This window comes from Oncorhynchus gorbuscha, linkage group LG20 (assembly GCF_021184085.1).
Source record: "Oncorhynchus gorbuscha isolate QuinsamMale2020 ecotype Even-year linkage group LG20, OgorEven_v1.0, whole genome shotgun sequence".
Lineage (NCBI taxonomy): Eukaryota > Metazoa > Chordata > Actinopteri > Salmoniformes > Salmonidae > Oncorhynchus > Oncorhynchus gorbuscha.
The window spans coordinates 11380427-11524605 of NC_060192.1; the positions used below are offsets into that span (position 1 = coordinate 11380427).

A 144179-nucleotide genomic window follows, 5' to 3' on the forward strand; every position below is an offset into this window, starting at 1 on the left:
GCATCCCGTGTTCTCCCCAGTGCACACCCATTCAGGGGGGTTCTGGCAGAAGGTGTAGCCCCTGTAGCTGGTGGACTGGAGGCTGGCTACCAGTCTGGGACCTGGTTAGCTACATGCAACAACGCCACTGGGTTGTAAACACTTCATCAACCTCAAGCAGCCCGTTCATCATAGTGACACCTGCAGGTAATGCACACTGCCCAGTTACAGCACAGCTCCTTTCAACCCCAGTCCCTAGTTCTACTATCCAGTACCCAAACACTGTCCAATATTAACAGAGGACTGCCAGAGATTTGACCAAACCCATTTAAACATAAAGCTAAGAAAACATATGCATCCATTTAAATACACTTATGTCAAAGATCAAATATAATTTAATTTCATGATATGGTATCAGGTTCATGTACTATATGATGCATTAAATATATATTTACTGGATCAACATATATTAATGGGAAAAGATATAGGCTCACATAATTATGTTGTTTGGGAATATTGTGTGTGTGACTGTTTGTTTGTGTGTGCGTAGACTCAGTGGGGAAAGTTCATGTTTGAAGTTTCTACCTGCTGTCTCTGTTCTATGTGATCTTTTCCCTCTCTCTCCATGGCGACGCCCCTGTCACTCAAAAAGCAACAACAACAAAAAACATCAACATTGGAAGCCACCCATGAAGACACTCTCTCCTCTCTATTAATATTTCCCCCTAACTAGCTTTGCTAGCACTTTATTTATAATTGTTTAGTAACTAGTTTATTCATCATTTATTAATCATTACTCAATTCATAAGATGTTTAATATAGGTCTTTATAAATCATTCACTAATAATTAGTCAAGTCTTTTTGCATGGCCTCATCTAAAGTGTGGGCTAATTATATTTTATAAATACTTTAGAAATGTTGTGATTGACCAGTGTAATTTCTCACAGTAAGATGGACATGCCATTGGTAGACATTCCAGCAGAACATGATGCTCTTGTGGTCTCAAAGCAACCTAGAACATATCATTGGTAAAAGAATAAGCACACAACGCAGGATGTTAAAGGAAATATATTGGATATTTCAGAAACTGGAACTCCCAATTTCTAACACGTATGAACCCAGAACTTAATAACGCAGCTGACCAAATAACGCAAGATTTTAGTTCCGGGATAACCGAGGTTAAACTGATCTAAAGAGTGACTGCAATCCACACTTTAAAAGTTTATGTTAGCATTTCCGGACTAAAACGTTATTTTACTCAGCATAAAGTGTTTGAAGTTACACATCTCACTATTACAATAGTGTGACTGTTTTTGAATAAAATGTTAAATATACTGTACTTTCCTAAACATACTCTGTATTGTGTGCTTATTGTTTAACCATTGATATGGTCTGGTATTGCTGGAATGTCTAACAATGGCATGTCTATCATTTTTTAGAATTTTCAATTGTCACTCAAAACATAGTTATAAAGTATAAAAAGCCCAAACTTTAGATTAGGACACACAAAAATACTTAACTAATGATTAGTAAATTGTTTATAAGGACCTATATTAAACAACATATTATATTATCTTATGACTCGTTATTAAATACTTTTAAAGTTGTTTATAAATGTGTGAATAACTGGGTTAAAACAAATGCGGGAGAAATTATGAATAAATGATGAATAAACTATTTACTAATCCATTATAAATGCTTTATTATGTGGAGTTATCATAAAGTGCTAGCTTTCACTCCCTCTGTCTCACTCTGTCCCTGACTCTCTCTTTTCCCTCCCTAATTTCTCACTATCTCTCTTTCTCCCTCGTTCCCTGTCTCTCTCTCTCTCTCTCTCTCTCTCTCTCTCTCTCTCTCTCTCTCTCTCTCTCTCTCTCTCTCTCTCTCTCTCTCTCTCTCTCTCTCGCTGTCTCTCTTTCCCTCGCTCTCAGCCTCTTTGAGCCACAAAGTGTCTGCTGCAGATGCCCAGAGCCTCTAAAAGGACTAGCGAGATACCAGAGCTAAGCGTTTAAGTGGGTAGATTCTGCTGCATACACCCCCGCCTCTATGCCTGTATGTTCCCAGTCTCCTGGAGGCATGCCCAAAACTCTCCCGACCCGGGGATCAGTATTTGAGAGACGTGGTGTTCTCATAGCGGTAGATTGACACCACAATTAGATCCAGAGGCTTTGTGATACACACAAGACCCCTGTCCCAGGGCCCACCCCTCTGCCAAAAAGTGAGCCACATCAGAGGCAGCACCACGACCTTCTGTAACACATTAGAAGGGCTTGGGGCTTTGATATTCTGCAAGATACTGATCTTAGACCATAGGTTATGTATGGGGTTTTCGAGGTGAGAATCCCTCAGAACTATGTGTGCATCAATGTTACGCCGGTTGATGATGTATGACGGGCTAAGAGCTGCTATGTGAACTGGGTGACATTCTTTAAAGCCCTGTAAAAGAACTTCTTGATCTACAATAAAGATTACCCCAAAATCTGACAGTTCTTTGCACTGTGAAAGAATAGGCATTCTAAGTGATAATCGGATTTCAGAGAGGCTATTTATTACATTGATCCATTTTCTTAAATTATTGTAACACCAGTTATTTAAGCTGTGTGTGTGTGTTTGTGTGTGTGTGTGTGTGTGTGTGTGTGTGTGTGCGCGCATGCTTTTGATGTCTCTTAGATTGACAGATCCAATAAGCCCTGAAATAGAGCAAGCAAACATTGACAAGTTAGTGTAGTTTTGCTGTATTTCATTCCACAAATCATGGACTTAAAAATAGTGTGGCACTTTTGTTTAGTCCTTTCATTTTTTAATTAGTTAATTCATTAACTATTAATTAATTAACTAATTCAATCATGTGCTTACCATATGTTGGGTAAGCTGCTGTAACTTCTGTAAAAGCTCAAATTCAGTCGCCAGCACTTCTGTGGTAATATGAAGATTGACTCAAATCAAGGAAGTTCTCTTTCCTTCTCCCCATCTGCCTCTCCCTCCCTCTGTCTACCCGTTCTTCCATCCCTCTCTCTTCCCCTGCTGAGGTTGGATACAATAATACCCAAAAATCATATACCTAGTGTGCAACATCAACATTGACTCTCTCAAAGGTCAGAAAGAATACCTTAAAACAACATAGTGTTTCCTATAGAAGGAGGCAGGCTGAAAGCACCCTTTTCTTTGGGAGCAGAACACAGAGAGACACACACACAAACACACACAGCTCATCTCTCGTTCCGTCACAAAGCCCATGCAGAAAGCGTTTAACCAGAGAAGTCTCAACAAAGTGGAAAAAGATGCTGTTTGATTTGATACTTCCTCGGTGGTAGGAACTTCCTGTGCCCCGTCACAACTGTGTAGGGGGGGAGTGTAAGGAGGGTCTCTGTGCTTTGGGGAGGTCAGGGCAGCATATATTGAGTGGATCCCTGTTGGAGATGTGAGGTTGTTTCATGGTCCCATGGTGGTGGTAACTGGATATATCAGGCACATGTAACACATGCAGGGCACACTGGGCTGTAGCTAGTGAGCTGCTGGGGTTCCAGTGTGTGTGTGTCACAGGAGGTTGGTGGCACCTTAATTGGGAAGAACGGGCTCGTGGTAACGGCTGGAGTGGAATAGGTGGAATGGTATCAAATACATAAACACATGGTTTCCATGTGTTTGTCGCCATTCCATTTACTCCGTTCCAGACGTTACTATGAGCTGCCCTCCCCTCAGCAGCTTCCTGTGGGGTGTGTGTGTGTTTTTGTGTGTGTGTGTGTTCTGCTCTGTGTTACGGAGTCAACAAGCTGCACTGAGCATTCACACTCGACTGGTGCAGATAGCGAGTGGTGAAGGGGTAACGGTCTCATCTCAGGTGTGTACCAATGCCATCATGATCAGAACCCTATTCCACTCATTCCCATTGAATCATTGATGAATCTGGTTGATTTTCACAATTGTGTTTCTGCTCCTAGCTTTTAGTGATTCACTTAAAGGTTTCATTCGGTCCCTCTTCTGCACAGCCAGACTAACTTGTAATTCAGCCACTATCCATACTATTGCAAGCGGATTACAGATCTTCATCCTCAAAGTGCTAGTCTTATGAGTAATTGTTTCTACTCTATGTTGCTGATACTCTGAATTGTAAGCCCCCCCCCCTTTTTTAAAACATTAGTAGAATGTCCTTTAACTCAAATCTCTTCCTATTAGGAATAAAATGGTTGGATGTGCACATGAAATTGAATGTATGAATTTAATTGAACCTTTTCTGATCCATTTGATTAGTTTCTTTGAAATATGTTGTTTGAAGAGAGAGAAGCCTGGTCCAGACCTGGTCTGTATTAGAGATGAAAGAGAAACTTCTTTAAAGAGGGTGTAGGGTCAGAGGTCATCTCCCATCATCCTCCCTGTCTAATGTTTGGTCAGGTGTTTACCCATAGTCCTTAGGGGAACATACTGTACTGTATGTCTGTTGTGTCACTTTCTGTTTGTTTTCTATTAATGATTTAATAGTAAACTTCTGAGAGTTGAGCACACACAACACACATTTTTTATTCTTCTAAATTGTACCAGAAAGAGGATCTTTGGCTTGTAACCATAGCAGGACACTTTTTGATGCTATATATAACTTTTTATTTAATTTTTTACATTCAACGAAGAACCATGCTCATAAGGTTCTAAATGGAATCTGTATGGTACTATAAAGAACCCTTTCCTAATGTCCTATAAATAACGATTAAAAAAGGTTCCGCTACGGTTACAACCCTATTTGGGGGTACAATGCTTTCAGAATGTGTTCAGACCCCTTGACCTTTTCCACATTTTGTTACGTTACAGCCTTTTTCTAAAATGTATTAAATTGTCCCCCCCCCTAATCAGTCTACACACAATACCCCACAATGACAAAGCAAAACCTTTTTTTTTTAATAGTTGCAAATTTATTAAAAGTAAGAAATGGAAATATCACATTTACTTACATATTCAGAACAATTATTTAGTGCTTTGTTGAAGCACCCTTTAGGAGCGATTACAGCCTTGAGTCTTCTTGGGTATGACGCTACAAGCTTGGCACACCTGTATATGGGGAGTTTCTCCTATTCTTCTCTGCAGATCCCCTCTGTCAGTTTGGATTGAGAGTGTCGCTGCACAGCTATTTTCAGGTCTCTCCAGAGATGTTCGTTTGGGTTCAAGTCTGGACTCTGGCTGGGCGACTCAAGGACATTCAGAGACTTGTCCCGAAGCCACTCTTGCGTTGTTTTGGCTGTGTGCTTAGGGTCATTATTGTGTTGGAAGGTGAACCTTCGCCCCAGTCTAAGGTCCTGAGAACTTTGGAGCACTTGTTTTAATCAAGGATTTCTCTCCACTTTGCTCCTTTCATCTTTCCCCTCGATTCTAACTAGTCTCCCAGTCCCTGTTGCGGAAAAACATCCCCACGGTATGATGCTGCCACCACAATGCTTCACCGTAGAGATGGTGAATGGTTCCTCCAGACGTGACACTTGACATTCAGGCCAAAGAGTTCAATATTGGTTTCATCAGACCAGAGAATCTTGTTTCTCACGGTCTGAGAGTCCTTTAGGTGCCTTTTAGCAAACTCCAAGTGGGCTGTCATGTGCCCTTTACTGAGGAGTGGCTTCCATCTGGCAAATCTACCATAAAGGCCTTATTGGTGGAGTGCTGCAGATATGGTTGTTCTTCTGGAAGCAGCTCCCATCTGTACAGAGAAACTTCTGGAGCTCTGTCTAAGTGACCATGGGGTTTTTGGTCATCTCCGTGACCAAGGTCCTTCTCCCCCGATTGCTTAGTTTGGCCAGGTGGCCAGCTCTAGGAAAAGTATTGGTGGTTCTAAACTTCTTCCATTTAAGAACAATGAAGGCCACTGTGTTCTTTGGGACCTTCAAAGCTGCAGAAATGTTTTGGTACCCTTCCCCATTTCTGTGCCTCGACACAATCCTGTCTCTGATCTCTACGCACAACTCCTTCGACCTTATGGCTTGGTTTTTTTCTCTGACATGCACTGCTAACTGTAGGACCTTGTATACACAGGTGTGTGCCTTTCCAAATCATGCCCAATCAATTGAATGTACCACTGGAGGACTCCAATCAAGTTGTAGAAACATCTCAAGGATGATCAATGGAAACAGGATGCATCTGAGCTCAATGTCGAGTCTCATAACAAAGGGTTCCGAATACTAATGTGAAAAAGGTATTTCTGTTTTGTATTTTAAATAAATGTTGCGCAATGTCAAAAAAAATCTGTTTTCACTTTGTCATTATTGGCTATTGTGTGTAGACTGATGAGGAAAAATAATAATGTAATCCATTTCAGAACAAGGCAGTAACGTAACAAAATGTGCGAAGAGGGATGGCGTCCGAATACGATCAGAATGTACTTGATATTTAACCTTTTTCGATGGTTCTTTATACAACCTTCATAGAACCTTTCTCAATCTGAAAGGTTATTTGTAGATAGATCATTTTGAAGAACCATACAGGGTTTCTAATTCTGGTCAGCCATATTATACTGTTAAAAGTTGTTATTATTGTGTTAACTGATACGTTGAATCAAGTAAGCTACCTCTAGAGCAGCTGGCGGTCCCAGAGGAAACAATTGAGAACCACTGACTTAGTCAACAGTTCTCAATTGACACAAGGCCATGCGTTAGTTGCTGGACATAGTAATATATAGTGTATAATGGCATGACAAAACACAATAGCTAAACTGGAATGGCACTTTCACGGTGGCACAAAAAGAGATTGCATGGCCGTGCGCTCAATTTTATACACCTGTTAGCAACGGGTGTAGCTGAAATAGCTGAATCCACTAATTTGAAGGGGTGTCCATATACTTTTGTAAATCTAGTGTATTTTAACTAGCCGCCTCCCCTACATTTTAATTATCACTCAAATAGTAAACAACCCTTTTGTGAACTGTAAAGAACCATTGAAGAGCTCAAAGGGTTATTTGCGTCACGATGGTTCCTCATAGAACAACCACCCTTCCCTAAGAACCCTTGAGGAACCCTCATTTTCAAATTCATCTAGAAACTAGGATAATATTTGGTTTCTGTATTTGACAGGTTTTGCTAAACATACACTGTGCTTCTCCTAATTGTGGTCCACAGTATCCGAAGCCTAAGACAACATTCCCTGCATTTGTTTTAACTTTGTGTTTGTTGGTTTAGCCAGGGAATCAGTTAGCCTCTCCATACTCAACAAAGTCTCGGGGTGGACGATTATAACTGACTTTCCTACAGATTCATGTACTCTTATTCATGCTGCCAAGTTAAACAAGGAAGAATAATACATTTGGAAACTTTCAACAAATCTCTACAGGAATTAAATTATGACTTTATTTTTCAATAAAATGGATTTGATTAACTGAGCTGAGGTATATATTTTTAACAGATATACTTTAGATGACTACAGTGCATTCGGAAAGTATTCAGACCCCTTCCCCTTTTCCACATTTTGTTACGTTACAGCCTTATTTTAAAATGGATGAAAATAAAATATTCTCATCAATCTACACACAATACCCCACAATGACAAAGTAAAATTGAGCTCGGGTGCATCCTGTTTCCATTGATCACCCTTGAGACATTTCTACAACTTAGTTGGAGTCCACCTGTGGTAAATTCAATTGATTGAACATGATTTGGAAAGGCACACACCTGTGTATATAAGGTCCCACGGTTGACAGTGCATGTCAGAGCAAAAACTGAGCAATAAGGTCGAAGGAATTGTCCGTAGAGCGCCAAGGCAGGATTGTGTCAATGCACAGATCTGGGGAAGGGTACCAAAAAATGTCTGCCAGCATTAAAGGTCCCCAAGAACACAGTTACCTCCATCATTCTCAACCCTTGTTTGGGTCTGTGGGACCCATTTTCAATGTTTACTCAAATAAAAATGATACAATTCATTATCTTTTCCAACCTGAGACTCATTGGCCTTAGCCCCCCCCTCCTTGAAAACAAGTAAAACATTTAACAAAAAGGTTTGCTGTGTGCCTTCACTCTGTCTTCCTCCTCCCTAGGCCTGCTGTTTCAACATAGCACCAACCTGCCTCCCGCTTTTCTCGCACTCTTTGTAGTGTGTGAAACTACACATTGTCTTGCGGGAACCTGCACAATGTTATTACAATACATTATTTTAAGAAGGTCCGGTCAGGAGCCACCCCCAGGACACGTCAGCAGCCAGCTCATCAGCAGCCTGCAGGAGGAGAAATATGGATGTCAAAAAATTGTGAAATGTAATGGTCTTCTTCCCCAAGGAATGAGTCCCCCCACATGGCTGCCAATGTGATAAGGATGCAACCAGGGTCGACGCGGATGGTGGTTATTCATCTGCAGGACATAAAGTCTTCTTTTGAACTGTTCATCCCAGACACCATCCAGAAAATAATTCTGGACTGCACTACACATTGGGGTTCTAATCCTTGCTGGTGTTTTCAGATCCAATGGGGAATCCACAGAATCCCTGTGGAATGCAGAAACGGTCAGATAACTTTTCCGTGCAACAATGTCTCTGGAAAACTTCCACATTATTTCCAGGTAAATCCGCTTTGATAACCGAGACACCAGACCAGCTCGGCTGTAGAGAGGCAAGCTAGCTGCAATCAGGTCAGTGTGGGACAAGTGGTTGGACCTCCTTCCCCTGTTTTACAACCCTGGGCCCAACATTACTGTTGATGAGCAACTTATGCCATTTAGGGGCCGTTGCCCCTTCAGTACAGTGCATTCCGTCTTAACCCACAAAATATGGAATCAAGATCTGGGCTGCCTGTGATACTGCTTCATCATATGCGTGGAACTTGCAAATGTATACGGGGAAGCCACATGGAGGAGCCCCTGAGATGAACCAAGAGATGTGGGTTGTCCTGAATATGACACAGGGACTCCATGGCCACAACATCACATGCAATAACTTTTTTACTTTGCACAAGCTGGGACAGGAGGTCCCCAAGAGGAAGCTGACGATGGTAGGAACAGTACAAAAAAAACAAGCCAGAGCTCTCACCTCAGCTGTTAAATATACGGAACCGGCCTATCAATCCCTCTAAGTTTGTGTTCACGGCCGACACATCCCTATAGTGTTCTACGTGACAAAGAAAGGTAAAAATGAGTACGTGTCATAGGGATGGGAGAATCTGTGGCCAGGAACATCTAAAACCAGAAATCATAATGGATTACAATGACACAAAAGAAGGAGTGGACAATATAGACAAACTGGTGACTGGCTACAGTTGCAAAAGAAGAACCCTACACTGGCCGCTTGTGATATTCTTCAACATTTTGGACATCTTGGCATACAACGCGTTTGTCATCTGGATGGCGTTGAACCCAGATTGGAACAGAGGGAAGCGCCAGAGGAGGCAGATTTTTCTCGAGGAGCTGGGCAAGGCATTGGTAAGACCTCAAATCCAGAGGAGGCAACATATCCCAAAGACCTCAGCTTCTGCAGCCATCGTGAAGATGATTCAGGAGGAGGATGCTGGTGCCCCATCCGCCCAACCCACAGAACCAACAACTCCTATTCCCGGAAGTAAGTGTGAGTGATGTTGTTGCATATGTGTGTGTCTGACTTTCCTACCTTGGCCTGCTGTAACTATATATGTGAGTAAGTGAGTGAGTGAGATGTTCGTAAAATTCCTGAACTAAGTGTTTTCATCATTCTAGATTGCAGCCGGTAGCAACAAGAAGAAACCCAGCAATGTTTGTGGACTCAAAAAGGACAGGAAGACACAGTACACATGCATCAAGTGCAAGAAATACATTTGCAACACACACACACTAAAAATCTGTCCCTCATGTGGTGTGTAGACCGACCTTAATTTGTGTTCAATGGGGCTCATTTATCATTTCCATAAAATACTGTATGTAAAATTTGTTGTTCCACTTTTTCAGTTCAAAGCAATAAACATCAATAGTGATGAAAACCTTGTTTCATTTCTATTTGTTCAATATTAACATGATTTATTCCGCCCATGTCTTGATTATAATTGATTTTTGGTTTGCAAAAATCACATTTTATCAAAAAAACAAATAGTGCTTTTACTGATAAATGTGATTGCACTCTTTCCCTCTCATCTCTCTCCCCCTCCCTCTCTCCCCCACTTCATCTCTCTTCCTCTCCCTCTCCTCCTCATTCATCTCTCTCTATCTTTCCCTCTCTTCCCCTTCATCTAGCTGTCACGACTTCTACCACGGTGCTCGGCCCTACCGATAACTTTTTTTTCTGGTTGTTTTGTCTGTGTTCCTTTTCACACCTGGTTTTCAATGGCTTTGATTTCTGTGGGTATATAGGGCACCTGTTACCTGCCGTAATTCGTGCAGGATTAGCCTTGTGTGTATTGCGCTCGATTGTATTTGATGTTTGTTGTTTTTTCGCTATTACGCACGTGTATGTAAAGTGTCGGAACTGTGTTTGTTCCTCCGTGTGTTTGCACGAGTTTCTGAGTATTCGAGAGCTAATTTTGGGATTTTTGTCTGTGCCGTTTCATATTGGTGGACTATATTATTAAACACGTTTCTCAGACATCCCTGCTCTCCTGCGCCTGACTCCTACACCTCTCACCAAGACGCATGTTATCACAGAATCCTGCACCAATATAATTATGGAGTCAGCAGGAGCAGACGCACTCCCAGGGTCCGTGGAGGAGCGAGTTCAACACCACAAGGCAGTGTTACACCGACTGGGGACCGCCATGGATCAGGTGATGTCGACGATGGAGAGATGGGAGAGAGGTGGCCTTCCCACACCGTTATCAGCCACACCCCAACCAGTACCACTACCCTCTCCTTCATTGCCTGAGCACAGTGGGATTCGACTCGCCCTCCCGAGGGAATATGATGGGACGGCGGCCTGGTGCCAGGGCTTCTTACTCCAGATGGACCTATACCTGGCGACCATTCGTCCGGCTCCTTCGGGGGGTGAGAGCGTGAACGCCCTCGTCTCCTGCCTCGCAGGTAAAGCCCTGGAGTGAGCCAACGCGGTATGGAACGATCCTGACTCGGCGAGGGACCACTATCCAGAGTTCACCCGCCACTTTCGGCCGTGTTCGATCACCCACCTGAGGGTCGAGCGGCGGGTGAACGGCTGTTCCATCTGAGGCAGGAGAGGAGGAGTGCTCAGGACTTTGCTCTAGAGTTCCGGACCTTGGCCGCTGGCGCGGGATGGAACGACAGGGCCTTGATCGATCACTATAGGTGTAGTTTGCGTGAGGACGTCCGTAGGGAGCTGGCCTGTAGAGACACCGCCCTGTCCTTGGACCAATTGATCGACATGTCCATTCGGTTGGACAACTTGCTGGCGACCCGCGGACGTCCAGATCGGGCCCTGTCAGTTCCATCTCCCAGCACCACCACTCCAACACCCATGGAGCTAGGAGGTACTTCAGTGAGGGCGACCGGAGGAGGGGGCCTTTCCTGTGCCAGCTGTGGTCGCAGAGGGCACACTGCTGACCGGTGCTGGGTGGGTCCCCCCGGGAGTCGAGACGCCAGGCCGAGCACTGCCCGGACACCTCAGGTGAGTCAGCACCAGGCTCACCCAGAGCCCCCTGTTGGTCACATGTATGTATGGATTGTTTTTCCTGAATTTTCCCCTCTTTCCCGGCATAAGGTAGATTCTGGCGAAGCGGGGAATTTTATTGACCGCGGTTTATAGAGAACAGATTAGGGATTCCCCTTGTTCAGCTGGACAAACCCTTCCCAGTGCACGCCTTATATAGCCGACCATTAGGGTCAGGGCTAGTCAGGGAGGCCACGGCTCCACTGGGTATGGTTACGCAGGAGGGTCATGAGGAGAGAATTAGTCTCTTCCTCATTGATCATAATCTTGATGTGATTGGCCTGACTGAAACATGGCTTAAGCCTGATGAATTTACTGTGTTAAATGAGGCCTCACCTCCTGGCTACACTAGTGACCATATCCCCCGTGCATCCCGCAAAGGCGGAGGTGTTGCTAACATTTACGATAGCAAATTTCAATTTACAAAAAAAAATGACGTTTTCGTCTTTTGAGCTTCTAGTCATGAAATCTATGCAGCCTACTCAATCACTTTTTATAGCTACTGTTTACAGGCCTCCTGGGCCATATACAGCGTTTCTCACTGAGTTCCCTGAATTCCTATCAGACCTTGTAGTCATTGCAGATAATATTCTAATCTTTGGTGACTTTAATATTCACATGGAAAAGTCCACAGACCCACTCCAAAAGGCTTTTGGAGCCATCATCGACTCAGTGGGTTTTGTCCAACATGTCTCTGGACCCACTCACTCTCACAGTCATACGCTGGACCTAGTTTTGTCCCATGGAATAAATGTTGTGGATCTTAATGTTTTTCCTCATAATCCTGGACTATCAGACCACCATTTTATTACGTTTGCAATTGCAACAAATAATCTGCTCAGACCCCAACCAAGGAACATCAAAAGTCGTGCTATAAATTCACAGACAACACAAAGATTCCTTGATGCCCTTCCAGACTCCCTCTGCCTACCCAAGGACGCCAGAGGACAAAAATCCGTTAACCACCTAATTGAGGATCTCAATTTAACCTTGCGCAATACCCTAGATGCAGTTGCACCCCTAAAAACTAAAAAAATGTCTCATAAGAAACTAGCTACCTGGTACACAGAAAATACCCGAGCTCTGAAGCAAGCTTCCAGAAAATTGGAACGGAAATGGCGCCACACCAAACTGGAAGTCTTCCGACTAGCTTGGAAGGATGGTACCGTGCAGTACCGAAGAGCCCTTACTGCTGCTCGATCGTCCTATTTTTCTAACTTAATTGAGGAAAATAAGAACAATCCGAAATTCCTTTTTGATACTGTGGCAAAGCTAACTAAAAAGCAGCATTCCCCAAGAGAGGATGACTTGCACTTTAGCAGTGATAAATTCATGAACTTCTTTGAGGAAAAGATTATGATTATTAGAAAGCAAATTACGGACTCCTCTTTAAACCTGCGTATTCCTCCAAACCTCAGTTGTCCTGAGTCTGCACAACTCTGCCAGGACCTAGGATCAAGAGAGACGCTCAAGTGTTTTAGTACTATATCTCTTGACACAATGATGAAAATAATCATGGCCTCTAAACCTTCAAGCTGTATACTGGACCCTATTCCAACTAAACTACTGAAAGAGCTGCTTCCTGTGCTTGGCCCTCCTATGTTGAACATAATAAACGGCTCTCTATCCACTGGATGTGTACCAAACTCACTAAAAGTGGCAGTAATAAAGCCTCTCTTGAAAAAGCCAAACCTTGACCCAGAAAATATAAAAAACTATCGGCCTATATCGAATCTTCCATTCCTCTCAAAGATTTTAGAGAAGGCTGTTGCGCAGCAACTCACTGCCTTCCTGAAGACAAACAATGTATACGAAATGCTTCAGTCTGGTTTTAGACCCCATCATAGCACTGAGACGGCACTTGTGAAGGTGGTAAATGACATTTTGATGGCATCGGACCGAGGCTCTGCATCTGTCCTCGTGCTCCTAGACCTTAGTGCTGCTTTTGATACCATCGATCACCACATTCTTTTGGAGAGATTGGAAACCCAAATTGGTCTACACGGACATGTTCTGGCCTGGTTTAGGTCTTATCTGTCAGAAAGATATCAGTTTGTCTCTGTGAATGGTTTGTCCTCTGACAAATCAACTGTACATTTCGGTGTTCCTCAAGGTTCTGTTTTAGGACCACTATTGTTTTCACTATATATTTTACCTCTTGGGGATGTTATTCGAAAACATAATGTAAACTTTCACTGCTATGCGGATGACACACAGCTGTACATTTCAATGAAACATGGTGAAGCACCAAAATTGCCCTCGCTAGAAGCATGTGTTTCAGACATAAGGAAGTGGATGGCTGCAAACTTTCTACTATTAAACTCGGACAAAACAGAGATGCTTGTTCTAGGTCCCAAGAAACAAAGAGATCTTCTGTTGAATCTGACAATTAATCTTAATGGTTGTACAGTCGTCTCAAATAAAACTGTGAAGGACCTCGGCGTTACTCTGGACCCTGATCTCTCTTTTGAAGAACATATCAAGACCATTTCGAGGACAGCTTTTTTCCATCTACGTAACATTGCAAAAATCAGAAACTTTCTGTCCAAAAATGATGCAGAAAAATTAATCCATGCTTTTGTCACTTCTAGGTTAGACTACTGCAATGCTCTATTTTCCGGCTACCCGGATAAAGCACTAAATAAACTTCAGTTAGTGCTAAATACGGCTGCTAGAATCCTGACTAGAACCAAAAAATTTGATCATATTACTCCAGTGCTAGCCTCTCTACACTGGCTTCCTGTCAAAGCAAGGGCTGATTTCAAGGTTTTACTGCTAACCTACAAAGCATTACATGGGCTTGCTCCTACCTACCTCTCTGATTTGGTCCTGCCGTACATACCTACACGTACGCTACGGTCACAAGACGCAGGCCTCCTAATTGTCCCTAGAATTTCTAAGCAAACAGCTGGAGGCAGGGCTTTCTCCTATAGAGCTCCATTTTTATGGAACGGTCTGCCTACCCATGTCAGAGACGCAAACTCGGTCTCAACCTTTAAGTCTTTACTGAAGACTCATCTCTTCAGTGGGTCATATGATTGAGTGTAGTCTGGCCCAGGAGTGGGAAGGTGAACGGAAAGGCTCTGGAGCAACGAACCGCCCTTGCTGTCTCTGCCTGGCCGGTTCCCCTTTTTCCACTGGGATTCTCTGCCTCTAACCCTGTTACGGGGCTGAGTCACTGGCTTTCTGGGGCTCTCTCGTGCCGTCCCTGGGGGGTGCGTCACCTGGGTGGGTTGATTCACTGTTGTGGTCGGCCTGTCTGGGTTTCCTCCCCCCCCCCCCCTTGGGTTGTACCGTGTCGGAGATCTTTGTGGGCTATACTCAGCCTTGTCTCAGGATGGTAAGTTGGTGGTTGAAGATTTCCCTCTAGTGGTGTGGGGGCTGTGCTTTGGCAAAGTGGGTGGGGTTATATCCTTCCTGTTTGGCCCTGTCCGGGGGTGTCCTCGGATGGGGCCACAGTGTCTCCTGACCCCTCCTGTCTCAGCCTCCAGTATTTATGCTGCAGTAGTTTATGTGTCGGGGGGCTAGGGTCAGTTTGTTTATCTGGAGTACTTCTCCTGTCCTATTCGGTGTCCTGTGTAAATCTAAGTGTGCGTTCTCTAATTCTCTCCTTCTCTCTTTCTTTCTCTCTCTCGGAGGACCTGAGCCCTAGGACCATGCCCCAGGACTACCTGACATGATGACTCTTTGCTGTCCCCAGTCCACCTGGCCATGCTGCTGCTCCAGTTTCAACTGGCCTGGGCCCTAGGACCATGTCCCAGGACTACCTGACATGAGGACTCCTTGCTGTCCCCAGTCCACCTGGCCATGCTCCTGCTCCAGTTTCAACTGTTCTGCCTTACTATTATTCAACCATGCTGGTCATTTATGAACATTTGAACATCTTGGCCACGTTCTGTTATAATCTCCACCCGGCACAGCCAGAAGAGGACTGGCCACCCCACATATGCTCTCTCTAATTCTCTCTTTCTTTCTCTCTCTCGGAGGACCTGAGCCCTAGGACCGTGCCCCAGGACTACCTGACATGATGGCTCCTTGCTGTCCCCAGTCCACCTGACTGTGCTGCTGCTCCAGTTTCAGCTGTTCTGCCTTATTATTATTTGACCATGCTGGTCATTTATGAACATTTGAACATCTTGGTCATGTTCTGTTATAATCTCTACCCGGCACAGCCAGAAGAGGACTGGCCACCCCACATAGCCTGGTTCCTCTCTAGGTTTCTTCCTAGGTTTTGGCCTTTCTAGGGAGTTTTTCCTAGCCACCGTGCTTTTACACCTGCATTGTTTGCTGTTTGGGGTTTTAGGCTGGGTTTCTGTACAGCACTTTGAGATATCAGCTGATGTACGAAGGGCTATATAAATAAATTATTTGATTTGATTTGATTTGATTCTCCTGCGTTTCCGGTGGTGTTGGGGATTCCCTGGTTGGCCCGTCACACCCCAGGATTTCGTGGCAACAGAGGGCTCTACAGGGGTGGTCGGAGGAGTGCTCAGGCAGGTGTGTAGGAGTTTCCATCGGTGCTACAACTGTGGAGAGTTCAGACCAAGTCTCCACCGTGCACATTCCCTCAAAATATGCCGATTTGGCTATCGCCTTCTGTAAAAAGAAGGCGACCCAATTACCACCTCATCGACGAGGGGATTGTGCGATAAATCTCCTGGTAGGCGCTGCACTTCCCAGGAGTCACGTGTATCCCCTGTCACAGGAGGAGACGGTGGCTATGGAGACATACATATCGGAATCTCTGGGGCAGGGGTTCATTCAACCCTCCATCTCACCTGCCTCCTCGAGTTTCTTTTTTGTGAAGAAGAAGGAGGGTGGTCTGCGTCCGTGCATTGACTATAGAGGTCTAAATTCCATCACGGTGGGGTATAGTTACCCGCTACCTCTCATTGCCACGGCGATTGAGTCATTTCACGGAGCACGGTTTTTCACAAAACTGGATCTCAGAAGTGCATATAACTTGGTGTGTATCCGGAAGGGAGATGAGTGGAAGACGGCGTTGAGTACCACATCCGGCCATTATGAGTACCTCGTCATGCCGTACGGGTTGAAGAATGCTCCAGCAGTCTTCCAATCTTTTGTGGATGAGATTCTCAGGGACCTGCACGGTCAGGGTGTGGTGGTTTACATCAATGATATTCTGGTCTATTCCGCTACACAGGCCGTGCATGTGTCTCTGGTACGCAGGGTACTTGGGCGACTGTTGGAGCATGACCTGTACGTCAAGGCTGAGAAATGCTCGTACTTCCAACAGGCCGTCTCCTTCCTTGGATATCGCATTTCCACATCGGGGTTGGTGATGGAGGGTGACCGCATTGCAGCCGTGCGTAATTGGCCGACTCCAACCACGGTAAAGGAGGTGGTTTGGGTTCTTAGGGTTTGCCAACTACTACCGGAGGTTTATCCGGGGTTTTGGGCAGGTGGCTGCGCCCATTACGTCACTGCTGAAGGGGGGGCCGATGCGTCTGGGATGGTCGGCTGAGGCGGACAGGGCTTTTGGTCGCCTGAAGGCTCTTTTTACCTCGGCTCCCGTGCTGGCGCATCCGGACCCCTCTTTGGCATTTATAGTGGAGGTGGACGCATCCGAGGCTGGGGTTGGAGCCGTGCTCTCCCAGCGCTCGGGTGCGCCACAGAAGCTCCGCCCCTGTGCTTTCTTTTCTCGGAAGCTCAGCCCCGCGGAGCGAAACTATGACATGGGGGATCGGGAGCTGCTAGCTGTTGTCAGAGCCCTGAAGGTGTGGAGACATTGGCTTGAGGGGGCCCAAAACCCTTTCCTCATCTGGACTGACCACCGTAATCTAGAGTACATTCGGGCAGCGAGGAGACTGAACCCTCGTCAGGCAAGGTGGGCCATGTTTTTCACCCGATTTAGGTCATACCATCTCCTATACACCAGGCTCCCAGAACACTAAGGCAGACACACTGTCCCGACTATATGATACGGAGGAGCGGGCCATTGAACCTGCGCCCATCCTCCCGGCTTCTTGTCTAGTGGCACTTGTAAGGTGGGAGGTGGACGCAGACATTGAGTGAGCATCGCGTGTTGAGCCCACTCCACCACAGTGTCCAGCGGGACGGGTGTATGTTCCGCTGGAGGTTAGAGACAGGTTAATTTGGTGGGCTCACACATCCCCCTCCTCTGGTCACCCGGGGATCGGGAGGACGGTGCGATGTCTTAGTGGGAAGTACTGATGGCCCACTTTAGCCAAGGACGTGAGGGTTTATGTGTCCTCCTGCTCAGTGTGCGCTCAGTGCAAGGCTCCGAGGCACCTGCCCAGAGGGAAGTTACAACCCCTTCCCGTTCCACAGCGGCCTTGTTCACACCTGTCGGTTGACTTCTTGACCGATCTGCCAACGTCACAGGGCAACACCACGATCCTGGTCGTTGTGGATCGGTTTTCTAAGTCCTGTCGTCTCCTCCCTTTGCCCGGTCTCCCTACGGCCCTACAGACAGCGGAGGCCCTGTTTACTCACGTCTTCCGGCACTACGGGGTGCCTGAGGATATTGTTTCTGATCGGGGTCCACGTCCAGGGTGTGGAAGGCGTTCATGGAACGTTTGGGCGTCTTGGTCAGCCTGACCTCTGGGTTTCACCCCGAGAGGAATGGGCAGGTGGAAAGAGTGAACCAGGATGTGGGTAGGTTTCTGCGGTCGTATTGACAGGACCAGCCAGGGGAGTGGGCGAAATACATCCCCTGGGCGGAGATGGCCCAGAACTCACTCCCCAACTTCTCTACGAACCTGTCGCCCTTCCAATGTGTGTTGGGCTATCAGCCGGTCCTGGTACCATAGCATCAAAGCCAGACCGAGGCTCCTGCGGTGGACGATTGGGTGAAACGCTCAAGGGAAACCTGGGAGGCCGCCCACGGGTACCTTAAACGGGCCGAAGGGCGGCAGAAGGCCAGTGCCGTCCGCCACCGCAGCGAGGCCCCGGTGTACACACCGGGGGCCGGGTCTGGCTCTCGACCCGAAACCTGCCCGTCCACCTGCCCTGCCGGAAGCTGGGTCCGCGGTTTGTGGGGCCATTCAAAGTCCTGAGGAGAATAAACGAGGTGTGTTATAGGTTACAGCTCCCCCCGCATTACCGTATTAACCCCTCGTTTCATGTGTCTCTCCTCAGGCCGGTGGTGGCTGGTCCGCTTCAAGAAGATGAGGTGCGGGAGGTCCCTCTGGACATCGGGGGGGCGCCGGTGTATGCAGTTCGGTCCATACTGGACTCGAGGCGTCGGGTGGGGGGTCTTCAGTACCTCGTGGACTGGGAGGGGTATGGTCCGGAGGAGAGATGCTGGGTGCCGGTGGAGGACGTACTGGATCCCCCTATGCTAAGGGAGTTTCACCGCCTCCATCCGGATCGCCCTGCGCCTCGTCCTCCGGGTCGTCCTCGAGGCCAGCGTCGTCGCGCTGCGGGAGCCGCGCGTCAGGGGGGGGCGGGGGGTACTGTCATGACTTCTACCGAAGGTAACTCCTCTCCCTGTTCGGGGCGTCGCCGGTCTACTAGTCGCTACCTATCCCTTTTTCTTTTTCTGGTTGTTTTTTCTGTGTTCCTTTTCACACCTGGTTTTCAATTGCTTTGATTTCTGTGGGTATATAGGGCACCTGTTACCTGCCGTAATTCATGCAGGATTAGACTTGTGTGTATTGCACTCGATTGTATTTGATGTTTGTTGTTTTTTCGCTATTACGCATGTGTATGTAAAGTGTTGGAACTGTGTTTGTTCCTCCGTGTGTTTGCACGAGTTTCTGAGTATTCGAGAGCATAATTTGGAGATTTTTGTCTGTGCCGTTTCGTATTGGTGGACTATATTATTAAACACGCTTCTCAGACATCCCTGCTCTCCCGCGCCTGACTCCTACACCTCTCACCAAGACGCATGTTATCACACTAGCAGAGGTAAATGGCAAATATTAACCATGTATGATGTCTATATAGCTTGTAATTGATATGAGTCAACATCTAAGTATTAAGTATTTTTATGTAAATTATTTTGGCTGTATTGATTTAAAAAACCCAAAATGTTGTAGTTCCAACAGACCCGCGAACATTGGGTGAATAATAAAAACATGAATACCACACAAGGGTTAAATGGAAGAAGTTTGGAACCACCAACACTCTTCCTAAAGACAGCCGCCCAGCCAAACTAAGCAATCAGGGGAGAAGGGCCTTGTTCAGGGAGTATACAAAAAACCAGATGGTCACTCAGAGAGCTCCAGAGTTCCTCTGTTGAGATGGGAGAAACTTCCAGAAGGACAAGCATCTCTGCAGCGCTCCACCAATCAGGCTTTTGTGGTAGAGTAGCCAGACGGAAGCCACTTCTCAGTTAAAGGCACATGACAGCCCACTTGGAGTTTGCCAAAAAGGTACCTAAAGGAATCTCAGACTATGAGAAACAAGATTCTCTGGTCTGATGAAACCAAGATTGAACACTTTGGCCTGAATGCCAAGCATCACGTCTCGAAGAAACCTGGCACCACTCGCTGTGGGGAAGTTTTTTAGCAGCAGGGACTGGGAGACTAGTCAGGATCGAGGCAAAGATGAATGGAGCAAAGTACAGAGAGAATCTTGATGAAAACCTGCTCCAGAGCACTCAGGACTGGGGCGAAGGTTTACCTTCCAACAGGACAATGACACTAAGCAAACAGCCACAACGGAGGAGTAGCTTCGGGACAAGTCTCTGAATGTCCTTAACTATCCCAGTCTGAGCCCGGAAATGAACCTGATCGAACATCTCTGGAGAGACCTGAAAATAGCTGTGCAGCGTCTCTCCCCATCCAACCTGACAGAGCTTGAGAGGATATGCATTTTTTATTTTTTATACATTTGCAAAAAATGTATAAAAACCTGTTTCTGCTTTGTAATTATGGGTATTGCTTGTAGATTGATGAGAATCAAAAATGATTGAATCCATTTAAAAAAAGGCTGTAACGTAGCGAAATGTGGAAAAAGTCAAGGTGTCTGAATACTTTCCGAATGCGCTGTACATCAAAACATACAGTTGCAACGTAGACAAACAAACAAACAGACCGGATTTGACACAAACAAAGGCAAAAGCTCCAGTACTCATGCCGGGTGCACACTCATATACACGCAGATGCACACACGCATACATATTAAAATATATATGGCAATAAATACAGTACACGTTCAATTAGAAGAGGCAGGCCAGATGTAGGAAGCACGACCTGACCACAGAGGAAAAGGCTTATAGAATAATTGTCCTGGAAAGAAGTCAAATGTGTGTGCCAGCACTTAGCTAGTGGACTCAGAAGAGCAAGGAAGAAAGACAAAAATAATCCAGGTACTTGTGGTTAGACCTTATGTGAGTAAAACGTGCCTTGTAAGGGTTGGATGCTATATGTACTATTATGTATGGTACAACGACAAGCCAGTTAGATTTTTTTTAAATCTCCCAGTCTTATCCTTTTGTTTTCCAGTGGAAGTCACAGATACATACAATATATCTGAAGTATTCATTGGCAATTTTGGGTGGCTTATGTAGTAATAATACCGGTATGGTAGTTTTTAGCATTTGTGCTGGCACGTGTTTGTTTTGTGTTGTAAAATGTAACAAAGTATGAACTTTCAAATAGATAAACTCCCATCTCCATTACTTCTGCCTCCCTCTGTATTATTGAAAACATCCACCTGCCAAATTTGATTTCAGTCATAAAAATTTGAGGAAAGTTGTGTGGAGATTTATCACTTTTACAAGTGTTACGAGTTCTAATTTCCTGTTAGTGTAGCAGTAAACAAAATGCATTGTTTGAATGTGAGACATCTGTGATTTGGTGGGAGGCAAAATTTATATAATTTTGACATAGGACAGTGTAAAATTGAGTATTAAAAAAATATATATATAAAAATAAGGGTGCTTTTAATTTTTATTTATTTAAACTTAGTACTGAAACAGAGCAAGTATTCCCCAACTATTGTGGCAGAGTTGAGTTGGTGTAAGTGGAGTAGCAGTGGACATTCTAGGGACACTGATCCTGCTGTAACTTCTCGACCTGTCTGCCTGTGCAGGCTCCATTGTTTTTACACTGTGTAATTGATTCCTACGGCGTTCTTCCTCTCCTCTTGATCGCTCCATCCTCTCCTGTCATGTCTCACTCAGGTGGAACTGACTAGCAGGGGGTCCAGCACCACTCTGCGTCCTGCCGTCCTCTCCTCTCCACATATGTTACACAGATCAGCGTGTTTCCTTCCTAACCCCCCTCTCCTCCCTCCCTCCCTGGCGGGTGCGTACGGATAGAGTTTCTGTGAGTCGACAAGGGAAGAGAAGTGAAATGTAGTGCTGGTCGGATGGCGCTAGGATGTCACAGAGCAAACACATAAACCTGAACACCAACCCTTTGTTAGCTTTAGAGTTTTTCCCTCCCCTAGCTATATGAGCCCAGAGAGACCTGGAGCACCCCCCTCTCTTTCCCCGTATTTGGAGACCATTGGTTGGTGTGCTGAGTTTTATATTTGGAGTAGGTTTCACGGGTTGAGGAGGAGACTGCTCATTGACAAAACACAACTTAATGATGATTATAGAGAAATAAACTTGGTAATTTACAGACATAAAGAAACAACACCACTGGCCAATTTTTTTGAAATTGGTCTTTCATGTTTCCTCAGGGTCGATAGAAAAACCTTTTATGCACTTAAATAATTTTGCCTTATTAGCCTGAGTAGCATGAGCCAAATCGCCAACACATTTTGAAAGGGTTCTATAGATCAGGGATTCCCCAAACTCGGTCCTGCCCCCCTCGCCCCCCGGGTGCACGTTTTGGCTTTGGCCCGAGCAATAAACAGCTGATTCAAATAAGGTTGATGATGAGTTGGTTACTTTAATCATCTGTGTAATGCTTGGGCAAAAAAACAAATGTGCACTGGGGGGGTGCTCTAGATGAGTATCAAAGCGTTTTCACACCCAGAGAGTTGTCATTGCAGAAGAGGAGTAGTCGGACTGAATCCCAAATGGCACCCTATTCCCTCCAAAATGCATTACTTTTGACCAGAGCCCCCCACATGAAAAAATATGACAGTTTACAATAGAATAATACACTACTTACTATAGAATTATATAGTAAACTATAGTATACTGTAGAATACTATACTAGACTCTGCATTATCTCTTGATCATGTATAGATCATATGGGGTCCCATGTGGCTCAGTTGGTGGAGCATGGCACTGGCAATGCCTTGTGCTTGATTCCCACTGGGGAGAAAGGATGAAAATGTATCCACTTGCTACTGTAAGTCGGTCTGGATAAGAGCATCTGCTAAATGGCTAAAATGTAGTACTTACTTTAGAATGTTGTAAAATACTACAGTATTATCTGAAAAAATACATGTAATAAATAATGAAGTAATGTCCACAAAAAAATGAAACTTTTTTAACGATGGTATTTCATGTGTCCTTGTCCATTCCCCCTCCCCATTTCGCAATTTGTGCTACCCATAAGTGCAAAATCTACATGTCAAGTATAGACCATATTGTGTTCCCTACAAGTTATAGAAAAGAGCAGACGCGCTGAACTCTCTGTTCAAAACCCATTCCTACTTACAGGTTATGGAAAATTTGGACTTTTAGAGTTTTCCAGTAGGTTTCCTGAAGAAGAAAGCCTTCACTTTTATATCAAAGATAATGAAACAAAATAACTATATTAAATACTACAGTAATGTCTGCAAAACCACTACAGTAAATAGTACATTATACGACAGTCCGCAAAAACACTACAGTAAATACTACAGCATGGTATATTGAATTACATGAATTACTATAGTATATACTACAGTTTTCTTTTACTAGAGTTTTTATAATATAGTTAACTGTCAATACTACAGTATACTACATAAATACTTTAGTCCACAAAAACATTACAGTGAATACTACAGTAACGCCCGAAAAAAAACCAACAGTGAATACTATAGTTTTTATACCATAGTATACTATAATACTTTATCATGCAGGCCTATGGCAATATGGAATAGTGTGCTATTTAGGACACAGGCCAGAGGTTGGTTGGGCCGGGCTGGGCCTGACAGTGTAACAGCCTGTCAGATTGATGCTCCATCGTTAATGCTTAATGACTTTACCAGTCTAAACAAATAATCAGTCTCACAGAAGCTGAAGACAGGGATTCATAGGACTATAAATTCACAGTCTATAGGGGTGGAGGACAGGGAGGGAGGGTTTAGGGAGAGACGGATGGACTGAAGAGGTGGAGGAGGGAGGGAGGAGAGTGGAGGGCAGGAGAAAGGATAGAGAGTGAGGGCGTGAGTGAGTGAGTGAGTGAGGAGTGGAGGAGACGAGAGAAAGAGGGTTACCAGGGAATTTATGCTTCTTGTCTTGGACTTTCTCCAGCGTGCTCCTGAGAGGCCACCAGGCTGGTCAGTGGGGTGACCTTTCCCCATGTAGGAGGGGTCTGGTGCTGACCCTATATTCCCCCCTGTACACCCCTCCTCAGCCCCTGCACCCTTCAACCCCGGGCTCAATGCAGGCCATTCATAGCTGTGTGTTTTTCCTGGGGATGTTCCGTAGGGACGCATGGCTATCCACTGGCATTTTATGGAGCTGGAGCGAGAGCGAGCGAGAGCGAGCGAGAGCGAGCCAGAGAAAAGCTGTTGGCAGAGAGGGGCCTCCCAGCAGCCTCGGGACCTGGAGGAGGAAGTCAGAGAGGTTTAACTACCCTGGATACAAGCGTGCACACCTCTCCCACGCTCGCTCACACACACACACACACACACACACACACACACACACACACACACACACACACACACACACACGCACGCACGCACACACGCACGCACGCACGCACGCACGCGCGCACGCACACACACACACACACACACACACACACACACACACACACACACACACACACACACACACACACACACACACACACACACACACACACACACACACACACACAAACAAACACCATTCCAACAATTCTGTGCTCCCCTTAACAGACTACTTCATGTCATTTGCTTTTCTAGTTCTTGCTCTACCAAATAATGTTATACGGCACATATGAATCCTGACATTGTGTTGCCGATAGGCTTTTTTCTAACTAGTGGGGTGGATGATGAAAAATGAAAGGAAGGATTGATATGCATTAAAGAATAACACACACTTTCTCTCCGTCACACTGTCTTAAATAAACACACACACACACACACAGAACTGTTGAAGTGTGTCCTAACACATAAAACCATCTAAACCCTGGAGGTATTTGGCTTGCTTCAACCCAAACTCCCACATCCCCAGCCACAAACATCCAGGAGAGGTGTTCCTTGCTCCCCCACCACCCCACCCCAGGGACCCACGCCTGGATGTGTGGGTGAGGAGAGGGGTGGGTGCACCAACTGTTTTTACAGCTGAGGTCATACTTAGAGAGTGCATGCAGCATAATACACACAGAGATACTGAGGTTAAATCTCCAAACAAGGTTTGAGAAAAGTGTAATCTCTTGTGGACAACGCACGAAACATAAATGGTATTGTAGTGTATGTCAACAGGCTGTGGGATGTGATGACTGAAGGGGAGGGGACGTTGATCCATTACCTGAAACATGTAAGACAGTTTCCGTTTAGGGTGGCGGATACTTCACAAGTCATGTTAATATCTTTCTCTTACCATCTCCCCCAATAACTTAATCCAGCATCTGTCATAATAATGGTTCCTGAAAGTTTTCCTGGCAGGTTTTTACTAATGCTCTGAGAATGTAAATTATAGGTTATTTGAAGATAATTAAATAACATTCTGAGAACATTCTCTAAACACAGCATCGGTGAGATTCAAAACTATGATCTTCTGTTCTCTATCCTTGAAATTAGTCTACTGCGCCAACAGGATGGAGCTAGCATGCCACGTTGTTTTTTCCCATTCAAAGCTGTTCATTTTAGTCTATTGAACTAGACCTAATTTCAAAGGAAACAAGCACTCATTGAGATCAGGTGTGGCCAATTAGTGGGGGCACAGCCAACACACCTGAACACACTTAACAAGATAGAGGATAGAGAGAGAGATGTGTTGATGCTGAGAACAGAATGTATATGTTTGGAAATAACATTCTTAGAACGTTTACTGAATGTTACTACATTTTTGTTGTGGTTTTTATGGAAAGTTTTCTATTTAGAGGAAATTTAAATTAAACTTGTCGATTTTTAAAATGTTTGCATTTCCAGAATATTGGCAAGAACTGACATAAAAGAGAACCATACATTATCTGAACGTTCTGAGAACATCACTTAAGTCACACCATTTTTCAGAACATTCCCATAATGTCGTAAGAATATGACATTAAATAGAACCACATGGGAATTTGTGTGTAATATTATGGGGAAGTACTGAAATTACCTTAGAAGAATGTTGCTTCTTAACATTCTCGTAACAATTTGAGAACATGACTTTAATAGAACCGTCAGGAAACCTTTAGGAAACGTTATGCTGAAGTACTAAAATTCCCACAGAAGAACGTTGTTTCTTACATTCTCTGAACTATTTGTGAACATTCCCTGTGTCAAACCAGTTGAGGAACTTTCCTAGACCATTACCAAAAAGTATGTAAATATCTTTGCATTTTTAGGAAATGTTCTGTTAATAAACTAATGAAATACCAAGAAAATATTTTTTTTGGTCAAGTTCCTTAAATGTGCTGAGAATGTTCCAAAGCCAAGCAAATATAGAGCAACACAATATGAGTCATAATACCCATAAAACCTAGCGGTCAAACAAGGAAATGGCTCCAATCGTTTTTCCACCATTCATTTATCCAATAGGGGATTTTAGAAACACTGTGTTTCGTGTAGGCTTACTCTGGCGTGACATTTTTATAACCGTTTAAATGTCTCTAGAACAAGGTGACTTTTATCAATATATTCACCTGTACTCACCCCCCAGAAAATGAATGCAAATTAGCTGCTAATGTGGCTATCATAATGAACTACAAGTGCCATGATGATCTGGACAAGACTGCAGAATCGAAGCAAATATAAGAATCTCTGGATTAACTATCTAATGTTAGCTAAATTTAGTAATGAATAAATTGGCAACATTTATACCTGTTAGCAAAGGTGTCAGCTAGAGATGACGTGCAGGAGTTTGCAGGGATTTGTAGTCTTGCATGATGTCTACTTTGATGCTAATTATCATTTTCAAATATTAAGAGTAAATAGAGCCGAATATATTGACAAAAGTCACCTTGTTCAAGAGAGATTTACATGGTCATCAAAACATCACGCCAGGGTAAGCCTACATGAAACACAGACCTTATTTTAAGTGCTTCTAAAAGTCCCTATAGGAAAAACGATTGGAACCAGTTCCCTGTTTGACCACATTTTTGGGGTATTATGACACCACCACTGTGGGGCTCTATCCTGCACCATTCCCAGAAAGTTGTGTGAAGGTTGTATGCAAAATAACCATAGAACAACTGCACTTTCACCAAGCTCTAAAAATCATACACACAGAAAAAATGCTTGGTTAAAAACAACCACATTTGGAATTGTGTGAATAACCCAACAAGTCTATTGTAAAGTGGCTGTTCCACTTGATGTCATAAGGTGAATGCACCAATTTGTAAGTCGCTCTGGATAAGAGCGTCTGCTAAATGACTTAAATGTTAAATGTAAATGTAAAGTTTGGTTGTTGGGATTAGCCAATCTTTGTGTTAATTTAACCATCAGTTGGGTATTTTTGCTCTCATGCTAGGTTGACATAACAGCTGGGTGTTTTGTAAAACTTAATCCTCAGGTTATTTTCAGGAGGCACGGTTTATTAGGGGTGTGTCTTTCAGCTAGATCTTATTGGCCACCTGTGAGAGTAAATGTCATTCTGGTTCGTTATGTTAAGTTTACATACTGAAAAGTATCCCTTTTTTTTGCATTTTGCACAGCCTTCTATAATATTACAATGATTTATTACATATAATAATATGGTATACCACTTAATTGCATATTAAAGTATACCACTTTACTGTATACCAACAATGGATTAACATAAGCTTTTAAGAAACTCATTCATACCTGTAACCCTAGCTGAAGCTACAACAATGCCGATGTTTGCTCTTAACATGCGATAACTATACAACAGAACAAATGAACAGGAATTACATTTACTCCCTACTAATCTAAGCCTACAGTCATATCCCAATAACCCAGCACCAATAACCCAGCACCCAGCCTCAATAACCCAGCATTTTTAAGAAAAGAACCCAACTAAGTGTCCCATCGCCTTCAACCCAGCAGTTGGGTCAACCAAACAACCCAGCATTTTTTTGAGTGTATGGTTCTCAGAACGTTATGTGCTAGCTAGGTTGGGAATTATTACACTCTGCAACGTAATAATCATTAACTTGAATAATGGCTGTAATGCAATTAATGGAGTTTCCAATCTCATGTGCTCAAGTCAGTGTGCTGATAAAATCACAGACAACCCCTTTCCAACATTTGACTCAATGAGTGACTATGACCAAATTTACACAATCACAGAGCAAACCAAGGGAGACTGGGTTGTATAACATGTTAACACCTCTACACTGTATACAGTTATTTCAATTCTGTGTTCATTCCTCTCTGACATGTTGTAAGTATAAATCCAGCCAGCTGAAGGCTACCATTTTTCTTCAAGTAGCTTGCTCACACGCGCACACGCACGCACACACACAGACACACACACCTGTGAGGCTGATCTGAGGTTTAGATAATCCTAGAGCTCTATCAACACCTTCGTGGGGCTGTTTGTGTCCCAAAAGATACCCTATTCCCTTTATAGTGCACTACTCCATAGGGCCATGGTTTACTCACACACTGTTCAGTTTGTAGGGAAGTCTCTCAATCCCCATTTCTACCTGATTCTAATATGCATTTTTTGTCCTAATCTTGTCCACATTCGGATTATGCCCTTCATCCAAGATGGCGTAGCAGTCAGACGTCCTTTGTCCTCGTCTTGTCGTGTCCTGTGTATATATATTTTGATATCCTTTTCTTCGCATATCTTTTTTTTCTTTTTTTTTCTAAAACTCAACTTCCAAACACTCTCCTGAAACCTGCCTCACCCAATGTGGTGCGGATCTGTTTTTTCTCTGAAGTATTATTCACCTCGAATCTGGAATCCCCCAACAGAAGCTAGCCAGCTCACTAGCTGCTAGTTAGCAGTCAGCTAATTACTGCTAGTGGTCATCAGCTAAAGTTTAGCTCAGAAAGCTCTCGCCAGTTTGTACAACGCGTCTCAAACCAGAGCATACCGGACCTATTTTCTTTCCATATCCCCGTATTCTTACCGCAAGCTCTGGACATTTTCACCTGGATCTTTGCAGCTAGCGAGCTGCAATCCGAGTACTGGCTAACGTTGGTCCTGGAGCAGGCACAAATTATCCTGGAGCTAGCCCATGCTAGGCCCTTTCTCCCTGCTTGCTAAAGAGGCCCATCAGCCACTCCTGGGCTACAATACCCGGAATCCTTCTACTGCCGGTACGGGGCACGGAACCCCGCCGATCCTTCACGACTGGACTACGACTTAATCTGCTCAAGGGGCTACTCAACTGACCTCTACATCGCGACCACCCCTGCTGCTAGCTGTCTAGAGCATATTGGACTGTTAGCTGTATAGATCCATCTGCAAATTTCTTGGGCCACTATACTTATTTTTCCAATTGGACTTGGACCCCTCTGCTACTCGGAACCTAACTAATCCATCACAACTGGTCTATTGACGTCACCAATGCAGAGGCCAAAACAGACTTTACTCTGTCGAGCGTCCCTCTAAGGCCCTTCTGCTAGCTCTCTAGCCCCGGTCTGCTAGCTTGCTAGCCATGGTCTGCTAGCTTGTAGCCCCGGTCTGCTAGCTCTCTGAATCAACGTGTCTCCAGATAGCCCAACCACTCACTTGACCCCTATTGATCACCCGGCTACGCATGCCTCTCCCTAATATCAATATGCCTTGTCCATTACTGTCCTGGTTAGTTATTATTGTCTTATTTCACTGTAGAGCCTCGAGCCCTGCTCAATATGCCTTAACCTACCATTTAGTTCCACCTCCCACATATGCGGTGACATCACCTGGTTTAAACGTCTCTAGAGACAATTTCTCTCTCATCATTACTCAATGCCTAGGTTTACCGCCAATATACTCACATCCTACCATACCTCTGTCTGTACATTATGCCTTGAATCTATTCTCTCGCCCAGAAATCTGCTTCTTTTACTCTCTGCTCTGAACGCACTAAACGACCAGACCTGTTAGCCTTTGCCATACCCTCATCCTACTCCTCCTCTGTTCCTCTGGTGATGTAGAGGTTAATCCTGCAGTGCCTAGCTCCACCCCTACTCTCCAGGTGCTCTCATTTGTTGACTTCTGTAACCGTAAAAGCCTTGGTTTCATGCATGTTAACATTAGAAGCCTCCTCCCTAAGTTTGTTTTATTCATAGCTTTAGCACACTCTGCTAACCCGGATGTCCTAGCCGTGTCTGAATCCTGGCTTAGGAAGTGCACCAAAAACCCTGAAATTTCCATCCCTAACTATAATATTTTTCGACAAGATAGAATTGCCAAAGCGGGTGGTGTTGCAATCTACTGCAGAGATAGCCCACAGAGTTCTGTTTTACTATCCAGATCTGTACCTAAACAATTCAAAATTATACTTTTTTAAATACATCTTTCCAGAAACAAGTCTCTCACCGTTGCTGCTTGCTATGTGTCACCCTCTGCCCCCAGCTGTGCCCTCGACACCATATGTGAATTGATTGCCCCCATCTATCTTCAGAGCTCGTGCTGCTAGGTGACCTAAACTGTGACATAATTAACACCCCTGTCATCCTACAATCTAAGCTTGATGCCCTCAATCTCACACAAATTATCAATGAACCCACCAGGTACAACCCAAAATCCGTAAACAAGGGCACCCTCATAGATATCATCCTAACCAACTTGCCCTCCAAATACACCTCTGCTGTTTTCAACCAAGATCTCAGCAATCACTGCCTCATTGCCTGCATTCGTAATGGGTCTGCGGTAAAACAACCACCCCTCATCACTCTCAAACGCTCCCTAAAACACTTCAGCGAGCAGGCCTTTCTAATCAACCTGGCCCGGGTATCCTGGAAGGATATTGACCTCATCCCGTCAGTAGAGGATGCCTGGTTATTCTTTCAAAGTGCCTTCCTCACCATCTTAAATAAGCAAAAAATGTAGCCCTTGGTTCTCTCCAGACCTGACTGCCCTTGACCAGCACAAAAACATCCTGTGGCGTTCTGTATTAGCATCAAACAGCCCCTGTGATATGCAACTTTTCAGGGAAGCTAGGAACCAATATACACAGGCATTTAGGAAAGCTAAGGCTAGCTTTTTCAATCAGAAATGTGTATCCTGTTGCACAAACTCAAAAAAGTTCTGGGACTCTGTAAAGTCCATGGAGAATAAGAACACCTCCTCCCAGCTGCCCAGAGCACTGAGGCTAGGAAACACTGTTACCACTGATAAATCCACAATAATTGAGAATTTTGATAAGCATTTTCCTATGGTTGGCCATGCTTTCCACCTGGCTACCCCTAGACAGACAGACAGACAGACAGACAGACAGACAGACAGACAGACAGACAGACAGACAGACAGACAGACAGACAGACAGACAGACAGACAGACAGACAGACAGACAGACAGACAGACAGACAGACAGACAGACAGACAGACAGACAGACAGACAGACAGACAGACAGACAGACAGACAGACAGACAGACAGACAGACAGACAGACAGACAGACAGACAGACAGACAAAGCGAGTGTGTGGTGTGCATACATTCTCTTGCGTGCATGTGTGCATCATACATACAGTATGTTTGTGCATGCCTGTGGTTGTGTATGTAATTGATTAAAAAAAACAAAAAACTATGTTTAAGTGAGAACAGGCATTGGTCTGAAAAAGAAAAGATGAGCACAACAATGCCTATTCCACCAATGCTCTACCAAGGTTTTCCAGCACACAGCTTTGATCCATTACAGTAGCAATATTGGTATTGTACTTCAGGTTGCTTAGGATTCAAACCTTCTTAAACAGCCTAATTCATATTCTTAGAGGAGGTGCTTCCACAATAATGTGATTTTTACTGCATACAAGGTAAGGTATTGGATTCTTCACATACCACAGTAAGAAATTATATATTTTATGAAATTAATGCAAGCTTTGCTTTTATACCATCAGGATTGATTGAGCTGTTTTGTCTTGTAGTATTGTGGTGCATGTCTGCATTTATTTTAGAAAAACATGTAATTGAAAGTATCCTTTTTTGGTAAGTAGTTGCCCAACATAACAACAGGTGGTGGTGTGTTGGAGACAGCAGATTGGATAGATAGTGCCCGTCTGCATTCCTGATTTCTGTAACTGTTACCTTACCTGTGTGATATTGAATTAAGTTCAGAACCACTTATGTTTTAAAAATGCTCCTGTTTAATCAATTGCTGTGCTGATCAATGGACAGTTCATTACCTCTGTCAAAATAATATGTCATTTAAAGTTATGTCTGTACATGTATTTATTTCTGCAATAAAGATGGTGACGCAACAATCCCACACATGTACAATAGGTCAATGTCTACAAATTCATACATCGAAATTATATACATGTTTTTTATTATCAAAGTAAAGTCCATTATCCCTCTGAGGAGTTAGACTGTTTCTTTGAGAAGGTTTGAATCCTAAGTAATCTGCCCACATATACAGGTAGCTACTGTAATGGGTCAAAGCTTTGCGCTGGACAACCTTGGTAGAGCATGGGTGGAATAGGCATTGTGGTGCTCGTGAATTTCCTTTATTTTTCGGCTTCAACCAATGTCTATTCTCACTTTAAACATGGTTTTTGTTTTTAATTTCCATGCTTTTCACACCGGAGGTGATTATGCAACATTATTATACAACATTACAATACAGTTTAACACACGCTTTCCTTGTTAAACCCTCACAATGTTGTGCACTTTCTTTATTGATAAGATCCTAGATCATAATCCTACTTATCATTGCTCAAAGCAAATTTGTGAGGGCATGGAAATAAAGACTAAGGCAAATATTTACTATGAGATTACACTGGCTACAGGAGCGTGTAATATGGATGAGATGTTCTCAATGGAAGGGTTCTAAATTATTCTATCTCGCCAAGGCTAGGTGTGACAGTGAATATATCATACTCATCCACCTCGGTTGAAACGACTTATGACACACAAAGGAGACAGCCCTGGTGGTCTACTTTGTGGTCTACTCAGACATCACACAGTGGAGGAGTTGGATGTTCCAGTGGGAGGAGGACATCAACAAGCGCGTAGAGATGGTCTGGTGCTCTGTGAACCAGCTGGCGTTTGCATTTCTCCATGACAGACGCATGTCCACTATTCACCACTCTGCCATTAAGCACTGCATCCCTGGGCAGTACCTTAGGGATGGCATGCATCTCACGAGCAGCTTATATGGGTAAAAATAAAGCTATGCATAAAGCTATGAGAGTCACACCTAGTCGATAGATATTTAGGACACCTCATGAGCTGTCCTAACCAGTTAAGACTTACCAGCAGGTGTCTTGATTATAGAAAAAGTCAGCGAGTCAGTGGTTCCTGCATCTTAGACAGCAATTGCTTTAGAGTTTAAATAATGTTTTGATATTTCTATATGATCAAACCATAAATCACCTAGATCTATATGCAACAGTACCTATTGCGCATATCACAATGATTTCACAAGGCCTAATTTACATGATTATATGCCTAAATATCTATAACAACTAGGGTAACAATTAATCAGCATTTTTCTTTTGAGAGGCCTCCCGGGTGGCGCAGTGGTCTAAGGCACTGTATCGCAGTGCTAGCTGTGTCACCAGAGATTCTGGGATTGAGCCCAGGCTCTGTCGAAGCCGGCCAGGACCGGGAGGTCCGCACAATTGGCTCAGCATCGTCCGGGTTAGGTAGTGTTTGGCCGGCAGGGATATCCTTGTCTCATCGCGCACTAGCAACTCCTGTGGCGGGCTGGGCGCAGTGCACACCGACCAGGTCGCCAGGTGTACGGTGTTTCCTCCCACACATTGGTGCGGCTGGCTTCCGGGTTGGATGTGTGTTGTGTCATGAAGCAGTGCAGCTAGGTTTCAGCGAGTTTCAGCGACGAGACAAGACTGTAACTACTACCAATTGGATACAACGAAAATTGGGGAGAAAAAAAGGGGTGAAAAAAACACAACATTATTTTGATTCTTTCATTAACATATATCATGCTATTTCAAGCAGAATATCATGTTGTTAAAAAAGATGCTTAACATGGTCACGCAATTGAAAGCATTTAATTGTGTTCGGTAAAAATACATTTACATTTACATTTAAGTCATTTAGCAGACGCTCTTATCCAGAGCGACTTACAAATTGGTGCATTCACCTTATGACATCCAGTGGAACAGCCACTTTACAATAGTGCATCTAAATCTTTTAAGGGGGAGGGGGGTGAGAAGGAGTACTTTATCCTATCCTAGGTATTCCTTAAAGAGGTGGGGTTTCAGGTGTCTCCGGAAGGTGGTGATTGACTCCGCTGTCCTGGCGTCGTGAGGGAGTTTGTTCCACCATTGGGGAGCCAGAGCAGCGAACAGTTTTGACTGGGCTGAGCGGGAACTGTACTTCCTCAGTGGTAGGGAGGCGAGCAGGCCAGAGGTGGATGAACGCAGTGCCCTTATTTGGGTGTAGGGCCTGATCAGAGCCTGGAGGTACTGAGGTGCCGTTCCCCTCACAGCTCCGTAGGCAAGCACCATGGTCTTGTAGCGGATGCGAGCTTCAACTGGAAGCCAGTGGAGAGAGCGGAGGAGCGGGGTGACGTGAGAGAACTTGGGAAGGTTGAACACTAGACGGGCTGCGGCGTTCTGGATGAGTTGTAGGGGTTTAATGGCACAGGCAGGGAGCCCAGCCAACAGCGAGTTGCAGTAATCCAGACGGGAGATGACAAGTGCCTGGATTAGGACCTGCGCCGCTTCCTGTGTGAGGCAGGGTCGTACTCTGCGGATGTTGTAGAGCATGAACCTACAGGAACGGGCCACCGCACTGTTAGTTGAGAACGACAGGGTGTTGTCCTTGATGTTAGTTGAGAACGACAGGGTGTTGTCCAGGATCACGCCAAGGTTCTTAGCGCTCTGGGAGGAGGACACAATGGAGTTGTCAACCGTGATGGCGAGATCATGGAACGGGCAGTCCTTCCCCGGGAGGAAGAGCAGCTCCATCTTGCCGAAGTTCAGCTTGAGGTGGTGATCCGTCATCCACACTGATATGTCTGCCAGACATGCAGAGATGCGATTCGCCACCTGGTCATCAGAAGGGGGAAAGGAGAAGATTAATTGTGTGTCGTCTGCATAGCAATGATAGGAGAGACCATGTGAGGTTATGACAGAGCCAAGTGACTTGGTGTATAGCGAGAATAGGAGAGGGCCTAGAACAGAGCCCTGGGGGACACCAGTGGTGAGAGCGCGTGGTGAGGAGACAGATTCTCGCCACGCCACCTGGTAGGAGCGACCTGTCAGGTAGGACGCAATCCAAGCGTGGGCCGCGCCGGAGATGCCCAACTCGGAGAGGGTGGAGAGGAGGATCTGATGGTTCACAGTATCGAAGGCAGCCGATAGGTCTAGAAGGATGAGAGCAGAGGAGAGAGAGTTAGCTTTAGCGGTGCGGAGCGCCTCCGTGATACAGAGAAGAGCAGTCTCAGTTGAATGACTAGTCTTGAAACCTGACTGATTTGGATCAAGAAGGTCATTCTGAGAGAGATAGCGGGAGAGCTGACCAAGGACGGCACGTAGCCAGCGGTCAGGGATAAGTTGATGAGCGAGGTGAGGTAAGGGAGAAGGTCTCCGGAAATGGTCTGGAGAAGAGAGGAGGGGATAGGGTCGAGCGGGCAGGTTGTTGGGCGGCCGGCCGTCACAAGACGCGAGATTTCATCTGGAGAGAGAGGGGAGAAAGAGGTCAGAGCACAGGGTAGGGCAGTGTGAGCAGAACCAGCGGTGTCGTTTGACTTAGCAAACGAGCATCGGATGTCGTCGACCGTCTTTTCAGAATGGTTGACGAAGTCATCTGCAGAGGGTTGTTTCAATCCTTCTATTAATTGAGGGAGGAGGGGGGATTCAGGAGGGAGGAGAAGGTGGCAAAGAGCTTCCTAGGGTTAGAGGCAGATGCTTGGAATTTAGAGTGGTAGAAAGTGGCTTTAGCAGCAGAGACAGAGGAGGAAAATGTAGAGAGGAGGGAGTGAAAGGATGCCAGGTCCACAGGGAGGCGAGTTTTCCTCCATTTCCGCTCGGCTGCCCGGAGCCCTGTTCTGTAAGCTCGCAATGAGTCGTCAAGCCACGGAGGCGGGAGGGGAGGACCGAGCCGGCCTGGAAGATAGGGGACATAGAGAGTCAAAGGATGCAGAAAGGGAGGAGAGGAGGGTTGAGGAGGCAGAATCAGGAGATAGGTTGGAGAAGGTTTGAGCAGAGGGAAGAGATGATAGGATGGAAGAGGAGAGAGAACACCAAGCCTGATGCGGGGGAGAGAGACAGTCGAAGGTTGGGACGGCGCGATACCATCCGAGTAGGGGCAGTGTGGGAAGTGTTGGATGAGAGCGAGAGGGAAAAGGATACAAGGTCCAAGGAGCCATGCTCGGTTCCCTTTTGGCCGTTTTTCGTCCTACGTTACCCTGTCCTGAGGAGATTGTTTTTTTACTTCTAGAGAGTTAGGGGCTTCTTTCTCGGGAGCGTGCTGTGGTCGGAGACTTGGAGGGTTCCTGCTCCCAGCTGTTCCTATTCCCTAATCATCATTTAGTCTTCCCACACCTGTTCCCGATCCTTTCCCCCACTGAGTTGCAATGAGGTTAGTGGAAGAACAGCATCTAGTAAAGATGAGGTCGAGTGTATTGCCTGCCTTATGAGTAGGGGGGGGGGAAGGTGAGAGGGTGAGGTCAAAAGAGGAGAGGAGTGGAAAGAAGGAGGCAGAGAGGAATGAGTCAAAGGTAGACGTGGGGAGGTTAAAGTCGCCCAGAACTGTGAGAGGTGAGCCGTCCTCAGGAAAGGAGCTTATCAAGGCATCAAGCTCATTGATGAACTCTCAAAATGAAATGATGGACCTTTCAAACGTTTTATGCAACATTATTGGTAACTTGATGCCTACTCTGCCAAAGCGATTTAGAGTTGTTTAATAGGAGTGATGAGTGTGTGGATATAACAGTAATATTATAAAAATCCCCAAAAGTAAATATTTATCCATTTATTTAAACAATAACTAGTAATGCAAACTCAAAGAAAAGTTCAAATCTCACCTATCTGGTAACAATAGTTATGAACTGCTGAGGTGTAGTCACTTTTGAGGACACAAGCGCAAGTACACAGTACAAATATGATACAAACATGAAAATATGAAATATTTGTTTCTTATTCAAAAAAACGATATAAATAAGGCTTGAAATTACTTACAGTTGAAGTTGGAAGTTTACATACACTTAGGTTGGAGTCATTAAAACTTGTTTTTCAACCACTCCACAAATTTCTTGTTAACAAACTATAGTTTTGGCAAGTCGGTTAGGACATCTACTTTGTGCATGACACAAGTCATTTTTCCAACAGTTGTTTTATTTCACGTATAATTCACTGTATCACAATTCCAGTGGGTCATAAGTTTGCATACACTAAATTGACTGTGCCTGTAAACAGCTTGGAAAACTCCCGAGAATTATGTCATGGCTTTAGAATCTTCTGATAGGCTAATTTACACAATTTGAATCAATTGGAGGTGTACCTGTGGATGTATTTCAAGGCCTACCTTCAAACTCAGTGGCTCTTTGCTTGACATTATGGGAAAATCAAAAGATATCAGCCAAGACCTCAGTAAAAAAATTGTAGACCTCCAAAAGTCTGGTTCATCATTGGGAGAAATGTCCAAATGCCTGAAGGTACCACGTTCATCTGTACAAACAAAAGTAAGCAAGTATAAACACCATGGGATCATGCAGCCATCATACTGCTCAGGAAAGAGACGCGTTCTGTCTCCTAGAGATGAACGTACTTTGGTGTGAAAAGTGCAAATCAATCCCAGAACAACAGCAAAGGACTTTGTGAAGATGCTGGAGGAAATAACCTGCCCAGGGACTTCGGTTGAAAATTAGCCGGCTGGCTTAAACTGGCACCTTTACTGAAACGTTGATTAATGTGCACTGTCCCTGTAAAAATAAACTCAACTCAAACAGGTCCAAAAGTGTCTATATCCACAGTAAAACGAGTCCTATATCGACATAACCTGAAAGGCCACTGAGCAAGGAAGAGGCCACTTCTCCAAAACCGCCAGAAAAAAAGCCAGAAAAAAATTACAAATAAAAAGCTTATGGTTTGCAGCTGCACATGGGGACAAAGATTGTACTTTTTGGAGAAATGTCCTCTGGTCTGATGAAACAAAAATAGAACTGTTTGTCCAGATTCACCATCGTTATGTTTGGAGGAAAAAGGGGGAGGCTTGCAAGCCGATGAACACCATCCCAACCATGTTATCTAACGTTGCAATCTTGCGTTGGCTACGGTTACTTAGCTAAGCTAAAGTTAATTTGGCTATCATAGCAGCGAAGGATGTTTGCTAGTTTATTTGTGCATATTTGTGTTCTGATTACACGTACATGTCTAGATCAGAAGTTTACACGTGACAAATTCAGCCTTATGTGAAAAACCTTAATTGGAAAAATATAGCTAGATGGCTAGCATTTCTCACTTGCTGGTTAGCTACCTAGCCAACATTAGCTCTTATCTGACTGGTATAACGTTACGTAAGCTAGCTAGCTAATGAAAAAAAACACATTCGTTGGCTTGCTAACTTCATTTGCCTGCTTTTTGGCTAACTAGCTTCAGCTGACTGTTAGCTAGCTACAGAGGCTAGCTACTGGACTTTGTACAAGCAAGCTAATGTTAGATAGTTAGCAACCTAGCTATTAGAAATCTCTGTTTGCATTTATTGATTAACCTCAGCTTGAATACCACCATATAGCTATATACAGTAGCTTAGGTTTGTTCCATACACTTCTTATGACCTGCAGCATGGTGCATGCAGCTGTGTTGTTGCCAAGCAAACGACCGGGTTATAGAATTCTGAGCTTCAGCTAAAAAAAGATGTTAGCATTGTCAGAAATGCTACAAAAGAGGTAGCACATTGATGTTTCAATGGATGGAAATGTGCACATGGAAGCGATAAATGATCCATTTTATAAAAACTGTTGCACCTATAAATTTAGTCTATGGAATTTGTCCAATGGTCACTTTATGGACGCTATGGTCTCGTTTTAATCTAACGTCTAGAATTTGACCTAGGTAGGCACAAGAAATTCTGGTATGTGGTTCTCGATAACGGCTGGACGGCTCATGATGAGAGGCAGGGAGTGTGTTGTGTACCTCCAATCAAGTTGATTTGCAAATTTTCATAGAGATTAGCTTAGATATGGTGGTAGGGAGATTTTAATTTAACACTGAGCTTCAATCAATGCCGAAAAAATCTATGTGTCTAGAATGTAAATGTGCATGCATGTAGCAGGTGTGTGTTTTAGGTCTGCGACATCTTCCCTGCCACATAGTTGGTTGAGCAGACATGAGAGAGCAACCCACACACACACACGAGATAGCAGCAGCGATGGAGGGGAGGGATGTCATGATCACAGATACATTAACATGATATATGGATATATCCTCACGATCTCATTGAAACCAAATGGAACCATTCTTTACCCCTGATAAATACCAAATCATTACAATGACATAAATACATTAGCATAAATACATTGTTACTATAGAGCTAAGTGGTTTCATGTCCAAATGTGATATAATTTGATCACTCTTCAAGTTAAGTTGGCTGTAGAAAAACACCTCTTGTGTCTGCTTCAACCCAGGATAGAAATTTCATAAATCACAATAGATGCTGATAACTTTTGAAACTTCCTGTTCAGTTCACTCTTGCCTGCCAGTTCACTCCAACTCTTCTCTGCTTTCAGAGAGCATCCTCTCCAATCTCCAAGAGCTGTCCTTTGAGTCACACACACACACACACACACACACACACACACACACACACACACACACACACACACACACACACACACACACACACACACACACACACACACACACACACACACACACACACACACACACACACACACACACACACACACACACACACACACACACACACACACACACACACACACACACACACACACACACACACACACACACACACACACACACTTTAATAGGCCTATCAGTGTAACCTGTTGGAAAAACACAACATGTGTTAGAGAAGCAGAGGTGAGCAGTTTTACTATGCTATAAAATGGACATCTTGGATGATAACTAATGGGTAAACAAACACTTTTTCCCAAGAGCACAAGTGGCTATACCCAGCTTAACCTACTCATCCCAAAACACATTCATTCATGCAGTTTATTCCACTTGCTACCCCATATAAAGAATTACTAAATTAATTATAAGAACGTTCTATACACAATAATGAATTTAAGACACCCAAGTATTTACATATCAACTTATATTTATATCAAAATATATCACAAATAGTATGACGTTCTTAATTTAGTTGTTTTTCTTATGAGGTGTACCCCACCTCCTTGCCCTCAGAACAGCCTCTGTTGGTCGGGGCATGGACTCTACAAGGTGTCAAAAGCTTTCCACAGGGATTCTGGCCCATGTTGACTCCAATGCTTCCTACAGTTGTGCCAAGTAGGCTGGATGTCCTTTGGGTAGTGGACTATTTGACACACACGGGGAACTGTTGAGCGTGAAAAACCCAGCAGCATTGCAGTTCTTGAGATAAACCTGTGCCTGGCACCTACTACTCAAAGGGACTTTAAATGTTTTGTCTTGCCCATTCACCCTCTGAATGGCACACATACACGTTCCATGTCTCAATTGTCGCAAGGCTTAAAAATAATTATTTAACCTGTCTCCTCACCTTTTATCTACACTGATTGAAGTGGATTTAACAAGTGACATCAATAAGGGATCATAGCTTTCACCTGGATTCACCCGGTCAGTCCATATTATGGCCTAAAAGTTCAATGACATTCAGTATTTCTACTAAATGTAATTTAATTTATTTTTTATGTTTACTTACTTATACCAAAATGTTTTTTTCTTATTCAAACGTTTTAAATACAACACTGTAGGGATTTTATTTTATTTTATTGTCTTTAAATTCTCTGCCAGGGACAGCATGACCTCATCTTGTAATTTCAGTCTAATTCCATTTGGTAGGAAAGCCATACCACTAGGTCGGGTCTTGAATCAGGAGCAGAAAGGTTACGACACCATCACTGCCTAATGGCAGAGGTGATGCTTAAGAAAATAAAGATCACTTTTTCACCTCTCTTGCTTTTTCAATTGTGGCCCTCAATCATCTTTTCCTCCAATAGGCCCTCTATGGCTCTGCATGTGTTTTCATTTAGAGCATTAATGTTTTTTTCTGTTCCACCCTGGTTGTTGTAATGCCATGTTTCTGGAAGTTTTACTATTTTTATTCTATCACAGGTAAAAGGTGATAGACATCAGTAAGCTAACACAAACAGGAGACTTAGCTTAGAGAAATACTGCATGTCATAGATTCCATCTGGAATACATTTTCGGGGCAGAAACCATGCAAATACCTGAATTCAAATAATTCGAAACACTTTGCCTTGGAAATTCACCTGATCAATCACCTATGTAATGTGATGTGCCATCTGTGCTATGAGTCTGCTCATAGGGTTGGGATCACCGGGGTAGTGTTATGTACATCATAAAGGGGAGAAGCCCTCATTGTCTTGGGAAAACATGAAGTCATGCAAACACATTCATTTTTTTATTGTGGCACAGTAACAGTGAGATTCAAATCTTCACTACATGGCTAAAAGTATGTGGACACCGGCTCGTCTTACACCACTCCAGCCGACACTTGGCGTTGCGCATGGTAATCTTTGACTTGTGTGCGGCTGCTCGGCCGTGGAAACCCATTTCATGAAGCTCCAGTTATTGTGCTGACATTGCTTCCAGAGGCAGTTTGAAACTCGGTAGTGAGTGTTGCAACTGAGGACAGACGATTTTTATAAGCCACACTTCAGCACTCAGGGGTCCCGTTCTGTGAGCTTGTGTGGCCTACCATTTCACGGCTGAGCCGTTGTTGCTCCTAGACGTTTTCACTTCACAGTTGACCAGGGCAGCTCTAGCAGGGCAGTAAGGGACCCTGCGGTAAGGGAGCTGCCAGAGCCGCCCGTCAGTCAGGACCTGCCAGAGCCGCCCGTCCATCAGGAGCTGCCAGAGCCGCCCGTCAGTCAGGAGCTGCCAGAGCCGCCCGTCAGTCAGGAGCTGCCAGAGACGCCCGTCAGTCAGGAGCTGCCAGAGGCGCCCGTCACTCCGGAGCTGCCAGAGTCGTCCGTCACTCCGGAGCTGCCAGAGTCGTCCGTCACTCCGGAGCTGCCAGAATCGCAGCCCCTCAGTCCAGAGGCGTCCCTCAGTCCGGAGGCGCCCCACAGTCCGGAGGCGCCCCTCAGTCCCGCCCCTCAGTCCAGAGGCGCCCCTCAGTCCGCCCTCTACGAGGGTCTTTAGTCCGGGGCCCGCTGCGAGGGTCCCTGTTCCAAAGGCGCCACTCAAGTGGGCCAAGACTATGGTGGAGTGGGGTCCACGTCCCGTGCCAGAGCTGCCACCGCGGACAGATGCCCACCCAGACCCTCCCCTATGGGTTTAAATTTTGCGGCCGGAGTCCGCACCTTTGCGGGGGGTACTGTCACGTCCTGACCTTAGTTCCTTTTTTATGTCTCTGTTTTAGTTTGGTCAGGGCGTGAGTTGGGGTGGGCATTCTATGTTGTGTATTCTAGGTTTTGTATTTCTGTGTTTGGCCTGGTATGGTTCCCAATCAGAGGCAGCTGTTGATCGTTGTCTCTGATTGAGAACCATACTTAGGCAGCCTGTTTTCCCACTATGATTTGTGGGTAGTTGTTTTCTGTTTTGTGTATTGCACCTTGCAGAACTGTTCATTTGTTGTTTTTTGTTTAAGTATTCGTATTGATTAAAAAATATTATAAATACTTACCATGCTGCACCTTGGTCATCTCCTTCTCCTGACGACATTCGTTACGATTTTAGAACATTCCCAATGTTAAACTGTTCCTAGAACATTACCAAAATGATATAACCACGTTTGAACATTCTGTTAAAGTAATGAAATACCATGAAAAGTACTTTTTTTGTCAAGTTCCTTAAATGTGCTGAGAATGTTCCCAATCCAAGCAACTCTCTTGCACCATTCCCAAAAAGTTGTGGTAAAGTTGTATGCAAAATAACCATAGGACAAACACCCTCTCACCAAGCTCTAAGAAACATATGGTTCTCCGAACGTTATGTGCTACCTGAGTCTTATCAGAAGCTGTGATGATTGATTAGGAAGTGTGTGGGGGGTGAGTGTATGAGGTATGAGGATAGCAGTGTTTGTGTCTAGTGAGACTGATCCCATGTTAATGAACTCTGGGTAAGCAAGGTGCCAGGGACAAGATTAAAAATTCTTATCAAAGACAGGAGGCACTGTTCAATCAAAGACCTGGATTAAAAATACATTATTCTTCTGAACGCACACGTACATTCATATTTAGTCAATTTATTTACTTTATTTAGTGTTTGGTTTAGATAGACAATCACATTTCATAGCAATTCCAACATGACTCTAATCATTTTGATGGAGTTTCCCCCTCAAACCTGGACAGGCAGACACCTGTTTTGATTGGATAAGGCCTACAGACTCATACATTACCCAGAGATCTCTCTGTCTGTGTGCTAGTCCTGCAAGTGATGTTTGCCTCCCACGGTGTGTTGGTGTTGTGGGTGTGAACCTGCTCTGGGAGAAGTTCAAGGACTCCCATCGCTCAGTTGCTGGGTGACCACCTCTCCCACGCTCGCTCGCTCTCACACACACACACACACACACACACACACACACACACACACACACACACACACACACACACACACACACACACACACACACACACACACACACACACACACACACACACACACACACACACACACACACACACACACACACACACACACACAAATCAGATCAAATGTATTTATATAGCACCTTCGTACATCAGCTGATAGCTCAAAGTGCTGTACAGAAACCCAGCCTAAAACCCCAAACAGCAAACAATGCAGGTGTAGAAGCACGGTGGCTAGGAAAAACTCCCTAGAACGGCCAAAACCTAGGAAGAAACCTAGAGAGAAACCAGGCTATGTGGGGTGGCCAGTCCTCTTCTGGCTGTGCCGGGTGGAGATTATAACAGAACATGACCAAGATGTTCAAATGTTCATAAATGACCAGCATGGTCAAATAATAATAATCACAGGCAGAACAGTTGAAACTGGAGCAGCAGCACGGCCAGGTGGACTGGGGACAGCAAGGAGTCATGATGTCAGGTAGTCCTGAGGCATGGTCCTAGGGCTCAGGTCCTCCGGGAGAGAGAAAGAAAGAGAGAATTAGAGAGGGCATACTTAAATTCACACAGGACACCGGATAGGACAGGAGAAGTACTCCAGATATAACAAACTGACCCTAGCCCCCCGACACATAAACTACTGCAGCATAAATACTGGAGGCTGAGACAGGAGGGGTCAGGAGACACTGTGGCCCCATCCGAGGACACTCCCGGACAGGGCCAAACAGGAAGGATATAACCCCACCCACTTTGCCAAAGCACAGCCCACACCACTAGAGGGATATCTTCAACCACCAACTTACCATCCTGAGACAAGGCCGCGTATAGCCCACAAAGATCTCTGCCACGGCACAACCCAAGGGGGGGCGCCAACCCAGACAGGAAGATCACATCAGTGACTCAACCCACTCAAGTGACGCACCCCTCCTAGGGACGGTATGAAAGAGCCCTAGTAAGCCAGTGACTCAGCCCCTGTAATAGGTTTAGAGGCAGAGAATCCCAGTGGAAAGAGGGGAACTGGCCAGGCAGAGACAGCAAGGGCGGTTCGTTGCTCCAGAGCCTTTCCGTTCACCTTCCCACTCCTGGGACAGACTATACTCAATCATATGACCCACTGAAGAGATGAGTCTTCAGTAAAGACTCTCACACACACACACACACACAATATGCATCAATTATTGGCTGACCACCGCTCCCGTCAACCACAGACAGCATTCATTCATAATCCAAAGCCTGTCTGGGCCCACCTCATTCACTCACATATATACACAATCATACACACACGGAAGTGATTCACACACACACCTAATATACGCACACATACACACTTCTGTGATGCGCACACACACGCACGCATTCACACACGCAAACACACATACACACACACTCTCTCTCTCACTCGCAAAAACACACACACCATTCCTCCTCTGATCCCACTCACCTTCCTCCTAGGCCGGAGTGCATTTCTCTCCCACGACACATTTCCTCCTCCTCTTCTTCCTCATCCTCTTACCTGTCAGTTGACATTTCAGGTCTTCTCTGTGACATGGCCAAAGGTACACAGTCTCCTTACTCTGCCCTCATGCCCCCCCCCCGTCTCTCCCTCTCCCTACCTGTTATCTGTATAAAGGAAAAACGTGTTTAGTTATTCCCCCACCCACTCAGACAGACTCATCCTACACCCTTGACTCCAAAACGTCTTAGATTCTCTGAAGGCAACGATGGATAGTGATGGAAACACACACACACACATCTAGACTAGAGACACAGAGGAACATTGGGAGCATAGTGTGGAGTAGGTGCATAGTGTGGAACAGGGCACCCCACCCCAGCCAGGCATCTCATGTCAGGAGCAGTCGGGGACAGAGGAACCACACACAGCGGCGCAGCGTTTTGTGAGGGTTTATAAAGCCCCACAGTGGAGGTGTCATAATGCCTATAAAACCTGGCTGTCAAACAGGGAAATTGTTCCAATTGTTTTTCCACCATTCATTTTTCCCATAGGGAATTTTAGAAACACTTAAAATAAGTGCTGTGTTTCGTTTAGGCTTACCCTGGCATGATGTTTTGTAAACTGTATAAATCTCTCTAGGACAAGGTGACTTTTATCAATATATTCAGCTCTATTTACTCTAAGATTCAAAAATTAGCATCATGCAAGACAACAAATCCCTACAAACTCCTGCACGTCATCTCTAGCTGACACCTTTGCTAACAGAAATGTTTTAACTTTTTTTAAATCCAGAGATTCTTATCTTTGCCTCGATTCGGCAGTCTCATCCATAACATCATGGCATTCGTAATTCTTTATGACTGGGAACAAAGATATGCGTCTGTTGGAAACAGATACCTTTAAAAAAAAAGGTAGGGGCATGGATCAGAAAACCAGTCAGCATCTGGTGTGACCACCATTTGCCTCATGCAATGCGACACCTTCACATATAGTTGATTGTGGATTTTGGAATTGTGGCCTGTCCCACTTCTCTTCAATAACTGTGCGAGGTTGCTGGATATTGGTGGAAACTGGATCCTGCTCTCGTACACGTCGATCCAGAGCATCCCAAACATGGTCAATGGGTGACATGTCTGGAAAGTATGCCGGCCATGGAAAAACTGCGAAATGTTAATCTTCCAGGAATTGTGTACAGATCCTTGCATTATTATTATGCTAAAACATGAGGTGATGGCAGCAGATGAATGGCACAACAATGGGCCTCAGGATCTCGTTACGGTATCTCTGTTCCTTCAAATTGTCTGCCCATACCATAATCCCACCACCACCATGGGGCACTCTGTTCACAACTTTGACATCAGCAAACCACTTGCTCACTCAACGCCATACATGCTGTCTGCCATCTGCCCAGGATTCATCCGTGAACAGCACACTTCTCCAGTGTGCAAGTGGCCATCGAAAGGGGAGCATTTGCACACTGTAGTGACTAAGCTGCAGTCAGGTCAAGACCCTGGTGAGGACGGCGAGCACACAGATGAACTTCCCTGAGACGGTTTCTGACAGTTTGTTCAGAAATTCTTTGGTTGTGCAAACCCACACGTTCAATCAGCTGTCTGGGTGGCTGGTCTTAGACAATCCCACAAGTGAAGAAGCCGGATGTGGCCTCCCAGGTGGCGCAGTGGTTGGCCCAGCGTCGTCCGGGTTAGGGAGGGTTTGGCCGGCAGGGATATCCTTGTCTCATCCCGCACTAGATACCTGTGGCGGGCCGGGTGCAGTGCACGCTGACCAGGTCGCCAGGTGTACGGTGTTTCCTCTGACACATTGGTGCGGCTGGCTTCCGAGTTGGATGTGCATTGTGTCAAGAAGCAGTGTGGCTTCATTGGGTTGTGTTTTGGAGGACGCATGGCTCTCGACCTTTGCCTCTCCCGTGTCTGTACGGAAGTTGCAGCGATGAGACCAGACTGTAACTACTACCAATTGGGGAGAAAAAAGGGGTTGAAAAAAAAGAAGAAAAGAAGAAGCCGGATGTGGAGATCCTGGGCTGGTGTGTCTACATGTGGTCTGTGGTTGTGAGGGTGGTTGGACGTACTGCCAAATTCTCAAAAACGTTGGAGGCGGCTTATGGTAAGGACAATAACATGTAATGGTCTGGCAACAGCTCTGGTGGACATTCCTCCAGTCAGTATGTCAAATGCACTGACCCTCAAAACTTTAGACATATGTGGCATTGTGTTGTGTGACAAAACTGCACATTTTAAAGTGGTGTTTTATTGTCCCCAGCACAAGGTGCACCAATGTAATGATCATGCTGTTTAATCAGCTTCTTTGATATGCCACACCTGTCAGATTGGATGGATTATCTTGGCAAAGGATAAATGCTCCCTAACGGGGATGTAAACGAATTTGTGCACAAAACTTGAGAGAAATAAGCTTTTTCTGCATATGGAACATTTCTGGGATTATTTATTTAAGCTCATGAAACACTTTACATATTGTGTTTATGTTTTTGTTCAGTGTACATACATACTGATAGATTGAACAAATACTGTACATTGAAAGTGTTGACATATCCTCAACCAACAATACAGAAGGAAACATTTTTGACTGAGGATTTCCCTCCTCCCTTCCTCTAGGCCATTGGTCAAGCTGAGCTGTCAATCATGTCTGTGAGCAGGAAGTGAGTAACAGTCACTTGTTTCTCCAGCTGGGAGAATGAAAAAGCAACACTGACAGAGTCCAGGGAACAGCACATCAATAACACAGCTAAACACACAAAAACAGACTAACTCAACACAGATATATACATCAGGCACATTCAGACACATGCACGTGCACACACACATGCGTGCACGCGCGCACACACACACACACACACACACACACACACACACACACACACACACACACACACACACACACACACACACACACACACACACACACACACACACACACACACACACACACACACACACACACACACACACACACACACACACACACACACATAGAGGCACGCACACATGCAGGCACATACACGCCATTTATATTTGTTTGTGTCTTGGTTGTAAGGTCCCCTCAGGCAGGTTACACACATCTGGGAGGCAGGGAGAGAAAGAATGGAAGTGAGACTTTAAACTTCCTGAAGATCAGTCTCGAACACCATGTAGCGCAATGGTTAGAGATAGGGAACTATAGTGGTAAAGAAGGAGGGTTTGAAAGGAGAGGAAGAGATTAAGGAAGGGGAGGGGAGAGGAGAAACAGGAGGAGGAGGAGATTAAGATGAAAAGTAGTGGAGCTGTGGGGAGAAGGGGTGTATGATGTTGTGGAGGTGAATGTCATCGGAAGGCCCTGGCTGTACTGACGGATTCTGAGGACTCCCCTCTCTTTGAAAGTTTGCGTGAGGCAACGCACGGAACGGCGGGCAGTTTTTTACACTCCGCTGCTCGCTGGACTGATCTGTAAACTAAAGATGACGTGCTCTCATTAGTCAGGCCTCCATGGCAACTCAGGTCCCTTTAGTGTACCCAGAATCCCATTGTTTAATTGTTGGGGTCATGTCAAAGGTCAACCAAAATATTGATTACATTTTTTAGGGGAAGATTGATGCTACCTTCATTTTACTAGGCAAGTCAGTTAAGAACAAATTCTTATTTTCAATGACGGCCTAGGAACAGTGGGTTAACTGCCTGTTCAGGGGCAGAACGACAGATTTGTCAGCTTGGGGATTTGAACTTGCAACCTTTCGGGTTACTAGTCCAACGCTCTAACCTCTATGCTACCCTGCCGCCCCAATGTGTGTCAGACTATCTAGCAAAGTACTTTTATCTCACTTTTCTGGACACTTATTGAAGTTGGATAGTGGCACTGTGACTCTGCCTGTTGAGCTGTGGAGAACCACTGTTCCTAACTGTGATTTCAGACCCACCACAGGGTTAACATAACAGGATAGACTCACAGACATGGCGACACAACTGTGCACGCTGCATACAAAGCGACCAAATTAAAGGCCCACAAGGCTGGAAATGCACTTTTTTTCAAACTGAAAGACGATGCCCAGAGCTTACCCATAATGTTGCACAACGATTGAAGTCAATAAGTCGTTGTTTTAGTGGGAAGTTTGACTTCCTTTATGATAGGACGCAGAGCAGGTGGAAAACGTGTGGTGAGACCGCAATTGCCTCACTACAACTCTCTTTCAAAACAGCAGCCCCGACCGGGCCAGTAAACTAGCATTTTTGCTATCCAGTTCAACATTTACCTGCTCTGTCACAGTCTACCATGAAAACATTTGACGACTGCATGCAGAAAACTTTTGCGATTTGTATTTGAGCAATAGATGGGTTAGCTGATAATGTCACAAAAACGATGCTCACACTTCAGTGGGGCAGAAGTCTGTGAGTTGTTGTTACCAACACTGACAAGAAACCGCCACGTGGAGAATCGAAAGTGACTTGTTTCAGCTAGTCTTATTTTAAATGTTGTCAACAATCTAAGCCAACCCCATCTGTGATGCCCCATAGTTGTGCACATTTCGGCTTTGTTGTTGTATGATTGGCCATTCATTCAAGCAACACTAGGCTTCTGCAAGTCACAATATCTCGAGCACTTGAGCAGTAGGCCTTCAGAAGTTGATAGCTAAGTTCACACAGCACATGTGAGCTGACCTGAGAAAAAAGAAGCACCCGTCAATATACTCCCTCAGATTATTATTCTAGGGAAAGTGATTTACAAAAGTAATCATTTAATAGTAAACATACTAGCAATATACTGGCTACTGTTGATAGTCTGCAAAAAGAAAGCTACAAAAATACACTTTGTGTTAGCTAGCCTGCTGTAGCCAGGTTGATATCTCTTTTGGAACGCAATTATCTTAGAGACAGCATCCTATTTTGAGTCTACAAACAATCTTCTCAAAATGGCATACTTTGGAAACAAAAAACAATGCAATCAATACAATCAATCCTAAAGAATAGACTAATGACTTACATTGCTAAATGATGTTACACAGCTTTTTAATACATATCATAATAACAAAATGCAGCCTTCAAAGTTCTTCCTCTTCATGAATCATGACTGGGCCAAACAGCTGTTCGCCATAGCCTACACTGAGCCAAGGATCAAATTAAAATAGGAGGTGAAAACATGTTTCCACCTCAACTTTTTTACCAGGAAATGTACATCATCCCTTGGATAATTTGTCAATTTTAGCTTCCACATGCATCACTGTTTTGATTGGTGCAGCTAAATCACAAGTGTCTATCCTATAATGAACCAATGAAAGAAAATTCAAGGAACTTGTTTATCAATTTTGTTGTGCTGTTGTTAAGTTTGTATTGGCAGTGGTGTAAAGTACTTAAGTACATTTACTTTATAGTACACCTTAAGTCGTTTTTGGGGGTATATGTACTTTACTTTACTATTTACATTTTTGTACAACTTTTACTTTTTCTTTGCTACATTCCTAAATAAAAATAATGAACTTTTTACCTCATACATTTTCTCTGACACCCAAAAGTACTGCGTTTTGAATGCTTAGCAGGACAGGAAAAAAAAACAAATTCACCCACTTTAAGAGAACATCCCTGGTCATCCCGACTGCCACTGATCTGGCAGACTCACTAACACTCACTTTACTTTTGATACTTACGTATATTTTAGCAATTATATTTACGTTTCATACTTAAGTTTATTTCAAACCAAATACGTTTAGATGTTTACTCAGATAATATTTTACTGGGTGACTTTCACTTTTAGTTGAGTCATTGACAATTGGGTACTTTTTCCACCACTGTATATTGGTGTTTCTTGCTCAAAGCACTCGGGGAGGGGATTGCTACATATCGTTTGCGACGTGCATCATAAGTAAAGTCATTGCAGCTATAATTTCACTTCCTCTGTGAGAACCATGAGCCCGAGCTGACTTGGCTTTGCTGTAATTTAGCAGAAGATCGCAAGCAGCCTACCTGCCAAAGCTTGCATCGTGTCCATTACAGAGTAGAAAAACGTATGTTTCTTATAGAAGATGCCAAAGCTTTGTAAATAACAATAGATGGCAAATGACAAATTCAGCTTCAGAACCAGCTTTCATAGCTAAGTTAGCTAATCTTTTGAATATGGTATAGTTAAAAAAAATAAACATATTAAGTGCAACTCAATATTGGTGTTCCTGATGTGTTGTATAAATGCCTCGTGAGTTTAGTTCTACTGCTGTACCCCATCACAACCCAACATATAAACTTGTTTCACTCCATTGTTTTTAAAGAATGAACATGTAAACAAACACTGTGTAACCTCAAAACATGGTTAAAATTATGATTTTGATCTCATGGATGGTCAGTCCTTGCATCCATAGCTTGGTCTATGAATTTGAGACTGGTTACATTTCTCCAGCCTCTTCCCTCAGCTGTTTGCCAAAATAGCTGGCGGGGTATCCACTTTGTTATTGTTTGAACTACAGATTGCCCCTTTAAGAAAAAGATCTGTTCGGCCTTCGTATTGTTCTTTACTCAACTATAAACACACTATATCACGCCCCGGCTTTCTATTCAATCCAAATGAAGCTTGGCGACCCAAAACAGACAGTGGAAAAACTTGGCAACGGAAAGATGAGCCGCCGAGACCACCCCTCCACTTTACAGCATTCTTCAGAGACAGCGAAATCTGAAAATAATACCCTTAATATTTATGCACGTGCTCCAGTCGCGACCCCTGTCCAGTGGGATAGATTCACTGAATTTCTCTGTTTTCTTTTATCGTGCAAAGCAGAAACATCTCCGTTAGTGCCACAGCTTAAATCGTTCTAATGAAGGTTCTTGAGCTACTTCTCAGAACACCGGTGAAAGCTGTTGGATGATATTAGCCTACTCTGAAAACTCCTCAATTTGTTGCGTTATTGTGTCCGTGACGGTTAGCATAATCCCTGTGCTTCTCACGACTTTCTTTGAAGTCTTCCTAAATTGAAGGAATTCATGTTAAATAAATAAAAAACGAAATGATGATGACAATGTAAAATGTAAAGTTTCACTGGGAATTATGTAGGTTGGATCTGGGGATTAGAAATAGGCTAAAATAATCATTTGTAGGCTAATGAATAGATTTGGCTGTTAATAGTGTATAAAAGTTCCTTCAAAAATATGACAATTATATATTTATATTTATGACATTTTCCCATAGGTTATTTGAAAAAGTTAGTAACGAATTCCATTTCGATTTCACAATGCATTTCCATGGCCCAGGAAAAATAATTAGTCAGTTGTTTGAGTTATCACTTTAGGTAAGACCAGGGGAAACGTAATCAAACATCTGTATTTAGTCTCGAATTAATTATCTAAACGTGTGTGCTCTTCTGGGAAACGGCGACTGAGGTTAGCGAGATGGATTTAAGTGCACAAAACAAAAACAAAGTTGTCACTTTATGCCCCGGGTGCATTTCTAATGTCACCAACTAACGCGCGCCTAATGACTATTCACTACGGGTGTCAAGATACGTTTATGTTGTCATTAAATTAGACTAAACACAGAAAGAAACATTTCACTGGCTTAATTTAGCTGGACCACAGGAAGAGTAGCTGCAGCTGCTATTGGGCATCCATAATAAATAGCAATACAAATACCTTATCTTCTCAGCTGAATATAATAAGATATTACGCTGCACATAGTCAGTCGTCTGTTATCTCAAGACTGGAGTGAGTGGATCATTTCACCATAAATCTTGGGAATTTTTCTTCTTGTGAACTTTAGCAAATCACTCGTGTGTGTAGCACCAGTTGGGGTCCCATGGGGAAACGGACATTTCTCCTTATTTTGCCATAGGGCTATATCCAACTATAAGGTAAACCCCAATGTGCTGTCATTACTCAAAACGTTTGAGGAAACCCATTGCACTTAATATATATATATATATATATATATTAGTATATATATGTAAGTACAGTTACTTAAAGTGAATTTGTAGTCATTACTCAAACCGATAGTCACTAGGGGTCCACATTTGAGTTGTATCAGCTTGAAAATGCTGAGTAACACCCCCACTAAGCCACGGCTCTGATATCATTTCCCAGTGTGCTTTTCCTTGTCGAGTTACCACCCATGACTGTATTTGTTAGTGACAGAGACATGTTTGTTAAATTGTCAATTTTCAGTCCTCTGGCCTTCACCAAAGGAGTTCCTAGGTGAATGTTATCATACATCAACTCTTTATGACACAACATATCTCAAAAAACCTCGTTCTCTCATTTTTAGGTCTAGCTTTAACCTAATACAGTGGCCTGAAACTCGTGGTTTTACATGCCACATCATATCTGCAAGTAGGGTTGCAAAATGTCAATAACTTTCTGGGGAAATAAGTAACAATCAGGATTTCTGGAAAACCTGGGAAATGTACCAGAATTATGCAACCCTCCCGACAAGTCTCATTATGTTGGCTTGAAATTTGATGTGTAATTCCTATTGGAATCCTACAAGTGTGTGAAGACTACCTAAGCCATTTAAACTGGAACAACCATTTCAGTAATGGGAGCAAAATATCTAAATGAGTGGATAAGTTTAGAAAATGTATGTTATTTATATTTGTGTAGCATAAAATGAATCAATGAATCACTCAATGTACAATGTAAAAAATCAACCTGCAGTAGAGCATGCTCAAAAAAAAGTAATTTAAAAAAAATAACTTAACAAAAAAAATGTTGTGACTTCTCATTTTGTTTTGAGTCAGTACCACATAAACATTTGATGTAATAATGACTTTTCATTTACTTTGAGTTCAACTTACTAGAAGTAGCCTATTTTAGTAAAGAAATGCCTACATTTGTAGGATGCGCATGTGAGGCCAAACCAGCGGCAATCTGGCTCTCTGCGTTGAACCGGGAAAGTAGAGAAGTGGCAATGGATCTATGGCGCACAAGCATGGTGATGGTGAGAGGAGGAGCGCGCGCGCATGTGGCACTCAGATGTGGGAGACAGGTATACAAGGCCGTGAGGCTGATGCTGCTGCCCTCAGAGGAACGTGCGAATAGTAAAAAAAAAGATATTTAATATATTCAAAATGGACTCTTCACAGGACATCTCCCATCCCAGGTAAATACACAATTAACTCACTCCGCATTAGGGGCACTATGGTGATGGCAAATTAATTATTGAACTCTCACATCTGTTCACCATTACGCATTATGCACAGGCGCTTCCCTTCCTTCAGCCTAGTTCTGGACAGGTCTCCCCTTTATGCCGTTAAGCAGGCTTTGGTGTGTTTGGCTTGAAATGATTGAATAGCCTAACAATGAGTGGAAAGAAACAATGCGTGTCGTGCATTCAGGGTTTGTCCAGAAAACGTTGTAATTTAATACTTTGACACAAAATCTCCCCCTTGTACAGACGCACTACGCTTAATATGTTGCTGCACAATTTTTTTCAATTTTCATGATTCTACTCTGGTTTCAAAACCATAACTGGGCCAAATTGTATTTCTGTACCACTGCATAATAAAATATTAATGTCTAACAGTCATGTTGATGAAAAGTCTCTTTAAAAATGAATGGTTTGTTTTCCCACGAATTGCTATGTGTTATGTTGAGCACAACATGCTGAGAGGGGTGGTCTCGTTGTGGGAGGTGCCGCTGACTGATGAAAGAAGACGAGTCTGTTTTGCCTAAAGCCAAGGAAATTCTTTCCCCTTTTTTCTCTCTCCCTAGACACTGAAGACTAAACGAGTATGCCTCTGGTTCACTTTGCACCATTCAGGATGTGCGTCTCACATCTTTGCTTCGGCTCAAAGGTGGGACGGGATTGTTTGTCCGACAACATAACAGTATCTCATGTGAACGGGACGCACCCAGGGCTGCAAGCGATTTGTTTGCATTATTTGAGTCATATTTAAATCAATGTCTGCTCGCACACTTTCCTAGAATATAGGTTAAACGTGTCCTTCAATACTGAGATAAAACCCACATCCCAAAAATGTCATGGATTTTTTTTTAAATCAGAAGGGAATTAATCACAGTTCTTAAAATATGAGTATGCCTATTGTTTAATATTTCGTTAATTGCCTCAATTAATACACGTTTTACAACCAAGAATATAACATAATATTAGGATAATAATTAGTAATTGAGCATAAACTCCCTTTTTATTAACCTGCTAATATGTAAATACATATTTCAAATATCAGGGGTGTCTCTGTCTGATTTATGCATATGCTTTTGGCTACAAATGATCTAGCATTTACTATCACTTAGCCAGCATACAGAACTTTCACTTTAAAGTTGTCGTGTTACTCCAGGCTGTCGAGAGAAGGCAACCTGCCTTGTGATGGAGCTTAACTTCTAAACCATGACGATCTTTCCTAACCCATACATCTTTGGTGCTGGCTTCAGTGGAGAATCTGACGCCATATTTCTGACACCAATACTCCAGAGTATAGCCGAGCCTACCTCTGGCTGGTTACTAATGGGCCAGTAAGACATCACAAGTTCCTAAATAACCTGCAGCTATCCCTGTCACAGCTTGAATAACTCAAAGCAAGGGTGCACAGAGACGTTGATCAAATAATGCACCATTCAGATTTTAGAATATGAAAATGTATATTTTGTAATAAATGGGAATTAGCATGAGTAATTTATATAATTATGATTTAAGTATGACTATTTTTTACTTTTTAGGTCATTATGCAATTATTTTGCTGATATTATTGTAATTGTATTATAACATAGCCGATCCTATTATTCACATGAATTAGTGTAGTTAAAACTATTGCCAGAAATTGATCAAAAATAGCTGCAGTACTCAATAACTTTAGAACTTATAAACAAAATAACTGCTATCAATTTTAAATAAAACACACTCGCCTCTGTTCGATTAGAGATTTCTATTTGATTTGAGTTGGAAAAGTTGGAAATACGATTAAATATTCGTTTTATCTCGTCAAATATGAAACGAAAACGTTCTCGGTACAGTGAATAGAAGTTGTGTTCCCCTTGCATTCCCATATGCTTTTGGAATGTGCTGTTTGGAATGAACTCCGTTGATGAATTTCAAATGTATAGTTCGTGACCCACAGTTTAGAAAATATGGATCCTCTTGTGTTGTTAATATGATGTAAAAAGAAAGAAAGAAAGAATGAAGAACAAGAAAAAAGACACACTATCACGTGTCAATGTGGACTTTATATCAAACAAAATTGTATTTCTCATGACAATTTTCCACTTGATGGTGTTAGGCTATAATCCATTCGTCATACAATCCTCATACTGTAAATGGTCAAGTTCAGTGTGTGTGTTTTGGTTTTATTATATCCTTGTGGCAACCAGAGGTTCTCACAAGGTTAGTAAAGCAAGGACAATTCGGAGACGTGGGGACATCTCGCTGGTCCCCACAAGGGGAAAAAAATCTGATTTAAGTTTAGGTTTAGGCTTATGTTTAGGATTAGAATTAGGGTTATAATTGGGGTTAGGAGTTGGGTTTCTGGTCAGGGTTAGGGGTTAGAGGTTTCCGGTTAAGGGTTACAGTTAGGGGTTAGGGAAAATAGGATTATAAATGGGAATCAAGTGTTTGGTCCACACAACGATAGTAAAAAAAATATGTGTGTTTGTGTGAGAGAGAGGGAGTGGATTTTGTTGAAGGTAATTTTTTCCTCATAATTGACTGACTATTTTGCGTGTAGGCCCAAAATGTAGAACCACCAGAGTTACCGCAAGTCGCAAATAAAACGGGGCTGCCTCCACTGTTCCATCACCATTTCAACTTCAACGTCATCAAATTACCTATGCATAGTCTAATACTGTGACAACTAAAAGATAGCAAAAACATTTTAGTCCTGTCAACTTAAGTAAGCTAAATCATATTTAGCTGTCCATGGTTCTGATCTCTCTCTCTCTCTCTCTCTCTCTCTCTCTCTCTCTCTCTCTCTCTCTCTCTCTCTCTCTCTCTCTCTCTCTCTCTCTCTCTCTCTCTCTCTCTCTCTCTCTGTGTGTGTGTGTGTCTGTGCGCACAAGTAGAAAAACATGTTGACTCATCCTACTTGTAGGGAAATGCCAGTGCTACCCTCCTCTCTTTCATATTGACAAAACGGCTAAAATGCTTGTTCGTTAGCTTAACTTCCTTTCATGGGCAACGATGAGCCAGCTAGTTAACATTAGCCTACTGCATCTAGCTACATATTGAACTTCCATCCTCTCAGGTCAGGGGCACACAAAGCATACATTTATGGTTGGATCAGAATTGTTGTTATAATTATTGGTCAGTACGGAGAATTAAGTAAAACAACAAGTCCAAATCCATATCTCCATCCATGGCTAATTTAGGAAAGGGACAATTTTAGCTAGCTAGCCACTGGAGGACAAAACACAACAAGATGCAAGTTTTCTGTCAATTACATTTTGCACTCAATATGATGTGATTGGTGGGAAGCCAAATCCAAACTGGCTTCCCTTGACACTTGATTTTGGTGTGCCATGACCATTCACAGTTGAGCTCACTCAGTTTAGCTCAATGCTGATAGATTTATACTTTATTTATCAAGGGAGGCTAAATGCTCACTTTCTTCCCTTGCGTTCAATACTACGGGCAGCAACAATGTCATACTCTTTTTGACTAGACAGCATCAGATAGATAAGCTACACATCCAGAGACAGAGGGGTGTTGTTTCACTTTCTCCAGTGAGATACATTCAGCCTCTGGCGAATTGAAGGAAAAATATGAAACACATAGAGAAGAAAGATAAAATAATTTATGTTTTTTTCCTTTTCTTCTTGGTAAGTTTTTTTGGGGGGAAGCCTGGCTTTTCTTGGCATCCATGAATACGCATCACTGGTTCCAGACCTCTGCCAATAACAGGTAGATTTCCGTTTTCCCCTCAAAACTCCCAGACAGTCCTAGCAAAATTTGTTTTTGAGAAATTGCTCTTTGCTAAGAAGCTATTTCAGTTTCTGTTTGACATTTTTTTAGGGGGAAGGAACGCCTGCATGCAGCCTGAATTTGCCAACCATTACCCAGTCAAATGACAGATAGAGGGTGCTTATACGGTAACGTGACATTGAAATGTAGCAACCTTTCAACTACTCGCCCAACGCTCTGCCACTGTCTAAATATACTGCAGAAAACAGTTGGTAAACATGAAAAAGCTTGAGTGATTTACACACAAGATGCCACGTTCCCAAAGCCTGAATAAATCCTACCATACAACTGCAAACAGAGGGACCCTAGGCCCGTTCCAAACCTTATATTACATTCACTTAGCCTAATTAACAATAGGCAAAGGTTGGGGTTGGAATAAGTCACTTATTGCATCTCCAGAAACTATTTTCTTTCATAATTACTTCTTTGTCACCCAAAGTGAGATTTAAAAGCTTAACGTTTTGATCAGCTCGAGATCACCAGAATAGTTTCCCCCGCAGATGTTTCAGTACAAATACGATCAGCATAGGGTTTGGCAAAACGACACACCATAAGCAAAATTGCCACGGGGGTTGGGCGGACACGTTCTTTTACTTTCCGGGCATTTTTTTCAGCCCCACAAGAAACCGCAACAAAGCACTTATGCAAAGCCCTCACTGTCACTCAGAAACGTATCCCAGTGTCTGTCTGCCTACCTGCGCCTCCCCCTCCCTCCAAAACATGCATAGTCTACTGTAATTAGGGAGAGAGATTTTAATTCGAGAACAGAGGATACATCTTTTTCAATGCTAGTTAAGAATACACACAGCGGAGCGCGACAAAAAAAATATATGGTTCTGTTCAGAAACGAAACGATTGGAAAATCATTTCCAATGGTACATATATAGGAAATTAGTTTTAAAACTCCAACATGTTCTCCCAGCCTCATGGCAAAATGTGTAGAATAGCAAGACAGGTGCTGTAACACTGCATCATTTTCTCTCATCCTCATCAAGAGTTTGGGACTATAAGATTATATTTGAATTTTTGTCAAAATTGAGTGATTGACATAGGCGTTGTCTTGTTCAATGTTCTATACGGGTTCTCTAGGGTAGGGTTTCCAAAACTCAGTCCTGGGGTGTCAAACTCATTTCACAGGACTCCGCATTGGTCCGTATTGACATGATGTGGGGGATGGGACATCCTGTATAAACGCAAACTCACTTCCTTGACAACAAACACGGAAAAGTTTGACGAAAGTCTATCAGAACAAGTTCACAAATAAAAAAAAACGTCTTTATGATTCCTCGTGTAGGGTTTTCAGAGACACAAAAAATTGTTTGAACTCCTGGAAAGAGATCGGGGAAGATGCGGTGAAGGGGTCAATGGAATGCAGACTGGGGAATATAAGGACGCTGGATTGGTGCACATTCAACAAATATCTAACAAAGTGGATATTTGTCAAATACTTAATGATTGATGTATTGTAACAGGCCCACAATGTGGTTACAGCAATCAGATGTTGATATATTTGGCGGTTTTCGATACATAACATTTAGCAGTTGTCCTTTTTCAGGTTTAGAAAAAGTGATTGCTTAAATGCTAACTCCCATTCGCATAAACTGGTAGCATAGCTAGCATACAGACATTGGTAGTGTCAAAGTAGTTTTTAACTGTAATGCAGTTGATTGATTACATGAACATTTATTGGGGTTGACATCCATACAAGCATTATGCTCCAATTTCTGCCTCAACATAGTGTGAAATACACCCACGGCCAGCATTATGGGCGGACTCTAGGGGGCCTGGCCCGCCCTACCGTATCTCCTTGCTCATCCAAATATTCAAATATTTATAATTTATTTGACCAAGGCTCGAGCTGACAGAAAGACGCATCAATCTCAGTTAAAGCATCCGAGTGATCGAAACGGCGCCCCTCTGTCTCAGTATGTGTAGACTATGTATCTGATGCGGTCTGGATTACAGGAGGCTGCTGAGGGGAGAATGGTTCATAATAATGTCCGAAATGGAGCAAATGGAATGGCATCAAACACTTGTAAAACATGTGTCTGATGTATTTGGTATCATTCCGCTCCGGTCATTAACAGGAGCCCGTTCTCCCCAATTAAGGTGACACCAACCTCCTGTGGTCTGGACAAAAGGAGTAAGGCATGTCATGCTTTTTCTGTCCAGACAGCATCGGATACATGGGCTACATATAGGAAGATAGAGGGACGCTGTTTTGCTCACTAGTTTCAACAGCGAGGAAGATGTGAAGTGAGAGGGCTCACTCTTGCCAAAATCTGTCCTGAATAAGCCCAATGCGTGTCTGTGGGGATAATGTGCAGACATAAGCTTGTTGCCTGCATTCCCACGTTTGGGACAACGATTCGCATTGTTAGGGCGTAGATATGAGCATCTCTTCATTATATACAGATCTCTGGTTTCAGTCACTTGCGAATCAGAAAGGAACGCATAGAGCCCAGGGTTGATTATCACTTTTATACTATGGTTATAATTGAACATATTTGCTACTAGAAATGTGTTAATGTTCCGGTAGAAATTAGTTCAACATTCAATGAAGAAACTAGAAAATGTATTAGATAGCTACAGTAGTTGCTGTGGTAACCAAATAGTTCTGCATGCAGAGCAGAATTAGGCCGGTGCCTGCTAATTATGAAAATCCAGAAATGAGCCGTTAAATTCTACAACCACCTAAAAGGAAGTGATTCCCAAATCTTCCATAACAAAGCCATCACCTACAGAGAAATGAACCTGCAGAAGAGCCCTCTAAGCAAGCTGGTCCTGGGGCTCTGTTACAAACACAAAAACAGACCACACAGAAATACTTTTTTTAAACAGAGCAAACTAGAATGCTATTAGGCCCTAAACAGAGAGTACACAGTGGCATAATAAATGTCCACTGTGACTGACCCAAACTTAATGAAAGCTTTGACAATGTACAGACTCAGTGAGCAAAGCCTTGCTATTTTCCACAAGAAAAGGGCAACCAGTAAAGAACAAACACCATTGTAAATACAACCTATATTTATGTTTATTTATTTTCCCTTTTGTACTATTTGCACATCATTACAACACTGTCTATAGACATAATAGGACATTGGAAATGACTTTTGGAACTTTTGTGAGTGTAATGTTTACTGTACATGTTTTATTGTTTATTTCACTTTTGTTTCTTACCTATTTCACTTGCTTTGGCAATGTAAACATATGTTTCCCATGCCAACAAAGCCCCTTAAATTGAACTGAATTGAGAAAGCTAGCCATACTTTCACTTTCACTTAGCTAGCTGAACGCAGCTAGCTACTTTAGCCTACTGAAACACCTGGCCCAAACAGAGAGGGATGCTATGTTAGCTAGCTGACTATGGCTATCCAACACTGGAACTCTTCCAAGTCAAGGTAAGCTTTTGGTTTTATTCATTTATTGGCACTGTGGCCCACCGGTGTAACTGATAAACTGCTTTCTGAATACACATATAAACAATAGACTAAATGTAGGTACATTTTGCTGGGGGACAATGGGGAATTTCGGGATGGAGATGCAGATGGGTAAACGGTGCAGCCTCTTCATTTCATGCCATCTTGGCTGAGCTCCTATGTCAAAGGTCTTTTTGTTTAGCCAGTTGCTTGTAATTAGCTGGATGGCTACAGAGATTATTCCTGAATCACTTTGAGTGGTGCGGTGCAGACCAATTTACTGAATGTGTATGACAGCTCCCCGAAGCACAAGAAGTGTGAATGATCTGACTTCTGCGGAGGCCACCTCACAGTAAATGCTGTATGGCCACTACAAATGTGGGATGGACCATGCAGAACCTTTTATTCAGCCCTGTTCGGGCACAGTGCTTCTCATCCACTCAGCTGTGCTGTCTATAGACAGCCACACTATCTATTTGTGCCGCTCCCCCACTCATTTCAGTCAGGGGCGGTACAAAGGGGGGATACCACCCTTGGTGCTCTCCCTTCATTCCCATTGGGTCAGAACACTGTCAATATGTCTCAGATTGAAGAGGAGAAGACGGTGCGTTCATCCTGGTTTTTGTCTGCTCCATCGGGTTTAATCGATGTCCGCACCCCCAAAATCTCAGTTTAACTTATTTGAGATAGGGGGCGCTCTTTTAATTTTTGGATAAAAAACGTTCCCGTTTTAAACAAGATATTTTGTCACGAAAAGATGCTCGACTATGCATGTAATTGGCAGCTTTGGAAAGAAAAAACTGCCGTTTCCAAAACTGCAAATATATTATCTGTGAGTGCCCCAGAACTAATGCTACAGGCGAAACCAAGATGAAGTTTCATACAGGAAATGCCCCAGATTCTGAAGGCGCTGTGTTCCAATGTCTCCTTATATGGCTGTGAATGCACCAGGAATGAGCCTGCCCTTTCTGTCGTTTCTCCAAGGTGTCTGCAGCATTGTGACGTATTTGTAGGCATATCATTGGAAGACTGACCATAAGAGACTACATTTACCAGGTCTCCGCCCGGTGTCCTGTGTCGAAATTATTGCGTAATCTCTAGGTCCATGCGCATTCCATTTCTTAAGAAGAGAAAGTCAACTGCCACGAAGGATTTATCGTGGATAGATATGTGAAAAACAGCTTGAGGATTGATTCTAAACATCATTTGCCATGTTTCTGTCGATATTATGGAGTTAATTTGGAAAAAGTTAGCGTTTTAATGACTTAATTTTCATTTTTTTCTTACCCAAACGTGATGAAGAAAACAGAGCGATTTGTCAACAAAAATAATATTTTTGTAAAAACTTTTGTCTGTAGCTTCTGAACGGTTTGGCCTGTAAAACTATTATGACACCCTTTGCAGGGTCACAATGTCGGTTTTAAGTGGGGGATTTTTTTCTTCCAGTCGGACAAACACTCCAAACACCTCAGAGCAACAGACACTGCTCGGAGGTGTCCGCATGGTCCTAAAGCATACCTTTGCCTTGTTTTGTATCACATTCCAATTATTAAACTGGGTGGGACAAAATGTTTATTTCAGAACGCAGACTTCCGAGACAAGGCTAGCTAGCAAGCACTGCATAGCATGCTAGCCAGGTTCGCTTACTCACTGAAGCTGTCTGACTCCATATTTTTTACGGTCTCGAGCATTCCGTTTTTGCGTCTCGAGCTAGACTCACTCGCATATCGCACTTTTGTATCCCCACGGAGGGTGTCCTTGTTGATGCCTTCTTTTATGGAAGTTGTTCTCATGCGGCTATTGTTGATGCAGCCCTTCCAGTAATGAATGCTAGCCACTCACCTGGATGCATCTCACAACCTAAGCTGGTCGCTTCGGGTGACCCTGTCAAGCCTATGGGTGACCCTGTCAAGCCTACGGGTGACCCTGTCAAGCCTACGGGCCATGGCCCAGTGGTGGGACACTCTGCTATTGACTGAGTTGTATACCGCAAGGTGATCGCGACATCCTTATGTTTCTACAGGAGTTTTTTGAGCAGTCGCAGGCATTGTCCAAAGTTTACATGGTGTATCTGGTGCTCAAGTGCTTCCCCCTGCTTCTGTCGGGCCAGCTTGTGCTTGTCAGAAGCGACAATATGTTAGCGGTGGCATGCACCAACAGACAAGGAGAGACTCCGTCTCTCTCCCTCCTTATCTTAACTAGCTCCCAATTGCTAGGGAGCAGTGCATATGCTCTTGCTTTTGCTTTGGGTGACGCCCGTATCCGGTTGCCCCAACTTGGGTGCAGAATTTTTAACAAGGTTAAAAATGTCTCAGTAGTGGAATTTACACCCCTGGCTGGTCTTCTAGGTGGTGGAAATTTTTGGCAGGGCAGACGTAGATCTTTACGCATGGCGAGAAAGGGACTCTTAGTACCCCGTTGGGAGCAGAGGCTCTGGCGCACCAGTGGCAAACCCTCCTTTTCGTGCTTCCGCCAGTGGTTCTGATTCAGCCCACATTGGAGATTCTTGTGGCTCTCCGTTGACCCAGGAAGCCTTGGTTCACAGAGATCATTTGCCTTTTTAGGCAGAGACCCATGGCAAATCCCATTGCGCAGGGACCTGTTGTCCCAGGTGTATGATATGGTTTGGCAAGCAAGGCCGGAGATCTATTCCTATTGGCCTGGCTCCTGAGAAGGACAATCTGATTGCTAGAGGTTTACCTCTGAATGTTATTGCTACCATTCAGTCTGCAATGGCGCCCTCCATGAGAGGACTGTATTTGTAAAAGTGGCAAGTGTTTGAGCTCTGGTGAAAAGATAAAGGACTTGTTCCTTTTCAGTGCTCTGTGAGGGACATCCTTAAGTTCCTACAGGAGCTTTTTGAGCAGGAGTGGGCATTCTCCACATTAAAACATCTTCACGATCGGTGTCCCTTCCAAGGGACGATTGAGCTAACGTAGGGCAATGCGATTAGCATGAGGTTGTAAGTAACAAGAACATTTCCCAGGACATAGACAGGACATAGACATGGCAGAAAGCTTAAATTCTTGTTAATTTAACTGCACTGTTCAATTTACAGTTGATATTACAGTGAAAAAATACCATGCTATTGTTTGAAGAGTGCACAATTTTGAACATGAAAAGTTATTAATATACAAATTAAGCACATTTAGGCAGTCTTGATACAACATTTCGAACAGAAACGCAATGGTTCATTCGATCACTTTGCACATACACTGCTGCCATCTGGTGGCCAAAATCTAAATTGCACCTGGGCTGGAATAATACATTATGGCCTTTCTCTTTCATTTCAAAGATGATGGTACAATTTTTTTTTACAAAAAACAGTGGTTTTTGTCTTTGTATTATCTTTTACCAGATCTATTATGTTATATTCTCCTACATTCCTTTCACATTTCCACAAACTTCAAAGTGTTTCCTTTCAAATTATATCAAGAATATGCATGTCCTTGCTTTCAGGGCCTGAGCTACAAGCAGTTAGATTTGGGTATGTCATTTTAGGCAACAATTGTAAAAATGGGGCGGCTCCTTAAGAGGTAAATGTCCTCTACCTCAGCATTTCATGTGGGAATTGACGGAGCCTCACCGGTGGCCCACCCCCTGATTGTGCACTTCCTGAAAGGTGTACCTCATCTCAGACCGGTCTCTAAACCTATTGCGCCCACATGGGAGTTGCCGCTGGTTTTAGAGGCACTGTGTGTGGCCCCTTTGGAGCCTCTGGAGCCTCTGGAGTCAGTGGATCTGAAGATCCTTTCCTACAAAATCTCCCTGCTCATGGCTTTGGCCTTGGCTAAACATGTTGGGGACCTTGTTATGCGGTACTCAGTTCGCCCTGTGCGACTCTAAGGTGACGTTGTGTCCAAATGCGGCCTTTGACCCCGAAAGTCATGGCGATGTCCTACAAGTTCCAGTATAGCCCACAGGATTCTTAAGGCTGGGACAGGGGAAGTCACTAGGTAGCGCGCCATGTGCGCAATGCCCAGACTGCCACATCTGGCGGGGTCAGGCCTGGGTGGTCTACCATGGGCCGTCTTCATTTAGTATCAATTGGGGTCAGCTTGAGGCATGATTATATTTCCCCATAGTATGTTCTACCGAAGTTGACTGACTAGGGAACGTAACTTTATGACTATAACTGATCCCCGAAGGAGGAAACGAGGTACAACACCTGTTTGGTGAAAACTACAAAACTTGATAGTCAATGTCTGATCAACTTAGTAGATGATATCCTATGTAAATATTAATGTGCATCCATTGTAATAGTACTCCGTTTTCATATTTTGCGTCTTAATACATGCCTTGAAATACTTTCATTGATGATGGTGACTTATCCTTCCTTTTATACTATTTTCAAAATACCCCTCAAAAGAGGCCATAAAGTAACTGATGGTGACAACTTATCCTTCCACTTACAGTATACAGTGTTTTCACAATACCCCCCATATACCCCTCAAAATACCCACCAAGAGAGGCATAATAAGTAATGTCAAACTGTGTAGATTTGCAACGAGTGGGTTTTTAAAATGTCAACAAAGATTTCAGGGGAGGATCCCTGACCCCCGTCTACTGTTCTTCCCCTCCAATATCTACACCACAATTTCTCCCTTGTGACACACTAACCAATTATAGCCTATCCAGTGACATAAATAGCCAACGTCATAACATTCTTCTAATTATAGTTTTGAACTAACTGGATAATGTTAATAGCAGATGCCAGAATACTTTATTGGCCATATTTCTTAGCAAGTGCTCGATAAGTCATAGCTAGTCCCACGGTGGAAACTTTGGAAAATGATAGTTTCCACAATCAGAAAAGCTACCTTCCACCAGTGATGACAGTGAATTTTGGAGAGAATAAGAAAGGTATAGAAAATGGAGACATAAAAAGCTCTAAGGTCAGGGCGTGACAAAAGGGGAAATAATGAATAAATGCCACATTATTATTATTGTTCTTATTGCTCTTATTATTTACTGTAGTTACTATTTCATTTAATTACTTGAAATAGTCCATTCAGACCAAATATTTGCCAACCTGCCAAACTAAGACATGGTTTCAGATACTCTTATAAGCACTGAACTGTGCCAAAGAACCTCTGATCTGAGGGAGTTTTTTTTACCCTAACAGGCCTGTGACGTTAAGTCTTGAAAATGTGAAACATTCTCTTTTAAAAGCCATTTGTTCAGGGCAAAACACTGCTCTTTATTAATGAACACGGGGTGAAGTGTATTAAGTCGATGGATATGTTGTAGGACTGGGATATATACTGTGGAACCCAAATTCTTCATCCCAAGAGACAGCTACCCCACCCTCCTCTCCACCCCAACGATATATCACACAATGGAGTTAGGATAATATTTTTCTCCAGATTTCCAGTCGCTGGTGTTCAAACTCAGACAAAGTTTTAGCACCGGGAGTTCTCTAAATGGCACTTTGAAAAGAGGCTTGGTTTATTTTTTTACAGCAATAATCTACCCATAAACTCCCCTTTAGCTGTTTAACAACAAAACAAATACACGTGGATGGGAAATTAATTGAGCTTCTATTGTCTATCCTACATATAAACAGAGACTGTAAAAAAGTGAAAGATCTTTATTTGTTTTAATACATGAGGTTATTGAGATGACATGATATTACACTTTGTTAATTCCCGTGGGAAAATGTGTTTGTCATGCAACAGCCACAATAAAACCAATAGAAACAACCACATTAAAAAACAATTGCAAAAGATTGTGGAGAGGCTAAACTCCTGGAATCATCACCAGGAAATGTAATATCTAGATATTTTCACCATGCATTATATCGTAGAGTGCGTCCTCCTATCAAAACCAAAACAGAGGGAAATACGGTGCTTTGACCTCGTAAATGTGGTTGAGAGCATGATGTCAGACTTCTCTAACATTCAAATTAGCCTCCTCCACATTTGGCATTCATGTACAAATGCTGCTAATATGAACCTCTAGTGACTCCTCATGCCATTCGAGCAGGATTTCACCAACTCCATTCAGTTTATTAAATTGTGGTCTTAGAGATTTGGTAGTACTCTTCACCTGTTTCTGCTTTCAGTGAACTGAGCGCCTGCCAATTAACACCCAAGGCATGTAAATGAGCCTTTAGGGTCGACCACAGAGCTGGCCACTTCAACAGACTTACCAGACCCTTCAGGAGAAGTGCCTCACAAGAGACCCTGAACGGCTGCAATCTTAATCTACATAATGAATTTTTCAACGGAAACGACAGAGTAATGCCTACAAGGAAAAAGTGACAGACCGACGGACCAACAGACAAAAAAAAGAGAGAGAGAGAGAGAGAAGGGGCTTGCAAAAAAAGGAAGGATGGAAAGTAATACAAGAACCCTTTTGGAAAGACAAGGGTTCTTTGTAAGGCAAAGGGTTCTACCTAGAACCTTTAACTTCCTAAGAACCATTTTTGGACTCAAGAAGGAGTCTTTGGAAGGCAAGAAGGGTTCTACATAGAACCATGTATCAAATTTCTCAGCATTCTCTATTGATGATTTTCAGAATTGTTTGTATTTTGCGTGTACATTGACTGGTTGTGGAATGTTATGCCACACAAAGATATATAACAGACATTGTTTTTAAAATTGTATAAACTGCCATAATTTTGCTGGTTCTTGGAAGAACCTTTAGATGACAAAACGGTTATTGGTAGAACCTGTCACGTGTGCTCCCTCTCTGGCTTCTAGGTCACCGGGATGCTCTTTATGGCACACACCTGTCACCATTGTTACGTGCACCTGTGTGTCGTCAGACTCACATGGACTCCATCACGTCCTTGATTACCTGCCCTATATATGTCTCTCCCCCTTTGGTTCCCTCCCCAGACATCATTGTTTCTGTTTTGTTTCATGTCTGTACGTTGTTCAAGTTTCTTGGTTTTTATTATGTTCAGTTTATTTAATTAAAACACTCACTCCCCGAACTAGCTTCCCGACTCTCAGCACACATCGTTACAGAACCCTTCATAGTGCGTTCTAGGTCCAAATACAGGGGGTTCTATAAAGAACTGTACATATGGTTCTAGGTAAAATCCTCCACAAAGGGTCCCCGATGGGGTCAAACTGAATTACCCTATATGGTTCTACTTACAGTAGCACTTTGTTTAAAGTGCTGATCTAGTAACGTGTCCACTGTGATCTGAAAGGTCAAACTGATCCTATATCAGCACTACTCTGGGAGACTTGATACATACAACCTTAGGTGAATACTCATTCCGTTCAAGGGGGACATAGAACCAGGAGAGTAATGTCTATGTTTATCACTTGAACAGTTAGGCCTATAGACACAGTTTGTGTTCAGTTCCACACCGGGTTCCATGGGTTCCACTCAGAAATACACATCTGGTTCTCTTAAGGGGCACATACAGTACCAGTAAAAAGTTTGGACGCACCTACTCATTCAAGCATTTTTCTTTATTTGGACTATTTTCTACATTGTAGAATAATAATGAAGATATCAGAACTATGAAATAACACATATGGAATCATGTGGTAACCAAAAAAGTGTCAAAGAAATCAAAATATATTTTATATTTGAGCTTCTTCAAAGTAGCCACCTTTTGCCTTGATGACAGCTTTGCACACTCTTGTTGGCATTCTTTCAACTAGCCTCATGAGGTAGCCACCTGAAATGCATTTGAATTAACAGGTGTGCCTTGTTAAAAGTTAATTTGTTGAATGTCTTTCCTTCTTAATGTGTTTGAGCCAATCAGTTGTGTTGTGATAAGATAGGGGTGGTATACAAAAGATAGTTCTATTTGGTAAAATACCATATTATGGCAAGAACAGCTCAAATAAGCAAAGAGAAACAACTTAAATTGAATCTTTATTTAACTAGACAAGTCATTTAAGAACAAATTCTTATTTACAATGACGACCTACCACAGCCAAACCCAGACGATGCTGCGCCAATTGTGCACCGCCCTATGGGACTCCCAATCACAGCTGGATGTGATTCAGCCTGGATTCAAACCAGAGACTGTAGTGTCACCTCTAGCACTGAGATGCAATGCTTTAGACCGCTGCGCCACTCCGGAGCCCCTGGTAAGACATGAAGGTCAGTCATGAAGGTCAGTCAATCTGGAAAATGTCAAGAACTTTGAACAATTATTGAAGTGCAGTCCCAAAAACCATCAAGCGCCATGATTTAAATTGGCTCTCATGAGGACCACCACAGGAAAGCAAGACCCAGAGTTACCTCTGCTGCAGAGGATAAGTTCATTAGCGTTACCAGCTTCAAAAATTGCAGCCCAAATAAATGCTTCACAGAGTTCAAGTAACAGACACATCTCAACATTTTTTATTTCACCTTTATTTAACCAGGTAGGCTAGTTGAGAACAAGTTCTCATTTGCAACTGCGACCTGGCCAAGATAAAGCATAGCAGTGTGAACAGACAACACAGAGTTACACATGGAGTAAACAATTAACAAGTCAATAACACAGTAGAAAAAAAGGGGAGTCTATATACATTGTGTGCAAAAGGCATGAGGAGGTAGGCGAACAATTACAATTTTGCAGATTAACACTGGAGTGATAAATGATCAGATGGTCATGTACAGGTAGAGATATTGGTGTGCAAAAGAGCAGAAAAGTAAATAAATAAAAACAGTATGGGGATGAGGTAGGTGAAAATGGGTGGGCTATTTACCAATAGACTATGTACAGCTGCAGCGATCGGTTAGCTGCTCAGATAGCAGATGTTTGAAGTTGGTGAGGGAGATAAAAGTCTCCAACTTCAGCGATTTTTGCAATTCGTTCCAGTCACAGGCAGCAGAGTACTGGAATGAAAGGCGGCCAAATGAGGTGTTGGCTTTAGGGATGATCAGTGAGATACACCTGCTGGAGCGCGTGCTACGGATGGGTGTTGCCATCGTGACCAGTGAACTGAGATAAGGCGGAGCTTTACCTAGCATGGACTTGTAGATGACCTGGAGCCAGTGGGTCTGGCGACGAATATGTAGCGAGGGCCAGCCGACTAGAGCATACAAGTCGCAGTGGTGGGTGGTATAAGGTGCTTTAGTGACAAAACGGATGGCACTGTGATAAACTGCATCCAGTTTGCTGAGTAGAGTGTTGGAAGCAATTTTGTAGATGACATCGCCGAAGTCGAGGATCAGTAGGATAGTCAGTTTTACTAGGGTAAGTTTGGCGGCGTGAGTGAAGGAGGCTTTGTTGCGGAATAGAAAGCCGACTCTTGATTTGATTTTCGATTGGAGATTTTTGATATGAGTCTGGAAGGGGAGTTTACAGTCTAGCCAGACACCTAGGTACTTATAGATGTCCACATATTCAAGGTCGGAACCATCCAGGGTGGTGATGCTAGTCGGGCATGCGGGTGCAGGCAGCGATCGGTTGAAAAGCATGCATTTGGTTTGGCTCCCTCAGATGAAGAGATAGAGGGGGTGATGAAGAAGATAGTCAAAGTGTTGGGACTAATATAGTATGTGTTTAAAACCTGGGATGCTTTCAAAGGAAACATCTGTATTTGTCTCAGCACAGACAGACAAAAACACAAATACACAGAGGAGGACACACACCAAGGAACCAAATTAACAAAACCAAGAAACCAAATTAACAAAGGGTTGGCTCTTCTCACGCAAAACCTAACGTGATTCATCCCTCAAAATTTGTGATCAATCTTCCCCCCTCTTGAAATTGTATAAAGGTATTGTTGATGCGCTGGTGTTTTTTCTCAAGAAGAGTGCAAATATTTAAGACAGAACAGTGAGCGCTATCATTTAAACCACTGACACAAATTTAATCAGGTAGGCCAGTTGAGAACAAGTTCTCATTTACAACTGCAACCTGGCCAAGATGATGCAAAGCAGAGTTACACATGGGCTAAACAAACGTACAGTCAATAATAGAACAATCTATATACAGTGTGTGTAAATGAAGTAAGGAGGAAAGGCAATAAATAGGCCATAGTGGCAAAGTAATTACAATTTATAAAATAACACTGGAGTGATAGATGTGCAGATGAGGATTTGCAAGTAGAAATACTGCTGTGCAAAAGAGCAGAAAAACAAATATGGGATGAGGTAGGTAGTTGGATGGATGGGCTATTTACATATGGGCTGTGTACAGGTACAGTGAGCTGCTCTGACAGCTGATGCTTAAAGTTAGTGAGGGAGATATGTCTCCAACTTCAGTGATTTTTGCAATTCTTTCCAGTCATTGGCAGCAGAGAACTGGAAGGAAAGGCAGCCAAAGAGGAGAGAGAGAGGGAAGAGAGAGGGAGGGAGTAAACCATTTCTGGAGAGGTTACTCAGAGAAAGAAAATCACCTAAAAGACTTGAGCACATCAAAAGGAAAAACCTGGAAACCTTGACACAATAAGACTTACACACACACACACACACACACACACACACACACACACACACACACACACACACACACACACACACACACACACACACACACACACACACACACACACACACACACACACACACACACACACACACAAAAAATACCAGTGGGATCTAGACTGGTATTTTTTTTGTGTGTGTGTGTGTGTGTGTGTGTGTGTGTGTGTGTGTGTGTGTGTGTGTGTGTGTGTGTGTGTGTGTGTGTGTGTGTGTGTGTGTGTGTGTGTGTGTGTGTGTGTGTGTGTGTGTGTGTGTGTGTGAGTCTTATTGTGTCAAGGTTTCCAGGTTTTTCCTTTTGATGTGCTCAAGTCTTTTAGGTGATTTTATAAGCCTAGATCCCACTGGTATTTTTTTTGTGTGTGTGTGTGTGTGTGTGTGTGTGTGTGTGTGTGTGTGTGTGTGTGTGTGTGTGTGTGTGTGTGTGTGTGTGTGTGTGTGTGTGTGTGTGTGTGTGTGTGTGTGTGTGTGTGTGTGTGTGTGTGTGTGTGTGTGTGCGCAGTGGTGTAAAGTGTAAGTCGTTTTTTGGGGGTATCTGTACTTTACTTTACATTTTCCCTGACACCCATTTCCAAAACTTAACAGGACCGGGAAATGCTCCAATTCACGGAGTTATCAAGAGAACATCCCTGGTCATCCCTACTGCCACTGATCTGGCAGACTCACTAAACACAAATGCTTTGTTTTGTAAATTATGTCTGAGTGTTGGCGTGTGCCCCTGGCTAGCCATAAATTAAAATAACAAGAAAATCCTGCCATCTACTTATGAATGGTTTCAACTTCCTGCTGTTTGCATGTGTTGGGAATGTGAGAGTGTGTGTAAATGTGTCTGCGGGCCAGAGAAGAAAACCCTCCCAGTGGACTGTACTCTTTGTTGTGTGGTGACCATGGTTTGGCAGTATTGTATTAAACTGACCGACACAGCAGGGCTATAGGCAGCATCCTGGTGGAGGGCTGGGCACATAAGCGGGATCTGTCTATGATACACACACACACTTACGCGTGTGTGTACATGTAAAGGATGTCATGCTGCTTGCTTACTGAGTACTACTTCCTCCTGATTTGGCTCACACCGAGGCTCGAACCCAGGACCTCTGCCTTGCTAGCACACGTGACCGCTCTCCTGAATCATCTTACCAGTGGGCGTCACGCAAAAAGCTAGCTTGGTTGGATCCGAATCGCCATTATAATCATTGGCGTACGGAGAATTAAGTAAAACCACAAGTCCAAATCCTTATCTCCATCCATGGCTAATTTAGGAAAGATAATAGACCTTTCATGAATCCTCCATGGACTTGATATGGGCATGGATGCGGGAGGAGTAGGGGGAGTTTGGGTGAGGTGGGTGAGGGTGTGAGGCATACGTGAAGGGGAGGTAAGCACGGATCATTTTCATTTGTTTTACTGATGAGTCTGCCTCTTTAACTCGCCCCATGTTGACTTTCCACGCCCCCCTCTCCCTGGCTCATGTGAAATGGAAATGATATATTGTGGTAATTAGATGAAAAAATATGAGTAATCCTCCCAGAATGCAACAGTTCTGAGGAAGTTTATTGTTCTAGGTGAAGGTGCTACTCTTGGCTTTGTTTACTTTGATCCCGGCTGTGTTTCTGCCTCTTTGGTAATCAGAGGTAGAAAGTCATTAGGATGTTATCACAACTGCAGCCGCCGAGGCCATGGCGTCTCCAGCCTGACACAGGACATTAACCCAGCCAGGAACAGAGAGGACAGAGGGGGAATGGAGAGGCCTTCGCTAGCTCAGCCACCCAGGCCACACGGCCAGCTGGGCACCAGGAACATACATCAGAGGAGAGAGGCGTCATTACTGGTGCCAACCCCTCTGAAACACTGAAACTGACCATCACCAGAGGTGTGTGTGTGTCTGTCTGTGTGGCTGTGTGTTTGTTAGTGTGTGTGCGTGTGTGTTTGACTCACCCAGGGGAAAGAATCTGGGCCACAGAACAGGCTGCTTTGTCTGGCCTTTCATGATTAAACCTGAGAGAGAGGGGGAAAAAAATATCAAAGGTTTTTGGGGAATGAGAATGAATGAGTGATGGGTTTGATTTGACCCCTTTTCCTCAACCCCCTAACGCCCTTTCTGCCTCCTCCTCTCTGCTTCACAGTAATCACGGAGTTATTTTACACACTGACGTGTCCCAGAGAAATTACTCCCAATTATTTCCCTTCATTTCCCCGAGGTGCAGTCAGAATACTATTAAGTGGCCTGAGATTTCTGGATAGTCACTTAGCTTTGTTTGTTTTCTCGTCACTTGTTTCGTCATTCCCTCCCTCCCTTATCACCCATGTCTCTCACCCCCAACGCCTGAGTGATAGTTGCTTCACCTTGACCCTGCAAAATGACCCAGCGGGAGAAAAAAACGTTGTCTGTGTGTCTTGTGTTATTATTTTTCTATTTATTCCTCATGTCAATATTTATTATATATATTTTTTATACTTTTTATATTTCCCCATTTTTTTTTCTCTCTGCATTGTTGGGAAGGGTCCGTAGGTAAACATTCCACTGTTAGTCTACACCTGTTGTGACGTGATACATTTGATTTGAATTTGATTTGAATTGTTGCCATGGTTTCAGCCTAGCTGATACCCCAGGGTGGCGGCAAGGAACAGTGGGGATTTTCTCCTCTCCTCCGTCCACTACGCTATGCCATGCTAAACGCCTCTCCTCTGTCCCACACGCGATGCTACACGCTTCTCCTCCCCTCTCCTTCTTCCGTGTCCTCATGCAATGACCATGTGGGGCTGCATCATGTCTGCTGGCGTTCTCACACAATCTCTGTGCTATTGCGTGCAGAGGCTGCATTGAGAACATAGCGTTTTCGCCACTACTTTACGCATGAGTAGAGGAGGGCAGAGAGAGAGATGGAGAGAGAAATAGTTATTATGGAGGAAGAGTGAGAGACACAGAGTAAAGATAATACAGTAAGATGAGCGTGTGGAAATGAGAGAGATGGAGAGACAGAGAACGAGATGAGAAAGGGGTAAAGATGAGCGTCAGAGAGACGAGGGGAATCTCCTGATACATTATTCAGACCACACAGAGACACAGAGTACTCTCTAAGGTATTAGCTCAACACACACACACACTGATGGAGAACACCGTCAGCACGCAAGCCCAGTCTAGACACCACTCAATGAGCACACACACAGAAACACACACATCTCATTTACGGTTGACACACTCGCTCAGAGAAAATACACTCAATCCTGTGATTGTACACATGCACGCACACATACTTTATGCTATCATAATGATGCTCCCATTAAGACATGCAAATGTATGAAGATGATGAAGATTACTCATTTTCATGCAGAATTAAGTTGCCTACGGTAAAATTATAGCTTGGGTTAAAGGGGCAATCAGCAATTCAAACAACAACAAAGGAGAACCCCCCTTTGTTTTGGTAAAATGCTGAGAGATGGATTTAGAGAAATGTAACCACTTTCAAATTCATAGACAGCCCACTAGGCATACACTGGTTAAATCAACGTTGTTTCAACATAATTTGTCAATGTATTGTGATGTCAAATCTACGTGGAAAATGAATTACATTTACATTTAAGTCATTTAGCAGACGCTCTTATCCAGAGCGACTTACAAATTGGTGCATTCACCTTATGACATCCAGTGGAACAGCCACTTTACAATAGTGCATCTACATATTTTAAGGGGGGGAGGGGGGGGTGAGAAGGATTACTTTATCCTATCCTAGGTATTCCTTAAAGAGGTGGGGTTTCAGGTGTCTCCGGGAAAGGTGGTGATTGACTCCGCTGTCCTGGCGTCGTGAGGGAGTTTGTTCCACCATTGGGAATTAGATTTGAAATAAAGTCATCAACATTCCTTAGAAGAAAATTTCAACCACAGGATTATGACATCATGGTAACCAATTTTGCACATAGATGAAATATGAAATATGTTGAATTTGTACCTTTGAAACAACTTCAACATTATATCAACAATCAAATGAATGTACAGGCTTAGCAGCACCTCCTACTAAAGAGTTGATCTATCTACAGCTATCAATTCGGGTCTCCCATCCAGGGTTTGAACTAAACCCAGCATTGCTTAGCTCCGATTTTTGTCACTGACTGCCAACAATGTGCTATCATGAGAATGGCAATTGAGAGTGCTCTTAATAACTATATAGATTCACTGTTGCTATCAAAGTCATTCCAAAGGGTAGGTTTAACAACGCGTTATTTATGTTATATCCTCAATGATGCTATTAAGGCTTATATACTGTAGCTTTTGCAAAGTCATCAACAGCTATTGTGTCATGTTTTGTCTTATTTTGTCTTGTCATTTTGCTTTTCCCTCTGTTCGTTTTCCCACTGCTGGTCTTTTTAGGTTCGTTCCCCTCTTTCTCTCTTCCTCCCTCTCTCTCTTCTCTCTATCGCTCCGTTCCTGCTCCCAGCTGTTCCTATTCCCCTAATCAATCATTTAGTCTTCCCACACCTGTTCCCTATCTTTTCCCCTGATTAGAGTCCCTATTTCTCCCCTTGTTTTCCGTTTCTGCCCTGTCGGATCCTTGTCTATTGTTCACCGTGCTGTGTCTGTGTATCGCCCTGTCGTGTCGTGTTTCCCTCAGATGCTGCGTGGTGAGCAGGTGTCTGAGTCTGCTACGTTCACGTGCCTTCCCGAGGCAACCTGCAGTTATGATCGAGTCTCCAGTCGGTTCTCGTCATTACGAGTGGAATTATGCTTTATGATTGTAGATTTACTTTACTGGATTAAAGACTCTGTTTTCGCCAAGTCGCTTTTGGGTCCTCATTCACCTGCATAACATATTGTTTAAATTAAACTAAAACATACATACAGTGGGGCAAAAAAGTATTTAGTCAGCCACCAATTCTCACACTTAAAAAGATGAGAGAGGCCTGTAATTTTCATCATAGGTAAGTGGGAGAACTTACACAATTGGTGGCTGACTAAATACTTTTTTGCCCCACTGTATAGGGCTAGCGCAGGGGTGGGCAACTCCAGTCCTCGAGGGACTGATTGGTATCACACTGTTTCCCCATCCCTACCAAACACACCTGATTTAAACTAATTTCATTTTTAACTGAAGATCATGATTAGGTGATTATTGGAGTCAGGTGTGTTAGCTGTGGTTGGGCAAAACTTTGACACCAATCAGGCCCTCGAGGACTGGAATTGCCCACCCCTGGGCTAGCGGTTCAAGCTCCAACGTAATATTCAAGTTAATAAATAATAATTTATTTATAGACAAACTGGAATTAGACTAAGTCAGTTGTACAGATGAAACTATCCAAGCAGAAAATACATCTCAACACCCGTGGACATATTTTGCGGTTACCATACTATAAATGTCTTCTTATGTAATTATAGAAAGCATGCGTGTTCAAGATAGCATGCAAAGGTTGCAGGTCTATGGAGATCTTCACAATTTCTATAATAATCTGTGCAGAATCTCAAACAGCATCACTTGCACTATGTTTTAAGGTAATCTCAACTACAATCCAGGTAATTTGGTTGTGCTATTAGAGTGATAACACATTACCTTGTTGTATAACAACAAAATATCTGACATTGTATTCCCATTTGAACTTTGTTGTGCTTTTAAATGGTTGTAAGCACAGTGATGACACATTTAGATGACAACTAAACCTAAGATTAGACATTGTTTTACCATTGAAATTTGGTTGTGCTTTTAGATGGTTGAAAGCATAATGATAATATACTGAACAAAAATATAGACACAACATTTAAAGTGTTGGTCCCATGTTTCATGAGCTGAAATAAAAGATCCCAGAAATGTTCCATTTGTGCACAAATTTGTTTACATGCCTGTTAGTAAGCATTTCTCCTTTGCCAAGATAATCCATCCACCTGACAGGTGTGACATATCACGAAGCTGAATAAACAGCAGGATCATTACACATGTGCACCTTGTGCCGGGGACAATAAAACAGCACTCTAAAATGTGCAGTTTTGTCACACAACACAATGCCATAGATGTCTGAAGTTTTAAGGGACTGTGCAATTGGCATGCTACCAGCAGGAAAGTCCACCAGAGCTGTTGCCAGAGAATTGAATGTTAATTCCTCTACGATAAGCCGCCTCCAGGGTCGTTTAAGAGAATTTGAAAGTACGTCCAACCGGCCTCACAACCGCAGACCACGTGTAACCACTCCAGCCCAGTACCCCCACATCCAGCTTCTTCACCTGCGGGATCGTCTGAAGGGGAGGGATGGTGGGTCCTAGGAGTTTAGGAGTATTTATGTCTGTAATAAAGCAGTTTTGTGGGGAAAAACTCATTCTGATTGGCTGGGCCTGGCTCCCAATTGGGTGGGCCTATGCCCACCCATGCATGAGCCCCTGCCCAGTCATGTGAAATCCATAGATTAGGGCCCAATGAATTTATTTATATTAACTGTAACTCAGTAAAATCATTTAAATGTTGTGTTTATATTTTTGTTCAGTGTACATTAGGAATTCAACAAAATTCTGTCTGTCTTTTTGAGTGGGTTGAGATCTCATTGATCAAAGTCTCATCAAAATATCCACATTTCCAAATTGAAATTATGTGGTGTGGCCAGTGGGAGAGCTCTGGGTGCAAGGACTGACCATCCATTATATCAAAATTGTAGTGTTTTGAGACGACACAGTGTTTGTTTACATTTACAAGTTTACATTTGGGGTTCTGATCGGGTACGACAGTTGAACTCTCATGAGGCATGTATAAGTCATATTCTTCAAGAATCAATGGGTATATACCATACAAGTCCAAAAATAGATGTAGCCACTGCAGATTGCCCCTTTAAAGGCTGGGGATTTTCAATGCAATTTCCTGATGACACCTGCAGTGATAAGCAATGCTTGCCATTCTAACAGAACTAATCTAGCAGGTATACAAACATAAACAAACCTAAACAAACGTATAAACATATAGTCAAACAGTGGGGATGCACATTATATTAGATCAGCCCATTAGTAAAGATATTTGATGTCCATATATCAGTGACCAATTAAATGAACATGTTTCTGTTAGTGTCTACCTGAGAATCATACTGACTCACCCATACCTACAGTACATGCTCTATCTACACATCACCTCACATAATTTCACAAAAAGAAGTAAGATGGGAGAGAGAGAGAAAGTGAGTGAGAGAAAGAAAGAGGGGGAGAGAGAGAGAATACATTGTTTGTATACGGCAGACTCTGTAGCCCTCCATACTATGGACTTGAGACATCTTGACTCTAGCTCTGTTTTTAAACGTATGGAACCATGTAATGATAATCTATGGGGCTAATCTGGTAATGTATTAGGTGCAGGATGGTGAGTGTTTGCTTTGTCTGATCTTAGTCACCTCTCATCAACCAGACCTCTTTGATTCTGCACAAGCTTCTCTGGGTCTGTGTGTGTGTGTGTGTGTGTGTGTGTGTGTGTGTGTGTGTGTGTGTGTGTGTGTGTGTGTGTGTGTGTGTGTGTGTGTGTGTGTGTGTGTGTGTGTGTGTGTGTGTGTGTGTGTGTGTGTGTGTGTGTGTGTGTGTGTGTGTGTGTGTGTGTGTGTGTGTGTGTGTGTGTGTGTGTGTGTGTGTGTGTGTGTATTACAGTCTGGACTGGAGTCTAAGATTCACAGGAGGCTGCTGAGGGGAGAACACCTCATAATAATGGCCAGAATGGAGCAAATGGAAAGGCATCATACACATGCCACCAACCTCCTGTGCTAGGATTTCTCTGTTTGTAGTGACAGGAGGGTTTGCGGCCCAATTGGAATCCTATTCCCTATATAGTGCACTACTTTTGACCAGGGCCATATACACACAAAACAAATGCTGGGTTAAAAACAAATCAATTTGGGTAAATATTGGACAGAACACACATTGGGTTCATTTGACCCAGGCAGTTGTTTTCTTTAAATTGGGTTGTTGATGCTGGGTTATTGATCTATGATCCACAGGGTCAGATTACAAGACTGGATGCGTGGCTTAGTAGGGGCGTGGCTCCAGAAAGTCATTTCTGGCCACCCTGGAGAGTAAATGTAATTCTGCTTAATCTGTTCTGTTGTCTTGTCAACATATGTTAAGGTTGAGCTCTAACACTTTTGTAGCTTTAATAAGGCTTACACAATAAATCAAATGAAAATGTATTTGTCACATTCACCGAATACAACAGGCGTAGACCGTACTGTGAAATGCTTACTTACAAGCAAGCCCTAAACCAACAATGCAGTTTTAAGATAATAGAGTTAGGAAAATATTGACTAAATAAACTGAAGTATTTTATTTTTTATTTGAAGTAACACAGTGCGGAGGCTATATACAAGGGGTACCGGTTAGTCAAGGTAATTTGTACATGTAGGTAGGGGTAAAGTGACTATGCATAGATAATATCGTTTTTAACAATCACTTTGGCATTCATTTCAGAACCTTGTGGTAATTTTTCAAAACTCAAAACGGTCATCACTTGTAACACAGGCTGTCCAATGTTCAAAACATTGCATTGTGTTTCATATATTTAAAGAAACCTTGCACTTGCAGAATCATTGGTTCAAATAACTCATTAATGAAGAAATACCATAGGAACATTAATTTAGATCACCCACACACAAGATACCAATAGTTTCACTGTGTAGTTGTTCATTAATCATTAAATATTGTAGTACAAAATATGTGATACATGTTTCGTTATGCTACTACATGTAAATACATCACTGTAAAAGGACTAGTAGAGAGAATACTACAGACACAGTGGAATCATTGAACAAAATATGACATTTATTGATGAAATACAATAAAATCACAACGTAGGTTTCTTTGAATCAAAGAAAGAAAAAACTGTTAAAGGTGAACTGCAGTGTTCCTCACCTGGCTTACTGTAAAACATCACTGCAGTGTTCCTCACCTGGCTTACTGGAAAAAGCAAAACAAAAGATTGATTACTGTACTTCTATATTTCCATGAACCCTGTCTTGTGGATTTGGCCACAGGTTCTCATCCACAACACAACAGATGTTTTCATTAGCCAAACATATTGGGAAGAATCTTCAGGCGAATCCAGGCCTGACACTGTTCTGCCGTGATGTCATTGCATGCGTCATCCATGGCCTGGAGAAGGGCGGCTTGTTCATGAGGGCACCTATCATATTCAGATTCATCTATTACTCTCCATCTCTCGCTCTCTCCTTTACTTGAAGCATTCCTGAGTTGATTGAAAAATCATTCTGTTATAAATGAGATTGCAAAAATTCAGAAAACAATGAACAATAAAATAAATATTAAGGTCTAGATAGAGTTACAACACATTTTTACGCTTGACGGGTTGTAAAACTCCCTGGGCTGGCTGGCTATACAAGAGTAATACAAACAAACACACGCAAGTACTCTTTTACACGGGCGATGCAGATGACAAATTCCCACATTTCTGTATGATGAAAACAGTTGTAGCTGCAGTTGATTGGTCTCTGAAAAACACAGCTCGAAGGAACATAAGTGCATATCTCCTCCATGTGGAGAAAAATTCCTCATTCGGGTTAAGGAAAGGAGAGTATGGGGGTAAGTACATGGTGGTAAATTGTGGATGGTCCTGAAAACAAGCTTGCACCATTTGAGCATGGTGGAACCTGACATTATCCCACACAATGACATAGGTCATGCCATCAGCTCTACAGACCTGATTTAGCTCATCAAGGAAGGTTACATTCGAACAGCGAATCATGTGGCTGCCTGCAACTCAATATACAGAGTATATAGAGTAGAGAGCTTTAGATGTGTTACTATCAAACATTAGAACGGGCAAGATGCGTAATCTAAGCAACTTTGACCGTGGTATGATTGTTGATGCCACACATGGTGGTTCCAGCATCTCAGAAACAGCTGCCTTCCTGGGACAGAGACTACAGTCTCCATAGTTTACAGAGAATGGGGCGAAAAACAAAACACATTCAGTGAGCAGCAGTTCTGGTGGCAAAAACACCTTGTTAATGAGAAAGGTCAGAGGAGAATGTCCAGACTCATTCAAGCTAACAGAAAGGCCACAAATGTTCAAATAACAGCTGTTTGAAACAATGGTGTGCAGAAGGGCATCTCTTAACGTACAACACCGTGAATAATTCAGGCCGTTGTGGAGGCAAAAGGGGGTCCTAACCAGTACTAGATAGGGGTACCTAATAAAGTGGCCTGGGAGTGTACAGTGATGTCAAATCTGAAAATATGGTCTGGAAAAGTGGTACATGGGACCATAGAAACAGTGTCTGATAAAGAATGATGATGAAATATTACATCCATAGATAATGTAGTCCAATTGGTTCATGGTAATTGGTGTCAAAGGATCTCGTTATCCTGAAACTTTCATGATCTAAACATGGAATATTGTTTGTCAGTTTCTATATAACTCTGCATAAAGAGTAATGCAACAGTTACTTATCATTTTGAGGAGGTGTATCAATTGATATTTAGATAATTGTAATGAAATGAATAGACAGTCATCTCAGATGTAATGTGTGTATTGCATTTTGAAATGGTAATACTTTGACGTTAAGTTGTGTCATTTTGAACAGGTTATTTTAGTTCAATGAACAAATGATCTTAGCTTTATGTGTATTGTATCCAAACAATTTGAAAAAGTGTTTGAGTTTTGAAAAATGTGCATTTTGATCATTGGTTGTGAGTTTTGTGTCTAGAGTTTTGAAAACTTACATCAAGGTTCTCGAAATTAGTGCCAAAGTGATTGCAAAAAACTGTAAACAGCAAGTAGCAGCAGTGCAAAAACAACAGGACATGACATGACATTTACTCTCATGGGTGCCCAACTAAGTGACCCATCTGGCTGGGTCAAAAATAGCCCAACGTGTGTTCTGTCCACTATTTACCCAGCCCTGGGTTGTTTTAAACCAAGCATTCTTTTGTGTGTAGGGCTCTGGTCAAACGTTGTGTGCCATTTTTTTAACCTTTATTTAACCAGGCAAGTCAGGTTTAACCAGGCAAGTCAGGAAAAGGGTGCAATTTGGGACACAGGCAAGGAGAAGCTGTAGGGACACATGTTGTCTCCAGGTGGGCTTTTCTTCAGAGGTCATTTTCATTATGGATACGTAGAAATACTCTATCATGATAAGAGCCCTGCAGCATAGCAGAAGCCTGTGTGTGTGTGTGTGTGTGTGTGTGTGTGTGTGTGTGTGTGTGTGTGTGTGTGTGTGTGTGTGTGTGTGTGTGTGTGTGTGTGTGTGTGTGTGTGTGTGTGTGTGTGTGTGTGTGTGTGTGTGTGTGTGTGTGTGTGTGTGTGTGTGTGTGCGTGTGTGTGTGTGTGTGTTTCAGGGGCAGAGCGAGGAGGGATTACTTTGAACTCTGTGTTGCTTTAATTTTCAAAGGAAATGTCCTGCAATCCCAGCATGATTAATGTATCATTTGGGGTAAAGTAGGTAGAATGTGTGGTTTGTAATGATGTCCTACTTTCTTTTCTTTTGTTTTCTCTTAAGCGTTCCCCCCCCCCCCATTTGTACCACTTTCACCCCCAGTGGAAAAACATTATTATCAGCAGCGTGAAGAGGACCACAATCATTCACAGCCCACCGTTTCTCAAGTTCGCAAATCGTCTTGAAAATTGGGCAGGCCTGCAGAGTGTTTGCCACTTAAGTCCCCTGTTCCTTTTCCTTTTGATATGTGTGCGGAAGGTCTGGAAACCCCACACCAAACGACCCTGTCAGAGTGCAGATTGAAACGTAAACCAATTTCAAGAACGTTTCTCCTTCACGTAACAATAACACGCTTTTGAAAAATAACACATTTCAAATGACATAAAACCTTTTTTGAATTCAGTAGGCTGGCATTTCAATTTTTGATACGGAAGTGTCCTCTATATTTTTAACTAGTCAAGTATGAACAAATTCCTATTTAGAATGACAGCCTGCCCTGGCCAAACCCAGACAACAGTGGGGCAATTGTGATACAGCCTGGATTTGAACCAGGGACTGTAGTGATACCTCTTGGACCGATTGGCAGTTCCTTAGAGCACTGCGCCACTCAGGAGGATATAAAGTGACCTCACACCATGGAGCTGTTGTGGTAGATACATTATACAAATTGAAGCTGATTGTCAATGAAAAGGATGCATTTGACTTTCAGTGTATGGTATATGGAACACAAAAGGCCCCTTGCCCACCCAGCTATGTATGTATGTGTGTGTGTCTGTGTGTATCCATTGCGTGTGTATGCATGTGTGTGTGTGTATCTGTCGTGGCTGCCTGGTTATAGTTGGTCATAATTATTTACAAGAGGGAGTAAAGTTATATCTGGAAAATGTTGGCATCGTACCATTGTACTGTAGATTGAAACCAGGTTAAAAAATCTTGACAATGAGGTATATGATGTCAAGCTAAACAGAGAAAGGGGGGGTCAGTCCATAAAAGGGGAGGTCACCCTAAACAAGCCAATTGTTGACAAACCATGAAGCGAATAGAAAACAGGAAAGTGTTAGCCCCCACCTCCACTCCTATGATCAAACATAGCTTCACGAATAGCAGTGTTTTCTGACCGTACACAACCCAGATGGCTTGGTTTCCTTTCATTCAGTGTTTTTTCTCTCTTCTGTTATACTTCCTGAAAGCATCCGATGCAGCCATGTTTTGACGTCTCGTGACGCATTCTGTTTCCAGGAGGTAGGTACTGTATCCTGGAATGGGGGTGAATTTGGCTTTCTGAAACATATTGTACATACTCTAGCTTTTGTTAGAGTATATTTGGGATATTTTACACATGCTGTATTGGTTACCAGATAACCAGCGGCTAGTTAGACAATCTCAGCTCCTCTGTCCTATCTGACACGGCCTCATCTAGCATCTGTAGAAGTGGAGGGTGTCTGGATGAATACTGAAACAGTGTCTGATAAAGCCAATACAAACCTACAATAGAACAATTCGATTTATTCACGATTTTATTATTTCATTTCCCAAGGTATCAATTACTAATCATTGTTTCCTGTGTGTGTGTCTCCTTTCCTCTCCTCCACAGTGCTATGGATGTTGTAATTTAGCATATATATACACCCTAGTGTTTCCTGGTGGTCCCAAGCACTGTAGTTATGGTTGTGTGCATGTCTTTAGAAAGCGCAGGTGTCAATGTGTGTGGTCCCCACAGTGGTGGAGGCAGTTGAGGGCTCAGGGTAAGGAGTCCTCTTTAAAGAACCGTCACTCTCCGGGGTTAATATCTGTTTCCCATCTTTACCAAGTGGCTCTTGAGGGGCTGTGGGTTCCCCCCCCCATTTAATTTTGTTTAAAAAAAGCCCTCACTTATGAAATGACAAGTACTTGAAAAGATCTAATATGGTCTTAATTGTCTAGCTGCATTGACTAGGGGCGGGGACGGAAGGAATGGGGTGGGGTGGGGTAGGGTGGAGGGGCGCTCAAGCATGTTTCGCATTACAATAGGAAACGAACCCATTCTCTGCTGCAAACATAGCCCTGTCGATAGGAAGAGGGTGGAGGGTGGAGAGGAGGAGTACGGCTGGAGTGGTGTGGGACACACACACAGGCACACTTAGAAAAGTCTTGAAGGACTCTGGGTCTCTCTAGTCTCTCAGTACTGATTTTATACTCTGTTGCAGGCTCACAAAGAGATGCCCTGGTGCTCAACACAGCATAAAAACGCCCCATCTAATAAGGCTCCTGAGTTTGCCACTATGACGTTCAATAGATTCACTTGTCACTGCAAAGGATCTGAGGGCCGCACCGCACCGAGCAACCCTCAGAGAAGGAAACTGTCCAGCTGTTACGACATGAAAACATTCAACTTTGTAAATGCAATAGCGGTATCTGCTCACAGTATCAACAGGGATTTGTAAGTAGGCCATAAAATCAGGCAATAAAGTGCAAGAAAAAAACGTATACAAAAAAATGCTAATAACCACAGGCCAATTGAATTGTAATATCATTATCGTAGTTGGTAGGCTAGCCTATACAATAGCTTCCTACTCACCTTTGCGACGACGACGACTTTGAGCGTGTGTAACCTCTTGGGGACCTGAGGAACTCAAATTGTAAAACTGCTAATCAATAAATGATGGATGGACTTTAACCTTGTGTGCCGTGACACCGACCACGTTTGGTTGATGAACAAGTCTTGGGTTACAATTTCTCTCGTGGACAGGTCAAGGACACTCCAAACCTAAAGCGTGCGGGGAGCAACCTAACGTGGAAGGTCAGGCTTATTAGCCTACCTATTAGCCTACCAGGAACACGCTTGCCTGCTCTACCCTCTCCCCTTCAACTCCCTTTGCCAACCACAACGGCTTAATTAGCGAGCTCAAGATTTACACTGCCAGAAAAATGTGTTTTAAACTTGTATGCGAATTTTCTGCGGTTGGTGGAGCCTCTCCCGCTCCAATCATCCATACTGTGCTGAAAACAACACATTTCCCTCTCTCCCTGCACCATCAGAGCAACGTATGGTGCACAGGCATTGCTTTCGGTACAGTCTAACATCTGTAGCCTAACAAGGAACGATATGGAACACACAGAAAGGGAACTTGTCTGTTGTTCGCTGTTTGACTGAGACTTTTGTGGGAAATGTGGTGTAGAAGAAAATAGTCTTTCCAGGGTAAGGAGTTGGCGTGGGAGGAGAGACTTGAATTTCTCACAGTGTGGTGATGTCAGGTATAAGCATATTTTCCCTTGAACATTTCCCTGATCGTTTCAGCATAGAAATATTTTCTGAAATTCTATTAGATTATCCTTATTATATTGAGACGTGTAGCCTATTAAATCATTATTGTCTTTTTTTTATTGTCTATTTGAAAAGTTTTATCTACCACACACATTGTAATGGCCTCTGATGTAATGGGTTGACCTTTGTGTGGCCCACCTTAAACCAACTACCGAACGGCAACCTGTTGTCTTCAAGCATTGCTTTGTCCCAACACACACACACACACACACACACACACACACACACACACACACACACACACACACACACACACACACACACACACACACACACACACACACACACACACACACACACACACACACACACACACACACACACACACACACACACACACACACACACACACACACACACACACACACACACACACAATCTATCACCAGTCCTATAAACCATATCAGTGCTTGTGGCAGGTGCATTTACCACATAAGCCCTGTGTTCTGATGAAATAGGGATTTGATTGACCAGTGACCACTGAACTGCAGGCTATCAGGGTAACAGCCTACTGTTCAGCAGCACAGTCATTCAGCCCACTGCCCACTGACACTTGTCAGAGTAGGATTATCCTCCCATCTGAAGCCTGATGAGAGACCCTGTCTTAAGAGCCATTTGTCCTGCCCTAAGAGCCTGAAAGCCCTGTTCCTGGGTCTGGTGACAGGGTGACAAGGAGAGGCCAGACCACCATCCGTCCTTTAGTCCGGGTGCAGTGGGCCGCGTGCAGGTCTCTTACCCCACCACACCACACCCCTCTTTTTAGAAGAGAGAGAGAGAGACACAGAGAGAGAGAGAGAGAGAGAGAGAGAGAGAGAGAGAGAGAGAGAGAGAGAGAGAGAGAGAGAGAGAGAGAGAGAGAGAGAGAGAGAGAGAGAGAGAGAGAGAGAGAGAGAGAGAGAGAGAGAGAGAGCACCAAATAGGATGGGACCTCAAACATTGACCGCTGTCTTAATGTGAGCTCTTTATGGATAAGGGCCTCCTATAGTGTCAGAGCAAATGACTCCTGCTAGCTTTCTATGGTGGTGGTGGGTGGGAAACAGGATAAGGGCTTCCCCACTCTACCCCTATATTGGTCTCTCTCTTCTACATACATGATCATTAGGGGCTTTGGGGGGGAACAGCTCCAGAAAGCCCTGAAAGTCTGGTTGTGGTTTAATTTATACAAGCATTTAACATTATGTGGGTTTAAGAACAATTTAAAAAAATTATATCCCACTAGTAGTGGTCTTAAGTTGTGGTTTTTACCATTGCATATGCTACAGCACTGAGAGGTAAGAGAGAGGGAGTGAACTCAATCTCTGCTGGCTTGATATCAACACAGATAATTATTTAGGAAAGAGTTGGTTCAAAGCGAATGCTCAAACCATATTTAATATTGTCGTATACTCTATGTATTTCTGGCATTGTGTTATGTTTCCTTACAACAGAACCAGAATATAATTTTGTCATAGTCTGAGACTCTAACCTAATCCCAGGAGGGATGAGGCGTTAGCTGGCAGAAATATTATCAAGACCTGCTGCCTCATTTTTGCCACACAAGTTGATACTATAAAAAATTATCAAAAGTAATCAAATACAGGCAGCCTGGGACTCAGAGTCTCTTGGTGACGGGTAGTCTGGGACTCAGAGTCTTTTAGTGACAAGTAGCCTGGAACTCAGACTCTCTGAGCCTTTCTAGGCTCAGCATGCTTCGAGTTTAGAAGTATAATCCAGCACATTGAGAGAGAGAGCGAGAGAGAGCAAGAAAGAGAGAGCGAGAGCGAGATTCTTTCCTGTGTTATATTTTGTTTTGAGATCAATATATCTCTGAATGTAAATGGACATGAAAGTTAGAAAGGGTGTGAGTGGAAGAGAGAGAAGTTCTGAAATGAATTTCAACATGTTGCCTTCTTCCTGATCTGTGATGGAAAGTTTGAGGTCAGTTCAGGATGACGAGGCTGTTGTTTATGGACGGTTCTGCAGTGTTGCATATCTACAGAAGTTCTGAAATGAAACACTGCAGTGATACTTAACGAGATCTACTCTCATCGCCACTCTGTCTGTTTGACAGGAGTCTGTGATGGGATGAAAAAGAGAGGGATGAAAAAGAGAGGGATGACATGCTTTTTATGATGGGTGGAGAGGCCTCACTACTCTCCTCTCCTCCACAATGTAATGGGTGTTGTAATTTACCATACATATACACCCAAGTGTTTCCTGGTGGTCCCCAACAGTGTAGTTAGGGGTGTTTTTGAGTGTGTGTGTGTGTGTGTGTGTGTGTGTGTGTGTGTGTGTGTGTGTGTGTGTGTGTGTGTGTGTGTGTGTGTGTGTGTGTGTGTGTGTGTGTGTGTGTGTGTGGGGCCGCCCTTGACAAAGCCATCCTAATAGCATCCATTATATCCTTCTTCATGTGTTGTCTATGAACACCACATGTTGCTTGGTCAATGTGAGGAAAACAAATGACTTCCTAAATCACTTGTGGCACTTTTCCACAAACACGCACACACACACGTGCACACACGCACGCACACACACACACACACACACACACACACACACACACACACACACACACACACACACACACACGCACGCACGCACGCACGCACGCACGCACGCACGCACGCACGCACGCACACACACACACACACACACACACACACACACACACACACACACACACACACATGCACTGTCAGAATGGGCGGGTGACAATAAAAATGTCAAATGAATTACCCACACACACCCTAAACTGACTGTATATCATACAGAAAGGATGTCACCAGCAGTGGGATGATGACATAGTACAGTTTTGCTGTTTCATAAATCTCACATAAACAAACACACACATCCACACATATTAATGTAAACAAAAACACTTCCACATTTTTTTTGTTATCAAATCAATCAATCATTCAATCAGTTAGTATTTAATTAACCACGTATACCCTATAGATGCAAGATGGCAGAAAACCTTGAAAGAATTTGGTTCCCAAGGAAAATAGTTGTGTTGTCGAGAAAGCCCACTACGGGCAACAATAGGTTGCAGCATTGGTCTGCCTGCCTCCAACCACTGAGGATCACACACAACAGAAAACCACACTGTTTGTCTGCTGCAGTCACATCTGCACCCCTCCACACCAGCATGTACTGTAACTCCCATAGTCACACAAAACACACACGCACACACGCACTCACGCATACAGTTACACAACACCTCACCATTATTTATGTTGTGGCTGAGCTGTGCTGGACCGGGTTTTGCCATGTGCAGTGGCTCTGAACCAAAGTAAGTGTCTGTGGCACAGAATGAAATAGATCACAGTATTACATTGTGTCTCTATGCTCTGTGGCAGGACAGCATCTGTATGTGACTAGAACAACACAGAGGGGTTATCGTCCTTCCTTCAGTCTGTCTGTCTGTCATCCCATCAGTGTAACAGTATGTGGATGTGATCTATCATACACCAAAGGGAAGGGGTCCAGTAGCCTCTTGTAATCCCACAAGGGTGTCACGCCTTGGTCATTGTATTTTGTGTTTTTGTTATATGTTTGGGTAGGCCAGGGTGTGACATGGGTTTATATGTTGTTTTTCGTATTGGGGTTTGTAGTATTTGGGATCACGGCTGATTAGGGGTGTTGTATAGGCTTGGCTGCCTGAGGCGATTCTCAATCAGAGTCAGGTGATTCTCGTTGTCTCTGATTGGGAACCGTATTTAGGTAGCCTGAGTTTCGCTTTGTATTTAGGTAGCCTGAGTTTCGCTTTGTATTTCGTGGGTGATTGTTCCTGTCTCTGTGTAGTTTCACCAGATAGGCTGTAATTAGGTTTCACATTCCGTTTGTTGTTTTGTTTTGTTTAGTTATTTCATGTATCGCTTTTTTCCTTTCATTAAAGACATGAGTAACCACTACGCTGCATTTAGGTCCGACTCTCATTCTACAAACGAAGAACGCCGTTACAAAGGGAGAAAGTATTTTGTTGTCTTATTCAATGTATTTAAATGTTTACACTCTACATGAAGATATATGTTGTGTTGTTACTTTATAAATATTTATCAAATGTAAATACGTAGTGAACAGTTTATTAAATACTTATAAACCATTTATGCATACTTGTATTTAAGTATTCCGTGGTGTAAAGTGCTACCCTAGTATTTAACTTTCAGATAGTGTCTTACTACATAGCGATACTAAAAGCAATGTACTCCTGCACATTGACATGGTACCTGTACCCCCTGCATATAGCCTCATTATTGTTATTTTATTGTGTCACTTTTATAAAAAAATGTACTTTAGTTTATTTAGTAAAAATTTTCTTAACTCTATTTATTGAACTGCATTGTTGTTTAAAGGGCTAAGTAAGTAAGTAAGTAACTAAGTAAGCATTTGACGGTAAGGTTGTTACACACACACCTGTTGTGTGATTTGATTTGATAGTATTCTGGGCAGTTGAAGCAGTCAAACTACAGTTTGGTTAACTCCTAAGGATTGTGAGAGTGATGGTTCAATATCTTGATTACACCCTTTCCCTCAGGTTAAAACTCCCTTCCAATCCACAGTTTGCAATACCACTCATGAAACAGAGAAAAAATACTAGGAACATGCCAAGTGTAATGACAGTATGTACCAAAGTCCACATATTAATAAACCAGGACAAGTTTGAGGGGAAAATGTCAGTAATTCCAACTAAAAACTCTAGTTCTTTCCAACCCACCCACTACTATACGTTCTCGATGTGTTATACTTTACATATGTGATCCATAGAAATGAATACATAACACAAATATGTTTTCCAGCATGTTTTTCACCCGGGTCCCCAGTGTTGGCCAAATTAAAACTTCTTTCACATTAGGCTTAATAGGACAAAGACGTACGCAGTAGTGTGTGCCAGGACTGCCTGTGTGTGGCACCAGGATGTGTGGGTGTGTGCCAGGTTTGCCTGTGTGTGGCACTAGTGTGTGTGTGTGTGTGTGTGTGTGTGTGTGTGTGTGTGTGTGTGTGTGTGTGTGTGTGTGTGTGTGTGTGTGTGTGTGTGTGTGTGTGTGTGTGTGTGTGTGTGTGTGTGTGTGTGTGTGTGTGTGTGTGTGTGTGTGTGTGTGTGTGTGTGTGTGTGTGTGTGTGTGTGTGTGGTGTTCCCTGTATTTCCCTCCATGAAATCCTCTTGCCAAAAGCGCTGGCAGTCTTATTGTTGCTACCCAGTCAAACTCCCCTTTTTCACGCAGAATAAATCAAAATGTTTGTGTAAAGTGTGTGACCTCATATGAGAGCCAGCTCATACAAAAATAAAAATCATTTTCAGTAAAAAGGGATATTGTTATTTAATTGAAATGTTTTAAACATGTATCTTTTACCTGTTTATAATTTATTATATCCTTTATAATAAATTATTGCCTCAAATGTTTTTATCTATTTAATGTTCTAATAAGGAGAAATTAAATCCTACATTTGTTAATAGTTGGGTGGACCGACTCCTGCCAGTTTTAGATTCACTGATACCATTCTGAAATTACTTCACTTACTCTTGGTCAGTGAAACAACCCATATGAAAAAGTAATTTTGAATGCCATAAAAGCGACTCAATTAATAATGTAATTCAAATTATGAATGGCGAATAATTCTGGAAAATGTATCAGTGACAAGTAGAGAAAATGAAGTCAGAGAAAGAGAGAGAGAGAAAGAAAGAGAAGAAAATAAAGATATTGTGAAAGATATATCCCCTGTGGATAATGTAAATGACAGATGAATATGAAAAGAACGTCCAATCCATTTGGACTCGTTCTACCCAATTCAGTCGTAGACTCTCCATAAAACTGTAAAAACCTACAGGGTCCCCAGAGTCGTATCAAAAGGGTCTCATAGCGCCTGATCGGCCCACACGGGAAAACAAACTGTATTAATACTCCCAAAGTTCTAAATATCTTCCTGTCATAGCAAAAGATCAGGCCCTTATTCCTTTCTAAGTCTACAACATCATATAAACTACAGATGTGAGGTAGGATGGAGGTGTAAACACAGCGTTTCCGTCATTTCTAAATGTTTAAAAAGGAACCTTAATGCAGAAGGGCTATGGGTATTCGCCCAGCTGTTGGGTAAATAAGCACAGAGAGACACAGGCTGAGTCCCAAATGGCACCCTATTACCTAAAGGCCCTGGTCAAAAGTGGTGCACTATGTTGGGGATAGGGTGCCATTTGGGGTGCATCGCTTGTGCACCGCCCTATGGAACTCCCAGACACGGTCAGATGTGATACTGCCTGGATTTGAACCAGGGATTGTAGTGACATCTCTTGCACTGAGATGCAGTGCCTTAGACTACTGCGCCATTTGGGACCACTGTGTGGCTTTCAGCTAGCTCTTTTTGGTCTCCCATAAAGGAGACAGCCCAGTTAATGTGCTCTGTCCATATATTATACATTAGTATATTGTCAGTTCTGCAGCATTGTTAAATGATGACATAAGAGCATGTGATACTAAAGAACCATAAGATAATTTATTCATAACTAGTCAGCTTGGAACTGTAATGCTCAGGCTAGACTGACTATCAGGTCAGTGAGTGGATTTACTAGAGTAAATTACTGTGATTTTTACAATAACCCACTTGTAACTATACTGATCAAGAATATAAACGCAACATGTGAAGTCTTGGTCCCATATTTCATGAGCTGAAATTGAAAGAAAAAACAGAATTTTTCCATATGCACAAAAAAAAACATTTCTCGCAAATTTGTTTACATCCCTGTTAGTGAACATTTTTTCTTTGTGAAGATAGTCCATCTGTCACGCAGAGCGGAACAGGTGAACCCAAGAGCAGAATCAGACAAAGAGACTGGGATGAGGTAACCAAGGTATTTATTGAAACACAGGGGGGATATGGGGTGCAGGCCAGGGGAAGCCCGGGTGGGTTGCAGGAAGTCAGGTACGGAGAATGAGGCTGGAGCAAGGGGAGTTGGGACTGGGTTAGCGGGTCCGGAGAAGAATCCAAGGACGCAGTGGAGTTGGTGGTCCAGGACAGAGTAGCAGGACTGACGAGACGTGAGACTGGGCCAAAGTCTGGACCAAAGTCAGAGTGGGCAGAACTGTAGTGGAGAGGAAAACAGTGTCAGCCAAGGGAAAACAGGATGGAAGCCGGAACAAGCAGCTATATGACGCAGACTGACTGAGCAGAGGTTACGATCTGGCAGCGTGGAAGTGGCAGGGCTGAGTATTTGTAGAGGTCTTGATTATGGAACAGGTTGCAGCTGGTGGGGATCTGCTCTGCCTCAAGCACACCTGTCTCCGTCCACACAATCACACCCACCCACACACACACACACACAGAGGAAGATAGAGAGAGCACTGGGGTAGTGGCGGTATGTTAGGGAGACATGATGAGAAGTTGAGGTCATGGCAGGAGCAGATGTAACACCATCTGCATGACAGGTGTGGCATATCAAGAAGCTGATTAAACATCATGATCATTACACAGGTGCCCCTTGTGTTGGGAACAATAAAAGGCCACTCTAAAATGTGCAGTTTTGTCACACAACACAATGCCACAGATGTCTCAAGTTTTGAGGGATTGTGCAATTGTTGTGCTGACTGCAGAAATGTCCACCAGTGCTGTTGCCAGATAATTAAATGTTCATTTCTCTACCATAAGTCACCTCCAATGTCATTTTAGAGAATTTGGCAATACATCCAACCGTAACCATGTGTAACCACGAAAAAACCCCACCTAAATCAAATGTATTTATATAGCCCTTTGTACATCAGCTGATATCTCAAAGTGCTGTACAGAAACCCAGCCTAAAACTCCAAACAGCAAGCAATGCAGGTGTTGAAGCACGTAGCACCATTGTCCTAGACCAGCCACCCAGACTGCTGATGAAACTGAGGAGTATTTATGTATGTAATATAGCCCTTTTGTGGGGAAAAACTTGTTCTGATTGGCTAGGCCTGGCTCCCCAGCCTATGCCCTCCCAGGCCCACCCATGGCGATGCCCTCCCAGGCCCACCCATGGCTATGCCCCTGCCCAGTCATGTGAAATCCATAGATTTGGGCCTAATTGACAGTAAGTTCTTGAAAATTAAACGTCAACTTCATGTGAACCAGCTGACATCAAGCTACAGGAAAATCCATATTAACCTGTTAACAGTGCAGCTCTTGAGTGTCACAAGTTCTTACAAAGACTGTATAACTAAAAATGTCAGGTAGTCAACCTTCTGCAACATAACGAGAAAAACAATTAAACTGGTAAAACACTTCCACTGATTAGCCCATGCCCCCAAATATGCTAATGTGCCCCCGCCTCATCTACATTTCAAAGTGCAGTAATCATTGTACCTAATTCAACATTCGTAACCAAGTAGGAATTTACCGACTGGGAAAATTCCACTTGAACAGCCCTCCAACTGGTAGTTTATTTTGGAATATGCGTCTATCTCCCTGAGCTCCAACTTTCCCCACATGATGACCTCACGTCACCTACTAGTCTAAAGGACTGGCCAATGATTATAATGGCAATTCTAATACAACCATAAATTTGTACATTGTGCACCTGGACTGAGAGGATGGAAGCAAGCATTTTATCCAGTTAGCCTAGGACAACAAAAAATAAAAGCATGTACTGTATGACAGAGTTGTAGACCATTTCGTCAGCATGAAAGAGAAGAGCATGGCATTGGCATTTCTCTAGAAGTCGAGTGAGTCAACATGTTTTCTCTACTTGCACGAATGCACACACGAACAGCCACAACATATTTAGCTTAAGTTGATTGGACTAAATTGTTTTTTGTATCTTTTAGTTGTCACTGTATTAGACTAAGCAGAGGGGATATGATGGAGTTGAAATGCTGCTGGAATAATGGAGGCAGATCCTGTTTTCTTTGCAACCTGCAGTAACTCACCTTGGTTCTAATCAATAGTTGTATAGTAGTCTGAAAATGTCTGAAACATTAACTTGCTTGACCATGCTGTAGGTCATGTAACTGTTTGTTACATGCAATATGCTTTGTGGACCTCACCGGACAGAGGTTGCGCTCCGGTTTTGTTCAGGCGGCGTTCGGCGGTCGACGTCACCGGTCTTCTAGCCATCGCTGATCCACTTTTCATTTTCCATTTGTTTTGTCTTGATTTTCTACACACCTGGTTTTCATTTCCCAATTACATGTTCATGTATTTAACCCTCTGTTTCCCCCATGTTTTTGTGTGTGATTGTTTTCTATGCTCACTTGGTATTTATGGCTGGTTTTTGACGGGTGCTGTTTTTCACCTGTGCGTAATTTGATGACCGTTATTTGTATTGGTCAAGTGTATTGTTACCTTGTGCCTGCCTTCTTTCTGAGTAAAGTATGTGGCTGACATAATAAAACAAAGGTGTGGTTGAATTTATTCTGCCACTGTGTCTTCTCATTTTCTCGGCCTTGGGCCTATATGTCACATTCACAAAACATATGAACTGAGAGGTTATAGACCAAACAACACAATTATCACAACACATATGTTGTAATATGGCTTTTTTTCTGGCTTCCCCTGTGATTTTACCCATGCACCAATACTAAACATACCCAAGATTGGCCCCACATGGGGTCATATTTTTCTGATTCCAAAAACACACTTTTCACATGTCATGTGAGGTGTTCCAAATACAGGTTTTCACGATTTCACATGTGAAATGTCACATATGAAGTGTTTCAAAAACACACTTCAAATGTGAAGTCACATATGAAGTGTTCCAAAAACATGTTCTCACATAATTTCACATGTGAAATGTCACATGTAAAAGTGTTCCAAACTACACTTTAAGCCATTGCTGTTAATTATACAGTAATAGGATACTGTATTAATGTTTTTCTATATATATACTGTCAGTCGCAATGCACCTGGGTACGTTTTTGGCCGTCTTTCAAATTTACTTGGCATGCCTCACTTGCATTCCAAGCATGTAAACTTATAGGATAGATGCGCTTATGGTACAAACTGTTACTGGCTACTGAGTTGCAGTAAAAATTGATTGTGGAAACAACTTTTAATGTATTGCTGCAGCTGAACGGTATTTTGTCAATAAAATTACAACAACCAAATCTATTCAGGAAGTACACAGAAGTTCCAATTCAAATTAAATTATTTTCAATACTGGAACATTTGGAATTGGGTTAACTTTCTGAATTGACTGGAACATAAATGGAATTCACCTCAACGTTGGTTAGCACACTTGGGATGCAACCAGACCTGGGATTTGAACTCACGACCTCTTAAATGACAGCAGCGAAGAAAGTGCAGGCAATATCAAAATAATGACACTCAAATTTAAAACAATTATGAATTCCATCAGCCATATAGGAATTTAGATTACATATCATATTTAAGTGTTCTGAGATGTTTGTGTATTTAATAGCTTTAACGAATTTCCACCTCTGACACTGCTATGCAGGTGTCCGCTAGCGTGGATCTGATAGAATCTAGCCTTTAGTAAATGCTCTCGGTAATATAAACTTGCAACCTTTTGGTGTGGAGTGCATTAATGTATCAGCAGTACCACCAGATAGTTATTTGTTAACAAGAACATATAGCCACACATTCTCAATAATAAGAGTATGGTTACAGTACAGTGTTGTTCCCTGATGTGCAAAAAGGTCAATGGTACACATAGGAACTCACATGGAACTGGTCGATACCTTTTAGGATACATGTGTGGATAATTTAGCATAATGGTAAATAACCATGTGGGAGGTGGGAATTTACCAAATGTCGTAAATACCAGTTGGATGAATTAAATTGCTTTCAAATCACAGGAAACACCAATTAGCTAATGGCCAACAAGCTGCATAAACCATAAACTAAAAGTACAGTTATCATGCTTCTAAAACAATTATAAAGTACAAAAGCCATATTAATAGATAGCTTTTTATCAATAATACTTTCTTGTTACATTTACCTGCCAAAGATGCTGTTATCGAGGTAATTTCCTTAGTACAGAAAGGGACATGTGGGGGCGTGGCACTGCATCCAGACCTTGAGCTCACCTTTGTGAATTGTTTGTTTTTCGCTCAATTTTGTTTTGTTTTGTCAAAATCCAAGTGCGTTGCAAATTGAAAGTGGATTGTAAGTGGCATATGTGACCTTCTTAACCCCAATCGCTGTAATATGCAGAAAAGTATACAATCACTACCGGAGGTTGTATGGATTCAGTGAGTAAATCAACCACCATTACCTACTCCCATGAGTTTCTGCTCTCTACCCGAGATAAAGCTCACACTTTCAAAACAGCATGGCCTTGCCTGATGGTTGTTCTACAAAGTCAAAAAGGGAAACTAAGAAGAAGAGACGCTCAAGAGGTGGTGTTAGGAACAGACTATGGAGGCAGGGAAGCGTCACCCACTCCCAGTGATCACCCTGTCGAAAGTACGGTCACTAACTAATAAACTGGATGAGTTAGCGGCAAATTCGACACTATAATGTACTTGTCCTCTTGCTCAGTTGTGCACCAGGGTCTCCCACTCCTCTTTCTATTCTGGATAGAGACCGTTTGCGCTGTTCTGTGAAAGGAGTAGCACACAGTGTTGTACGACATCTTCAGTTTCTTGGCAATTTCTCACATGGAATAGCCTTCATTTCTCAGAACAATAAAAGACTGACGAGTTTCAGAAGAATGTACTTTGTTCCTGGCATTTTGAGCCTTTAATCAAACACACAAATGCTGATGTTCCAGATACTCAAATAATCTAAAGAAGGCCAGTTTTATTGCTTCTTTATCAGCACAACAGTTTTCAGCTGTGCTAACATAATTGCAAAAGGGTTTTCTGAAAATCAATTAGCCTTTCAAAATGATATACTTGGATTAGCTAACACAACGTGCAATTGGAACACAGGTGTGATGGTTGCTGATAATGGGCCTCTGTACGCCTATGTACAGTTGAAATCGTAAGTCTATATACACCTTCTCCAAATACATTTTTCACAATTCCTGACATTTAATCCTAGTACAAATTCCCTGTCTTAGGTCAGTTAGGATCACCACTTTATTTTAAGAATGTGAAAAGTCAGAATAATAGCAGAGAGAATGATTTATTTCAGGTTGTATTTCTTTCATCACATTCCCAGGGGGTCAGACATTTACTTACACTCAATTAGTATTTGGTAGCATTGCCTTTAAATTGTTTAACTTAGGTCAAACATTTTGGGTAGCCTTCCACAAGCTTCCCACAGTAAGTTGGCAAAATATGGGCCCATTCCTCCTGACAGAGTTGGTGTAACTGAGTCAGGTTTGTAGGCCTCCTTGCTAGCACACACCTTTTCAGTTCTGCCCACAAATTTTCTATAGGGTTGAGGTCAGGGCTTTGTGTTGGACACTTTGTGTTGGCCACTGCAATACCTTGTTGTCCTTAAGCCATTTTGCCACAGCTTTGGAAGTATGCTTGGGGTCATTGTCCATTTGGAAGACCCATTTGTGACCAAGCTTTAACTTCCTGACTGATGTCTTGAGATGTTGCTTCAATATATCCACGTAATTTTCCTCCTCATGATAGCATCTATTTTGTGAAGTGCATCAGTCCCTCCTGCAGCAAAGCACCCCCACAACATGATGCTGCCACCCCGTGCTTCACAGTTGGATGGTGTTCTCGGCTTGCAAGACTCCCCTTTTTTCCTCCAAATATAACGATGGTCATTATGGCCAAACAGTTCTATTTCATCAGACCAGAGAACAAAAAAAGTATGATCTTTGTCACCATGTGCAGTTGCAAACCATAGTCTGGCTTTTTTATGACGGTTTTGGAGCAGTGGCTTCTTCCTTGCTGAGCGGCCTTTCAGGTTAGGTCGATATAGGACTCATTTTACTGTGGACATAGATGCTTTTGTACCTGTTTCCTCCAGCATCATCACAAGGTCGTTTGCTGTTGTTCTGGGATTGATTTGCACTTTTCGCACCAAAGTACGTTCATCTCTAGGAGACAGAACACGTCTCCTTCCTGAGCAGTATGATGGCTGCATGGTCCCATGATGTTTATACTTGCATTCTATTGTTTGTACAGATGAACGTGGTACCTTCAGGCATTTGGAAATGGCTCCTAATGATGAACCAGACTTGTGGAGGTCTACAATTTTTTTTGAGGTTTTGGCTGATTTCTTTTGATTTTTCCATGATGTCAAGCAAAGTTGAGTTTAAAGGTAGGCCTTGAAATACATCCACAGGTACACCACCAATTGACTCAAATTATGTCAATTAGCCTATCAGAAGCTTCTAAAGCCATGACATAATTTTCTGGAATTTTCCAAGCTGTTTAAAGGCACAGTCAACTTGTATGTATGTAAACTTCAGACCCACTGGAATTGTGATACAGTGAATTATAAGTGAAATAATCTGTCTGTAAACAATTGTTGGAAAAATGACTTTGTGTCATACACAAAGTAGATGTCCTAACCGACTTGCCAAAACTATAATTTGTTATCAAGAAACTTGTGGAGTGGTTGAAAAGTGAGTTTTAATGACTCCAACCTGAGTGTATGTAAACTTCTGACTTCAGCTGTTGATATTCCATAACAAATCAGCTGTTTCCAGGTACAATAGTCATTTACAACAATAACAATGTCTACAATATCTACAATGTCTACACTGTTAAGACAGTGTCCATTATATGTTATTTTAATCGACAAAAAAATGGCTTTTCTTTCAAGAACATTTCTAGTTGACCCCAAACTTTTCAGCGGGAGTATATGTGTATGTGATCCTTTTAATGGAAATTGATTCCATTGAAACATGTCCATCCTGGATGGACAATAAAGTTTCAGTATATGTCCAAATCCCTATCTCCATCCATGGCTAATTTAGGAAAGGGACAATTTTATCAAGCTAGCTAGCCACCGGAGAACAACGACACAACGAGATGTAACAATTCAAGTTGTTTCTGTCAATTACTTATTTCTCTCGATGCGATGTGATAGGAGTGAAGCCAAATCCAAACTGTCTTCTCTTGACAGTTTTTTTGGTGCACCAGGACAATTCACAGTTGAGCTCACTCATTTTAGCGCAATGCTGATTGGCTATTATTTTATATTTTTTATCAAGGGAGGCCAAATGCTCACTAGCTTCCCTTGCATTCAATGCTAAGGGCGGTAACAATGTCATACTATTTTTGTCAGGACAGCATCAGATGAATGGCCTGCACATACAGAGACAGAGGGGCACTGTTTTGCTCGCTCGGAAGCTTTCTCCGGTGAGATACTTTCAGCCTCTTGCGAATTGAAGTAAAATTATGAAAACACAGAGAGATGAAAGGTAAATTATTTTAGATGTTTTTTTTATTGTTTTCTTGGTACACATTTTTGGGGAAGCCTGGATTCCCTTGGCATCCACGAATTCACGCCACTGGGTATGCTGATCTTTCTGCTGCGCCACAAAATCCTAAACATTCATTACCTATAATACATCTCTGCACTTATCAAAAGAGTGCAATCTGCACTGTTATTTTAGTTATCAGTTGTTCTGACTATTCTCTCATCATTGATTTAATTTACTTATTTCAGCAACTTGAAGGTTTCCTGTATAGTTGTCTAATGTTGTTGGTGCATGTTCTGATTTAATGTTTCTCCTGAATGATAAGTAATGATAAGTAAAATCATTTTTCTTTTGCATTTGTAACAAAGCTGAGATTTATTTTGATGTCCAAAATGTAGGAATACAGTTGAAATCAGTTACTGACACAGACATGGTGGTGTGGCAGGAAGATTGGAATTATGTGAAGAAGAGCTTAGAAATTCAAATCCCAGGTAAGGACATGTTGAATAATAATTACTATATAAATAAACATACACAATGTGGTCACGTATGTCAAATATGTAAGTTGAAAATACTGTGTGTTAAAAGCACTGTGTGTTTATCATAACAACACATTTTTGTTTGCAGGTCATCTCGTGTGAACATTTGAATCCACATATGAAAGGTTATGTGATCACGTGAAAATCCACATGTGAAATATCATGAAGTGTTCCAAAAACATGGTTTCACATGTGCAAAACATGTGGAAATGTAACGTGAAATCAAGTGATTTTCCATATGTGAAATCATGTGGTTTTTCCGTAAGGGTACTTTTGACATCCTCTTTCAAATTCTGTTCAACAGTATACTTCTAGTAATAACCATGGAGATGCTTTTAGACAATCTAGCCTTTGAAGCCAGAATGAACTATGACAGACACTTATAGGGGAGAGTGGGGTAAGTTGAGCCAAACCAAGTTTAGCAACCCTTGTTTCTAGGGAAACCATACACAAAATTAATAATTTGTCATGCAGGTGATAGAGGACCCAAAAGCGACTTAACAGAAACAGAGTTTATTCAAGTCCAAACAGGGAATAACAGAAATCCTCTAGTCTGTAGAGGGGAATAACAAGAGAAGCGGCCACAGACTGCAGGTCGCTTCGGGTAGGCGCAGGCCGTAGTAGACAGAGACACCTGCTCACACGCAGCATCTGATGAAGGCAAAAAAACACGACAGGACAGGGCGAAACACAATCACAGCATGGTGAATACCAAACAAGGAACCGACGGGACAGGAACGGAACACAAAGGAATAAATAGGGACTCTAATCAGGGGAAAGGATCGGAAACAGGTGTGGGAAGACTAAATGATGATTAGGGGAATAGGAACAGCTGGGAGCAGGAACGGAACGATAGAGAGAAGAGAGAGCGAGAGAGTGAGAGAGGGAGGGGGAGAGAGAGGGATAGAAAGAGGGAAAGAACCAAATAAGACCAGCAGAGGGAAACGAATAGAATGGGGAGCACAGGGACAAGACATGATAATAAATGACAAACATGACATAATTTGACCAAATATTTAGGAAGTGGAAAAACCACATGGAAAAAGCAAGTTAGGTCCAAGAAACAGATTTTCAACTATCAAATTAATTTATTGTGTTAGCGGTTTGCTGATGTTTGTATCTAAACCAAAGCAAATCATTTAAAGATTGTTCTATACATCAGGGACTCTATAAGCTTCAATAAGAGGGCATAAAACTAAGCATGAAAGTGGATCCTTGTAGCTGTGTGGGCTAATATAGTCAAATGATTTGTCTTGGGGTAAGTTGAGCCAGTGGTAGAGCAAATGGCAAGTTGAGGCTATTGAAGTGTTTTTTCCCCCCCCCAGGCGTAACACAAGTTATTATCGCTGGGATATCATGTCAACAAATCCTGGCCTATGTTAAAATGTTTTTAAAAGTACAAAGTATGCTTAAAATTATTAAAATACAAACAAAAGATTGTGATTGTGTTGAATTGCAAAAAAAGACAGACATGGGTTTTTACAAAAGGTAGTGGTAAATATTTAATTCAGTACATACGGTAGGAGGTTTATTTTACCCTGTCCCGCGACTCAACTTACCCCAATTGTGCCAAGAGACCACATTTTTTGGTTAAGCTATGTTTTCAAAACTGTAATGTTGAAATGAATTCTCCTTATTTCCAGGGATAGACAACATCCTGAAATACTATATTTCCTTTGACAGAGTTAAGCTATCCCTGGAAATAAGGAGAATTCATGAAAAAAAAAAGCCTCAACTTACTCCACTCTCACCTACTGTATGTCACTAAGCACTGTGTAAGCTCTATCATACAAATGTTTTGATTTACAGTTATGAAATCTCATTGAGCAGAAGTCCAATAAACTTCCCCAAGAAAACGTGTTGATGCTGGCTCTTCAGTCACCTCATTTACAGAGACCGCTGTAGTGGCAGGCAACACTGGACTTCTGATCCAGAGCCATGTAGTACAATACACAATGATACATGTGATCTATTTCTCTTTGTAATGAAAGCATGAGCATTAATCTAATTTAATTCACTGTTTTCTTTATAAACAATGATGTCAGATCTGTGCCATTCATTCACTCAGTGCTGCACCTCATTGCATAACAGTAACCAGTACCAGAGCTGTATATTGTGTTGTAGTTCATGATACTATGGCTTGGCAGCATGTCAGGGAGTTAGCTAGATGAATGGCTGCTTCATCTAGCTCTCACTTACATTTGGAGTGAAAACGCGTTGACGCGCGGAAACGGGCGTCAGCGGCACGATCCATCTGGAAATATATGGATCTGACAACAGCTAGGACATCGAACTAACCACCACACTGCACTCCAAGGAGAGACCAGAGACCAGGAGCAGGATACATTTTTCACTGCTGTGGAACGGAGACAGACAGACAGACAGACAGACAGACAGACAGACAGACAGACAGACAGACAGACAGACAGACAGACAGACAGACAGACAGACAGACAGACAGACAGACAGACAGACAGACAGACAGACAGACAGACAGACAGACAGACAGACAGACAGACAGACAGACAGACAGACAGACAGACAGACAGACAGACAGACAGACAGACAGACAGACAGATGTAGCATGATGTACTACAGTACCCATAACGCTCTGTAACGATATCAAATCAAATCAAATACAGTTTTATTGGTTGCATACACATATTAAGCAAATGTTATTGCGAATGTATTGAAATGCTTGTGTTCCTAGCTCCAACAGTGCAGGAATTTCTAACAATTCACAAAAATACACACAAATCTAAAAGTAAAAGAATGGAATTAAGAAATATATAGATGTTAGGACGAGCAATGGAGTCTGGAGTATATAAATACAGTACCAGTCAAAAGTTAAGACTCATTCCAGGGTTTTTCTTTATTTTTATTTTATTTATTTATTTTCTACATTGCAAAATACTAGTGAAGACATCAAAACGATGAAATAACACATATGGAATAATGTTGTAACCAAAAAAGTGTTCAACAAATCAAAATATATTTTAGATTTGAGGTTCTTCAAAGTAGCCACCCTTTGCCTTGATGACAGCTTTGCACACTCTTGGCATTCTCTCAACCAGCTTCATGAGGTAGTCACCTGTAGTGCCTTGTTAAATGTAAAGTTATAGAATTTCTTTCCTTAAAACTCCTTTGGGGTAGGGGGCAGTATAGGGAATTTTGGATGAAAAGCGTGCCCAAATTAAGCTGCCTGCTACGCAGTCATAAATGCCAGAATATGCATATAATTAGTAGATTTGGATAGAAACCCATCTGAAATGTCTAAAACTGTTTGAATGATGTCTCTGAGTAGAACAGAACTCACATGGCAGGTAAAAACCTGAGAAAAAAATCCAACCAGGAAGTGGGAAATCTGAGGTTTGTAGTTTTCGAACTCAGCCCCTATCGAATACACAGTGGGATAGTGGTCATCTTGAACTTCCTACGGCTTCCACTAGATGTCAACAGTCTTTAGAAACTTGTTTGATGCTTCTACTCTAAAGGAGGAGCTCTTTGAGTAAGTGGTCTGGCAGAGTGCCACAGGCTCAGTCTTGCACGCTCATGTGAAAGGTAGCTACGTTCCACTTAATTTCTGAAGACAAAGGAATTGTCCAGTTGGAACATTAATGAAGATTGATTCTATACATCGTTTGACGTGTTTCTACTAACTGTAACAGAGCTTTTTGGACTTTTCGTCTGGAACTACTGAACACGCTTTATGAATGTGGATTACTGGACTGAACGCGCTAACAAAAGGAGCTATTTTGACATAAATGATGGACATTATCGAACAAAACAAACATTTATTGTGGAACTGGGATTCCTGGGAGTGCATTCTGATTAAGATCATCAAAGGTAAGTGAATATTTATAATGCTATTCTGACTAATGCTGACTCCACAACATGGCAGATATATGTATGGGCTCTGAGCGCTCTACTCAGATTATAGCTTTTTAAGTAAAGTTTTTTTAAAATCTGACACAGCGGTGGAGAAGTGGATAAAAAATTCCATGCATACCACTTGTATCTTTTATCGATGTTTATTATGAATATTTCTGTAAAATTTATGTGGCTCTCTGCAAAGTCACCGGATGTTTTTGGAACTACTGAATGTAACGCGCCAATGTAAACTCCGATTTTTGGATATAAATATGAACTTTACCGGACAAAACATACATGTATTGTGTAACATATGTTGTGCTTTCGCCAAAAAGTGTTTTTGAAATTGGACACTATGGTTGGATTAAGGAGAAGTTTATCTATAAAATCGTGTAAAATACTTCTATGTTTGAGGAATTTTAATTATGGGATTTCTGTTGTTTTGAATTTGGCGCCCTGCAGTTTCACTGGCTGTTGAGAGGTGGGACACTCACGCCCCGAATGGTCCCAGAGAGGTTAACGCTTTTGAGCCAATCAGTTGTGTTGTGACAAGGTAAGGATGGTATACAAAAGATAGCTCTATTTGGTAAAATGCCAAGTCCATATTATTGGCAAGAACAGCTCAAATAAGCAAAAAGAAATGACAGTCCATCATTACTTCAAGACATGAAGATCAGTCAATATGGAAGATTTCAAGAACTTTGAAAGTTTCTTCAGGTGCTCTCGGAAAAAACACCGAGTGCTATGGTGGAACTGGCTCTCATGAGGACCGCCACAGGCAAGGAAGACGCAGAGTTGCATCTGCTGCAGAGGATAAGTTCATTAGAGTTAACAGCACCTCAGATTGCAGCCCAAATAAATGCTTCACATAATTCAAGTAACAGACACATCTCAAAATCAACTGTTCAGAGGAGACTGCGTGAATCAGGCCTTCATGTTCGAATTGCTGTGAAGAAACTACTACTTAAGGACACCAATAATAAGAAGAGACTTGCTTGGGCTAAGAAACACGAGCAATGGTCATTAAACTGGTGAAAATCTGTCCTTCGGTCTGATGAGATTTTTAGTATCTTTGTGAGACTCAGAGTAGGTAAATGGATGATCTCCGCATGTGTGGTTCCTACCATGAAGCATGGAGGAGGAGGAAGTGTGATACTTAGTGGGACTATCATTTGTTTTTCAACAGGACAATGACCCAACACACCTCCAGGCTGTGTCAGGCTACAACAGATGATATGGCCTCCACAATCACCAAACCTCAACCCAATTGAGATGGTTTGGGATGAGTTGGATGCAGAGTGAAGGAAAAGCAGCCAACAAGTGCTCAGCATATGTGGGAACTCCTTCAAGATTGTTGGATAAGCATTCCAGGTGAAGCTGGTTGAGAGAATGCCAAGAGTGTGCAAAGCTGTCATCAAGGCAAAGGTTGGCTACTTTGAAGAATCAAAAATATATTTGTATTTTTTTATACTTCTTTAGTTACTACATGATTCTATATGCGTTATTTCATAGTTTTGATGTCTTGACTATTATTTTACAATGTAGAAAATAGTAACAAATACAGAAAAATCTTTGAATATGTAGGTGTGTCCAAACGTTTGACTGGTACTGTATATATATATAGTAGATATTTATTTTGTCCAGATGGGATAGGGCAGTGTGATTGCATCGTCTGCGGATCTTTTGGGGCGGAATGCAAATTGAAGTGGGTCTAGGGTGTGAGGTAAGGTGGAGGTGATACAATCCTTAACTTGCCTCTCAAAGCACTTCAGAAGACAACAGAAGTGACTGCTAAGGGGTGATAGATAACCAGTATTAAAACCTGTCTAGGACTGGGGTTCCCCCCACAACAGCCAATGAAAGTGCAGGGCACCAAATTTAAAACAAACAAAAATCTCATAATTACAATTCCTCAAGCATACAAGTATTTTACACCATTTTAAAGATAAAATTCTGGTTAATCTAGCATCTGATTTCAAAAAGGATTTACAGCAAAAACACCACAAACGATTATGTTAGGTCACCACCAAGCCACAGAAAAACACAGCCATTTTTTCCAGCCTTAACATGTCATTATGTTAGGTCAGCAACGAGTCACAGAAAGCATTCAGCCATTTTCCAACCAAAGAGAGGAGTCACAAAAAGCAGGAATAGAGATAAAATTAATCACTAACCTTTGATGATCTTCGTCAGATGACACTTATAGAACTTCATGTTACACAATACATGTATGTTTCATATTTAGTTCATATTTATGTAAAAAAAATCTGAGTTTACATTGGCGCATTACATTCAGTAGTTCTAAAACATGCAGTGATTGTGCAGAGAGCAACATCAATTTACAGAAATACTCATAATAAACATTGATAAAGATCTGACTATAAACTTCTCCTTAATGCAACCGCTGTATCAGATTTCAAAATAACTTTAAGGAGTAAGCAAACCATGCAATAATCTGAGTACAGCCTTTAGACAACAAAGCAGCCAAAAAGATACCCGCCATATTGGGAAGTCAACATTACTCAGAAATATGATTTTAAATATTCACTTACCTTTGATGATCTTCATCAGAATGCACTCCCAGGAATCCCAGTTCCACCATAAATGTTCGATTTGTTCGATAATGTCCACCAGTTATGTCCAAATATCTTTTGGCGTTCAGGTCATGCCGAACATCGGACGAAAAGTTCAAAAAGTTCCGTTACAGCCCGTAGAAACATGCCAAACTAAGTTTGGAATCAATCTTTAGGATGTTTTTAACATAAAACTTATGTTCCAACCGGACAATTCCTTTGTCTGTACAAATAAAGTGGAACGTAGCTACCTTTCACGTGAGCGCGCCAGACCGAGGCTGTGGCACTCTGCCAGACCACTCACTCAAAGAGCCCTTATAAGCTCCTCCTTCAGAGTAGAGTCCTCAAAACAGGTTCTAAATACTGTTGACATCTAGTGAAACATAACTAATATCCCACTGTATCTGAGTTGAAAAACTACAAACCTCAGATTTCCCACTTCCTGGTTGGATTGTTTCTCAGGTTTTGCCTGCAATATGAGTTCTGTTATACTCACAGACATCATTCAAACAGTTTTAGGAACTTCAGAGTGTTTTCTATCCAATACTAATAATAATATGCATATATTAGTATCTGGGACAGAGTAGAAGGCAGTTCACTCTGGGCACGCTATCCATGTCATGTTTTGTCATTGATTATCATGCCTTGTCCCTGTTCTTCTCCTTCTATTCGTTTCCCTCTGCTGGTCTTATTAGGTTCTTTCCCTCTTTCTATCCCTCTCTCTCCCCCTCCCTCTCTCACTCTCCCGCTCTCTCTTCTCTCTATCGTTCCGTTCCTGCTCCCAGCTGTTCCTATTCCCCTAATCAATCATTTAGTCTTCCCACACCTGTTCCCGATCCTTTTCCCTGATTAGAGTCCCTATTTCTCTCCTTGTTATTCGTTTCTGCCCTGTCGGTTCCTTGTCTAGAATTCATCGTGCTGTGTTTGTGTATCGCCCTGTCGTGTCGTGTTGTCCTCAGATGCTGCGTGGTGAGCAGGTGTCTGAGTCTGTTTGGTTCAAGTGCCTTCCCGAGGCAACCTGCTGTTCACCTGCTGTTCAAGATCGAGTCTCCAGTTTGTCCTCGTCATTTCGAGTGAAAGTTGTGTTTTTTTGATTGTATTTACTTTACTGGATTAAAGACTCTGTTTTCGCCAAGTCGCTTTTGGGTCCTCTTTCACCTGCATGACAGAAGGAACCGACCAAGGAATGGACCCAGCGACTTCAGACGCTCGTTACACTGCCGTCGAGATCCAAGGAGCCATGCTCGGCAGACACGAGCAGGAATTGTCTGCTGCTCGCCATGCCGTGGAGAACCTGGCCGCTCAGGTTTCCGACCTCTCTGGACAGTTCCAGAGTCTTCGTCTCGTGCCACCTGTTACTTCCTGGCCTGCCGAGCCTCCAGAACCTAGGGTTAATAACCCACCTTGCTACTCCGGGCAGCCCACTGAGTGCCGCTCCTTTCTCACGCAGTGTGAGATTGTGTTCTCTCTCCAACCCAACACATACTCTAGAGAGAGAGCTCGGGTTGCTTACGTCATTTCACTCCTTACTGGCCGGGCTCGAGAATGGGGCACAGCTATCTGGGAGGCAAGGGCTGATTGCTCTAACAAGTACCAGAACTTTAAAGAGGAGATGATTCGGGTTTTTGACCGTTCAGTTTTTGGTAGGGAGGCTTCTAGGGCCCTGGCTTCCCTATGCCAAGGTGAACGGTCCATAACGGATTATTCTATTGAGTTTCGCACTCTTGCTGCCTCTAGTGAGTGGAACGAGCCGGCGCTGCTCGCTCGTTTTCTGGAGGGACTCCACGCAGTGGTTAAGGATGAGATTCTCTCCCGGGAGGTTCCTTCAGATGTGGACTCTTTGATTGCTCTCGCCATCCGCATAGAACGACGGGTAGATCTTCGTCACCGGGCTCGTGGAAGAGAGCTCGCATCAACGGTGTTTCCCTGCTCCGCATCGCAACCATCTCCCTCCTCTGGCTCAGAGACTGAGCCCATGCAGCTGGGAGGGATTCGCATCTCGACTAAGGAGAGGGAACGGAGGATCACCAACCGCCTGTGCCTCTATTGCGGAGTTGCTGGACATTTTGTTAATTCATGTCCAGTAAAAGCCAGAGCTCATCAGTAAGCGGAGGGCTACAGGTGAGCGCAACTACTCAAGTCTCTCCATCAAAATCCTGTACTACTTTGTCGGTCCATCTACGCTGGACCGGTTCGGGTGCTACATGTAGTGCCTTGATAGACTCTGGGGCTGAGGCTTGTTTCATGGACGAAGCATGGGTTCGGAAACATGACATTCCTTTCAGAGAGTTAGAGAAGCCTACGCCCATGTTCGCCTTAGATGGTAGTCATCTTCCCAGTATCAGATTTGAGACACTACCTTTAACCCTCACAGTATCTGGTAACCACAGTGAGACTATTTCTTTTTTGATTTTTCGTTCACCGTTTACACCTGTTGTTTTGGGTCATCCCTGGCTAGTATGTCATAATCCTTCTATTAATTGGTCTAGTAATTCTATCCTATCCTGGAACGTTTCTTGTCATGTGAAGTGTTTAATGTCTGCCATCCCTCCCGTTTCTTCTGTCCCTACTTCTCAGGAGGAACCTGGCGATTTGACAGGAGTGCCGGAGGAATATCATGATCTGCGCACGGTCTTCAGTCGGTCCCGAGCCAACTCCCTTCCTCCTCACCGGTCGTATGATTGTAGTATTGATCTCCTTCCGGGGACCACTCCTCCTCGGGGTAGACTATACTCTCTGTCGGCTCCCGAACGTAAGGCTCTCGAGGATTATTTGTCTGTGTCTCTTGACGCCGGTACCATAGTGCCTTCTTCCTCTCCGGCCGGGGCGGGGTTCTTTTTGTTAAGAAGAAGGACGGTACTCTGCGCCCCTGCGTGGATTATCGAGGGCTGAATGACATAACGGTTAAGAATCGTTATCCGCTTCCCCTTATGTCATCAGCCTTCGAGATTCTGCAGGGAGCCAGGTGCTTTACTAAGTTGGACCTTCGTAACGCTTACCATCTCGTGCGCATCAGAGAGGGGGACGAGTGGAAAACGGCGTTTAACACTCCGTTAGGGCATTTTGAGTACCGGGTTCTGCCGTTTGGTCTCGCCAATGCGCCAGCTGTTTTTCAGGCATTAGTTAATGATGTTCTGAGAGACATGCTGAACATCTTTGTTTTTGTCTATCTTGACGATATCCTGATTTTTTCTCCGTCACTCGAGATTCATGTTCAGCACGTTCGACGTGTTCTACAGCGCCTTTTAGAGAATTGTCTCTACGTAAAGGCTGAGAAGTGCTCTTTTCATGTCTCCTCCGTTACTTTTCTCGGTTCCGTTATTTCCGCTGAAGGCATTCAGATGGATTCCGCTAAGGTCCAAGCTGTCAGTGATTGGCCCGTTCCAAGGTCACGTGTCGAGTTGCAGCGCTTTTTAGGTTTCGCTAATTTCTATCGGCGTTTCATTCGTAATTTCGGTCAAGTTGCTGCCCCTCTCACAGCTCTTACTTCTGTCAAGACGTGTTTTAAGTGGTCCGGTTCCGCCCAGGGAGCTTTTGATCTTCTAAAAGAACGTTTTACGTCCGCTCCTATCCTCGTTACTCCTGACGTCACTAGACAATTCATTGTCGAGGTTGACGCTTCAGAGGTAGGCGTGGGAGCCATTCTATCCCAGCGCTTCCAGTCTGACGATAAGGTTCATCCTTGCGCTTATTTTTCTCATCGCCTGTCGCCATCTGAGCGCAACTATGATGTGGGTAACCGTGAACTGCTCGCCATCCGCTTAGCCCTAGGCGAATGGCGACAGTGGTTGGAGGGGGCGACCGTTCCTTTTGTCGTTTGGACAGACCATAAGAACCTTGAGTACATCCGTTCTGCCAAACGACTTAATGCCCGTCAAGCTCGTTGGGCGTTGTTTTTCGCTCGTTTCGAGTTTGTGATTTCTTACCGTCCGGGTAGCAAGAACACCAAGCCTGATGCCTTATCCCGTCTGTTTAGTTCTTCTGTGGCTTCTACTGATCCCGAGGGGATTCTTCCTTATGGGCGTGTTGTCGGGTTAACAGTCTGGGGAATTGAAAGACAGGTTAAGCAAGCACTCACGCACACTGCGTCGCCGCGCGCTTGTCCTAGTAACCTCCTTTTCGTTCCTGTTTCCACTCGTCTGGCTGTTCTTCAGTGGGCTCACTCTGCCAAGTTAGCTGGTCATCCCGGTGTTCGAGGCACTCTTGCGTCTATTCGCCAGCGCTTTTGGTGGCCGACTCAGGAGCGTGACACGCGCCGTTTCGTGGCTGCTTGTTCGGACTGCGCGCAGACTAAGTCGGGTAACTCTCCTCCTGCCGGTCGTCTCAGACCGCTCCCCATTCCTTCTCGACCATGGTCTCACATCGCCCTAGACTTCATTACCGGTCTGCCTTTGTCTGCGGGGAAGACTGTGATTCTTACGGTTGTCGATAGGTTCTCTAAGGCGGCACATTTCATTCCCCTCGCTAAACTTCCTTCCGCTAAGGAGACGGCACAAATCATTATCGAGAATGTATTCAGAATTCATGGCCTCCCGTTAGACGCCGTTTCAGACAGAGGCCCGCAATTCACGTCACAGTTTTGGAGGGAGTTCTGTCGTTTGATTGGTGCGTCCGTCAGTCTCTCTTCCGGGTTTCATCCCCAGTCTAACGGTCAAGCAGAGAGGGCCAATCAGACGATTGGTCGCATACTACGCAGCCTTTCTTTCAGAAACCCTGCGTCTTGGGCAGAACAGCTCCCCTGGGCAGAATACGCTCACAATTCGCTTCCTTCGTCTGCTACCGGGTTATCTCCGTTTCAGAGTAGTCTGGGTTACCAGCCTCCTCTGTTCTCATCCCAGCTTGCCGAGTCCAGCGTTCCCTCCGCTCAAGCGTTTGTCCAACGTTGTGAGCGCACCTGGAGGAGGGTGAGGTCTGCACTTTGCCGTTACAGGGCACAGACTGTGAGAGCCGCCAATAAACGCAGGATTAAGAGTCCAAGGTATTGTTGCGGCCAGAGAGTGTGGCTTTCCACTCGCAACCTTCCTCTTACGACAGCTTCTCGTAAGTTGACTCCGCGGTTCATTGGTCCGTTCCGTGTCTCCCAGGTCGTCAATCCTGTCGCTGTGCGACTGCTTCTTCCGCGACATCTTCGTCGCGTCCATCCTGTCTTCCATGTCTCCTGTGTCAAGCCCTTTCTTCGCACTCCCGTTCGTCTTCCCTCCCCCCTCCCGTCCTTGTCGAGAGCGCACCTATTTACAAGGTACATAAGATCATGGACATGCGTTCTCGGGACGGGGTCACCAATACTTAGTGGATTGGGAGGGTTACGGTCCTGAGGAGAGGAGTTGGGTTCCGTCTCGGGACGTGCTGGACCGTTCACTCATTGATGATTTCCTCCGTTGCCGCCAGGATTCCTCCTCGAGTGCGCCAGGAGGCGCTCGGTGAGTGGGGGGTACTGTCATGTTTTGTCATTGATTATCATGCCTTGTCCCTGTTCTTCTCCTTCTATTCGTTTCCCTCTGCTGGTCTTATTAGGTTCTTTCCCTCTTTCTATCCCTCTCTCTCCCCTCCCTCTCTCACTCTCCCGCTCTCTCTTCTCTCTATCGTTCCGTTCCTGCTCCCAGCTGTTCCTATTCCCTAATCAATCATTTAGTCTTCCCACACCTGTTCCCGATCCTTTTCCCTGATTAGAGTCCCTATTTCTCTCCTTGTTATTCGTTTCTGCCCTGTCGGTTCCTTGTCTAGAATTCATCGTGCTGTGTTTGTGTATCGCCCTGTCGTGTCGTGTTGTCCTCAGATGCTGCGTGGTGAGCAGGTGTCTGAGTCTGTTTGGTTCAAGTGCCTTCCCGAGGCAACCTGCTGTTCACCTGCTGTTCAAGATCGAGTCTCCAGTTTGTCCTCGTCATTTCGAGTGAAAGTTGTGTTTTTTTTTATTGTATTTACTTTACTGGATTAAAGACTCTGTTTTCGCCAAGTCGCTTTTGGGTCCTCTTTCACCTGCATGACAATCCATCCAAAAGTGAAAATGCTGCCCCCTATCCCAAAAACGAAACAGTTTCCTCAAGCTAACACTATGGTGTCGGGTCTCCATATTCTTACATGGTGTCAGAAGTGAAAAAATCCAAAGTTGATTGCCACTTTGTCTGCTGAAACTAGCTACTGAATGTCATTCTCGGTGAGTGTGGACATTTTTTGTAACAGTATTTTTATTGGAATTTCACCATTTTCACCCACAGTAAGAGAAACAGAGACAAAGCACACAGAAAAAAAACAAGAAAAACAGCACCCACATACACATATCTACACACATATATATACACATACATAACTACCCATACATACACACACATACATATACCCATGCATATACACACACATACGCATACATACGCGCACACACACACACACACACACACACATACACACCCATACAAACGTACACCATTTTCCTCTTCCCGCTCGGTGCTTCTGTCACCCCATCACCATCATTGCGTCTCTCAATACATACATTTTAAACAAACTTACAAACAGAAATTAAACAAAAAAGCTCAGTTTAAACCAAGAGGTTAGGTTCCACACATGGAACGTACAGTGTAGTTCTGAAATACATAGATCCCGGCCATTCTAAGAGAATCCTTGCTGCTCCAAAACTCTTGAACGTACCGTCCTTGGTCAGCTCTCCCGCTATCTCTCTCAGAATGACCTTCTTGATCCAAATCAGTCAGGTTTCAAGACTAGTCATTCAACTGAGACTGCTCTTCTCTGTATCACGGAGGCGCTCCGCACCGCTAAAGCTAACTCACTCTCCTCTGCTCTCATCCTTCTAGACCTATCGGCTGCCTTCGATACTGTGAACCATCAGATCCTCCTCTCCACCCTCTCCGAGTTGGGCATCTCCGGCGCGGCCCACGCTTGGATTGCGTCCTACCTGACAGGTCGCTCCTACCAGGTGGCGTGGCGAGAATCTGTCTCCTCACCACGCGCTCTCACCACTGGTGTCCCCCAGGGCTCTGTTCTAGGCCCTCTCCTATTCTCGCTATACACCAAGTCACTTGGCTCTGTCATAACCTCACATGGTCTCTCTTATCATTGCTATGCAGACGACACACAATTAATTTTCTCCTTTCCCCCTTCTGATGACCAGGTGGCGAATCGCATCTCTGCATGTCTGGCAGACATATCAGTGTGGATGACGGATCACCACCTCAAGCTGAACCTCGGCAAGACGGAGCTGCTCTTCCTCCCGGGGAAGGACTGCCCGTTCATGACCTCGCCATCACGGTTGAACTCCGATGTCAACAATTACAGACCAGTATCCCTTCTTTCTTTTCTCTCCAAAACTCTTGAACGTGCCGTCCTTGGCCAGCTCTCCCGCTATCTCTCTCTGAATGACCTTCTTGATCCAAATCAGTCAGGTTTCAAGACTAGTCATTCAACTGAGACTGCTCTCCTCTGTATCACGGAGGTGCTCCGCACTGCTAAAGCTAACTCTCTCTCCTCTGCTCTCATCCTTCTAGATCTATCGGCTGCCTTCGATACTGTGAACCATCAGATCCTCCTCTCCACCCTCTCCGAGTTGGGCATCTCCGGCGCGGCCCACGCTTGGATTGCGTCCTACCTGACAGGTCGCTCCTACCAGGTGGCGTGGCGAGAATCTGTCTCCTCACCACGCGCTCTCACCACTGGTGTCCCCCAGGGCTCTGTTCTTGGCCCTCTCCTATTCTCGCTATACACCAAGTCACTTGGCTCTGTCATAACCTCACATGGTCTCTCTTATCATTGCTATGCAGACGACACACAATTAATCTTCTCCTTTCCCCCTTCTGATGACCAGGTGGCGAATCGCATCTCTGCATGTCTGGCAGACATATCAGTGTGGATGACGGATCACCACCTCAAGCTGAACCTCGGCAAGACGGAGCTGCTCTTCCTCCCGGGGAAGGACTGCCCGTTCCATGATCTCGCCATCACGGTTGACAACTCCATTGTGTCCTCCTCCCAGAGCGCCAAGAACCTTGGCGTGATCCTGGACAACACCCTGTCGTTCTCAACCAACATCAAGGCGGTGGCCCGTTCCTGTAGGTTCATGCTCTACAACATCCGCAGAGTACGACCCTGCCTCACACAGGAAGCGGCGCAGGTCCTAATCCAGGCACTTGTCATCTCCCGTCTGGATTACTGCAACTCGCTGTTGGCTGGGCTCCCTGCCTGTGCCATTAAACCCTTCAACTCATCCAGAACACCGCAGCCCGTCTGGTGTTCAACCTTCCCAAGTTCTCTCACTTCACCCCGCTCCTCCGTTCTCTCCACTGGCTTCCAGTTGAAGCTCGCATCCGCTACAAGACCATGGTGCTTGCCTACGGAGCTGTGAGGGGAACGGCACCTCAGTACCTCCAGGCTCTGATCAGGCCCTACACCCAAACAAGGGCACTGCGTTCATCCACCTCTGGCCTGCTCGCCTCCCTACCACTGAGGAAGTACAGCTCCCGCTCAGCCCAGTCAAAACTGTTCGCTGCCCTGGCCCCCCAATGGTGGAACAAACTCCCTCACGACGCCAGGACAGCGGAGTCAATCACCACCTTCCGGAGACACCTGAAACCCCACCTCTTTAAGGAATACCTAGGATAGGATAAGTAATCCCTCTCACCCCACCCCCCCTAAGTTTTAGATGCACTATTGTTAAGTGACTGTCCCACTGGATGTCATAAGGTGAATGCACCAATTTGTAAGTCGCTCTGGATAAGAGCGTCTGCTAAATGACTTAAATGTAATGTAATGTAAATGGTTGACAACTCCATTGTGTCCTCCTCCCAGAGCGCTAAGAACCTTGGCGTGATCCTGGACAACACCCTGTCGTTCTCAACTAACATCAAGGCGGTGGCCCGTTCCTGTAGGTTCATGCTCTACAACATCCGCAGAGTACGACCCTGCCTCACACAGGAAGCGGCGCAGGTCCTAATCCAGGCACTTGTCATCTCCCGTCTGGATTACTGCAACTCGCTGTTGGTTGGGCTCCCTGCCTGTGCCATTAAACCCCTACAACTCATCCAGAACGCCGCAGCCCGTCTAGTGTTCAACCTTCCCAAGTTCTCTCACGTCACCCCGCTCCTCCGCTCTCTCCACTGGCTTCCAGTTGAAGCTCGCATCCGCTACAAGACCATGGTGCTTGCCTACGGAGCTGTGAGGGGAACGGCACCTCAGTACCTCCAGGCTCTGATCAGGCCCTACACCCAAATAAGGGCACTGCGTTCATCCACCTCTGGCCTGCTCGCCTCCCTACCACTGAGGAAGTACAGTTCCCGCTCAGCCCAGTCAAAACTGTTCGCTGCTCTGGCTCCCCAATGGTGGAACAAACTCCCTCACGACGCCAGGACAGCGGAGTCAATCACCACCTTCCGGAGACACCTGGAACCCCACCTCTTTAAGGAATACCTAGGATAGGATAAAGTAATCCTCCCCCCCCCCCCTTAAAATATTTAGATGCACTATTGTAAAGTGGCTGTTCCACTGGATGTCATAAGGTGAATGCACCAATTTGTAAGTCGCTCTGGATAAGAGCGTCTGCTAAATGACTTAAATGTAATGTAAAATGTAGCATAATAGCTGATACCTCAGGTTCTAGGTAATTTAGATAGGGTTCCCATACTTTGTAGAACTGGTCTGTTTTAGAATGCAATGTACATGTCAGATATTCCAGAGGCACCCATTCAAATAGTATCTTATGCCAATCTTTAATAGAAGGAACCTTATCACTAATCCACTGTAAAAGGATGTTTTTCCTCGCTGCGAAGGTAAGGATGTTGTAAAGCCTCCCTTTACCCACAGAAGTAACATGCCTACGAGGGAGACCTAACAGTAAAGAAACTGAGTCCAACTCTAGATCGACCTCTAGGATCTTTTCAATTTCTTGCAGAACACCAGACCAGTATCTTTGTATTTTGGTACATGACCATAAACAATGTGTTAGGGTGCCTGTATCAGTTTTGCATTTAAGACACTGAGGGGAAGAGGAAGTGGGGCTAAAAGCATGTCTGCGATTTGGGGATATATGCAATCTGTGTATTATTCTTAATTGGATTGCTCTAGTACGATTACATATAGATATTGTTTTTGCATATCTCCAAATGTCCTCCCACATCTCTTCGTCAATAGTAATAGACAATTCTTTCTCCCACACTTGTTTCACCCTCCGTGTGTTGACAGCAGAAAAGGACCTTAAAGTATCATAAAACAGACTTACAGACATTTTACTTTGTGGGAAAAAAGCATTCTTTCAATGACAGACACATCAGGGTTACCAATTAAGGTGGTGCTCTTCAGAATATAATGTCTTACTTGTAGGAAGCGGAAAAAGTCCTGCTTTGGGAGTCGATATTTCTCGACCATCTGCTCAAATGACAACAAAATCTTATCAGCAAATGAGTCATTTAGTCTGCGTATGCCCTTATTAAGCCATAAGTTAAAGCCAGCATCCAGCAATCCTGGACTGAAATCTGGGTTGTTAAGAATTGGGGTAAGAGCAGAGGTTAGTTTGGACCTTCCCAGGAAGTGTTGAAGTGACCTCCATACTTTGAGTGTGTTAAGTGTAACAGGATTACTGCAGTGATCTTCTACAGACTTGAAACTTCTGAAAAATAAAAGATCCTGTAAGGAGTATTTTGAAAGAGAAGTCTCAATGTCTAACCAAATAGAGGAGTCATCATTTGCGATCCAGTCAGAAATATAACAAAGGTGGGCACACCATTGATAGAACCTGATATTGGGCAGGTCCAAGCTGCCCATAGAACTTGGCAGCTGCAATATTGCCATCTTAAGTCTTGGCTTGCGTTTACTCCATATAAAGGAACTTAGCCATCCATTTACATCCTGTATTACCTTATTGGAGAGTAATACTGGGATCATTTGGATTGGGTAAAGTAGTCTAGGTAAAATGTTCATTTTCAAGAGGGATATTCTACCCAACCAAGAAATCGGGAGAGAGTTCCAGCGATCCTGTCTTATTGTATCAAACAAGGGAACAAAATTGGCTTTGTACATTTGCTGGAATTTAGGAGTTACAAATTTACCCAGATACATGATACCTGAAGGAGAGCATTTAAAAGGGAAGGGGAGAGATGTATTAGGTACAGAGTGTAGGCTACCAAGTGGCATGGCCTCTGACTTAGTAAGGTTAATCTTGTAGCCTGAGAATTCGCTGAATAATTCAATAATATTAATAAGAGATGTAATTGAAGTCTCGGGACTAGAGATGAATATCAGGACATCATCAGCATACAAGCTTATTTTATGGTGAACATCACCAATGAGCGGCCCCTGTATAGCAGGCGTTACCCTGATGGCCTCGGCCAGTGGTTCCATAACGAGTGCAAAGAGGAGGGGGGATAAAGGACAGCCCTGTCTGGTACCTCTGTGTATAGAGAAGCTATTTGACCTTAGCCCATTAGTAAGGACAGCAGCCTGAGGATCATCATATAAAACTTTCACCCATTTTCTAAAGTTGTCCCCCAGACCAAATTTATTTCGAGCAAATAATAGGATCAAATGCTTTCTCAGCATCTAGGGAGAACACAAGACCATCCACAGCACTTTGTTGGTAGGTTTGAATTACATTAAGAAGCAGCCTGACATTGTTGCATGACTTACGGCCCTTAATGAAGCCAGTTTGGTCTCCTTTCACAATTAGTGGCAGTGAGTCCTCTAATCTTGTGGCTAGAATTTTAGAAAGCAATTTTCTATCCACATTCAGAAGGGAAATTGGTCTGTACGAGGAACAAGACTCTGGACATTTTCCCTTTTTGAGAATAAGTGAAATGTTGGCTTCTCTCAGCGTTTGAGGGAGTTGGTCATTTGAAAATGAGTGGTTAAACATATCACGCAATGGCTCAAGGAACAGGCCATGGAACTCTTTATAGAACTCACTACAAAACCCGTCTGGTCCTGGGGCCTTACCATTTTCGGTGCTCGGTGGTATCGGTGCTTGAGAGCGATGGGCTCTGTCCAGCTTCACACGACCAGCCTTAGTGTCCATTTGTAGGTAGCCAGGGATCCATTCCTCAAAGAATTTTACTGAATGTGTCCCTTCAGAATTTTCCGGGAGTCCCACACCACGAATATTGCATCTGCGCCCTCGATTATCCAAGTCGTCAATGTGCTCCGTCATTTTGCGCACCTGTTTCTCAAGTGCTTTTATTTTAGCGTCCATAAATGTAGTTGAAGTTTCCACTGCAGCAATTCTTCCTTCCGCCTCAACAACACGTTCCACAACCCTCTGTATTTCAGCTGAATGGCCTGCTATTGCTTCCAAGACCGTTCTTATCTTAGCATCGATCACTTTAGTAATGTTATCAGTCATCTTTTGAATCACCAGGTCCATTGTGCCCAGATCCGCAGTGGTGTTAGCTTCGCTAACGTTAGCTAGCTCCTCATGCACATCCACAGGGGTGGTGGTTTTGGTCGACTTCTTAGTAGTTCTATTGGGCATGTTGTCGGAGATTTTTGCGAAATAGCCGTCAAGACTCATTATATGGTATCTTATTTAGCCAATTCTACCACTTTTTCAAGCTAGGAGATCAATGTAAAAATATAAATTTACGAATGCCACGAGAGCTCGCTGAAACACCGTGTTCTCTCTACGGCGCCATTTTGTCCCCCAGTGTGGACATTTAAAAGTGAACAACGTTCTGATGCTTGCTAGCTAAAGTCAGGAGGAAACCCGGAAGTAGCAGTGTGTCTGTCCACGGGCCTATATCAGGTGAACTCTCTTATATATGCTATGGGGGAGTATTGACATTAACTGATGGAGAAAAACAAGAGCATTTTAGCAGTACTGTGAAGGAAAACAATGTTATTTTTGAGTGAGCTCAACAAAACATGAGATGTCAAGATGAGGGAGAGAGTGCAGAGGCATTCATCACAGCTGTACACACGCTGGCTGAGCATTGTGACTTTGGAGTGCTCAAAGAACTGATAAGAGACAGAATTCTTGTTGGAATAAAAAACAGGAAACTGTCAGAACAGCTTCAGTTGGACTCAGACTTGATACTGGCAAAAGCTATTCAAAGAGTCAGACAAAGTGAATCTGTAAAGAAGCAACAAACATTACTGCACTGCAATGCAGTGGGCGGAGAAACCACTACAAATGTGGACTCCATCAAAAAAATGTTTGAATAAAGGAAACAAATTCAAACAAAGTGCACAGACAACATTCAAAGGGAAAAACAAAACATGACAATCCAAGTGAAAAGGGATGCAAAAGATGTAGAGGAGGATGAGAACATGGATGGAAGGACTGTCCAGCCAATAATAATAATAATATATGCCATTTAGCAGACGCTTTTATCCAAAGCGACTTACAGTCATGTGTGCATACATTCTACATATGGGTGGTCCCGGGAATCGAAACCACTACCCTGGCGTTACAAGCGCCATGCTCTACCAAGGAGGCTGAGTGCAGAAAGTGTTGCAAAACGGGACATTATGCAGTAATCTGTTGTTCTGCTTAAAGCTGTACACACAGTCACACAAGCACAGCCCAACACTGAACCACAAGACTATGCTTTCTTAGGTGAAGTGTCGTCGGAAGGTGCACATCCGTGGATGGAGAAAATTAATCTGAATGGAGAAATCATCAGCTTCAAACTCGAGGAGTTGGAACGGCTAAAACAGAGACATATTTCAAACAGTGTGATGGTAGTCTGGTTAGAACAACCAAGAGGCTATACGGGCTGGGGCACTATCTGCTTGATGTGATATGCTGTAACAGCAAGCTTGATAGCAAAAGGGCACAGCACAGAACAAGAGGTGTACATTGTAGCAGGACTGACACAACCACTCCCAGGCATACCAGCCATAGAGGCCCTACAGTTGCTGCACAGAATCAAAGAAGTGATACAGCCAGAGACCATCTTCACCATCTTCACATCTTCTATCCATCTGTCTTTCAAGAACTGGGAAAACTCCAAGATTCATACAAGATAAAGCTCAAAGATGGAACATAAAACAGTGCTCTTTCAACACCATGACGTGTTCCGCTCCCTATGAGAGAAAAAGTATATGGAGAGCTGGTCAGGATAGCGAACATGGATGCCATAACCAAAGTGACAGAGCCCAAAAAATGGTGTTCCGGAATGGTGGTTGTCCCGAAAGCAAATGGAGACATCAGAGTGTGTGTTGACCTCACACCCCTGAATGAATCAGTGATAAGAGAGCATCTCATTCTTCCAGCGGTAGATGAGACACTTGCAATGTTGACGAATGCAAAAGTCTTCATGAAGCTGGATGCTCGATCTGAATTTTGGCAATCGCCCACTCACTACCTTCATCACACCGTTTGGAGGGTACCACTTCAACAGATTGCCATTTAGCATTTAATCGGCACCCGGGCATCTTCAGAGATGAATGTCTCAAATGTCTGAGAACTTCAAGGGTGTTGTGTGCCATGCTGTTGATATTCTGGTGTTTGGACGTGACAGACAAGAATACGACAAGAGACTTCATAAAGTACTTCAGAAAATGCAGCTGGAAGGTCTAACACTCCATAAAAAGTGTAAGTTTGCCAAGGATAAAATTACAGAACTGGAGCCAGATCCCAACAAGGTAAAGGTCAACAAGGCCTACATGTGTAGTGGATGTTCACAGACTGTTGGGCAACCTTGCTAAAATACTATTTTTCAGAAGCTCAAGGAAGAACTGAGTTCTCCAAAAGCGCTCACTCAGTACTCGTGCACGGTGGAGATGACAATTGCAGCAGACACATCATCATATGGCATAGGTGCGGTGCTGACTCAGAAACAGGGTGACAACACTTGGAGACCTGTGACATACATCTCAAGAGCAATGACTGACACAGAGAAGCGCTACGCACAAGGAATCTCAAAGTGCCAACCAAGAGCCAAGCAATCAGTGTGGTGGCCAGGAATTGCAGCCCAGATCCGACAAGCAGTTGACAGGTGTGAAATATGTCAAAAACGCAGAGCACAGTACAGAGAGCCGCTCATACTTACCTCAGTTCCTGAACGACCGTGACTAACGGTGGGAATGGACATGTTTTAGTGGAACAAGAAAACGTACCTGCTGATTGCTGACTACTTCTCAGATATATTGAGGTAGCTGAAATGAGAGTGACATCGGCAGAGGCCAACATCAGAGCCAGCCGCAGAGTTGAGGAGATGGTAGTTTCAGACAATAGACCTCATGTCTCAGCAGAGATCTTCCGAGTATACTCTCAAGAAAACAACTTAACGCACATCACAAGCAGGCCGCGGTACACACAAGCAAATAGAGAAGTGGAACGTGCCATACAGACCATAAATAATCTCTGGAAAAGAGACATGGACCATAGCAGAGCGCCGTTGGCATACCAAGCCACATCATTGGAGCATGGATTCTCTCCAGGACAACTGCTTATGGGGAGCCCTCTGCGCACAAGCCTACCACAAACAATAACCAAACTGGATCCCAAGAGGGTGAATGTGCAGACTTTCCCTCAAAATGGATAAGGAAGCAAGGCGGAAGCAAGCAAAGTCCTACAACCAATCACCACCACTCAAGATCACTACCAGAGCTCACATCTGGACACAAAGTTTGGATCACTACAGAACAGAACTCCAGGATCAGTTCTGAGAACAGCCACAACACCGAGATCCTACTTGGCAGAGACTGACAAGGGAGTACTCAGGAGAAACAGAATTCCCCTTTGTCCTACTGGTGATCCCCCAGTGCAAGAAACTTTCACTAGATCAGGCAAGGTTTCAAAAGCTCCAGAAAGGCTGGACTTGTAAAGACCGAAAATAAACCTGAGTTCAGTATGCTAGAAAATGATTTCTAGGATAGGAAGAGAGAAATGAAGAGGGAAGAGAGAAAGAAAGGGAGAGCGAAAGAGAGAGAGAGAGGAAAGGGCAAAGCTAAAGATTGTACCAAAAGCAGCAGTCAACTTCTAAAGTTATTTGCTCAAGCAGGGCTGTGCTCTCTCTCTCTCTCTCTCTCTCTCTCTCTCTCTCTCTCTCTCTCTCTCTCTCTCTCTCTCTCTCTCTCTCTCTCTCTCTCTCTCTCTCTCTCTCTCTCTCTCTCTCTCTCTCTCTCTCTCTCTCTCTCTCTCATTTAAGGTATAAAGATTGTTCCACCAATTCTGTGCCTTTTGAGTTGCTCTATTTCACCTAATTTAAAACATTCTGTCATAAAGAGATGTTCAACTTAATAAAAACACCTTTTCCCATCTCAAGAGGTTAAATAACAAAATCACTATAGTATGTGCCTATTAAGTGCCATATAAAGTAACAGGGTTGACAATAACAGGGTCGACGACGTCATCTTAAATCAGAATCTCCTTGTGACAGGCATGAATGGAAGCTTGTTGTGTGCAACAGGGAGAGGCAATTGAATGCAAGCTTCACACATTTGTTTCAATTGTTCAAACTTTTCTTGCCTGTCTATCTATGGGTAACAGGGTTGACGTGTTATGCTCAACCCTCTCAGTTTTTCACCACAAAACACCAGAAAATGGCCAAAAAGTGTCGAACCATCTTACCTGCTTTTAAACTATGATTTGAGTGTTCAATGTCTCCTTTGAATAGTTTCACCATATTACAATGAGAGTTCAGTTCACATATACGTTATAACCCTGTTAAATGTTAAACAGGGTTTTTTTATTTAACCTTAACATGAATAAATAATCATGTTCAGAAATTACTTTGTCAAAGCAACAAAATAACTAGGGCTTAACAATGATGGTGAAAACTTAGAGACATGTTGGGGTGAAGTGGGTTAAAAATCTTCCTAGAAGTCACAGAGGGTGCACAGAGGGACATGCCAAAATGCCACATTATGTACTTTATTCATATAAAAAAATCTGATTTATAGAATTTCCCATGTGGTCTATAAAAGGGACTTCATTTAATACAGAGGCTTTTAAAAAGCAATATTTGTGCACATTTTCAAAATATCAAAGGGCATTCATTTTGTGGAACAACCCATAGCTAATTCCTTAACCTAATCTAATACGTCCTTGTTTAATCCAGAAACATTTATTTTTCAAATACAATTTCAAAGTTATTATGTAATTAAAAATTGTGTTTCGCTGCTGAAAACGTCAAAGAGGATAGCTGTTTTCAAAGACCTTGTTTGCCGCTGATGAATTTATTTCCCTTGGATATTGAGGGTAAACACATTAGGCCCGAAAGAATTCAAAACTTGTCTCCGACTATAACGCCTGGGCCTTTTGATTGGCGTGAAGCGTGGAACGCTACTTTTCAGTGGAATCCTATGGGCCGTTCCCCTAATAGCCGACGTCTCCATGCTCCCAGGCAGTGTCAATTATAGGATAATAGGGTGCAGGCGATTGCAATGTCTGTTTATTCAATCCATTTCTTCACACAAGTTCCCATTGGCTTGTTCCTTCCCCCTGCCTGTGTGTGTGTGGTGGTCCTCTGATCTGGCTGACCCTGCCCATGTGTTTTCACTTTCTGCTCTGATCTCGGCTCCGCGACCAGCGGGGGAACCAAATACAAATTGAATAGTAACCATTCACAGGCCACCCTTTTCATAGCACTGTTAGGCCAGCTTTGTCTTCCCCAGGAGGGGCTGAAAGATAGATGGATGTTCAGTGTTTCGTCCCCGCCCCGCAGACCACGACACTCTTTTCTCATTTCCTCGAGTGTGTTCCGACCATTATTGTTGCATATGCAGGGTTTGGAGGCCTAAGTCGGATTCCTGAGAGATGCTGGTTTATTGCAGGCTGTAGAGTAGAATTTGATAGCCATTAAAATCCAGATCACAGTGTCGTCTCCTTCAAAGAATAGCAGGGCTGCAAAACATTGGACTACTAATAAAAATGCTTTAGCATTTACTTAACTTTTAGGCTTTTGTGAAAGCAAGGCATCTGCAGAGAGTGAAATTGACTAAGCTACTTCAGTCTTTAGAAAAAGACAACCAATGGTAGAGCTTGATGGGTGGTGTTTGGGTGGTGTGTGTTTTATTATTTCTGTTAAGGTGACGTTTTCATAAGGCCTATAAGCCTCCCTTTTGAAAGCGAGCCCTTTTTCTGTGAAACTCACCGGACAGCAGCAGCTCTGCTTGCAAGTGGCAGGGTATGTTGGTTCAGCTTTTATTGGAAGTTAAAAAGAACCCTTTTGTTTTCACTGGAGTTTGTCCATGTGCAAGCGTTGGTTGATTCTCTACAGACTGAAAACAAGAAGGGGGAGAAAAGTGAATCCAATATTTCACATAAAAAGAAGATACACTTTCAATTGACTCCATGAATAACCTCCCTAAGATACTGTAGATAAGATTTTGATTTGATTTGGTGATTTGATTTGATTTTGGGGTCCAACAAAAAACGAAAAAGACATTACAGACAAAAGACTTTACAATTTACATACATTTAAGCACATTAACATGTAGTGTGTGTTGCATCTATCAGTTACACCTACATGTCAGTACATATACACAAGAACTATGTTACATGGGGGAGAGGTGTTGTGCATAAGATGTTGCTTTATTTAATTTTTTGAAACCAGGTTTGTTGTTCACTTGCGCTATATGAGATGGGAGTTCCATGCACTCATGGCTCTGAATAATACTGTACGTTTCCTTGAATTTTATCTGGACCTGGAGACTGTGAAAAGACGCCTGGTGCCATGTATGGTGGGGTAAGTGTGTGTGTCAGTGCTGTGTGTAAGTGGACTATGCAAACGATTCGGAATTTTCAAGAAGTGACGCAGTCTGTCTTTCCTCAACTCTTAGCCAAGAGAGATTGGCGTGCATAGTATTAATATTAGCTGCAGCTTTAATATGTCATTCTCTGCAGCACTTGACTATATGATTGGACAATAATCAAGATTAGCTACAACTAGAGCCTGCCGGACTTATTTTGTAGAGTGTGGTGTCAAAAAAGCAAAGCATCTCTTTATTATGGACAGACCTCTCCCCATCTTTACAACTACTTTATGTTTTGACAATGACAGTTAACAATCTAAGGTAACACCAAGTAATTTAGTCTCCTCAACTTGTTCAACAGCCACACCATCATTAACAGATTCAGCTGAAGTCTAGAGCTAAAGGAATGATTTGTACAAAATACAATGCTCTTAGTTTTAGAGGTGTCGCCTGGGCCTGTCACCTGGGTTGGGTTTTCCAGTCCTGTGGACGCGATCCACCTCAATCTTCCTGTGGTCCATCTTCAGTTTTTCCAAGATCATTTCCCTCACTTTGTCCTCAGACTCTGTCCAGGTCTCATGTGGAGATTCTGCAATTATGTCCACAACCATGTTGTTCTGCCTTGATTATACCTCGAGATAATCTGATTTCTCCATCATTGTTATCATGGATTCACATACAGAACTGATGTCCTCTCTCAATGGCTTACAGAGTTCTGTCATCTTGCCGTTTTCCTATTTAAACTCATCGTGCTGACCCTTGGAGAACTGCAAGCTGTTCTTCAGGTCCTGGACCTCTCTCGTCATGCTGTCCATTCTTTTATTAGTTGACTACACCAGTATTTGGACACAACACTTGAAGCTATTTTCTTGTTTTTGTAATTAATGCTTGTGGAACCATTTTTGTTCGTTTTAAATATCCTTCACCTTTGATAGAGAGACACCACTGTGCTCAATGGTACTCCCACCAGCTTTGGTCTTTGTCATGGTAGCAACGTCTGTTACACTGTTACTCCTCTCAGTTCCAGACAGGGCAGTTCACAGGAAATATTGGAAACAACAACAAACAGCAGGGATCTAGACATCCACAAGTCAGGGACAATCCACAGTCCCAGTCACAATGGCTAACTGTGTCATGGGCTGAGTTAGAGCCCTAAAAAAAAACCTGCTAGCTTGATAGGCAGCTAGGTTGCAGCTAGGCTAGCTGCTACGCCAAGCAGCTCCTCAGACCCGGCAGCCACTGGACAGCAGTGGCGGTCAGTGCCATTTAAGATGAGGGCGGATGATAAAAAATGCATGAGCATGGCATTATTTATATTACAGCATATTGGATACCTGTCATTCATGTTCTATTCACCCAAAATATAATCGATAGATTTTGGCTACTACATAATACTCAAATGTTCCCTATACCCATCATGGGGCTGTTAAAACCTAGCCTACGAATGAAAGTTTACAACGTACAGTAGCAATCAAAAGTTTGGACACACCTACTCATTCAAGGCTTTTTCTGAATTTTTCTTATTTTCTGCCTTGTAAAATAATAGTGAAGATGTCAAAACTATGAAATAACACATATGGAATCATGTAGTAACCAAAACAGTGTTAAACAAATCAAAATATATTTTATATTTGAGATTCTTCAAAGTAGCCACACTTTGCCTTGATGACAGATTTGCACACTCTTGTTGGCATTCTCTCAACCAGCTTCATGAGGAATGCTTTTCCAACAGTCTTGAAGGAATTCCAACATATGCTGAGCACTTGTTGGCTGCTTTTCCTTCATTCTGTGGTCCAACTCATCCATAACCATCTCAATTGGGTTGAGGTCATGTGATTGTGGAGGCCAGGTCATCTGATGCAGCACTCCATCACTCTCCTTCTTTGTCAAATAACCCTTACACAGCCTTACACAGCATTGTCCTGTTGAAAAACAAATGATAGTTCCACTAAGCGCAAACCAGATGGGATGGCGTATCGCTGGAGAATGCTGTGATAGCTATTCTGGTTAAGTGTGCCTTGAATTATAAGTAAATCACTGACAGTGTAACCAGCAAAACATCCCCACAACATCACACCTCCTCCTCTACAATTCATGAACCATAAATGCAGAGATCCTCCGTTCATCCTATGTCTCACAAAGACACGGCAGTTGAAACCAAAAATCTCACATTTGGACTCATCAGACTAAAGGGCAAATTTCTACCAGTCTAATGTCCATTGCTCAGGTTTCTTGGCTCAAGCAAGTCTTCTTCTTATTGGTGTCCTTTAGTAGTGGTTTCTTTGCAGCAAGTCTCCTCTGAACAGTTGATGTTGAGATGTGTCTGTTCCTTGAACTCTGTGAAGCATTTATTTGGGCTGAAATTTCTGAGGCTGGTAACTCTAATGAACTTATCCTCTGCAGCAGAGGTAACTCTGCCTCTTCCTTTCCTGTGGCGGTCCTCATGACAGCCAGTTTCATCATAACGCTTGATGTTTTTTGCGACTGCTCTTGAAGAAACTTTCAAAACTCTTGACTGAGCTTCATGTCTTAAAGTAACTTTGGACTGTAATTTCTTGTTGCTTATGTGAACGGTTCTTGCCATAATATGGACTTGGTCTTTTACCAAATAGAGCTATCTTCTTATACCACCCCTACCTTGTCACAACACAACTGATTGGCTCAAACGGATTAAGAAGGAAATAAGAAGGAAACAAGGCACACCTGTTAATTGAAATGCATTCCAGGTGACTACCTCATGAAGCTGGTGGAGAAATGCCAAGAGTGTGCAAAGCTGTCATCAAGGCAAAGGGTGACTACTTTGAAGAATCTCAAATAAAAACTACATTTTGATTTGTTTAACACTTTTTGGGTTACTATATGATTCCATATGTGTTATTTGATGTCTTCAATATTATTCTACAATGTAGAAAATAGTACAAATAAAGAAAAACCCTTGAATGAGTAGGTGTGTCCAAACTTTGGACTGGTACTCTAGGTACACCTAGGTCGAGAGAAAGAATTGAGGTGACACATGGACCGACAGTGACAGTGACAGTGTAATCATAAGACTAGACTAGACTACATTACAGCCTTATTCTAAAATTGATTAGATACTTTTCCCCCCTCATCAACGTACACACAATACCCCATAATGACAAAGTGAAAACAGGTTTTTGGAAAAGCAAAACTATTAAAAATAATTTACATAACTATTCAGACCCTTGGCTAAGAGACTCACAATTGAGCTTGGGTGCATCTTGTTTCCATTGATCATCCTTAAGGTGTTTCTACAACTTGATTGGAGTCCACCTGTGGTAAATTCAATTAATTGGACATGATTTGGAAAGGCACACTCCTGTATATATAAGGTCCCACAGTTGACAGTGCATATCAGAGCAAAAAACAAGCCATGAGGTCGAAGGAATTGTCCATTTAGCTCTGAGACAAGATTGTGTCGAGGCACAGATCTCTGGAAGGGTACCAAAAAATGTCTGCAGCATTGAAGGTCCCCAAAAACACAGTGGCCTCCATCATTCTTAAATGGAAAAAGTTTGGAACCACCAAGACTCTTCCTAGAGATGGCCGCCCGGCCAAACTGAGCAATTGGGAGAGAAGGGCCTTAGTCAGGGAGGTGACCAAGAACCTGATGGTCACGCTGAAAGCACTCCAGAGTTCCTCTGTGGAGATGGGAGTACCTTCCAGAAGGAAAACCATCTCTGCAGCACTCCACCAATCAGACCTTTATGGTAGAGAGGTCAGTCGGAAGCACGTGACAGAAAAAGGCACATGACAAAGTGCCAACATAGTCAGCATAGCTAAAGTAACTGACGGGTTTGTAAACCCGCTTACAATCATGCGGTACAGTCAGTAAAGAATTATTTTCATAAAAATTGTATTTAACCTTTATTTAACTAGGCAAGTCAGTTAACAACAAATTCTTATTTACAATGACGGCCTACCAAAAGGAAAAAGGCCTCCTGCGGGGACGGGGGGCTGGGATAAAAAAGTAACAAATAAAATAAAAATATAGGACAAAACACACATGGCGACGAGAGACGCCACAACATAAAGAGACCTAAGACAACAACGTAACATGGCAGCAACACGACAACACTGCATAGTAGCAACACAACATGACAACCACATGGTAGCAACACAACATGGCAGCAGCACATGGTTGCAGCACAAAATATGGTACAAACATTATTGGGCAAAGACAACAGCACAAAGGGTAAGAAGGTAGAGACAACTATATATCAGGCGAAGCAGCCACAACTGTCAGTAAGTGTCCATGATTGAGTCTTTGAATAAAGAGCTGTCCAGTTAGTCTTGTTGCAGCTCGTTCCAGTCACTAGCTGTTTACAGAGGAGTATAGAGTGCAGTGATGTGTCCTATAAGGAGCATTGGTGGCAAATCTGATAGCTGAATGGTAAAGAACATCTAGCCGCTCGAGAGCACCCTTACCTGCCGATCTATAACTTACGTCTTCGTAATCTGGCATGGGTAGAATGCTCATCTGAATCAGGTTTAGTTTGGCAGTTGTGGTGAAAGAAGAGTGATTACGATAGAGAAAACCAAGTCTAGATTTAACTTTTGCCTGGAGCTCTGATATGTGCTGAGAGAAGGACAGTGTATCGCCTAGCTATACTCCCAAGTACTTGTATGAGTTGACTACCTCAAGCTCTAAACCCTCAGAGGTAGTAATCACACCGGTGGGGAAAGGGGTATTCTTCTTACCAAACCACATGACCTTTGTTTTGGAGGTAAGAAATATAGAAATATGCCATTTAGCGGACGCTTTTATCCAAAGCGACTTACAGTCATGTGTGCATACATTCTACGTATGGGTGGTCCCGGGAATCGAACCCACTACCCTGGCGTTACAAGCGCCATGCTCTACCAACTGAGCTACAGAAGGACCACGAGGTGTTCAGAAGGGCAGTGAAAGCATGTTGGACAATAAGAAAGCTTTGTTGTAGACCGTTTAACACAAAATCTGGGGAGGGGCCCGTTGAGTACAAGACTGTGGCAGTAATTTTGTAAAACCAAAAGCTTACCTTGACTTGTAAAAGTTCCATTGCAACCTATATTCACCCACTCACAAATACAGCCAAAAGTTAGACTTTCCTATGTGTTATCATGATGCCTTCATCCATCTAAAAGCACAACAAAATTCCAATGGAAAAATGATGTCAAATAGGAATACAATGTCAGTTATTTTGTTTATTTATACAACAGATGAATGTATTATCGCTGTGCTTCATCTAATGGCAGAACCAAGTGAGCTGGCATGCAGTTGATTACATTAAAAGTGATCAATGCCATTAGAGATTCTGCACATATTATTACAGCAATTTGTGAACATCTCCACAGACCTGTGATAACCTGTGCATGCTATCTTGAACAGGCACGCTTTACATGATTATTTAAGACATTTATGGTTACAGTAACCACAAAATGTGGTCATGGATGTGTTACTCATTTTAAGGTTGAATGTCACATTAGTTTAAGACTTTTGCACTGTAAACTTTACAGTAATGTACTCTTAAACCAAAGTTTATTTGGAATTTACAGTAACAAACTGCCCAATATGTATGGTCTATTTTAGTTGAATCCTGGGTTGAATTGAAACAATAGCTGTTGAATACTTAGCAAATGCTATGTAGACCTAAATAGCATCATTGATGATACAGTATATGAGTTAAATTATGGCCACAGTCATTCTTACAATAGCACATTGGTAATTGTCAGTGACAAATATCAAAGCTAAGATGTGCTGGGCTGGGCAAGGTCTGTCTATGTTAACATTTGTTTACCATGATGGCATAATCCTGTGGTTGAAATTTCACCCTCAAAACAACAATTGATGGATTTTTTCAAATCCAATGTATATGTCTAACCCCCAGGAGTTCCGATTCGAACTCCCATTAGACAGATCTGCAAGCGTTATAATGTCAACATACGATGAGCAACTATGTTCATTTATTTCCATTACGGACGGATTGCACGTCTAAAAATGGTCTAAAGAAAAATATACAAGCTTTATTTTCCGGTAACTTTTAATTTTTAAAATTTATTTAATCCTATTATGTAAGTACCTACCGGCCTTAACTGAAAATAGTTGCTCAGCAACACCATATTTTTTGAGTAATTAACGTATTTAGACATTATAACGCTTGCAGAGCTGTCTAATGGGAGTTTGAATCGGAGCTCCCTAGGCCTTAGAGAGGAGACACGTTATACTCATAAATCTGTAACATACAGATACTGGGGCAGGGTACGCCCACACCATTCCAACACAGAAAAGCTGCCTTTTAACATACATAATTAAACATTTTGGAAGGTAAACTATTTCACTCATATTGTAAGTAGTTATAGGTGTAATTTCATAGAAATCTGGAAACACTAGACAGTTACTTTAACACCCTCTTTGAAACCAGAAAGTAACCTACACAATCTCAGATGGTACATGTTGATTGGCAGTAGAAAAAAAGTGTTCTACAGATATTTTATATGTAAGGGTGTAGTGTGATTTCTAAACTCTTTTCCTCACCGTGAATCCTTTTTGGAACCTCTTTATTGGTATAAAAACACATCCATCACCTGTTTAGCATTAAACTTTCACACATTTTTCCTCTCTTCTTTTCTCCCTTAAATGATTCTTGTAAACTCTGTTTGGTTTACTTAGCCTGGCTTTCATTGCGGCCGTTTTGCACGGTTTACCTTTGTTTAGTTTATTAACCCAGGGGATTACTTAACCTAAACATCCCTGTCGAATACTCTGGCTTTAGGTTTCAACGTTTTTAACAAAATTCGTTTTCTTATGTCGTTGAAAGTGACAGGGGGTGAGGGTGTCAGAGTTTATGGTCCGCGTTTACAAACCGTTACGGTTGTCAACCGGGAATAACAAATCGAATAAGTGACATGTTAATCAAAGAAACATTTGTGAAACATTCTGCTTATTTGACTGGGATACCACACATAGCGCTCAGATCAGGATCTGTAATATTAAAGCCAAATCTAATAGTGGTTTACAAAAAAATGAATCTTACACAATTAAGTTGGAACTTGACTATTTTATTTATTGTTTCATTCTCAAACTTGTAAAAATTACGCGATGAAATAAGGGAAGTTGTCAGGGTGTATATTTTCATTCATTCAGACCTAGTACAATTTGTTAAATAATGTTATAATATTTACAATAAAAATAAAACCTGCAGCAAAATTAATACAATTAAACCCTAAACATGTATCTTTCCCATTTTCCGTGGTTCAATAATTACTGTCTTAAATATCAATATGATTCACTTCTTCCTCCAATATCACTACAGAGCTTCATCAATTCCGACAGCACATGCCTGGAATCCCCATAGGAATAGGCTTAAACAAATAAAGGCTTAAAGTGGCATTACAGAAAAGGCACTGGGTCTAGGCAAAGACAACATGTTCTTGCACTGAGAGTCACTGAGAGTCAAGTGAGACCGTCCTCATTTACAACCCCCCAAAATATCCCCTGAAATAACTGCAGCGGTGCTTCTGGTGGGTGACTGACTTAGACTCTTGGTTCCCATGCTCCACCAACATTGTTATGCTGCTTCTCCAGCTGCAGTGAGGCAAGGAAGCAGTGAGGCAGGGAGGCACTCATGGGTGGTCCGCCTGGCCAGGCCCCACATGGTTTTCACTCCTCCTAGTGTTCTGTGGTTTGTACCCTTACATCTGATAGCAGTGGCTTTCAGCAGGGACTAGCTGGCGGTGAGCGCTTTTATTTTGGGACATGAATAAGGACAAAAAACATCCAACGGCTGATGGTTTAAGTCGACACTGGCTGGAGCTGTTTACTTGTTCTTTCACCTTGCCCGGTGTTCACAGGTAGTAGTCACATTTCACAATGATTTGCCATACATTGGAGACGATTAGTATAAGATGACTACTCAAAGCCACAGTTTATTTCAGTGGGGAATCATTTCTATAAAAGAGATGATTGAAAACTCCTCTTTGATTTGTTCTCAGTATTCTAACCACTTTCAAGTGAGGCACAATGCCATTTAAATATTGTCTCTTAGTGATCACAGCTAGCATCTGATCTCTCATGCACACCATAGTTCATCTTAAATATTGCCTCCGTGCAGATCAGTTCATATGTACTGTTGGCTTGGGAGAGTCTCTCATACATGAACTGTAACCCATGTCTTCCATACGAGATCACTAATCAAGTTTGCACGGCCAGAAGGTTTTTGCAACGTGAATGACATAATTATTTCAAAATTGACTCACCAATCATCATGTCAGCATGAAAAGGACTGTCTCTGGTGGATCATTTAAGTTTAAATCAAATGGTCCTCGAAGCGCACAAATGCACACTTACATTTAAGAGGTTACCTTGAGACCTAAGTAACCACCGTTTATGGAGTCTCATACCCTCACAGCCTAATCTGCAGAAGCTTCCAGACACAATTTGCTTCCTAATAAGATTTTATGGGAATCATCTAGAAAGCAGAGCCTACAGATGTTGGGGTTGGGGCTGTAGGGCCTTCGAGTGTGGTCCTCTACTTCTCACTACAGACATTGGGCCTTTCATCCTCTACACAGTTCTCTTCAGCAGAGAGGCCAGGAGCAATGATCCCTTTTACCCCAACCACACACGTACAAAGATGAGGTCAGTTGTAATGTCACAGCAAATTGTCCTTCATTTTGCCAGAGAAAAGGGGACTTACGAAAGGAAATTAACTGAGGTAAAAACACTAAATCATGCATATTAGAGTTAACATCCATTAGTTCTAGGATATAGAAGGGGGAAAAAACTACTGGTATTGTGATCCCTCTTCAAATGTAAGGTATTACCCCATGGAGATGAACTTGATGAGAATAATCAAATATGTTCTTGAATTTAACTGAAGTAATCTCACTCGCACAAACACATTTGCAGGGAAACCCTTTCCGCCAGAGTTATATCTGTAACCAAAAAGGGTTCCTCAAAGGGTTCTCCTATGGGTACAGCCAAATAACCCTTTTATGTTCTAGATAGAAAAAAGATTTGAAGCGATTCTAAGTAGTAGTAGTCTCGGCCTGGCCGGTACCCTCTCTCCACTGGGGTTCTCTGCCTCAAACCCTACTACAGGGGCTGTGTCACTGGCTTACTGGTGCTCTTCCATGCCGTCCCTAGGAGGGATGCGTCACTGAGTGGGTTGAGTCACTGACGTGATCTTCCTGTCCGGGTTGGCGTCCCCCCTCGGGTTCATGCCGTGGGGGAGATCTTCGTGGACTATACTCAGCCTTGTCTCAGGATGGTAAGTTGGTGGTTGAAGATATCCCTCTAGTGGTGTGGGGGCTGTGCTTTGGCAAAGTGGGTGAGGTTATATCCTGCCTGTTTGGCCCTGTCCGGGGGTATCATCGGACAGGGCCACAGTGTCTCCCGACCCCCCCTGTCTCAGACTCCAGTATTTATGCTGCAATAGTTTGTGTTGGGGGGCTAGGGTCAGTCTGTTATGGCTGGAGTATTTCTCCTGTCTTATCCGGTGTCCTGTGTCAATTTAAGTATGCTCTCTCTAATTCTTTCTCTCTCTCTCTCTCTCAGAGGACCTGAGCCCTAGGACCATGCCTCAGAACTACCTGGCCTGATGACTCCTTGCTGTCCCCAGTCCACCTGGTTGTGCTGCTGCTCCAGTTTCAATTGTTCTGCCTGTGGTTATGGAACCCTGAACTGTTCACCGGATGGGCTACCTCATCCCAGACCTGCTGTTTTCAACTCTCTAGAGACAGCAGGTGCGGTAGAGATACTCTGAATGATCGGCTATGAAAAGCCAACTGCCATTTACTCCTGAGGTGCTGACCTGTTGCACCCTCAACAACCACTGTGATTATTATTATCTGACCCTGCTGGTCATATATGAACATGTGAACAACTTGGCCATGTTCTGTTATAATCTCCACCTGGCACAGCCAGAAGAGGACTGGCCACCCCTCATAGCCTGGTTCTTCTCTAGGTTTCTTCCGAGGTTCCGGCTTTTCCAGGGAGTTTTTCCTAGCCACTGTGCTTCTACACCTGCATTGCTTGAGGTTTGGGATTTTAGGCTGGGTTTCTGTACAGCACTTTGTGACATCAGCTGGTGTAAGAAGGGCTTTTATAAGTACATTTGATTGATTGATACTACTACTCCTACTACTACTGTAGCCCTCCACAAGAAACATTGCACTTCAAAGGACATCCCTTAATTAAAAGAACATGTTTCTTTAAAGGTTTCCTTAGCACACAAATCATAAAAAAGCATCAGAAGCAGACAGAAAATTGTGCCTTACACTTGTTGACAGGTTAATACAGCACGTATTGTCATCCTTGAATGATGCATCGCTAGCGTGAGTGTGACACATTCCCCCATCCGTCCATACTGTTTGGATGAAGCAGATTACTTTTTTTACAAGCTGACGATGGTTGTTTCCATGGTTTAGTATGGTTGTTTGCCACCCTTGTCACCTTAGCTTGGACACAAGCAACATCAAAACTAACATAGCTGCATATCCCGTGTAGCTCAGTTGGTAGAGTGTGGTGCTTGCAATGCTAGGGTTTTGGGTTTGATTCCCATGGGGGACCAGTGTGAATAAAGTATGAAAATGTATGTACTAACAACTGTAAATCAGTCTGGATTAAAGTGTCTGCTAAATGACTAACATTGACATTTCAATAATCAAAAAAGTATTCCTCTCATTGCTTCCTCTCTGTCATATGCTCGAAACTAAAAATACAATATGGCGGGTGCCTTTTGGGAAGACTTTTTGTATTCCAGTTCTTTTGAATGAAGAGTGGACTAAGGAAAGGAAACTAGGAAAAGTCGTTGCTTTATAATTTTAGACTATTGAGATACATCCCTGATGTCAAGACTCATCTGTAATTTGTGTTATGGTGGATGGTGGCCCCTTGTTTTTACAAGTGGTCACTGATAGAGATTGCCTCTCTGGTCACTGCGGGGAGTTCTGAGGGGACACAGTTGACTTCTCAGCTTCTCTGCATTAGCCACTGTAAGCTTTACTTCAAGTGTGTCTCTGCTGTGAGTTTCATTGAGTGAAATGAAATGGGTATGAGTGGTGGGTGTGGGAGACAACTCAGAGCAACCTTTAACTATAACTTCCTCTGCTCAAGACAGAGAGAGCGAAAGGTAAAACAGTGAGACGACCTATTAGGTGTGTGCGGGTGTTTGTAAGAGAAAGCATTGTGGGTATGTGTAGGCATGCTCACAAATGTGCATGTGCCTGATTTCAAAGAACAAAGGAAGCTAAATGAAATATAAGCCTTGAGAAGCAAAGCTGACAAAACATACCAGGCCCAGGTGGTTAATGGGCCAGAGGGATGACCAGTTGACCAGCCAGAAGCATCATAGAGGACTCAGTTCTGGGTCTTACGTCACAATTGGCTCCCTATTCCCTATGAAGGGCACTACTTTTTACCAGGGCCCATAGGGCTCGAGTCAAAAGTAGTGCACTATGTTTTGGAATATGGTACCATTTGGGACAGACACCTGGGGTCCCCTCTCCCGTGCAGGCCCATCTGCTAGATATTACACCCCATCAGAAGATCTTGTGTTTGTCCAACACGTGTTATGGATGGGTGGTCTTGAGATAACACAACACGAGGCCCACGGTGTCACTCAATTACTGAGGGTGTCTGTCTTTATTTTACTTTTCTTTGTTTCATTCTTCATAAGAACTCCTGCCCATCTCAACGTGTATACTGACTAATCCATAAGGAGATTACATGAGTAGATGTATGAAGTCAGCCCATCACCTGACTTTCCCTGCCCAATATGTTTATAAATTAAGGATGTTGTCATTATAGCTGAGTGGCGGGCCAGCAAGGCTTCATAAAAAACACTTTGTAAAACCATTTTAGTTCATATTGGTTCACACTTTGTCAGGCCAATTCTCCCATATCAAGCCAATTCTCCCATATCACACAATGCAGGAAACCAAAAACAAATGTGTAACAAAAACAAAACATGCATGCATACATACTTCTTTTTTTGTTATTTTTTAAAAATTCTCTGTTAAAAAATGCGCTGACCAATATAGGAAGTCATTCATGGCAGATATTTTCCTGATTCGTCTCTGGCATTGTTTTTCTCTGGTTAAGCAGAGTTTTTCTTTGGTCTTCAGCTGTGTCCAACAAAGTTATGTTCGTATGTTGTTTGCAATGCATTTGATTAATTACCCTCAAAAAGTAAGATCAACTAACTAAATAAATGTGCCAATGAAGGTGGCGCCATTTATTTGAAAGTTCCGACCCAACTTTGCTATTTTGTGATTATTTTGGTGTTTATTTTGACTTTACCTTCACAAAATGTATGCGCTATAATTTCTTAAAATAACTGACAACTTTGAATATCAGGTCGCTAGTTACTTTAATACCTCAATTCTGGCTTCAACTTCGACTCTTACTATAATTCCGCACCCAATTTTCAGGGTTTCCAATAGGAAACGCTTGTGTTGCGAGATTAAGGGGAAGGGAAAACCAGCAAATTAGACCATGAATCTGTACTCCTGCTTTCTGTTAATAAGCAGAGGCTCAAACAGGAATTACCCGTGACTCTCTTCTTTGAGAAATTGACATCAGAATCAGAGATTATACTACAGAACTGCTTTGCTAGCTCTGATTGGAATATGTTCCCGAAACGCCGATGACAACATTGACGAGTTAACCACCTCCTTCACTGACTTCATTAGGAAATGCATTGGTGACATTGTCCACACAGTGATGGTTCGCTGCTTCCCCAATCAAAAGCCTTGGATTAACACAGAGGTTAAACTAAGGGCCATCGCAGACAACTCTGAGGCTACGGCTGAGGACAGAAACAAGTACAAGAAGTCTCGCTATGACATCTGCAGATTCATCAAATGAGCAAAATGACAATATAACAATAAGGTGGAATCATATTACACATGTGCCGATGCCCCCCCACCGGTATGTGGCAGGGGCTACATTCCATTACCTATTACCACAGAAGAACCAGCTATGATCTGTCCAACTATGCCGCTCTAGCAGCCGCCAATAACACTGTGTCATGCGTCGTTTTCAACCTCTCCTTGTCCCAGTCTGTAATCCTCACATGTCTTAAGCTGACCACCATCATTCCTGTTCCCAAGAACTTTAAGGACTACCGCCCTGTTGCACTCACATCTGTAATCATAAAGCGCTTTGAAAGGCTGGTTATGCCATACGTCAACCGCATCATCCCAGACACCCTAGACCCACTCCAATTTTCATACCACCCCAACAGATCCATAGATAACGCAATCTCAGTTGCACTCCACACTGCCCTGACCCACCTAGAAAAGAGTAATACCTATGTAGGAATGCTGTTCATTGACTACAGCTAAGCGTTCAACACCATTGTCCCCTCAACGCGTATCACCAAGCTTAGGACCCTGGTACGCCCTCTGCAACTGGATCCTGGACTTCCTGTTGGGCCAAGCCCAGGTGGTGAGGGTAGTCAACATCACCTCCCCCACGCTGACCCTCCTGTAAATCCCCTGTTCACCCACGACTGCTGGCTACGCACGACCCAAACACCATCATCAAGTTGGTGTTTGATGGCGGTAGTAGGCCAAATCCAATGATAAAGGCATAAAGGCTTGCGCTTTTTAAAATGATTTGTGTCGCGCTGTTGACTGTAGGTGCAGTTGATTCAGAAGCCCTACTCATGGGTAAGCAAGGTGTTCCCATTGTGAACCATTTCATGTGTCTGAAAATCCCCTCTACCAGCTGACCAGGAGATCTGTGGCTAAATGGAGTGTCTATTGCGCTGGCCAATCGGATAGCTCAAATCACCATGTCTACAGAGCTTCCACGAACCCCGGCCACAGCAAAGTTTGATACTAGCCTGAGTAAGATTCAATCACTTTGAAAACCATGGCCACAGAGAGACTGTCAAAGAATACAGCAAAGAGCTGTTGTGTTTTTACAAGTGAGTTCATGTTAAATGTTTTATTCAGCAAGGTCACTGATTTTATTCAACTCTATTATAAAACGTAAAACACGCTTCTCTACTACTTCCAGCGCTGCAGCTGCAATTCATGAGTAGCCAAGTGTATTGATAGCCCTGTGGTTTTATTATTATTAGCTGCTCGTCGTGTCTATTTTAATATCTAGGAAAATTTCACTTTCTCTGGTCATAAGAACAACATGAATTTGTGCTTGAGGCAGATGTAGTACGACTTGAGTTTCGCCATCAGGTGGAAGACTGTGTCCCCTCTTTCTGGTCAGTCTCACAAGAGGAAAGGAAGGAGAGAGCAGGGACCGTGAGACAAGGACCCTCTGCTGTTCTCTCCCTGTCTCCATTGACACTAATGTCGTGTTCAAAACAACTGGTAACTCGGATATCTCAGACTTCAATGTGTTCAAGACAACTGGGAACTCGGATATCTCAGACTTCAATGTGTTCAAGACAACTGGGAACTCGGATATCTCAGACTTCAGTGTGTTCAAGACAACTGGTAACTCGGATATCTCAGACTTCAGTGTGTTCAAGACAACTGGGAACTCGGATATCTCAGACTTCAGTGTGTTCAAGACAACTGGGAACTCGGGGGGAAAAAAACTAGATTCACCTGGGAAGAATCGTTTGGAACGGTCAGCCAACTCGGAATTCCAAGACGGAAACTCTGGCATTTTTCTAGACCTCCGATTTTCCGACCTGAAGATCACTGACGTCATGACTTGACGAGTTCCCAGTTGGCTTGAAAGCACCATGAACATTGGATGCAGCTACCATCAGTCCAGTAAAATAAAAAAGCTATTTGCTATTTCAATTTATGCTCAACTATGCCTTGCAAGTGCTACACCAACTGATCTAATTTGTAATCAAAGCCTGAGTTTTGAAATATAATATGGTCTGAGAAGAATAATATTGGCAGGCCAGGAATATAGCCAATATGCTATGATAATGTATTAGGCCTACTGCACAAACCCCATTCTTACAGAACTGTTTTATTAGGTTAATGTTACCTTTTTAATCATGTTTTTAAAAAATATTGCTTTTTGACTGCAAAAGTGATCTTGAATCAAAAAAGGTCGGTGACCACTGCTCTACATGCATATACATTCACATACAATCATCCACTGCTGTTTATCATGTATCCTGATGCCTAGTCACCTTAGGCAAATACATTTAAACTCAGTTTTTCACAATTCCTGACATTTAATCCAAGTAAAAATTCCCTGTCTTAGGTCAGTTAGGATCACCACTTTATTTTAAGAATGTGAAATGTCAGAATAATAGTTGAGAGAGTGATTTATTTAATATTTTATTTCTATCATCACAATCCCAGTGGGTCAGAAGTTTAAATACACTCAATTAGTATTTGGTAGCACTGCCTTTAAATTGTTTAACTTGGGTCAAATGTTTCAGGTAGCCATCCACAAGCTTCCCACAATAAGTTGGGTGAATTTTAGCCCATTCCTCTTGACAGAGCTGGTGTAACTGAGTCAGGTTTGTAGGCCTCCTTGCTCGTACACGCTTTTTCCGTTCTGCCCACAATTTTTCTATACGATTGAGGTCAGGGCTATGTGTTGGCCACTCCAATACCTTTACTTTGTTGTCCTTAAGCCAATTTGCCACAACTTTGGAAGTGTGCTTGGGGTCATTGTCCATTTGAAAGACCCATTTGTGACCAAGCTTTAACTGATGTCTTGAGATGTTGCTTCAATATATCAACATTATGCCATCTATTTTCTGAAGTGTCCCTCCTGCAGCAAAGCACCCCCACAACATGATCCTGCCACCTCCGTGCTTCACGGTTGGAATGGTGTTCTTTGGCTTGCAAGCCTCCCCCTTTGTCCTCCAAACATAACGATGGTATTTATGGCCAAACATCAGACCAGAGGACATTTCTCCAAAAATAACAATCTTTGTCCTCATGTGCAGTTGCAAACCATAGCCTGCCTTTTTTATGGCGGTTTTGGAGCAGTGGCTTCTTTCTTGCTGAGCGGCCTTTCAGGTTATGTCGATATAGGACTCGTTTTTACTGTGGATATAGATACGTTTGTACCTGTCTCCTTCCTGAGCGGTGTGACTGCTGCGTGGTCCCATGGTGTTTATACTTGCGTACTATTGTTTGTACAGATGAGTTTCGTACCTTCAGGCATTTGGAAATTGCTCCCAAGGATGAATCAGACTTGTGGAGGTCTAAAAAAAAATCTGGGTTCTTGGCTGATTTCATTTGATTTTCCCATGATGTCAAGCAAAGAGACGCTGAGTTTGAAGGTAGGCCTTGAAATACATCCACAGGTACACCTCCAATTGACTCAAATGATGTCAATTAGCCTATCAGAAGCTTCTAAAGCTATGACATCATTTTCTGGAATTTTCCAAGCTGTTTAAAGGCACAGTCAACTTAGTGTATGTAAACTTCTGACCCACTGGAATTGTGATACAGTGAATTCTAAGTTAAATAATCTGTCTGTAAACAGTTTTTGGAAAAATTACTTGTAATCATGCACAAAGTAGATGTCCTAACCTACTTGCCAAAACTATGGTTTGTTAACAAGAAATTTGTGGAGTGGTTGAAAAACAAGTTTTAATGACTCCAACCTAAGTGTATGTAAACTTCAGACTTCAACTGTATCTACCGCTATCACTCCAGTATCCCTACACATTATAAATATGGTATTGGAACTGACCCCATACTTACTTCTGCTGTTCTTATTTTTGTTCTACCTCGTGTTATTTTTAGTACTACATTGATATTGATTACTGCATCGTTGGGTTTTTAGCTTTCAAGAAAGGCATTATACTGTACTTGTGCATGTGACATTAAAACTTGATATACAGCAGAAAGGTTTCTTGGGCCTGTGAGTCCATTACAACATGATTGCATAGAACAGCCATACTAGTCCATAGGACATCTAATTTATTGTGGGGTGAATGGGTGAGCTCTTTTCTTGTTGTTTCTTGAGAAACACATCGACAATGACAAGGACTTAGACCACAACCATCTTTTTACTGATGTAATCCTTGTGTAACCCTTCGCCAGGGAGCCAGAACTGGGGGTGGAGGGGTCAAGGGTTGGAGGTTGAGGGTCGGAGGCGGTGGTGTGGGTGGTGGTGGTTTTGGTGAAGCTGGGGATCGATTGGATGGGCTGGGAGAGACAGACACACAGATCATCCCTATTAATTTACTGAGGCTAATCACAGTAGATTTCCTTTGACAAGAGAGATTACAAACGCAGATTGGGGCTCGACAATGGGGATTTGGCTGTCATGCAATGTCTTCACATTGCAGGGAGGACAAAAGGCTGAATCAAACAAGAGGAATGTGTGTGTGTGTGTGTGTGTGTGTGTGTGTGTGTGTGTGTGTGTGTGTGTGTGTGTGTGTGTGTGTGTGTGTGTGTGTGTGTGTGTGTGTGTGTGTGTGTGTGTGTGTGTGTGTGTGTGTGTGTGTGTGTGTGTGTGTGTGTGCGCGCGTGCGTGCATGCGTGTGTGCCTGCCTGCCTGCGTCCATTCATGTGTGTGTATGTGTACCACCTTTTGGACAGCGTGCTGATGGGGAGTACAGGGGGGGTCGGGGACCCTCAGAGCACCGAGCTCAGGCATCCCACGGGTCTTCTATGACACTAGACAGTGATCAACATGTGCATTGACCATTGTGAAGGCCCATAATGGGACCAAAGAGCTGTGTTTACTTTTAAAAGGGCCTATTTGAAATGGAAGATGTTCACCAGGGGTAAAGAAAAGAGGTGGGCGTCCGCGGGGGGTGTTAAGGGAACCTCTGACAGTGCAGGACAAGACAAGACAGAGACTTGTTGTAGGGCTATCAGCAACACTCAAGTCGATGGTACTTGTGGGAGTTTATCATTAGGCCTTAGGAGTATGTCCTTTTCCTATATGGCCAGGTTTATGATTGTGAAGTGGCCTGCACTTAAGGCTTCACACTTTTCAACTGGAAAAAGAGTGGCTGTTTTTCTGTCGTACTTTACTGTTCTCTGAAAATAACATACATTTTGGAGAGATATTTTTCTGG

General features: G+C 43.1%; 1 pseudogene; it reads left to right on the plus strand.

The window, feature by feature from the left end:
• The first annotated feature begins 11229 nt into the window (after positions 1-11229).
• Positions 11230-110996, plus strand: LOC124006623 (annotated as a pseudogene).
• Positions 110997-144179: the final 33183 nt, after the last annotated feature.